Genomic DNA, 121896 nt, shown 5'->3' with positions numbered 1-121896 from the left:
AATTAGAGGGAAGCCCATAGAATTACTTTGGGACACAGGAGGGTCCCGCACTACCATTAATTCCTCCACTACAGCACAGGCAGACACGTGGCCCACCACATCCACAATTACACTCAGCGGATTTACAGGTCACTCACAGCAGGGACACATTACAGCCCCTGTATCAATCCAACTAGGGAACATCTCCACCAGACACCCCGTTGTGTTAGTTAATCTGCCCCGCACAGCAGAACACATACTGGGTATTGACTTTATGAATGCCCACATGAATGCCTGTCGTTCGATCCAGTCAATCAGTGTGTCTGGAGAATGGCAAAATCGGACAGAGCACCCGCAACTCTCTCAGTAGGAGAGTATGCGAACAGGATTAGCGTAGTAGGCGACTATTGTTTTGACCCGACCACGCTTAGCACGGACAAACAGGTTAGGGCAGTTTTGAACACACAGGACAGCATTTGCCATTCACCGGCACGACTGCGGCAGAATGACTGGACAAGTTCAAGTTACTGGACCTGACCCGAGACCACAGAGACAGTACCGATTTCCCCTAGAAGCAGAGGGAGAAATTGGAAAAGTTATAGAGAGCTTATTAGAGCAGGGTGTACTTAGGACAGTAGCCTCAACTAATAATGCACCTATTTGGCCAGTGAGGAAGCCCGACGGATCATGGCGTCTGACCATTGATTATCGGGAACTCAACAAAGTAACCCCAGCAGTAGCCCCCACGGTAGCAACAAGTCCGGAGACCATGCTCAAGCAGGGACTCCACTCCAAATATTTCACGGTATTGGACATTAGCAACAGCTTCTGGTCAATCCCATTGGCAAAAGCGTGCCAGTACAAATTTGCCTTCACATCTAAAGGACAGCAGTATACGTGGACATGCCTCCCACAAGGATCCCACAATTCACCCTCCATTTTCCACCGACAGCTGGCAAATGGATTAGCAACGTTTTCCCGACCCGAATGTCTGGTCCAGTATGTGGATGACCTATTACTGCAGACAGACACCAAGGCAGAGCACATCACGCTTCTGTCCGAACTCCTAGAAATTTTACAAGAGATTGGATATAAAGTTAACCCCAGAAAGGCCCAAATATTGAAGAATCAAGTGATGTATTTGGGTACAGTCATCACGCACGGCAAACGTGAGATCGAGTTCAAAAGAATTGACTCGACCGTCAAATTACCCCAGAATGTTTCAGCCCACCGGTCGTTTTTAGGACTGGTTGGGTACTGTCGGAACCATATCGATGGTTTTGCGACAAAGGCAGCCCCACTTTCAGACCTCCTTAAGAAAGGAGCCCCTTGGGAATGGCTTCCACAGCATACAGAGGCTGTGGAAGAGTTAAAGAAAGCCCTCAGCGCAGCACCCGCGCTACAAATTCCAGACCAGCTCTCCCCCTACGCAATAGAGGTAGCTAGCACCGATCTGACCCTCTCGGCCGTGCTCCTTCAGGAACGGCACGAGCAGCTACGACCAGTGGCTTACGCCTCACGACTTTTAGACCCCGTAGAACAAGGATTTTCAGCCTGCGAGAGGCACCTACTAGCAGTATTTTGGGCAGTTCAGTACTTCTCGTACATTACCGGACTCAATCCCATCACCATTTTGACCGAACACACCCCCACGCAGTTACTTTTAGACGGTCGACTGAAGAACGGTTCAGTGAGCCAGATAACAGCAGCAAGATGGACACTACTGTTACAAGGACGGGACATAACAGTTAAACGGACCAAAACACACACATTTTTAGCGGACAACCTCCAATATCCAGGACAACCCCATGATTGTGAAATAGTAGCACCTCTACACAACACAGGACCATTCATTGCTATGACGCCCCCCCCAGGAAGATAGGGAATCAAGCCAGAGCCCCCAGCACACAGACACGTGTGCCCCACTGAAGATATATGTGGACGGTTCATCCACAGTTTTAGATGGCGAACGCATCACTGGATGCGGAATTTATGTTGAAGATGCGCAGGGTCGCGCACTAGAAGAGATTGCGTTAAAGTTACCAGGTCACTTAGGCGCGCAGGCAGCAGAGCTCGCGGCCATTGCGTATATAGTGGACCACCCAGATTTGTTCCCCAGCCCAGCAGATATATACTCGGACAGTTTATATGTATATAACAGCCTAACAGATTTTCTACCCCTGTGGAGGACACAAGGTTTTGTCTCCGCAGACGGGAAGCCCCTTCCATCAGCCCCATTACTCCGCCATATCCTAGAGAAGGCAAAGGATAGGATGTATGGCATTATCAAAGTTAGAAGTCACCATAGGTCATCCCCCTCTGGAAATGTAAAAGCCGACGCACTGGCAAAAGCAGGTTCCAGGCGAGGTCACTTTTGGACACCCCCAGCTAGCACACCAGCTAGCGCCCCTGTGAGTGCAGTTCAGGTCTCACAGACAGAGATAGAAGATTGCAGGAATGGCTATAAATATGTTCTGGTGGTCATAGATACCTTTACCAAATGGGTAGAGGCATTCCCTTCACGCACCAACACAGCAAAGACAGCTGCAAAGATCCCGACCCACCACATCTTTACGAGATGGGGACTCCCCAGAAGTATAGAAACAGATCAGGGATTTCATTTTACAGGACGGGTCATGTAGAACGTCCTGACCATATTCGGAATCAAACAAAACTTTCACATTGCGTATCACCCCCAGTCAAGCGGGATAGTGGAACGCATGAATCAGACTCTAAAATCAACCCGTAGGAAAATGGTACAGGAGAACAATTCGACTTGGGATTCAGTGCTCCCATTCGCACTAATGTTCATAAGAAATACAGTTTCATCATCTACAGATCCATACAAGGGTATGAGATCCGGGAGAAGAGGAGGACTTAATGTCTGACTCCCGACACGGCAACCCCTTTGCGACCCTGTTCGCAGAGAATGAAAAGAAGTGAGGTGTCCAGATGATGTAAAAAGAGGAACCGCTTGAGAGAAGCGCTGTCCTTTCTGATGGAACCTGCACGTATGTTTGTTTGTATGTTAACTGTTTGATTTGGAGATTGGCCACTTACTTTTCAGCTGAAAAGCTTGTGACCACCTCACATGCACGTTAGTTTGTCCGCCGATATTTCTGAGAACTTCATTCAGTTGAAATGTCCTCTGCTGAACCGATAGCCAGAATGGCAATTGCCAGCGCAAACAGGAGCGGGGATAGCGGGCACTCGGCATTGTTCCCGTGGCAGCTGAATGTTTTTGGAGCTGGTGGCATTCAGCCACATGCTCGCTGTATGAGCGCTGTACAGTAGCTTCACCCATGTAGTGAAACCTGCTCTGAACCCAAACCATTCTAGCACCTTCATGAGGTACCTCTATTCTACTCGATCAAAGGCTTTCTCAGCTTCCACGGAGAAGATCATATAGAGATATATATTCATCAAGGCGACTGGGGAAGATCTATAAGTATATATATTCAACAATTCTACAGGGGCTCCTTCCAGGGTCCTGCTTACCATCATGTACCCCGCCCCCGTCCCCCGGTTCCATCACCCTGCTCGTCGCCGTGAATGATACAGTCCTGTTGATTAGTATGGCCACTCCCTTTGTCCTGGTGTCAAAACAAGAATGAAACTTTTGTCCCACCCAGCCCTTCCTTAGCCTCAGTCAGTCCCTCTCTCTTAGGTGTGTCTCCTGTTGGAAAGCTACATCCACCCTCAGATTCTTGAGATGAGAGAGGACTCTGAATCATATCACCGGCCCCAAGAGATCTCACGTTCCATTTTACTAACCCCCACCCTTCCTCTGGGGTTAACCACATCACCTGTGGTCCTGGCGCTGGTTCTTCGGGGCCTGTACTTGCTCACGGACTATTCAAGATGGGCGCCGACTACTTCCTCTTTTTCACCATCTCCATGCTTTGTCTGCTGCAACCAGCGCTCTACCCCTCCCCCCTGCTGTTTCTCCCCGTAACCCCTGTCCTTGTGCGCCCCTCTCCTAGTCCGCCCTCCCCCCTTGGCTTTAACCCCTTCTCTGCCACCCGATCCCCCCTCTTATTGTCCTTTGTTTCTCCTGAATTTGTTTTTCCCCTCCCTTCTGCCATGCGCTCTCTCCATCCGGGAGGCACGCCGCAGCCTGGTCCAGTGCTGTACACCCGCCTACTCGCTAGTTCCCCTATTTAACCCTCGTCTACTTCTCTCCCTCCCGCCCCCGCTTTCACCACATCTTTGCCTGTGTTCGCCCTGCCACTCTCGTCTTTTTGCCCGCTTTCTGGCCATTGCCCTCGACCATTGTTTGCCCAGTCCATTTTTCCGGACAATCTTGTTGGCTTCTTCCGGGACGTCAAAGTAATGTTCCTTACCCTGGTATGTAAATCATAGCTTAGCATGCGAAACCTCACCCCACTTTTGTACAGGGTGGATTTGGCTCTGTTGAATTCAGCTGACGTCTTGGTGCAAGTGGATGGAATGTCCTTTCCATCAGCACCTTCTTGCGTTCTTCACCCACCTCAAGATCTGCTCTTTATCCCGGTACCTGCGGAGCCTTGCGATTATCTCCCGTAGTGATTCCCTCGTTCTAGGCCGCTGCCGAATAGACCTATGGGTGCGGTCTACTTCTGGGGTCTTGGCGAAGCCCTCCTTGCTGATCAGCTTCCTGAGCCTCACTGGTAAGTACTTGGTGGGGTTCCTCCGCTCCGTTCCTTCCAGCAGCCCAACAATTCTTCCTTCATTTAAGTTCCCTTCTTAAAACCTACCTCTCTAATATCGCCTTTGTGGCCTAGTTTCAAGCATTGTTTTGATTCCTTAATAGCACATGGGCGTTGCCAGATAGGTCAGCAATTATTGCCCATTCCTAATTACTCTTGAGAAGATGGTGGGGAGCTGTCACCAAGGCCCATGTGCTGCAGGAACACGCAAAGTTTTGTAAGGAAGGGAGAGCATAGAATCATAGAATACCTACAGTGCAGAGGCCATTCTTATTATTATTATTTGGCCCATCAAGTTTGCACTAGCCCTCCAACATCCGTGGACAATAAGGGGCAATTTATCATGGCCAATCCACCTACCTGTTATACATCTTTGGACTGTGGGAGGAAACCAGATCACCGGGAGGAAACCCACACAGACACAGGTAGAAAATGCAAATTGCACACAAGCAGTCGCCGGAATTGAACACAGATATCTGGTGCTGTGAGGCAGCAGTGCTAACCCCTGCGCCCCCCAAATTCTGGATTCTGGCTCCTGCAAGGTGTTGAATTAAAGGGGCTACATGAATATACGTAGTTGTTGTGCAGATCATTTTTCTCAGCCCCTTTTCTTTCAGCCCCACTGCCTCGTTCGGGGCAGCCCCCAGAGTTGCAGCAGCTCCCATAGGCTGCAGCATGTCCCAGGGAAGCGTCTCGCGGGCAGGACGCCCTGAGTGACGTCGGCAGAGGGCCGGCGCCGCGCAGGCGCGGCGCTTGGAAGCTTCCAGCAGCCGGGCGTCGAGCGGGCCGCTGGCGTTTCTATGGCCAGTTACATCCACGTCCCCTTTGCGGTGCCTGCCGTCCCCAGCCTGCACATCACCGTCGATCAGCAGGACGTGGAAGCCGGCTCCAGGCGCCTCATGAAAGAAATGAGGCCGCACTGGGATCCGGCTCAAGTTAAACTGAAGGTAAATTATTGGTATGGGCTGGGGGCGTGTCTGCGCCGGCGGTCTCTCCAATATGTAGAATGTATTATAATGGAGCAGGGGTGGACCTGGATGATGGTGACCTGAGGCTTCATCTCTTCCCCCCCCCCCCCCCCCTCTAAAATTCAGTATCTAACTGCGTCATCGACATCCTGTGGCTGCCAGGCTGTGGTTGTTGGGGAGGGGAACTCGAGTCGAGTGTGGGGTCTGGGGGTGGAGGTCGGGGTTGGGACATTGGGGGAGGGGGATTCGCACACCCAGGTTTGAATCTCAGGATCTGGCAACTGAAATATAAACAATGGTGATGGAAGGTCATCGACCTAAAAAGTGTTAACCCTTTTACTTCCCCCACAGCTGCTGCCTAACCCATTGGAGTATTTCCAGTTCTTCCCCCCCCCCCCCCCCCCTTTTATTTTCAGATTTCCCGCAGTATTTTGCTTTGTAATCAGGTGTCCTATCTTGCCAGAGCATTGAATAACCCGAACGAGGGCTAATGTCCTTACAAGTGTCTGATTAGGGCTCTTCTGATTAAGGAGCTATGCTCTGTAAGCTAGTGATTCCAAATAAACCTGTTGGACTTGCCCACCCCAGTCCAACGCCGGCATCTCCACATCATCAGCCCTAATGAAAGCACAGATGGCATCCTTTAAGATTTGTAACATTGCTGCATTTTTCTCCTTGTCCTCCCTGCAGCTATTTTTCATCAATCGTAACATTTCATAGTCGGAGAGTTGCACAGTGCAGAAAAGGCCCATCAAGTCTGTACTGACAATAACTAACCCTAATCTCTTGCTGATCTCCAGTTACCAGCATTTGCCCCATATCCTATGGGTGACATGGTAGCACAGTGGTTTGCACTGTTGCTTCACAGCTCCAGGGTCCCAGGTTCGATTCCCACTTGAGTCACTGTCTGTGCGCAGTCTGCAGCTTCTCCCTGTGTCTACGCGGATTTCCTCTGGGTGCTCTGGTTTCCTACCACAAGACCCGAAAAACGACGGACATGCTTGTTAGGTGAATTGGAATTCTGAATTCTCCTTCTGTACCAAAACAGGTGCCAGACCGTGGCGACTAGGGGATTTTCACAGTAACTTCATTGCAGCATTAATGTAAACTGACTTGTGACAATAATAATAAAGAAGACTATGATCTTTCAAGTGCTTATCTAAGTTTTTTTAAAGGTTGTGTGGTTTCCAGCCTCTACTATCTTCCCAGGCAGCGCATTCCAGATTCTCACCACCATCTGAGTGAAAATCTTTTTCTTAAATCCCCACAGAATCTCCTGATCCTCACCCTAAAACTATGACCCCTTGTGATTGACCCCTCAATCAAGGGGAACTGCTGCTTCCTGTTTGGCCTGCCCAAACCTCTCATAATCTTATACACCTCAATTATGTCCTCACTCAGCCTGCTCTAAATCTCTGATCTCCAGGTAACCGTTGTCCAAGGTGGCCTTCAGGACAACACAAAATCACCGAGCAGAAACCTATAGCCAAGCTCCGCACCCATGAGTGCGGCCTCAACCGGGACTTTGGATTCATGTTGCATTACATTCATCCCCACCATCTGGCCTGGGTTTGCGGAATCCTAAAAACTGTCCTGTCTCGAGACAATTTACACCTCTTTAACCTGGGGTTACCCCTCTCTCTGGAACTGTAAAGACTTAATTACCTGCAAATGTTTGCATTCAAAGCATTGTCTTGCATCATTGACTTTGTCTATATATATATATATATATATGTCTCTGGAACATACCTCTTCATTCACCTGAGGAAGGAGCAGTGCTCCGAAAGCTAGTGATTTGAAACAAACCTGGTGGACTTTAACCTGGTATTGTCAGACTTCTTACTGTGCTCACCCCAGTCCAATGCTGGCATCTCCACATTGTGAAAAAAACAATCCAAGCCTATCTAGTCTCTCCAGCTCAGATGCTCCATCCCAGGCAACACACTGGTGAATCTCCCCTGTGCCCCCCCCCCCCCCCCCTCGCGTGCCTTCAGTGAGGTGACCAACATTGCACACGGTACTCCAGCTACGGCCTAGCCACCGTTCTGTGCAGCCCCATCATAACCTTGTTGCTCTTATATTCTATGCCACGACTGATGAAGGCAAGTGTCCCATGGTTTAGCTCACTGGGCTAAATCACTGGCTTTTAAAGCAGACCAACCAGGCCAGCAGCACGGTTCGATTCCCGTACCAACCTCCCCAGACAGGCGCCCGAATGTGGCGACTAGGGGCTTTTCACAGTAACTTCATTGAAGCCTACTCGTGACAATAAGCGATTTTCATTTCATTTTTCATATGCTTTCTTAACTACCCTTTTCATGTTCTCCCCGTGTGCTCTGGTTTCCTCCCACAGTCCACGGATGTGCAGGTTCGGTGGATTGGCCATGCTAAATTGCCCTTTGTGTTCAAAAAGGATAGGTGGGGTTACTGAGTTATGGGATAGGGTGGACAAATGGGCTTAGTGCTCTTTCCAAGGGCTAATGCAGGTTAGATGGGCAGAATGGTCTCCTGCACTGTAAATTCTATGGTCCCCTCCCCCTGCCAAACTAGGTTAAACTCCTCCCCAAAGCACTAACGCACCTTCCTACCTGCCTGCAATAATGTTTGTCCCAGTGTGCTTCAGGTGTGAACCATCCTTCTTGTACTTGTCCTATCTTTCCCAGAAATGGTCCCAGGGACCCCAGAATCTAAAACCTTCCCTCCTGCACCAACTTTGGAGCCACACGTTCATCTGCCCTATTTTTATACTCACTGGCTCGTGGTTTCGGGAGTAATGCAGAAGTCCTGCTTTTTAATCTACCACCTAACTCCCTGAATTCTTGATGCAAGACCTCATCCTGCATTCTGCCTATATCTTTGGTTACCAACATGAATCATGGCATCTGACTTTTCACCCTCTCCCTTTAGGAGCCCTGTAGCCGTTCAGTGACATCCCTGTCCCTGGTACCAGTGAGGCAGAACACCATGCTGAATTCACATCTTTGGCCGCAGAAACCCCTGACTAATGAATTCCCTATGATTGTTGCCCTTTCTTTCTTCCTCCTCCTCCTCCTTGCACTAGAACATAGAACATAGAACAGTACAGCACAGAACAGGCCCTTCAGCCCTCGATGTTGTGCCGAGCAATGATCACCCTGCTTAAACCCACATACCCGTAACCCAACAATCCCCCCAATTAACCTTACACTACGGGCAATTTAGCATGGCCAATCCACCTAACCCGCACATCTTTGGACTGTGGGAGGAAACCGGAGCACCCGGAGGAAACCCACGCACACACGGGGAGGACGTGCAGACTCCACACAGACAGTGACCCAGCCGGGAATCGAACCTGGGACCCTGGAGCTGTGAAGCATTGATGCTAACCACCATGCTACCGTGACTCTTCTCTCTCCGTCTCTCTTGTCCGAACCCCCTCCCCCTTCCTCCCTCCCTCCCTGTACAGTCAAGCTGCTTGTGGTACCAGAAGCTTGACTCTGACTGCACTCCTCTGAGGTACCTGTGCCCTCAACAGCTTCTAAAATGAAATACCGATTTGCAGGGGACTCCTGCATGACCCACCTATTTTTCCTGGACTGTCTGGTGGTCACCCATTTCCTTTTTTCCTCTTGTCACTTGAGCTAAGGCGTGACCACCTCTCTAAACATACGATCCATGTAACACTCAGCTGCGTGGATGCACCACAGTGTCTCCAGCCGCTGCTCAAGCCATGAAACCCGGAGCTGCAGCTTCTGCAGCTGGGAGCACCTCCCACACATGTCATCTGGGACACTGATAGGGTCCAAGATTCCCCACATGTGACAAACCACATATTTCACTTGGTTATCCTCACTTCACATGTCTTTAAAAAATTTACGCCTTAGACTAGAACACATCGAGAAGTAATACTTTTCCCATCAAATAATACATTTTTTTAGCTTCAGCTATTTAGACACACATTCTGATGAGTTATTCACCAACCAATCAGCTTCTAGTGAGTGAGGGCCCTTTCCTCCATTCCCAGTAGGGTCCCTCACTGGTCAAGTGCTGTCCGCTACTTAAAGGTGAGTGAGGGCTCCAAGCCTCACGCTCCCTTTATCCTCTGCCTCCAGTAGACTGTCCCTCGTTGGTCCGGTGTTCTCAGTTGCCCAAAGATGAGTGTTGTCTGTTGTTGCCTTCCGCGGTGCTGTAGTCTGTGTCCTGCTTGGTTTACCACTGATTTTACTATCATTCCTATCTACCCTATTGTTGCTGTGGAATTAGAAGCACAACTTCCTGTCTCTGAACTATTACTGCTGGATCCCCCAACAGTCGAGGCTTGGCATCTTTTTGTGCTGACGTTTGGAAATGTCATCTGCAGGCATGGTCATAAGCTTCCCATTCACTGTGACAAAATCCAGCTCCATCTTTCCACCACCTTTTATTTTTTCACTGCCTGTGTATCAGCCTGTCAAACAGGCAGCAATTTTCTTCAATTAATTTTATGTACAGTTGACATTGATTTGCATCCTTGCATCCTCCTGTGGCTTGCTGTCCAGTTTTTTAAATATGTCTAGGTGGAATGACTTGGGAGCATTGTGATGTTAAAGACAGTACCGAAATACAGTTTATATACGGTGAATATTAACTGGAGCTTTGATGCACTCTGAGGCTGAACTGTGCCATATCCTGTCCTGGCTGACCAAGGGGGTTTCTTGGTGATTCTGATAACGGTTTCCCTGTGAACTGAAAATGGACTAATTTATAATCATTATTGCATTCCATTGAAACAAGCCAGAGAATCATCTGCAAATCCTCGCTGGTCAGACTGCTTGTCCGACTTGCAATACCAGATGTGCAGAAATTTCCTCCAACTAAATATTGGGAAGACTGAAGCAACTGCCTTGGACCACACCACAAACTCTGTTCCCTCGCTGTTGGTGTCTTTCCATGGCAAGTCTTTGAGGCTGAATCATACTGTTTTCAGCCATAAACCTTTCCGACCACACAACTACACCATCATCAATGCTATTTCCAGTTCTTTGATATTACCCACCGTTGCTCATAGAATTTACAGTGCAGAAGGAGGTCATTTGGCCCATCGAGTCTACACTGGCTCTTGGAAAGAGTGCCCTACCTCCACCCTATCCCCATAACCCAGTAACCCCACCGAACACTCAGGACAATTTGGACACTAAGGGCAATTTAGCATGGCCAATCCACCTAAACTGCACATCTTTGGACTGTGGGAGGAAACCGGAGCAACCAGAGGAAACCCACGCACACACAAGGAGAACATGCAGAGTCCGCACAGACAGTGACCCAAGCCAGGAATCGAACCTGGGACCCTGGAGCAGTGAAGCAATTGTGCTAACCACTATGCGACTGTGCTGCTCATTTAACTCTTAGCCATCGCTTTGTTGTCTCCATACTTGCATATTTCATTACACACCTGACCAGTCTTGCGAAATGTTATCACCCAGATTCTGTTGTTCCTGTTTTTTTTTCATGGGCTGTGGGCATTGCTGAAAATGCCGCTATTTGTTCCCCAGCCCTAATTGCCCATGAACTGTGGATTGCCACACCATTTCAGGGGGCAGTTAAGAGTCAACCACATTGCATCAAGTCTTGGTCACACAACAGCTCTCCTCACTGACCTGCATTGGCTCTCGGTTAAGGAACATTTCAATTTTAAAAATTTCATTTTTATTTTATAATACCTCTGTGGCCTTGCCCCTCCTTCCCTCTAATCTTCTCGACCCTTACAAGCCTCCTGGTTAACTGTACTCCTCTAGTTCTAGCCTCGAGCATCCTGATCCCCCTCCTACCCCCTTTGCTCCTTTTAAGATGCTCCTTAAAACCTAACTTTTTGGTCAAGCTTCTTTCATTTGATATATCTGTGGCCCTATATAATCAAATTCTTTTTGACCCTTTGTAAAGTGACTTAGAATTATTATTTTTTTTAAAATAATTTTTATTCAAATGTTTCAACAACACATTTTCTCCCAACAATAAAATAAACAAGGCATCGAAGAAACAGAAAGAAAAGCCCCTCCCCCAATACAAAGCAATAAATTAATAACAAAAAAAGAAAGTAACAAGCATATAGTTGCAAAAACAAACAAACCCTTTAACAGACCCATAACCCCCCCCCCCCCCCCCCCCCCATTGCTGCTGCGATTGACTGCTCCCTAACACTCCGCCAGGAAATCAAGAAAAGTCTGCCACTGCCGAAAGAACCCTTGCGCCGACCCCCTCAGGGAAAACTTGACCCTCTCCAATTTGATGAACCCGGCCATGTCGTTAATCCAGGATTCCGGGCTCGGGGGCTTTACGTCCCTCCACTGTAAAAGAATCCTGCGCCGGGCTGCTAGAGACGCAAAGGCCAGAACACCGGCCTCTCTCGCCTCCTGCACTCCCGGCTCCGATGCTACCCCAAAGATAGCGAGCCCCCAGCCCGGGGGTTCCACCCTGGAACCGACCACCTTGGACAAGGTCCTCGGCACCCCCTTCCAGAACCCCACCAACACCGGACACGCCCAGAACATGTGGGTGTGATTCGCCAGGCCTCCCGAACACCTCTCACACCTCACTCCCAAAGAACCGGATCAGCCAGGCCCCAGTCATATGCGCCCTATGCAGCACCTTCAGCTGAATTCAGCTGAGCCGTGCACAAGAAGAGGACGAATTCACCCTTCCCAGGTCGTCCGCCCAAGTCGCCTCGTCGATCTCCTCCTCTAGCTCCTCCTCCCACTTCGCTTTCAGCTCCTCCACCGAGACCTCCTCCCCCAACTGCATCACCTGATAAATTGCCAAGATCCTACCCTCACCGACCCACGTCCCCGAGAGCACCCTATCCTGCACCCCCTTTGGTGGCAACAGCGGAAACTCTGCCACCTGCCGCTTAACAAACGCCCTAATCTGCATATACCTGAAAGTATTCCCGGGGGGGAGACCCCACTTCCCCTCCAACTCCTCTAAAGTCGCAAACTTCCCGTCGAGGAAAAGGTCCCCCATCTGTCTGATGCTTGCCCTATGCCAACTCAAAAACCCACCATCTATTCTCCCTGGTGCAAAGCGGTGGTTGCCCCATATCGGGGTCCAAACTGAGGCCTTCACTTCCCCCCATGCCGCCTCCACTGCCCCCAAATTTTGAGGGAAGCCACCACTACTGGACTCGTAGAATACCTTGCCGGGGGGAGTGGGAGCAGGGCCGTCACCAGTGCCTCCAGACTCGTGCCCACACAGGATGCCACCTCCAACCTCTTCCATGCGGCACCCTCCCCCTCCATCACCCACCTACGAATCATTGCCACATTCGCAGGCCAGTAGTACCCGCACAGACTGGGCAACGCCAGTCCACCTACCTCCCTGCCTTGCTCCAGGAATACCCTCCTCACTCTCGGGGTCTTGCGCGCCCACACGAACCCTAGAATACTCTTATTAACAATCCTAAAGAAAGCCTTCGGAATCAAGATGGGAAGACACTGGAAGAGAAACAAAAACCTCGGGAGCACCGTCATCTTAACCGACTGGACCCTGCCCGCCAAGGAGCGTGGCAGCGCATCCCACCTCCTAAACTCCTCCTCCATCTGTTCCACCAGCCTCGAAAAGTTTAGCCTATGTAGGGCCCCCCAGCTCCTAGTTATCTGGACGCCAAGATATCTAAAGCTCCTCTCCGCCCTCTTCAACGGGAGCTCCCCATCTCCCTCTCCTGGTCCCTCCTGATCCATAAACCCCCTCAGCACTGTGGCTGCCGCTGGCCTTTTGCCCATCTTAGACCTCGAAAGATCCAGAGCTGGGTCCAACACAGTATTAAAATCCCCTCCCAAGATCAAGCCCCCCGTCTCCAGGTCCGGAATCCGGCTCAGCATTCGCCGCATGAAACCTGCATCGTCCCAGTTGGGGGCGTACACATTAACCAGAACCACCCTCTCCCCTTGAAGCCTACCAGTCAGCATTACGTACCTGCCACCACACTCGACGCCACAAACGACAAGCTCTTACCAACTAAAATCGCCACCCCTCGATTCTTCGCATCTAGCCCCGAGTGAAACACCTGTCCAACCCAGCCTCTTCTCAGCCTCACCTGATCCACCACCTTAAGGTGCATCTCCTGGAGCATAGCCATGTCCGCTCCCAGCCCCTTCAAATGCGCCAAGACCCGGGACCGCTTCACCGGTCCATTCAGCTCCCTCGGCTCACCACGTGCCCGCAGAACCCCCCAGGCCCGTTCCCCACGGTGGCAGACCTCCCCTTCGGCCCCTCCAGCAGCAACCCGGTACCCCCCCGTCTCTCTTCTCCTCTCGAAGTAAAGCTGGCGATCTTTATAAGTGACCCAGAAGCGAGCCGGCTGTAACAGGCCAAACTTCACCCCCTTCTTGTGAAGCACTACCTTCGTCCGATTAAAACCAGCCCTTCTCTTCGCCAGCTCCGCGCTCCAATCCTGATAAATCCGGATCTCTGCATTCACCCACCTGCTGCTCCTCTCCTTCTTCGCCCATTTCAGCACACACTCACGGTCAACGAAGCGGTGAAAACGGACCAGCTCCGCCCCAGGCGGCTCGTTCAGCTTGGGCTTCCTCAACAGCACTCGATGGGCACCCTCCAGCTCCACGGGCCCCTGGAACGACCCCGCACCCATTAACGAGTTCAACATCACGGCCACATAGGCCCCCAAATCCGAACCTTCCAGCCCCTCCGTGAGCCCCAGGATCCGCAAGTCCGACGGGAGCGGTTCTCCATCTCCTCCATCCTCGCTAGCCATTTCTTGTGGAGTGCCTCGTGCGACTCCACCTTCACTGCCAGGCCTAGGATTTTGTCCTCGCTCTCCGAGGCCTTTTGCCGTAGCTCTCGGATCTCTGCACCCTGAGTCGCCATAAGCTTGTCCAGTGAGGCCTTAAACGGTTCCAAAAGCTCAGCCTTCAGCTCTCTGAAGCTGCTCCTGCGCCCACTGCTGCCACGCTGCCGGTTCCCCGCCCGCCGCCATCTTGTTTCTCCTGCCTCGCAACTTTCTCTGCTCCAAAGCCGATTTTTTTAACCGCTCTGCTCCTGGTCCAGTCCATCCACTGGCAGGTAAGCGCAGTGGATGTGTTCCCACATGGGGAAAAGTCCAACCAGCACCACTACGTGCCCTTAAAAGAGCCCAAAAGACCGAGAATAGCGGGAGCTACTGAACGTGCGGCTTAGTTCCGCATCACCGTAACCGGAAGTCACTTAGAATTATTTTTACCATCTGAAAGGTACTATGTACAAGTTGTTATAGCTGAGTGTCGAGGAACTAACAGGACTAAGAAGAATCATTGTCTAGTATCTCGGTTGAAGAATTGTTGGTTGTGCTCTGTCCTACTCCAGCAGAGGATATCCACCATGGATCTTTAACAAAACAGAGAATGCTGTAAAAACTCAGCAGGTCTGGCAGTATCTGTAGGGAAAGAAAATAGAGGTAATGTTTCAAGTCTGTTTGACTCTTTAGATCTTTAACATCTGGACAGACTTTTTAAACAAGCGGATCTTGGTTGACAAATTCACCTGATATGGTCTAACTGAGTTCTGACGCCCTGTTAGGAACCTGTTGGGATGGGTTTGTTCAGGCAAACCATGTAAGAACAGAATGTTTAAGCCATTGTTTTATTACATTTGGATTTTCACTACAAACTATCCAGTAATTTGTATTCTTGGGAGTGGATTGCAGTTGCTAAAAGTCAGCTGCTGCAGGAGTACCACTTTTGTTTCCTTAATATCCATTCCCATGCCACTTTTTAAAATTACTGATTGTAATCAGTTATCAATCAAGAGCAATTTAAATATATATATATATATATATATATATAAATATATATATATTTTTATAGAATATTTAGAAAATATCAATCAAATAAATCACCCCACCCCCAATCCCACCCCCCTAGCTTTTGATGGTGACCAGTTCCTTGAAATATATGACATATGGCTGCCATCCTGTATAAAACCTCCCAATCAAACCTCTCGACGTGTATTCAATTTTCTCAAAGTACAAAAATGCCATGAGATTCCCCCAGTCCCTGCCGAAGCACTGGGTGGAGAAGATGACCTCTACTCCAACAGAGGGCACCTGCGAGCAATCAACGATATCTGTCCCCGCTCCAGCAGGTCTGACACCCTGAAAATTGCCTTTAGGGGACCAGGCTCCAATTTCCTTTGTAAGATCGGCAACATGGTGCTGAAGAAGGAACCCCAAAAGTTTGCTCGCTTAGGACATGCCAAGAATATATGTACATGATTTGCTAAGCCCCTCCCACACTACTCACGCCTGTCATTTTTTAAAAATTTAAATTTAGAGTAACCAATAATTTTTTTTCGAAATTAAGAGGCAATTTAGCACGGCCAATCCACCTAACCACATCTTTGGGTTGTGGGGTGAAACGCACGCAGATACGGGGAAAATGTGCAAACTCCAGACGGACAGTGACCCAGGGCCAGGATTCGAACCCGGGTCCTCAGTGTCGTAGTCCCAGTGCTAACCACTACGCCACGTGCTGCCCTTCACACCTATCTTCTACCCCCTCAATCCTCAATTTATCCTAACCGATGCACCACATTCCGTTGTAAGAGCCCGAGCCTTGCACACAACAAGGTGGCATTCACCCTCAGCCGGGCTTCAAACCACACTTCCTCCTCCTCCTACTTGTCCTTAATCCCCTCTGACGCCGCTGTGTCCACTGCTAGAACCCTCCCATAAACTCCGGTAGTACCCTCCTCTTCTGCCCCTGCCAACGATCGCACCCTCTTCACCAAAGATGGTGGCGACAACACCTGGAAGGCCGGAAAAATCTTCCTAGCAAAATTCTGAACCTGCAAGTGTCCGGCAGCATGGTAGCACAGCGGTCAGTACAATTGCTTCACAGCTCCAGGGTCCCAGATTCAATTCCTAGCATGGGCCACTGTCTGTGCAGAGTCTACACGTTCTCCCCGTGTCTGTGGGTTTCCTCCGGGTACTCCGGTTTCCTCCCACAGTCCAAAGATGTGCAGGTTAGGTGGATTGGCCCTGCTAAATTGCCCTGAGTGTCCAAAAAGTTTAGGTGGGGTTACTGGGTTACGGTGGGAGTATGGACTTAAGTGAGGTACTCTTTCCAACGGCCAGTGCAGACTCGATGGGCCGAACGGCCTCCTTCTGCCCTGTAAATTCTATGAACCACCCTGACCACACTAACCCCTACTCCTCTAACTATCCCAGACCTGCAAACCGCCCCTCCAGGCATAAATCCTCTATTACTGTCTCCCCCTTCTCCTTCCAACCTCTAATGCTGGCATCCAATCTAGCTGGTTCAAACATATGATTGTCCCTAATTGCAGTAACGAGTGTCCCTCCCCCCACCTTAAAATGCTGCTGTAATTGCCTCATATTTTTAATGTGGCCACCACCACCGGATTCCCTGAAATTCATCTGGGAGCAAACGGCAGCGGAGTTGTCAGTAACGCCCGCAACCATGTCCCCTTACACGACCTAGCCTCCATCTTCACCCATACTGCTTCCTGATCCCCACACCAACCCAGCACAACCTCCCTGTTTGTCGCCCAGTAATAGTACATCTGGTTCGGCAGCACCAAACCCCAGACTGCCAGTCGCTCTGTCGGATCCTTTGGTAGAAACACTGGCAGGCATTGGAATAAAAAGATAAACCATGGCGAAGTATTCATCTTCACTGATTGCACTCGCCCAGCAAGAGACAGAGGGAGATTGTTCCACATCTGCAAATCCACCTTAACCTTACTTGCTAAACTCGTAAAATTTAACTTCCGTAGCACCCCACCCCCCAATCCCGAGGCACCTGAACCCTAATTATCTAAAATGAGAGCTTGTCAAACAAAACGGCAGTACCCCCAAGTTCCTCCGTGGAGTAACCGGAAAACATTTCTTTTTCAAATTCAATTTGTGCCCAGAGAAAGCTCCAAACGTCCTTAACAACCCCATTATGTCCCCCATTGTGGGAACTCCTCCCCCCCCCCCCCACATTATCCTCCTCCACTTATCTGAATTTCTCAATCTGATGGCCAATGGCTCAATCGCCAATACGAATAGGAGGGGTTTTGGGGGTGGAAACAAACCGCACCCATGCCTCATTCCTCTTTACAACCGAAAATAACCTGAGATAACATTATTCGTCTGAACACAGGCCCTTGGTTCTTTATACAACGGTTTGACCCATGACACATACTTGCACCCTATCCTGAACCACACCAGCATGGCAACAAGTACCCTCACTCTACCCTATTAAAAGCCTTCCTGCATCCAGCGCCGTTATCACTTCTTGTGTCCCCCCCCCACTTCTGCCTGAAGAGAATCACATTCGGTAGGTGGCACACGTTGGAAGATAATCGCCTACCATTCACAAAACCCGTTTTGTCCTCTATAACCACCTGCGGGAGACACCCCTGCAACCTGAATACCAGCACCTTTGCCAGAATCTTTACATCTATATTTAACAATACAATTGGCCGGTATGACTCTTGTCCTTTTTCAACAAAAGTGAAATGGATGTCTGGTTCATTGTCTCTGAGAGTGAGCCCCCTCCCGCCCAATAAAATCTCCCCCCCCCAATAAAATCTACCGGAAACCCATCTGGCCCTGGGACCTTCCCTGACTGCATACTCAGTAATGCCGTCCTAACATCCTCCATCAAATGGCTCTTCCAACTCTTAACGATCTTCCTCCTCCATCCTGGAAGACTCTAACCCTCCAAAAACTCCCACCATGTCCGAATCATCTTCCCAACAGCTCTGAACTGGACAAGCTCTTAAAACACTTCAAGCACTCTGTTCACCTGCACTGGCACCAGCCTCCGCCTCCCTCCCGCCCCCTTGAACCTGGATAATTACCCAGGAAGCAGCCTGCTTCCACTACTGGCTCCCCGCAGACAGCTTCTCTTCTCCCCTTTGCCCGTCTCAACTGCTGCACTGCTTCATTCGTGGACACCAGATCAAATTGCGTCTGCAACAGCTTCCTACTAGCCAAAAGGATTAGGATCTTCCAAATACTTCCCCACCATCTCCAATATCTCATTCTACAACTGCTCACGTTCCTCTCTTTTCCTATCCACTCGCACCTGACATGCAATTGCTTTGGCTCTCACCATCGCCTTTAGAGCCTGTCATACTACCGAGCGCGAAACATCCCCATTCTCCCTACATCTGCTCCTCCGTAAAATGCAATTTATGTTTTTTGATTTCTGGGCTGCATGGTGGCAAAGTGGTTTGCACTGCTGCCTGTGGTGCTGAGGACCCGCGTTCGATCCCCGCTCTGGGTCACAGTCTGTGTGGAGTTTGCACATTCTCCCTGTGTCTGCGTGGGCTTCATCCCCACAACTAAGATGTGCAGGTTAGGTGGATTATTGACGCTAAATTGCCCATTAATTGGAAAACAAAAATTGGGTAATGTAAATTTATTTAAAAATTTTTTTTTCTGATTTCTTGATTTGGATAAATGCCTGGTTTGTTTCCAAGGATTTCAGATTTAAAATTGAAAAATCCATATTGTGTGCTCAGAGGTTGGGAATAGACTGAAGTTTTTAGCATTTGTCAACCGTTCAATATGAACAACAATAATTACTGGGGAAATTTCAAGATCTGGTAGCTCCGCAGAATGGTGCATGCTTGATTGTATTCGTTGTCACTTTTAATGGGTAATACTAGAATATGATCAGAATGGAGAATATTAGCAGAAGAGTACCTCATGTTTTGCGATGAGTTATTTACCCAGTGGAAAATATTTTTTTCTTGTCTTAAATCTTTATTTTGATTCAACAGGTATTCACAGAGGGTATTACAAACAAACTTGTTGCATGTTCTGTTGATGATTCACTCGATGATGTTGTTTTGGTGAGGGTATATGGTAACAAGACAGAGTTATTTGTCGACCGTGAAAATGAGCTCAAGAGTTTTCATGTCCTGCATGCTCATGGCTGTGCACCGCGACTGTATTGCACCTTTCAGAATGGGTTCTGCTATAAATTTATAGAAGGCAGTGCATTGGATCCAGAACACGTTAGGAACCCATCCATTTTCAGGTATGCATATTTCTTAATTTTTATAAATACCTGAAAAAATAAAGAAAATAAATATGATCAATTTTGCTATTTCACTGTGTTTATGATGTAATTTGAAGAGGCAGTTGGGACACTAACTTGAAACATTTCAGAGTTCAATTTTAGAGCAGATTATTTATTGGTTGAAGCTAGATTGGCACAGTGGTTAGCACTGCTGCTCCACAGTGCCAGGTACCCAGTTTTGATTCCGGTCTTGGATGACAGTCTGTGTGAAGTTCGCACATTCTCCCCTTGTCTGCCTGGTTTTCCTCCAGATGCTCCGGTTTCCTCCCACAGTCCAAAGATATGCAGGTTAGGAGGTTTAGCCATGGTCAACGTGTGGGTTTACTGGGATAGGATGGGGGAGTGGGCCCAGGTACAACACTCTTCGGAGGGTCGGTGCAGGCTCAATGTGCCGTGTGGCCTCCTTGTGCACTATAGGGATAATAAAGTAGGTAAAATGCTCTTCTAGGGGCAGCACGGTGGTGCAGTGGTTAGCACTGCTGCCTCATGACGCAAGGTCCCAGGTTCGATCCTGTCTCTGGGTCACTGTCTGTGGAGTTTGCACATTCTCCCCGTGTTTGCATGGGTTTCGCCTCCACAACCCAAAGATGTGCAGGGTAGGTGGATTGACCACGCTAAATTTCCCCTTAATTGGAAAAAATGAATTGGGTTCTCTAAATTTATAAAGAAAGAAAAAAAAATTGCTCTTTGAGGATATTGTACTCTTTTCTTGTAAGATGCTTGACTTCCTAAGATTCCAATGTACTTTGTTGTACATTTGAAGAGCTGAACACAAGTTATGTCTTGGTCTGGAAGTGAGTAATTATTTAAATGGTGCAAATTAAATCAAATATGTTCCCATTTGCACTTGACAGACTGTATCAATTATTTAGATAGATGCAACTGTTTCCTTAAATGGCAAGGAAAGTCCAGGGGAGTATTTTTTTTCATTCATGCCCCCTTTTTTTAAACTGAAGAAAATAATGATCTTAATGGGTATTTTTCTTTTTTTTTAAAAAAAGTCCCAGGCCTAGGCTTGGAGATTTATTCAGTCATACAATCGGGGGGGAAAAAATAAATAATATATGCCGAGAGCGTGCTTTAAGGTTTTAGCTGTGAAGCGCGATTACTGAGTGGAAGGGAATATATACCCGAAGAATGTTTATGCTTATGCTGGTGCTCACTTAAGTGTAAAAACTGAGTTTTTAAACTCTCTATTAAATATGAATGGGTACCTTGTTTTAAATCATTAAAATGTTTCTGTGAACAATTTAGAAATGACAATCTGGGGCAGCGTGGGGCTCAGTGGTTAGCATTGCTGCTCCACAGCGCCAAGGACCCGGGTTCAATCCTGGCCCCAGGTCACTGTGGAGTTTGCACATTCTCCCCGTCTCTGTGTGGGCTCACCACCACAACCCAAAAAGATGTGCAGGGTAGGTGAATTGGCCATACTAAATTGCCCCTTCATTGGGGGAAGAAAGAATTGGGTACTCTAAATTATTTTTTGTTTTAAAAATAAAATAATGACAATCTACTGATTAAATATTCTGCAATTTTATTTCGGATTTGATGTTGATTTAAAACTTCTTGTGAAAGTCTCCTAGTGACATGATTACAGAAGTTAAAGTTTAACAACAAGATGTATATCCAATTCAAAGATGACTAGATACATTGCAGTATTCTGATTCTTTATTGATGTGAAAATTTAGCTTTTTAAATGGTAACAGTTCATTCTGGTCTACGAAGTTCCTTTCTCTGTCTTCGTCAAATTAAACGGGAAGAGACTGAAGGGTTTTTTATATTTTGAAAATAGCACTGACTTAGAAGTGATTTCTAAAGAATGTTCACGGTAGTAAGTGAATGCATTTTTAGGTTGCAAAATAGTGCAGTTTTTGGTTTAATTTGGCTCCATTTAAAATGTCATTCTTTACTGTGTCTCAGGCTTATAAGCAGACAGCTCGCAAAGATTCATTCAATTCATGCTCATAATGGTTGGATTCCCAAGCCAAATCTATGGTTGAAGCTCGAAAAATATTTCACTCTTCTTCCCAAAGAATTTGAAGATGAATGCTTGCATGCAAGGTACAATTTATTCAATAAACTCAAATTCTGTTTTGTAATCTGTATTACAGTAACATCAATTTTGCAATTTGCTTCCATGGATGTCTATGAGCAAAATGTAACTGAGGCAAGTGAGATGGTGTTCATCAGTGCTATGTCTGATTTTTGCAAACAGCTCTGATGGCTATGATTCTCCAATTCTAGTGCCTTGTGTATCCCTGATTTCCATCACGTTATCTTGCAGCTATCCAGGTCCCAAGCTCTGGAATTCCCTCAGTAAACCTCAGTATTTCTCCTCCTCAAAAGCTTTTCTAAACTCTTTTAAGTGCCTTATATGTCATATTTTGGCTGATGATGGTCCTGTGAAGTGCTTTGGAGCATTTTACTATGTTAAAGGTGCTATATAAAGACAAGTTGTTGCATACTGGGTCTACAATACGTGAAAATCACCAAACCAGCAAATCATATTTACAGGCTGAAACTATAATTCTAATTTTCGAACAGATAAAGTACAAAATTACAAAGTTACAAAAAATATAAAATCCGAGTTCTTATACTTCACTGCTGTACAAAAACATTTGGAATACTGAGTCCTTTCTTAAACTTTTTATTGTAAGTATACACCTGTGATCAGATTACATCTGTTTACTAGGTCAAATGAGTTAATCTGCATTCTTGCGGACAGGAATTCACTATTCTCGTGAAGAAATATTGTTTCCATTTGATGTGCTTTCGTCTTTGATGGGACATAGGTGTCTGGCCAACATTTGTTGCCCACCCCAAATTGCCCTGAACCGAGTGGCTTGCTAGGACTTTTTGAGGGCAGTTAAGAGTCAACCACATTGCTGCTCTGAAGAAGACTCATGCGGACTTGAGACATTAACTGTGTTTCTCTCTCTGCAGATGCTGCCAGACCTGAGCTTTTCCAGCATTTTCTGTTTTTATTTCACATTATAGTGGATCTGGATTCACATGTAGGTCAGACCAGGTAATGACAGCAGATTTCATTCACTAAAGGACATTAGTGAACCAGATGTTTTTTATGACAATTCTTGATGGTTTCATGGTCTCATTACTGAGACAAGCTTTTTAATTCAAGATTGTATTTATGGAACTTAAATCCCACCAGTTGCTGTGGTGAGATTTGAATTGATGTCCCCAGTCTATTAGCTTGGGCCTCTGAATTACTGGCTCGGTGACATTACAGCTATGCCATCATCTCCCCTAGTTAACCCAAATTAGTTCATACTTATTCACATTTCCTAGCAAAATTGTGTTGAGGATGAAACTACAATCTTTAATGCATCATAGAAAATTGTGTAGCAATTGCAGTTTGTGGTGTTGAAAGTGTTTGTGATATAGTAACTGCTTTGACTATTAAAATTCTACATAACTACAGATATCTGTTCTGATTGAATGTAGAAGCCTTGTGAGGGAATGATACAAAAGCAAAATAGTGCAGATGCTGGAAATCTGAAATATAAAAAGAAAATATTGGATAAACTCTGGTCTGGACGTGCAAGCGAATATTGCTTTACTTGAAATTAGTATTTGGGCCCTTGAACAGTGAGGAAGGAGGAGGTGAAGGGACAGGTATTGCACCGTCTGTAATTACGCGGTGGCACAGTGGTTGGCACTGCTGCCTCATAATGCCAGGGATCTGGGTTCGTTTCTGGCCTCAGGTGACTATCTGTGTGGAGTTTTCACTTTCTCCTCGTGTCTGCATGGGTTTCCTCCCACAGTCCAAAAATGTGTAGGTTAGGCGGATTGGTCATTCTAAATATCCACTTAGTGTCCAAAACGCTGGATTGGTTTACGAGGTAACGGGATAGGGTGTGAGCCTCTGTAATGTGCTCTTTTCAGAGCGTTGGTTCAGACTCGATGGATTGAATGACCTTCTGCACTGTAGGGATTCTATAATTCTATGACAAAACGGAAGGTGCCGTGGGAAGGGGATGTGTAGTTGGGGGCGATGGAAGTGTAGATTAAGGTGTAAAGGAGGGAGTGGTCCCTACGGAATGCTGACGCTGGTGCGATTGGGGGGGGTGGGAAGCAATGTGTTTTGTGGTCGCATCATGCTTGAGTTGGCGAAAATGGTAGAGGACGATCCTTTGAATACAGAGGCTGGTGGGTGGCAAGTAAGGACAAGGGCATGGTTCTGGTAGGTATGGGAAGGGGTGAGCGCAGAGTTGTGGGAAATGGGTCGAACATGGTTGAGTGCCCTGTCAACTACAGCTAAGGTGGGAGCCAGAAGTGTCATTTTGGAAGGTGGCATCATCAATGTAGATGAGATGGAGGCGGGGAAACTGGGATGGAGCCCTTATTAGGAAGCAGGCTGTGCAGTGCTGTAGTCAAGGTAGCTGGGGTAGTTGGTGGGCTTGTAATGAATATTGATGGTCAGTCTATTACCGGAAATGGAAACCAAGATCAAGGAAGGGAAGAGAGATTTTTTTAAAAAATTCCAAACATTTTATGTTCCAGTACAAAATGCCCCTCCCCCACCGGGCTATTTGTTACTTGTTCTTGAATTTTGCTTTCTCTGAGCATTGACCTTCATTCTCCCTTTAACACATTCTGCTATCATGTCTTTGTGCCATTATCAGCACTGTTAGCTCTTCATGCTGCTATTAACGTTTCCTCTGTCTCATGCTAAACACATCTTTGCAATCACTCCTCATTCCCACTTTATCACTCACCTTCTGCTCTGCTCCACCTCTTCGACAGCATATAATCCATTGCATTTCTCCCCCTCTTTACCGCTGAAGAGTCATTTGGACTTGAAAGTGAACTGTTTCTCTTCACAAATGCTGCCAGACCATTTAAGTTATACTTAGCATATGATGCGGTTACACAAAGAAGACTATTTAAACTCAAAGCTATGGGGATTCAGGATAACCATGGGAATGGATAAGAAATGGAATCGAGGATAGAAAGCAAAACATGCTTGTTTGTGGAATTACCTCAAGGTGGTGGATGGTGCTGAGTTATGCTTTATAGCACGATCTTGACCCATTGCAATTTTTGCAAATTTACATTGGTTAACATTGCATTCAAAATCTCCTTGCAAAATAGTCAACTTTGCATCTGCTAAGGACAGTGGAATTGGCAAAAATTCAAATTATGAAATAGGAAGAAGGGCAGCTGAAATTCCATGCAGCCAAAGGCAAAGTATTGCACACACAAAACAAAAATAGACAACTTGGGCAGAGTTTCTGTTAGTTTGTGCTAATTTAATTGGCACAGTTAAGGTGAAATCAGATGGTTGAATCAGTGTAAATGATCAAGAATTTTAAAGATAAGTTACCAAGCATGAGTTCAGTTTCTGCAAAATTTATCACTGGTTTAAACATCCTTTCACTTGAAGTCAAAGATGGCTCTATCCCAAATTGAACTAATGAGGATTGGTGAGTTTTCACTATTTTCAGTTATTCAAGGAAGCTCTTTGCATTGAGCTCACTTGTTTTTTTTTAAATTTAGAGTACCCAATTGTTTTCATCCAATTAAGGGGCAATGTAGCGTGGTCAATCCACCTAACCTGCACATCTTTGGGTTGTGGGGGTGAAATCCACGTAAACATGGAGAATGTGCAAACTCCACATGGACAGTGACCAGGGCCAGGATTTGAACCCGGGTCCTCAGCGCCATAGGCAGCACTGTGCCATGTGCCGCTCCTGGAGCTCACCTCTTAATGTGCAGGTTGTTTTGAAAAAGCATTTGCATCTTAAAATGTTTATTTAACTGAGTATAACAATGAAACCAGCAAATAGTTCAAAAATAACAGTTTTGAGGTAAGGGTAATTTTCAGTGTCTTAAAATCAGGTTACTCTTAGGTGGAGGAGAAGACACAGATATTTTGTTGTTAAACCCATTTTCAGTGGTTTTTACAATTCAGTAACAAGTGACCACTCTAGGTAAGTAAATATTTTTAATTCAATCAAGGTGAACATTTTTAATGCAAGGAATAAAAGCAAAACTATAACTTTTGATTGCTGTGGTTCATGGAAGATTCTGGGTTAAATTCTGGGTAAATGGCTGCGAGATAGCCCACAATCTCAATCTTCTACCAATGTTGGTAGAGGAACAGTTACCCGCCCACAAGCAGCAGATAGTCAATTGATCCCCTTAATTGGCGCTGAGGTACCATGCAGGCGCTGACTGGAATTTTCCATTTGGGCGGGCTCCCCAATGAGATCGAATCCCAGTTGACGAATGAAAGCAGCCTCCCGGCAGTAGACTGAACATAATTGATGACCGGCAGTGGAACAACGGAGGGAAGAAGCTGGAAAAAACCCACGAGTCTTAGACTTCAGCAACAACTTGCAGATATATAGTACTTTTAATCCAATAAAACATCCTAAGGCACTTAAAAGGATTATAACACAAAATATGATTGCATGTGACTAATGGAATTTTGTGCAAGGAGGGCAAGGGCACCAGAGTTTTCAATGACCTCCAAAGTTATGGCGGGGAAATGTGGGAGGCCGACCTGAGGTACATTAAATTAATCAAGTCAACAGGTGACAAAGGCATGATTGAAGGTTTCAATGGCAGAATAGGTAATGTGGGGCAGAATCTGTAGGCAGCCTTCTGCCAGTGCACATTTGTTGTTGAAAGCTCGTCTCGAGGTCAAATACAACACCAAGTTGCAAAACAGTTTGATTCCGCCTCAGAGAGAGGGATAAAGTTAGTGGTAACGGAATAGTGGGGAATTGTGGTGGGCCCAAAGGTGCTGGCTTCAGTCTTTCCATTTTCAATTGAAGGACATTTTTGCTCTTCCAGTATAAGATGACAGATGAGCAGTCTGACAATTTAGAGGTGGTAGTTGAGTGTTATCAGCATATGTGGAAACTGACATCTTGATGTTACTGAGGGCTGACATGCAGATGCGAAATAGGAGGAGTCAAGGAAAGCACCATGGGTAGCTGTGGAAATGGAAAGAAGAGCCATTGGTAATTGTTTTGCTGCCATTAGATAAGAATGGAACACGGTAAGTTCAATACCGCGTAGCTGGACAACAACAGATAACCTTAGAGGGGTGATGGTCAACTGAGTCAAAAGGCTTGGCGCAATGGTTAGCACTGCTGCCTCATGGCATCGAGTCCCAGGTTCAATCCCAGCCCTGGGTCACTGTCCATGTGGAGTTTGCACATTCTCCCTGTGTTTGCGTGGGTTTCGCCCCCACAACCCAAAGATGTGCAGGGTAGGTGGATTGGCCACACTAAATTGCCCCTTAATTGGAAAAAATGAATTGGGTAATCTAAATGATTTTTAAAAACTGAGTCAAAGGCTGCAGATTGGTTGAGATGGACAAAGGGATAGTTTGTCTTTGTTACAGCCAATAGGATGTCATTTGTGACCATGATGACTGTTTTGATACTGGAGCGGAAACCTGATACGATGATTGAAAGATGGATGTGAATTTAGGAGGAACTTCGATTAAAGATGCCCAATGCAGAACAGCAACAGAATGAAGTACAAAGCCCAAACGGAATTTGAGTTAGGAAGTTACAATCAAACTATATGTTGTTCTGGTTAGACTACCTTGAATGATCCATGTCTGATGATCAAGACACAGGGAGACTTGAGTGCCCTAAAGACAACATAAACAAGACATAACAAAACTTGGGATTTTCAGTTTGAAAAGGAAGAAGTTATCTGCTAAAGCTGTATAAGATAAGTTCTTTTTTTAAGTATGTGTATTGACGTTTTACATAAAATATCAACCAACAAAAGCGCAACAGTACAAATCAAAAAATTACAAGCAAATGTAAGACAAAAACACATAATTAAACTTAAAGTAAAGTCACCATAGTCCCAGATGACCATTGGCAGCTTTCCCCTTTTGAGGGGGAGAACTGACTGGTGGTGATTTAACCTGAGGATCACCAAACATCAGGTGAGGGGCAAGGTTGAGAAGGCGGGCCTTCATGAATAACGTCAGCCGGTGTTGGAATTGAACCTGCATTGTTGCATTGCTCTGCATGACAAACCAGCTGTCCAGTCAACTAAGGTAAACCAACCCCCATTAAATTTAAACACTAACTAGATCCTTAAAAAAGGAAATAAATGGTTGCCATCCCAGGTATACTTCACCACTGACTCCCTGATGGTTTATTTAATTTTCTCTAAGTGTAGGAAATCATTAAATCGCCCAACCAGGCAGAAGCACTGGGTGAATTGGGAGATCTCCAACCAAGCTATATTCGCCTCCAGGTTATCGGTGATGCAAAGGCGACAATGTCTGTCCCTCACCCAGAGTGAAATGCTGGTGAACCTGAAACCCCAAATATGGCTAACAAAGGACATGGATTTAAATCCACCTGGAGTATCTCCAATGTAGTGCTAAAAAGGAGGCCCAGAAGCTGGCAAGTTTGGGAGCAGGACCAAAACATATGCATATGGTTACTGGAGCAAGCGAACAGCAATCATCTCTGTCCTCCGCATTTGGAAAAAACCCACTCCTCCTTGCCTTGGTCAGGTGCGTTCTGTGTAACCTTGAACGGAATTAGCTCAACCAGGCACATGAGGACGTGGAGTTGACCCTGTAAAGCGCCTCCCTCCAAGCCTCACTAGTAAGTATAGACCCAGCTCACTGTCCCATCTTGCCCTCGCCCTGTTTTTTTTTTTGCGGGGGGGTTTGCGACCAGAGAATATAGCCGTAAAGGTCCGAAATAGACTCCTTCCTTGCTGAGCCAAGGATAAAATCCTCTTCAGCAAGAAGGAAGGTGGAGCCAAAGGAAAGGAAGGAGGAAGGGAAAACCTTACAAGAAAAATCACAAACCTAAAATACGAAAGAGGCTCGAGTTGGATGGTGGAAATTTGTTCGCTAACTTCTCCTCTACAAATAGCTACCTAAATGCTCAAGTCTCTTTGCTTTCCAAAATTTAAATGATGGGTCCAAACCAGAAGGTAAGAGAAGGTGATTGTTATAAATAGGAACCAATGAAGAAAGGAGATTAAAATGCTGTTGAAACTGTTTCCAAATCCTAAGAGAGGAGACTCTTTCCAGGGGCCGGTGCGGACTCGGTGGGCCGGGTGGCCTCCTTCTGCACTGTAAATTCTATGATAATCTATGATTAATCTAGGACAAAGGTTCGGCACAGCATCGTGGGCCGAAGGGCCTGTTCTGTGCTGTATTTTTCTATGTTCTATGTTCTACCACCGGGTTTGAGGTAAATCTAGTGGCAGAAAAGGGCAACGGACAGTAATATTGGCATGGAGATTAGAAATAGTACACTTGCGTGCTTCCATTTGTCCCCAAATAGAATCAGGGTCACTAATCCACAACAAAATATTTTGCACGTTAGCAGCCCCTGAACTATATAACAAGCGGATCCAAGGAGCAAATCTATGGCCACGTCCAAATCTCCCGATAATCTCAAATAAACATTCACATTCCACCCTATCATATGCTTTTGTCCGCCTGTCCCTTTGGAGTAGAACGCTGCAGATTCTGGGTTTGTTACTCACCCAAATAAAAGCAGAAATCAATTTCTTAACCGTAATAAAGAATTTGGGCAGAAAAATGGGGAGACATTAGAAGTCAAATAGAAACCTAGGAAGTACATTAATTTTAATTGTTTGGATCCTACCCGCCAGAGATAGCACGTTGTTCCACCTCTAGATGCGCTCTAACATTACAGGCTTGAGAATTTAACTTATGAAGTGAGGCCCAATTATGGGCCACCCGTACCCCACAAATAGCGGGAATTTGCATCAGAAAGGCAGAAAGATAACATACCCAATTGGGCTTCCCTACAGATGGCAGGGGGGTTCACCGGAAGACATTCACTCTTGCCTAGATTCAATTTATAGCCAGAGAAGGAGCCAAAGGTATGAAGTACCTTCATTATGCCATCTATGGAGGGAGTTGGGTCTGTAATATACAGAAGTATGCCATCTGCATAAAGCAATACCAATGCTCAACCCCGTCATGACAAATAACTCTCCACTGATTAGAGTCCCTCAACGCTATAGAGAGTGGTTCTATTGTCAAGGCAAACTAAAATGGGGAAAGAGGGCAACCCTGTCTAGTGCCCCTATTTAAGAGGAAGTAGTCAGTGTGTTCATGTGAACGCTGTCCGTGGGGGGCATTATATAACAAGCGGATCCAAGGGGCAAATTTATGGCCGCATTCAAATCTCTGGAGAATCTCAAATAAACATTCACAATGCGTTTTCAACATCAAGAGAAACTGTCACCTCATGTTCAGGGGAGGGGGAAACAATAACATTTAAAAGGTGACATATATTGGCCGATAGTTGTTGACCTTTCGCAAAGTCTGTTTGATCCTCCAAACTACACTTTGGAGATAAGGCTCCGACCAGAGTGCCAGAGCCTTAGCAAACAACTTAACATGCGCATTTAAAACCGAGATGGATGGTTATGAATTGCACTTGGTCGGATCCTTGTCCCTCTTAAGGAGCAAGGAAGTGAGGGTTGGAGGCACTGAGCTCCACGACGGGGAGTCATTAAACATACCCAGGAACAAGAGTACGAGCTGCTCCGAGAACTTGTAAAAGCCAACTGGGCCCAGAGCCTTGCCGGACTGCTTCAGCCCAATACATTTTAATATCTGGTCAGGGCATAACGGGGAGTCCAACTTGTAGTTCTTGCTCATCTCAACAGTTAGGATGGGCAGACCACCCAGAAAGTCGGACACGATTTTTATCTGCAGAGGGCTCTGATTTATACAGGGAGCAATAATAGAATTTAAAAGCCACATTGACCTGGAATGGGGCGGAAACAAACTTGCCGCCTGAATTGGGTATCCAAGGGATCTCACTGGAGGTCGCTTGTCTCTTGAGTTGGTGAGCCACAAGAGACTGGCCTTCTCCCCATATTCATAAAATGTACCCCTGGACAGGGCAGCACGGTGGCCTAGTGGTTAGCACAACCGCCTCACGGCGCTGAGGTCCCAGGTTCGATCCCGGCTCTGGGTCACTGTCCGTGTGGAGTTTGCACATTCTCCCCGTGTCTGCGTGGGTTTCGCCCCCACAACCCAAAAATGTGCAGAGTAGGTGGATTGGCCACGCTATATTGCCCCTTAATTGGAAAAAATAATTGGATAATCTAAATTTATAAAAAAAAAAATGTACCCCTGGACAGCTGTAACTGACATGTTCAGCCTTGTTAGTGGACTGAATCTGTAATTTTTTTCCTGCTTGCCAGTAGCTCCGGAGTAGGGTCGAGTGAGCATTGGTGATCCACCAGTCTCTGCTGCTCCAACTTCACCGTCTTCAGCATGAACATTTCTGTTAGAAATGGTCTCCCCCACTAAGGACGGCCTTTTTCAAAAAAAAAAAAAAATTTTATTGAAATTTTTACGAAATATAAACAATATTAACAAAACAACCGCGGTAAAAACCCAAGAACAACACCCACCCAACTTCAAAAGCAACTACAAACAAAAGAAAAAACAAAAGAACACCCAAACAACAAAAGGGAAAGAGGTAACACCCGCCACATCCCACAAACCCATGTACACAGTTCTCCCTCCCACCGAATCAACCCGCCCCCGGTTGCTACCGTTCTGCCAGGAAGTCCAGGAAAGGCTGCCACCGCCTAAAGAACTCTTGTACTGATCCCCTCAGGGCAAATTTCACCTTCTCCAATTTAATGAACCCCGCCATATCATTGATCCAGGCCTCCACGCTTGGGGGCCTCACATCCTTCCATTGGAGCAAGATCCTCCGCCGGGCTACTAGGGACGCAAAGGCCAGAACACCGGCCTCTTTCGCCTCATAGAACATTACAGCGCAGTACAGGCCCTTCGGCCCACGATGTTGCGCCGTCCTGTGAAACCCCTCTAAAGTCCCTCTACACTATTCCCTTATCGTTCTTATGCCTATCCAATGAACATTTGAATGCGTTTAGTGTTGGCGAGTCCACTACTGTTGCAGGCAGGGCATTCCACGCCCTTACTACTCTCTGAGTAAAGAACCTACCTCTGACATCTGTCCTATATCTATCTCCCCTCAATTTAAAGCTATGTCCCCTCGTGCTGGACATCACCATCCGAGGAAAAAGGCTCTCACTGTCCACCCTATCTAATCCTCTGATCATCTTGTATGCCTCAATTAAGTCACCTCTTAACCTTCTTCTCTCTAACGAAAACAGCCTCAAGTCCTTCAGACTTTCCTCATATGATCTTCCCTCCATACCAGGCAACATTCTTGTAAATCTCCTCTGTACCCTTTCCAATGCTTCCACATCCTTCCTATAATGTGGCGACCAGAACTGCACACAATACTCCAAATGCGGCCGCACCAGAGTTTTGTACAACTGCAATATGACCTCATGGCTCCGAAACTCAATTCCTCTACCAAAAAAAGCTAACACACCGTACGCCGCCTTAACAACCCTCTCAACCTGGGTGGCAACTTTCAGGGATCTATGGACATGGACACCGAGATCTCTCTGCTCGTCCACACTACCAAGAATCTTACCATTAGCCCAGTACTCTGCCTTTCTGTTATTCCTTCCAAAATGAATCACCTCACACTTTTCTGCATTAAACTCCATTTGCCACCTGTCAGCCCAGCTCTGCAGCTTATCTATGTCCCTCTGTAACTTGTAACATCCTTCTGCACTGTCCACAACTCCACCGACTTTAGTGTCATCTGCAAATTTCCTCACCCATCCTTCTACGAGCTCCTCCAGGACATTTATAAAAATGACAAACAGCAACGGCCCCAAAACAGATCCTTGTGGCACACCACTCGTAACTGGACACCAGTCAGAGCATTTCCCATCAACCACCACTCTTTGTCTTCTATCAGCTAGCCAATTTCTGATCCAAACTGCTAAATCACCCTGAATCCCATGACTCTGTATTTTCTGCAATAGCCTACCGTGGGGAACCTTATCAAACGCTTTACTGAAATCCATATACACCACATCAACTGCTTTACCCTCATCCTCCTGTTTGGTCACCTTCTCAAAAAACTCAATAAGGTTTGTGAGGCACGACCTACCCTTCACAAAACCATGTTGACTATCTCTAATCAATTATTCCTTTCCAGATGATTATACATCCTATCTCTTATAAACCTTTCCAAGACTTTTCCCACAACAGAAGTAAGGCTCACTGGCCTATAGTTACCGGGGTTATCTCTACTCCCCTTCTTGTACAAGGGGACAACATTTGCTATCCTCCAGTCCTCTGGCACTATTCCTGTAGACAAAGATGACTTAAAGATCAAAGCCAAAGGCTCAGCAATCTCCTCCCTAGCTTCCCAGAGAATCCTAGGATAAATCCCATCTGGCCCAGGGGACTTATCTATTTTCACACTTTCCAGAATCGCTAACACCTCCTCCTTATGAACCTCAAGCCCTTCTAGTCTAGTAGCCTGTATCTCAGTATTCTCCTCGACAACTTTGTCTTTTTCCTGTGTGAATACTGATGAAAAATACTCATTTAGCACCTCTCCTATCTCCTCGGACTCTACGCACAACTTCCCACTACTGTCCTTGACTGGCCCTACTCTTACCTTAGTCATTCTTTTATTCCTGACATACCTATAGAAAGCTTTAGGGTTATCCTTGATCCTACCTGCCAAAGACTTCTCATGTCCTCGCTTGGCTCTTCTTAGCTCTCTCTTTAGAGCCTAGCTAACTTGTAACTCTCAAGCGACCCAACTGAACCATCACGTCTCATCTTCACGTAAGCCTCCTTCTTCCTCTTGACAAGTGATTCAACTGCTTTAGTAACCCATGGTTCCCTCTCTCGACCACTTCCTCCCTGCCTAACAGGTACATACTTATCAAGGACACGCAGTAGCTGTTCCTTGAACATGCTCCACATTTCCATTGTGTTCATCCCCTGCAGTTTTCCTCTCCAGGCGATGTATCCTAAGTCTTGCCTCATCGCATCATAAGTGCCTTTCCCCCAGCAATAACTCTTGCCCTGCGGTTTATACCTATCCCTTTCCATCGCTAAAGTAAACGTAATCGAATTGTGGTCACTATCACCAAAATGCTCACCTACCTCCAAATCTAACACCTGTCCTGGTTCATTACCCAGTACCAAATCCAATATGGCCTCGCCTCTTGTTGGCTTATCTACATACTGCATCAGGAAACCCTCCTGCACACATTGGACAAAAACATTGGATCCATCTAAAGTACTCGAACTATAGTGTTTCCAGTCAATATTTGGAAAGTTAAAGTCCCCCATAACAACTACCCTGTTATTTTCGCTCCTAACCAGAATCATCTTTGCAATCCTTTCCTCTACATCTCTGGAACTTTTCGGAGGCCTATAGAAAAGCCCTAACAGGGTGACCTCTCCTTTCCTGTTTCTTAACTCAGCCCATACTACCTCAGTATTCGAGTCCTCATCAAATGTCCTCTCAGCCACCGTAATACTGTCCTTGACTAACAATGCCACCCCTCCCCCTCTCTTACTACCTTCCCTGAACTTACTGAAATATCTAAACCCCGGCACCTGCAACAACCATTCCTCGCCCTGCTCTATCCATGTCTCCGAAATGGCCACAACATCGAAGTCCCAGGTACTAACCCATGCCGCAAGCTCACCCACCTTATTCCGGATGCTCCTGGCATTGAAGTAGACGCGCTTTAGACCACCTTCCTTCCTGCCGGTACACTCCTGCAACTTTGAAACCTTACTCATGACCTCACTACTCTCAGGTTCTTGTGTACTGGAGCTGCAATTCAGGTTCCCAATCCCCTGCTGAACTAGTTTAAACCCTCCCGAAGAGCATTAGCAAACCTCCCCCCGAGGATATTAGTACCCCTCTGGTCCAGGTGTAGACCATCCCGTTTGTAGAGGTCCCACCTACCCCAGAATGAGCCCCAATTGTCCAGGAATCTGAAACCCTCCCTCCTGCACCATCCCTGCAGCCACGTGTTCAACTGCTCTCTCTCTCTATTTCTCGACTCGCTAGCACGTGGCATGGGTAACAACCCAGAGATAATAACTCTGTTTGTTCTAGCTCTAAGTTTCCACTCTAGCTCCCTGAATTCCTGCCTAACATCCCTATCCCTTTTCCTACCTATGTCATTGGTACCTATGTGGACCACGACTTGGGGCTGCTCCCCCTCCCCCTTAAGGATCCCGAAAACACGATCTGAGACATCGCGGACCCTGGCACCTGGGAGGCAACACACCAACTGCGAGTCTCTCTCGTTCCCACAGAATCTCCTATCCCCCTAACTATGGAGTCTCCAATGACTAATGTTCTACTCCTTTCCCCCCTTCCCTTCTGAGCAACAGGGACAGACTCTGTGCCAGAGACCTGTACCCCATGGCTGACCCCTGGTAAGTTCTCCCCCCCCCCCCCAACAGTATCCAAAGCGGTATACCTGTTACTAAGGGGAACGACCACAGGGGATCCCTGTACTGACTCCTTACCCCCAGCCCCTCTCACCGTCACCCATCTATCTTTATTCTTTGGCGTAACTACCTCCCTGAAGCTTCTATCTATGACCCCCTCTGCCTCCCGAATGATCCGAAGTTCATCCAGCTCCAGTTCCTTAACACGGTTTTTGAGGAGCTGGAGTTGGGTGCACTTCCCACAGATGAAATCAGCAAGGGCACTGACGGCGTCCCTCACCTCAAACATTCTGCCTCCTGCACTCGCGGCTCCACTGGAACCCCAAAAATTGCGAGTACCCAGCCTGGCTTGACCGTGGATCCCACCACCCTCAACACCGTCCTTGCTACCCCCCCTTCCAAAACTCCCCCAGCGCTGGGCATGCCCAGAACATATGGGCGTGGTTCGCTGGGCTCCCCGAGCACCTAGCACACCTGTCTTCGCCCCCGAAAAACCTACTCATCCTCGTCCCAGTCATGTGGGCCCTATGCAGCACCTTGAACTGTATGAGGCTAAGCCTCGCACAGGAAGAGGAGGAATTCACTCTCTCCAGGACATCCACCCACGTCCCCTCCTCAATCTCCTCACCCAGCTCCTCTTCCCATTTACCCTTCAGTTCCTCCACCGAGGCCTCGTCTACCTCCTGCATCACCCGGTATATGTCCGAAATCCTCCCTCCACCAACCCACATCCCCGAGAGCACCCTGTCCCGCACCCCACGTGGGGGCAGCAAGGGGAACCCCTCCACCTGCCGCCTGGTAAAAGCCTTCACCTGCATGTACCTAAACATGTTCCCCGGGGGGAGCCCAAACCTCCCTCTAACTCCCCCAAGCTCGCGAACCTCCCCTCCACAAACAGGTCCCTCAACCTCCTAACCCCTATCCTGTGCCAGCCCAGAAATCTGCCATCAATGCTCCCTGGGACAAACCGATGGTTCCCCCGTATCGGGGCCTCCATCGCGCTCCCCACTTCTCCCCTATGCTGTCTCCATTGCCCCCAGATTTTGAGGGTAGCCGCCACCACCGGACTCGTGGTATACCTCGTTGGAGGGAGCGGCAACGGCGCCGTTACCAGCGTCTCCAGCCTCGTGTCCACACATGACGCCACCTCCATCCTCTTCCATGCTGCCCCTTCCTCGTCCATTACCCACTTACACACCATCGCTGCGTTGGCAGCCCAATAGTACCCACAGACGTTGGGCAACGCCAGCCCCCCATCCCTGCCCCGTTCCAGGAACACTCTTCTCACCCTCGGAGTCCCATGCGCCCACACAAATCCCGTAATACCCCTGTTGACCCTCCTAAAAAAGGCCTTCGGGATAAGGATGGGGAGGCACTGGAACAGGAACAAAAACCTCGGGGGCACCGCCATCTTAACGGACTGCACCCTCCCCACCAGTGACAGCGGTAACATATCCCACCTCTTGAACTCCCCCTCCATCTGCTCCACCAACCTTGTGAGGTTGAGCTTGTGCAGGGCCCCCCAACTCCCAGCCACCTGGACACCTAGGTACCTGAAGCTCTTCCCTGCCTGCTTCAGTGGGAGCCTACCAATCCCCTCCTCCTGATCCCCCGGATGCACCACGAACAACTCGCTTTTGCCCAGGTTCAACTTATATCCAGAGAAACCCCCGAATTAACTAAGAATCCTCATCACCTCCGGCATCCCCCCCACCAGGTCCGCCACATACAGCAACAGGTCATCCACATAAAGCGACACTCGATGCTCCTCCCCACCCCGCACCAGGCCCCTCCAGTTCCCTGACTCCCTCAACACCATGGCCAGGGTCTCAATCGCCAACACGAAGAGCAAGGGGGACGGGGCACCCCTGTCTCGTCCCCCGGTACAGCCGAAAATACTCCGGCCTCCTATTTGTGGCTACACTCGCCATCGGGGCCTCGTAGAGCAGCCTCACCCAACGGATAAACCCCTCCCCAAACCTCTCCAACACCTCCCACAGATACTCCCACTCAACCCTATCAAAGGCCTTCTCCGCATCTAATGCCACCACTATCTCTGCCTCCCCTTCCACAGCCGGCATCATAATAACGTTGAGGAGCCTTCGTACGTTCATATTCAACTGCCTTCACAAACCCCGTCTGGTCCTCATGAATAACCCCCGGCACGCAATCCTCTATTCTTGTGGCTAGGATCTTTGCCAGCAGCTTGGCATCGACATTTAGCAGCGAAATCGGCCTATATGACCCGCACTGCAGAGGGTCCTTGTCCAGCTTAAGGATCAAGGAAATCAGCGCCTGTGACATAGTCGGGGGCAACGCCCCCCCCCCCCCCCCCCCCCCCCCCCCCCTCCCCTCCCTTGCCTCGTTAAAGGTCCGGACCAACAGGGGGCCCAACAGGTCCACATACCTTTTATAAAATTCCACCGGAAACCCATCCGGCCCCGGTGCCATCCCCGACTGCATGCTCCCTATCCCTTTAACCACCTCCTCCAGCTCGATCGGCGCCCCCAATCTTTCCACCTGCTCCTCCTCCACCCTCGGAAATTGCAGCTTGTCCAAGAAGCGCCCCATTCCACCCCCCTCCACCGGGGGTTCCGACCGGTACAGTTCCCCATAGAAATCCCTGAAGACCCCATTAACGTCACTCCCCCAATCTCCCTGGCCGCTTCCCGCTTTCGGAGCTGGTGTGCCAGCATCCTGCTCGCCTTCTCCCCATACTCGTACACCGCCCCCTGTGCTTTCCCCCACTGAGCTTCCGCCTTTCTGGTAGTCAATAGGTCGAACCTGGCCTGAAGGCTACGCCTCTCCCCCAGCAATCCCTCCTCCGGAGCCTCCGCATATCTCCTATCCACCCTCACCATCTCCCCTATCAGTCACTCCCTCTGCTCCCCCCTCTCCCTATGGGTTCGGATGGAAATCAATTCCCCTCTAGTCACCGCCTTCAATGCCTCCCAGACCGTCCCCACTCGGACCTCCCCGTTGTTCTTGGCCTCAAGGTACCTCTCGATACACCCCCGAACCCTCTCGGCCACCTCCTCGTCTGCCAGCAGCCCCACCTCCAAGCGCCAGAGCGGACGTTGGTCCCTCTCTTCCCCTAGCCCGAGGTCCACTCAGTGCGGGGCATGATCTGAAATGGCAATGGCGGAGTATTCCACATCCTCCACCCTCTAAACCAGCCCCCTGCTCAGGACAAAAAAAAATCAATCCTCGAATAGGCCTTATGCACGTGGGAGAAAAACGAGTACTCCCTGGCCCTTGGCCTCGCAAGCCTCCAGGGATCCACCCCCCCCCAATCTGGTCCATAAATCCCCTCAGCACTTTAGCCGCCGCCGGCCTCCTACTCGTCAGGGACTTGGATCGATCCAATGGGGGATTCAGTACCGTGTTGAAGTGTGTCGTCGTCGTCGTCTTCCCCCCCCCATGATCAGGCCCCCCACCTCCAGGTCCGGAATGCGGCCCAACATACGCTGCATAAACCCCGCATTGTCCCAATTTGGAGCGTAAACATTCACCAACACCACCCGCTCCCCCTGCAGCTTACCACTCACCATCAGATACCTCCCGCCACTGTCAGCCACCACATTTAACGCCTCAAACGTCACCTTCTTCCTCACCAGGATCGCCACCCCCCGACTCTTCTCATCCAGCCCTGAGTGAAGTACTTGGCCCACCCATCCCTTCCTCAGCTGAACCTGGTCCGCCACTTTCAGGTGTGTCTCTTGGAGCACGGCCACATCCGCCTTCAGGTGCGCAAACACCCGGGCCCGTTTGACTGGCCCATTCAGCCCCCTCACATTCCAGGTTATCAGCCGGATCAGAGGGCTCCCTGCCGATTAGCCATAACCCATCCCTTGCCCACCACCGGCCAGCGTCCCCCGCTCTGCCAGTTCCCCACGGCGGCAACCCCCCCCCCCCCCCCCCCCCCGCATCCTCCAGCTCCTTCCTGACTGTTTCAGCAGCAACCCGGTGCCCCCCCCCCCCCCCCCCCCCCCCCAAGGCTAGGACCCCTCCTAGCCGCGCCCCTCCCTCATTGCACTCCCGTGAGCCAGATAACTTCTGCTGACCCTGGCGACTCCCGCCCCACGTCCGACTCCTCCTCACGTGGGACTACCCCCTCCTCCATCGTGCCCATCAGCGGGACCTCCTCCTCCCTCCCCCCCCCCCCCCCAACCCCCCCCACCCACCCTGCTCTTACGTGGGAAAAGAAAACAGCCAGCAATGGCCCGCGCTTCTCAGCCCCGACTCCACCCCCACCACCTCCCAGCGCAGGAAACCCGAGAAAAGCCCACGCTTTCGCCCTGCCCAGCCCCGCCTCCTCTAGGGCAACTCCCATTGTCAGTCCCCCCCACCAGCTCCCCGAACTCCCCGTTTACCCCCCCTGCCCGAACCCGTCCACCAGACCCATACAGAAAAACCCATACAAAAACGACATAACGACATCACCCCACCCACCCTAAGGCCAACCCACATCTTACATTAAACCGAGCAAATACAAGTACAGTATTATACAACATCCCCCATCTTAGACCCTCAGTTTGAGTCCAGTTTCTCGGCCTGCACAAAGGCCCACGCCTCCTCCGGGGACTCAAAATAATGGTGCCGATCCTTATAGGTGACCCACAGACGCGCCGCTGCAACATGCCAAACTTCACGCTCCGTCTGTGGAGCACCGCCTTCGTCCGGTTAAACCCCAGCCCTCCGCTTCGCCACCTCCGCACTCCAGTCCTGGGAGATCCGCACCTCCGTGTTCTCCCACTTGCTGCTCCGCTTCTTCTTGGCCCACCGGAGGACACACTCACGATCCACGAACCGATGAAACCGCACCAGCACCGCCTGTGGCGGCTCGTTCGGCTTGGGCCTCCTAGCCAGAATTCTGTGGGCCCCCTCTAACTCCAGGGGCCCCTGGAAGGACCCAGCCCCCATCAGCGAGTTCAACATAACAACCACATAGGCCGCCAGGTCCGACCCCTCCAGCCCCTCCGAGAGGCCCAGGATCCGCAAATTCCTCTGCCTCGGCCGGTTGTCCAGCTCCTCGAACCGCTCCTGCCACCTTTTATGGAGCGCCTCGTGCATCTCCACCTTCCCCGCGACGGCCACGGCCTCATCCTCCCATTCGGAGGCCTGCTTCTGCAGCTCCCGGATCGCGGCCCCCTGGACTGTCTGAGCCTCCATCTGCTCTCTGGTGGTAACCTTCAATGACTCCAGCAGCTCCACCTTCAGCTCCTGGAAGCAGCGCAGCAGAATCGCCTGCTGCTCCTGCGCCCACTGCCTCCACTCCTCCGGGCCTCCGCCGGCCGCCATTTTGTTTTTCTTCCCCCGCTTTTCCAGGGGTGCTTCCACCGTTTTTCTTCTTACCCCACTCCTGGTCTGGACCGTTGGGGTCGACTCCTATCCTCTTCCCACGTCGGGATTTGCCGACAAAGTTCCGTTGGGGGCCCTGAAAAGAGCCCCAAAGTCCGTTTTCAGCGGGAGCTGCCGAACGTGCGGCTTAGCTTCGCATTGCCGCCACCGGAAGTCACTAAGGACGGCCTTAAGAGTCTCCCATTGTGTGGAGGGCGATATTGAATCAGACTTGTTTAATTCAGGCGTCTAGACAAACCCTCGCAAAGTTTTATTTTTATCTGCCGGCAGAGTAGCATCTAATCTCCAGGGTGGGTGTTGGGCGGGGCAGGACTTCAGCAATATATGTGGTCATAAGTAACAATTGCCGCTGCTGCTGAAGGGAAGAGAGCCCTATTCAAAATGTTAAAAACTCAGTGCGGGAGTGCGCATGATGGACATGTGAAAAAAAGGAAAAGTCCCTCTTGTTTGGGTTCAAAAAGTGCCAGGGATCTACCCCCCACACCTGTGCCATTAAATAAGACAAAGCCCTGGCCATCCCAGATGGGACAAGAGGTTTAGGTTTGGTACGCTCCAATTTAAGGTCAAAGCACAGTTCAGGTTGCCTCCTAAAATAAGCTGGTGCAAGTTTAGGTTGGGAAGAGAAGAAGTATCCCCATCCTCAATGGTGGAGGAATCCGGGCAGCACGGTAGCGCAGTGGGTTAGCCCTGTTGCCTCACGGCGCTGAGGTTCCAGGTTCGATCACGGCTCTGGGTCACTGTCCATGTGGAGTTTGCACATTCTCCCCGTGTTTGCGTGGGTTTCGCCCCCACAACCCAAAAGATGTGCAGAGTAGGTGAATTGGCCATGCTAAATTGCCCTTAATTGGAAAAAATGAATTGGGTACGCTTAATTAAAAAAAATATATAATTGTTTTTTTTAAATGATGGAGGAATCCAGCACCTCTGTGCAAAAGGCGAGGCCGAAGCATTCGCAACAATCTTCAATCGGAAGCGCGAAGTGGATGATCCATTTCAGTGTCCTCTGGAGGTCCCCAGCATCACAGATGTCATTCTTCAGACAATATGATTCACTCCACGTCATATCAAGAAACGGCTGAAAGCACTGGATACTGCAAAGGCTATGGATCCTGACAGTATTCTGGTAATAGTATTGAAGACTTGTGCTCCAGAACTTGCTGCACCCCTAGCCAAGCTGTTACGGTACAGCTACAACACTGGCTAACAATGTGGAAAATTGCCCAGGTATGTCCTGTACACAAGAAATAGGACAAGTCCGACCAGACAATTGCCGTCCCATCAGTCTACTCTCCAGCAAATTGATGGAAGGAATCATCAACAGCGCTATCATAGAACATACTGTGCAGAAGGAGGCCATTCGGCCCATAGGGTCTGCACCGACCCACTTAAGCCCTCACTTCTCCCCGTAACCCAATAACCCCTCCTAACTTTTTGGTCACTAAGGGCAATTTATCATGGCCAATCCACCTAACCTGCACATCTTTGGACTGTGGGAGGAAACCAGAGCACCCGGAGGAAACCCACGCAGACACGGGGAGAACGTGCAGACTCCGCACAGACAGTGACCCAGCGGGGAATTGAACCTGGGACCCTGGCGCTGTGAAGCCACTTGTGCTACCATGCTGCCCTATCAAGCAGCATTTACTCAGCAATAACCTGCTCACAGACGCTCAGTTTGGGCTCCGCCAGGGTCACTCAGCTCCTTATTCATTACTGCCTTGGTTCAAACATAGACAAAGGAGCTGAACGCCACAGGTGTGATGAGGTGAGAGTGACTGCCCTTGACATTAAGGCATCATTTGACTGAGTATTGCATCGAGGAGCTCGAGCAAAACTGGAGAAAAGCTCTGCTAGTTGGAGTCACACCTGACACAAAGGAAGATGGTTGTTGCTGTTGGAGGCCAATCATCTCTGCTCCAGGACATCACTGCAGGCGTTCCTCAGGCCCAGCCATCTTTTGCTGTTTCATCAGTGACCTCACTTTCATCATCAGGTCAGAAGAGGAGATGTTCGCAGATGACTACAATGTTTAGTACCATTCGCGACTCCTCAGATAATGAAGCAGTCCATGTCCAAATGCAGCATGAACTGGACAATATCCAGGCTTGGGCTGACAAGTGGCAAGTTACATTTGTGCCGCACAAGTGCCAGGCAATGACCATCTACAAGAGAGGATCTAACCATCACCCCATAGCATTCAAATCTGTTCGAGTTCTTTGAGGAGGTAACGAGGAAGTTAGACAAAGGAGGACCAGTGGACGTGATTTATTTAGATTTCCAGAAGGCCTTTGACAAGGTGCCGCATAGGAGACTGTTAAGTAAGTTAAAAGCCCATAGTGTTATGGATAAGATTCTGGCATGGATAGAGGATTGGCTGACTGGCAGAAGTCAGAGTGGGGATAAAGGGGTCGTTTTCAGGATGGCAGCTGGTGATAGTGGTGTGCCTCAGGGGTCTGTGCTGGGACCACAACTTTTCACAATATACATTAATGATCTGGAAGAAGGAACTGAAGGCACTTGCTAAGTTTTCGGATGATACAAAGATCAATAGAGGGTCAAGTAGTTGAGGGTTGAGGAAGCAGGGGGGCTGCAGAAGGACTTGGACAGGCTAGGAGAGTGGGCAAAGAAATGGCAGATGGAATACAATGTGGAAAAGTATGAGGTTATGCCCTTTGGAAGGCAAATGGAGGCGTAGTCTATTTTCTAAATGTGGAAATGCTTAGGAAATCAGAAGCACAAAGGGACTTGGGAGTCCTTGTTCACGATTCTCTTAAGGTTAATGTGCAGTTTCAGTCGGCAGTTAGGAAGGCAAATGCGATGTTAGCATTCATGTCGTGAGGGCTAGAATACAAGAGAAGTGAGGCTATTTAAGGCCCTAGTCAGACCCCATTTGGAGTATTGTGAGCAATTTTGGGCCCCGTATCTAAGGAAGGAAGTGCTGCCCTTGGAAAGGGTCCAGAGAAGGTTCACAAGAATGATCCTTGAAATGAAGAGCTTGTTGTACGAGTAACGGTTGAGGACTTGGGTCTGTACTTATTGGGAGTTTAGAAGGATGAGGGTGGACCTTATTGAAGCTTACAGGATACTGCGAGGCCTGGATAGAGTGGACGTGGACAGGATGTTTCCACTTGTAGGAAAAACTAGAATCAGAGGACACAATCTCAGACTAAAGGGATGATCTTTGAGATGAGGAGGAATTTCTTCAGCCAGAGGGTGGTGAATCTGTGGAGCTCTTTGCCGCTGAAGGCTGTGGAGGCCAAATCACTGAGTGTCTTTAAGACAGAGGTAGATAGGTTTTTGATCAATAAGGGGATCAGTAGTTATGAGGAGAAGGCAGGAAAATTGGGATGAGAAAAATATCAGCCATGATTGAATGGCGGAGCATGGCGTGAGTGGCTAATTCTGCTCCTATGTCTTATGGTCTTATTCCCTTCACTGAACCTCCCACAATCAACATGGTGGGGGGGTTACCGTTGATCAGAAACTGAACTGGAATAACAATATTAATACTGTGGCTACCAGAGCAGGTTGAAGGCAACTCGCCTCCTGAACCCCCAAAGCATGTCCACCATCTATAAATCAGGAATACTCTCCACTTGCCTGGATGAGTGCAGCTTCAACAACACACAAGCTCAACACCATCCAGGATTAAGCAGCTACCTGTTTGCTACCCCTTCCTTCCACAAACATTCAGTCCCTCCACCACCAACTATCAGTGGTAGTCATATGTAGCATGTACAAGATGCACTGTAGTAACTCGCCAAGGTTCCTTAGGCAGCACCTTCCAAACCCACAGCCACTACCATCTAGAAGGACAAGAGCAGCAGATACTTGGGAACCCACCATCTGCCAGTTCCCTTCCCAGTCTCACCACCCAGACTTGGAAGTATACTCAGTTCCTTCACTGTCGCTAAGTCAAAATCCTGGCATTCCCTTCCCCACAGCGCCGCGGGTGTACCTACATCTCGGGGACTGCAAAGGTTCAAGAAGGCAACTCATCTCACCTTCTAAAGAGCAACGAGGGATGGACAATAAATGTTGGCCTTGCTAGCGACGCCTACATCCCGTAAGCAAAGAGCAAGTTGATAAAATTCATATCATCCCAGTTAGGGCCATAAACGTTGACCATGACTATGAGAGTGTTCAACAGGGAGCCACAAACCATGTATTGACCATCTGGGTCAGCGATAATCTCAGAGGAGGAGAACTGGACTCTCAATTAAAATTCCTGTACAAACTGGAGTGAAAACCTGCCTAACCCAATCCTTGCAAGTGGATTTCCTGCAAGAAAACAAGAATTTAGGCTCTTAAGATGGGTGAATGCCCTGGACCGTTTTACTGGTCCACTCAAACCCCTCACATTCCAGGTAACCAACTGGATTGGAGGTCTCCCACCACCCCTTCATCTGGAGTCAGCCATTCCCAAAGAGAGAGAGGGATATTGAAAAGATAATTAAAATGATGGCCACCGAACCAAGTCAGATGACTCGATAATGGAAAGCCAACAAGTTAACACCAGCATAACGCTGAAAGTCCTCACCCTCCTCCACCCTAAATATGCCATATTGAAGCAGTGACAAACGAGATTATTCTAAAGCTAAACAAATGGGGGCCAAGACCTCTTCAATTGATCTTTTGAGATCCACTGACAAGCTTTGTTGGTGTTTATCTTGCTCACTCGCCAAAATGCAGCTGAGCGCCTCGACCTGTAGTGGAGTGGTCGGAGAGGAAGAATTAACCCCTGCCACATTATCCTCAGATGAATCCTGAGAGGCTTCAGAGTCAACTGACGGATTGTGGTTTGAATTTTTCTTTGCTTTGCATCCCTTGAGCATCTCGGAGAAGGGAAGGCTTTATTCCGCTAAATTTAAAGAGTTCCTGAGAAGTACAAGGTCTGTGGCGCCATAATAAAGGGCAAAATGATCAGCTTTCCAGGGGGAGCCACCTCGTGCGCATCCTCCCCTTGCATAGTGCCACCGGAAAACTAAAATATAGTTAAGGAAATGGAAAACGTAGATGACCGAAAGTGATGAAAATAGGTTAAGGGTACATGGTCCTCAATTTACCTTTCATTAATTTCAATGAATGCTTGGAATTGTGAATGTTTAACAGGTGGACAAGGGTTGTGAAATGGTGGCTGATTTGAGGTCTATTATAGTCCCTGGCTGATTTTCCGAACCATTAATTTTAATGTGTGTTTATCACAGGTGGCCGATCCACAACCACTTGCTTTATGCTCCTTCTGAAGTTTTATGTTCCATCCAGGAATGGAATTCCAAATAGTGGTGGAGGTAAAAACCCTGCAGATATTTAAGTAGAAATGTTGAGACTGCAGGATCTATCTGACTGGCTATCTTGCACAAGCTTGAATGGATTTCAGGACCACATGATTTATTGAATTATTGAACCCCTACAGTGCAGAAGGAGGCCAATCGGCCCATCAAGAATGCACCGCCTTTGGAAAGAGCATCCTACCTAGGCCTAACCTCCACCCTACCCTCATAACCCAGACACCCCACCTAACCTTTTGGACACTAAGGGGCATTTTAGCATGGCCAATCCACCTATCCTGCGCATCTTTGGGCTGTGGGAGGAAGTCTGGCCTGGACTCATCTGGGCCCCTGTCATGTGGGCCCGGTGCACGACCTTAAACTGGATCAGACTGAGCCTGGCGTATGTTGCGGTCGTGTTTACTCTGCCCAGAGCTTCTGCCCAAATACCGTCCTCCATCTCCACCCCAAGCTCCTCTTCCCACTTAAGCTTCAGGTCCTCAGTATGTGTATCCTCTGCTCCCATTAGTTCTTTGTAAATATCTGAGACTCTGCCCTCACCTACCACTCCCCTAGAAACTACCCTGTCCTGCCTCCCCTTTGGCGGGAGGCGTGGGAAAGACGGCACCAATCTGCGCACAAAATCCTGCACCTGTAAGTATCTAAAGTCATTCCCTCCCGCCAGCTCAAACTTCTCCAACGTCATGCTCAGAAAGCTCCCTTCCAGGAAAGATCACCCACCCTTGCAATCCCCGCCCTCTGCCACAGTCGATACCCACCGACCATGTTTCCCGGGGCAAATCCGTGATTGCCGCAGATTGGGGTCCACGCCGATGTTCTCACTTCTCCTATATGCCTCCTCCACTGGCCCCAGATCCGCAGAACCGCCACCACTATGGGGCTGGTGGAGTACTGTGCCAGTGGGAGCGGCAGAGGCGCCATAACCAGGGCTGCCAAACTGGTGCCCCTGCACGAAGCAGCCTCCATCCGCTCCCAAACCAACCCCGTACCCACCATCCATTTCCTTATCATCGCTATGTTGGCCGCATAGTAGTAGTTGCTGAAGTTTGGCAACGCCAGCCCCCTTCCGCTCTGTTCCTTTCGAGCATCACCTTCCTTACCCGCCGGGGACTTCCCCGCCCAGACAAATCCCAGGATAATTTTATTCAGCCTCTTAAGGAAGGACCTGGGGATGAAAATGGGGAGACACTGAAATGTGAACAAGAATCTTGGGAGAATCGTCATCTTGACAGTCTGCACCCTCCTCGCTAGTGACAGCGGGAGCGCATCTCAACTCCGAACCTCCTCCCTCACTCGTTCCACCAGTCGGGACAGGTTGAGCTTATGCAACTTGCCCCAGTCCCGTGCCACCTGTATCCCCAAGTATCTAAAGCTTTCTCCTACCAGCCTGAACGGCAACCCCTTCAGCCTACTCTCCTGTCCCCTCACCTGAATTACGAACAACTAGCTCTTAGCCATATTCAATTTATATCCTGAAAACCGGCCAAATTCTCTCAGGATTTCCATGATACCGTCCATCCCCGCCATTGGGTCCAATACGTTATAACAGCAGGTCATCCGCATATAACGAGACTTTATGTTCCACTCCCCTCCAGACCAGCCCTTTCCAGTCCCTTGAAGCTCTTGGAGCAATTGCCAACGGCTCAATGGCCAGCGCAAACAGCAGTGGGGAGAGAGGACAACCCTGTCTTGTCCCGCGGTGCAGTCTAAAGTAATCTGATATTGTCCTGTTCGTCGTTACACTAGCCTCTGGGGCCTGATATAACAGCCTAACCCAGGGCAGCACGGTGGCACAGTGGTTAGCATTGCTGCCTACGGCGCTGAGAACCCGGGTTCGAATCCCGACCCTGGATCACTGTCCGTGTGGAGTTTGCACATTCTCCCCGTGTTTGTGTGGGTTTCACCCCCACAACCCAAAAGATGTGCAGGGTAGGTGGATTGACCATACTAAATTGCCCCTTAATTGGAAAAAATTATTGGGTACTCTAAATTTAAAAAAAAGAAAAAAATAACAGCCTAACCCAGTCAATGAACCCCTCCCCAAACCGTCCCAGCACCTCCCACAGATAGTCCCACTCGACCCGATCAAAAGCCTTTTCCGCATCCATAGCTACCACTATCTCTGGCTCCCTGTTCTCTGGGGGCATCATAATCACATTAAGCCTGCTTAGATTGGCCGCCAGTTGCCTACCGTTTACGAACCCGGTTTGGTCCTCCGCAATTACATCCGGTACACAGTTCTCAAATCTAGTCGCTAAGATCTTGGCCAGTAACTTAGCGTCTGCGTTGATCAAAGAGTTCGGCCTGTAAGACCCACAAGCCTCCGGGTCTTTATTCCGTTTCAGAATAAGTGAAATAGTGGCCTGCGACATCGTCGGGAGTAGAACCCCTCTGTCTCTTGCCTCGCTAAAGACCCTGATCAGCACTGGCCCCACTATCTCGGCAAACCTTTTGTAAAACTCGCCGGATAACCATCCGGCCCCGGGGCTTTATCCGACTGCATGACCTTCAGGCCCCCCAATACCTCTTCAATCCCAACCAGGGTCCCCAGTGCGTCTACCAATCCCCTTCCCACTCTTGGGAAGGTCAGTCCGTCCAGGAATCGCCTCATCCCCTCCGGTCCCCTGGGGGGTCCCGAAGTGTACAGCTTACTATAAAAGTCCCTAAACACCTTGTTCAGCCCTGCCGGGTCCCCCACCAGATTACCCTCCCCGCCTCGTCCGCTAGCAATCCAACTCCCAGCCTCCATTGTGGGCGCTGAAAGCTATCCTTGCAAATCTGTAGATCTACCCAGTGTGGAGCATGATCCAATATGGTAATTGCCGAATATTCTGCCCCCACCATCCCGGCCAGAAAGTCCCTACTCATGGCAAAGAAATCAATTCATTTTTTTTTTTGAAATAATTTTTATTGAAAAATTTTGAATTTATACAATAATAATGCACCATAGTAAAATACCAAAAATAACAATAATATTAGCAATCATAAACATTCGCCCCACCTCCATGAACAACACAGCATTTTAACAACACAAATTAACACAATATAAAGTTACAGAATAGAAACTACAATAAGGAACCCCCCCCGGTTTGCTGCTGCTATTGACCAAGTTACCTATCTTTGAGCCAGGAAGTCCAGAAAAGGCTGCCATCGTTTATAGAACCCTTGTATTGATCCTCTCAGGGCAAATTTGACCCTTTCCAATTTTATAAATCCTACCATGTCACTGATCCAGGTCTCCACAATTGGGGGCCTCGCATCCCTCCACTGTAGCAGGATCCTTCGTCGGGCTACTAGGGACGCAAAGGCCAGGATACCGGCTTCTTTCGCCTCCTGCACTCCCGGCTCTACCGCAACTCCAAAAACGCGAGTCCCCACCCTGGTTTGACCCTGGATCCAACCACCCTCGACACCGTCCTCGCCACCCCCTTCCAGAATTCTTCCAGTGCTGGGCATGCCCAGAACATATGGGCGTGGTTCGCTGGACTCCCCGAACATCTGGTGCACCTGTCCTCACCCCCAAAGAACCTACTCATCGTAGTCCCGGACATGTGGACCACCGGTGCAGCACCTTAAATTGGATGAGACTAAGCCTCGCACATGAGGAGGAAGAGTTGACTCCCTCCAAGGCATCCGCCCAAGTCCCGTCCTCTATCTGCTCCCCGAGTTCCTCCTCCCATTTAGCCTTCAGCTCCTCCACTGACGACTCCTCCACCTGCTGCATTACCTTATAGATGTCAGACACCTTCCCCTCTCCGACCCACACCCCCGAAAGCACTCTGTCCATCGTCCCCCGTGAGGGCAGCAGAGGGAATCCCTCTACCTGTCGTCTAGCAAACGCCTTTACCTGCAAGTATCTGAACATGTTCCCTCGGGGAAGCCCAAATTTATCTTCCAGTTCCCCCAGGCCAGCAAACCTCCCGCCAATAAACAAGTCCCTCAATTTACTAATGCCCGCCCTTTGCCACCCCCTAAATCCCCCATCTTTGTTCCCCGGGATGAACTGATGATTGCCACCCAGTGGAGCCTCCATCGAGGCCCCTGTTTCCCCCCGACGCCGTCTCCACTGTCCCCAGATTCTTAGGATCGCCGCCACCACCGGGCTCGTGGCAAACCTCTTAGGGGAGAGCGGCAACGGCGCCGTTACCATGGCACCCAGGCTCGTACCTCTACCTGACGCCATCTCCATTCTTTTCCACGCCGCCCCTCCCCCCTCCGTCACCCATTTGCGCACCATTGACACATTGGCCGCCTAGTAGTACCCCAGAAGGTTGGGCAGCACCAGCCCGCCTCTATCACTCCCTCGCTCCAGGAACACCCTCTTCACTCTCGGAGTCCCATGTGCCCACACAAAGCTCAAAATACTGCTAGTCACTCTCCTAAAGAAGGCCCTGGGGATAAAGGTGGGCAGGCACTGAAAGAGGAACAAGAACCTCGGAAGCACCGTCATTTTGACGGACTGTACCCTCCCCGTCAACGACAATGGCAGCATGTCCCACCTCTTGAACTCCTCCTCCACCTGATCTACAAGTCTGGTGAAATTATGTTTGTGAAGAGTCCCCCAGTCCCTGGCCACCTGTACCCCCCGGTACCTAAAGCTCTCCCCTGCCCGCCTAAGCGGGAGCCTACCAATTCCTTCCTCCTGGTCTCCAGGTGCAGCACAAACACCTCACTCTTGCCTAAATTTAATTTATAACCTGAAAAGGTCCCAAACTCAGCTAGCAGTTCCATCATCCCCGGCATCCCTCCCACCGGGTCCGCCACATACAGTAACAGGTCATCGGCATACAACGACACCCTATGTTCCTCCCCACCTCGCACCAAGCCTCTCCACCTCTCTGAATCCCTCAACGCCTTCGCCAGAGGCTCGATTGCCAGTGCAAACAACAAGGGGGGACAAGGGGCAACCCTGCCTGATCCCTCGGTAAAGCCGGAAGTACTCCGACCTCCTCCCATTCATGGCCATGCACGCCATCGAGGCCTTGTATAGCAGCCTTACCCATCTAATGAAGCCTTTACCAAATCCAAACCTCCCCATCACCTCCCATAGGTACCCCCACTCCACTCTATCGAAGGCCTTCTCCGCATCCAGCGCCACCACTATCTCTGCCTCCCCCTCAATCGCCGGCATCATGATGACATTCAACAATCTCCACACATTCGTGTTTAGCTGCCTTCCCTTCACAAAACCTGTCTGGTCCTCGTGCACAACCCCTGGCACACAGTCCTCTATCCTGATGGCCAGGATGTTTGCCAGCACCTTAGCATCCACGTTGAGGAGAGATATGGGCCTGTATGAACCACACTGCTGGGGGTCCTTGTCCCTCTTTAAAATTAACGAGATCAGCGCCCGCGACATCGTCGGGGGCAAAGTCCCCCCTTCCCACGCTTCATTGAGTGTCCGCACCAGCAAGGGGCCCACTAGGTCCACAAACGTTTATAAAATTCCACCGGGAACCCATCCGGCCCCGGTGCCTTCCCTGACTGCATCTGCCCGATCCCCTTAACTAGCTCCTCCAGCTCAATCGGCGCACCCAACCCCTCCACCTTCTCCTCCTGCACCTTCAGGAAAGGAAGCCCGTCGAGGAACCTCTCCATTTCCCTCCTCTCCCCCGTTGGCTCCGACCGGTACAGTTCCCCGTAAAAGTCCTTGATGACCTCATTCACCTCTACCCCCTTCCGCACCACATTCCCACTCTTATCTCTCACTCCAGCAATTTCCTTAGCCGCATCCCGTTTGCGGAGCTGATGAGCCAGCATCCTACTCTCCTTTTCACCATGTTTGTACACTGCCCCTTGTGCCTTCCTCCACTGTGCCTCCGCCTTTCTAGTGGTCAGCAAATCAAATTTAGCCTGCAGGCTGCGCCTCTCCCCCAACAGTCCCTCCTCTGGTGCCTCTGCATTCCTCCTGTCTACCTCCAGCATCTTTCCCACCAGTCTATCCCTCTCACTCCTCTCGCACCTCTCCCTGTGTGCCCGGATGTATTTCAGCTCCCCACGAATCACTGCCTTCAGGGCTTCTCAGACCATCCCCACCTGAACCTCCCCCGTATCATTCACCTTGAGGTACCCCTCAATACTTGCCCGGACCCTCCTACACACCTCCTCCTCCGCCAGCAACCCCACATCCAACCGCCACAACGGGGCGCTGGTCCCGCACCTCCCCCATCTCCAACTCTATCCAATGCGGAGCATGGTCGGAGATTGCAATGGCCGAATACTCGGCTTCCTCCACTCTCGGAATCAGTCCCCTACTCACCACGAAGAAGTCTATCCGAGAGTAGACCCTATGTATGTGGGAGAAGAAAGAGTACTCGCGTGCCCTCGGCCTCACAAACCTCCATGGATCCACCCCACCCATCTGGTCCATAAACCCTCTCAGTACCTTGGCCGCCGCCGGCCTCCTACCCGTCCTAGAGCTGGACCGATCCAGTGAGGGATCCAACACCGTATTGAAGCCCCCCCCCCCCCAATGATCCGACCTCCCGCCTCCAGATCCGGGACCCGTCCCAACATACACCTCATAAAGCCCGCATCGTCCCAATTTGGGGCATACACACTAGCAAGTACCACCTTCTCTCCTTGTAGCCTGCCCCTACCCATAACATACCTACCCCCCTTATCCGCCACCACCTCCGATGCCTCAAACAACACATTTTTCCCCACCAGAATCGCCACTCCCCGGTTCTTCACATCCAACCCAGAGTGGAAAACCTGCCCCACCCATCCCTTCCTCAGGCGGACCTGGTCCGCCACCTTCAGGTGGGTCTCCTGAAGCATTGCCACATCTGCCTTTAGCCCCTTCAGATGAGCAAGTACCCTTGACTGCTTCACCGGCCCATTCAATCCTCTCGCATTCCAGGTGACCAACCGGATCAGAGGGCGTCCCGCCCCCCCCTCCCCCGTCGACTAGCCATAGCCCGTCGACTACCCGTCCCAGGCCAGCACCCCCTGCCCGACCAAGTCCCCACAGCGACAACACCTCACCTCTGTCCCCCCAGCCCCCACCAGCTCCTTCCTGACCCTACCAGCAGCAACCGGTATTCCCCTTTCCCCCCCTCCTTCCCCCCCAGGCTAGGAACCCTCCCAGCCGCGAACCGTCCTCCATTGTACTTCCGTGGGTCAGCTAACTTCTGCTGACCCCGGAAACTCCCGCCAATAACCCGACCCCTTTCGAAGTGGGATCATCCCCCAATCTATCCCTCCTCCAGGCACCGCTCCAGCGCGGGGAAGAGCCAGTTAAGGCCCCGCCTCCCCCCGTCATCGACTCCGCCCCGCAGCGCGGGAAACCAGAGGAAAGCAAGCGCTTTCGCACTGCCCCACCACACCCTTCTGACGCAGCTCCCAAATACCAGCCCCACTCCATACCCCCAACCCGACATAGAATACAACAAACCCCCCCAACCTTCCCCGCAAGAAGAACACCCCCATAAATAACCATATCAAAATTACAAAAGTACAAAAAAACAAAACAAAAAGGGAAGGACACAGCAACAGCAGAAACCAGCAATAAAGCATTACAACCGACTCCCCAGCCCCTAGTTCAAGTCCGGTTTCTCCGTCCGCATGAAGGCCCACGCCTCCTCCGGGGAATCAAAATAATAATGCCGGACCGAATAAGTTACCCACAGGCGCGCAGGCTGCAACATTCTGAACTTTATCTTTTTCCTGTAAAGCATCTCTTTCGTCAGATTAAATCCAGACCGCCGCTTAGCCACCTCCGCACTCCAATCCTGGTAGATCCGTACTACCCCATTCTCCCAATTGCTGCTCTTCACCTTCTTGGCCCAGCGCAGCACACACTCCCGATCACTGAACCGGTGGAACCTCACCAGCACCGCACGCGGGGGTTCATTCTCCTTCGGCCTCCTGGCCAGTACTCTTTGTGCTCCCTCCAGCTCCAAGAGCAGATGGAAAGACCCGGCCCCCACTAGCGAGTTCAGCATTGTATCCACGTAGGTTGTCAAGTCCGACCCCTCCAGCCCCTCCGTAAGGCCCAAGATCCGCAGGTTTTTCCGCCTCGTGCGGTGATCAAGCTCATCGAAGCGTTCCTGCCACTTCTTGTGGAGTGCCTCGTGCCCCTCCACCTTACTCACGAGGACCACGGCCTCCTCTCGTTCAGTGGCCTGCGTCTGCAACTCCTTGATGGCAGCACCCTGGGTCGTCTGAATCTCCAACAGCCTTCTGTTCATTTCCTGCAGAGAGCTCAGTACCTCAGCCTTGAAGTCTGTAAAGCAGCGCAGGAGAGCAGCTTGTTGCTCCTGGGCCCACTGCTTCCACTCCTCTGGAGCTCCGCCGGCCGCCATCTTGGATTCCTTCCCCCGTTTTTTCTGGGGAGCTGCTGCCGTTTTTTCCCCCTTTCCACTCTGAGTTCGAGTCATGGACTGTGGGGAAAGTCGATCAGCACACCTTCTCCAACCGGGAGACGTCGAAAAATTTCCATTTTGGGCTCTAAAAAGAGCCGAAAAGTCCGTTTAAAACGGGGGCTCCCAAATGTGTGGCTTCCTACGTCATCACCGCCACCGGAAGTCCAAAGAAATCAATTCGTGACGTAGGAGTAGTACGAAAACTCCCTTGCCGACGGCCGGCTAAATCTCCACGGATCAGCTCCCCCCATTTGCTCCATGAACCCTCTCTTCTTTTGCCATCGCTGGCAACCTGCCCGTTTTTGAACACGACCGATCCAGGCTCTGGTCCAGGACTGTGTTAAAGTCCCCACCCATGATCAGTTTGCGCGAGTCCAAGTCGGGGATCTTCCCTAGCAACCTCCTGATAAAATCCACATCCAATTAGGGGCATATACACTATCCAAGACTTCTGTCACCTCTTCGAGCTTACCCCTAACCATAACAAATCTGCTGCCTCCACCCGCAACTGTACCCTCCGCCTCAAATTGAACCCTTTTATTAATCAGGATGTCGGGAGCTGAGTTCGCCATCACAGGTTTCCTAGCTTCTGACTGACTCTTTAACTGCAATCTTCACATAGCTGGTCCAGTTGAGTTTATGGTCAGTGGCAACCCCCAGTGATAGTGGGGGATTCAATGGTGGTAATACAATGGGGTAATTATTAGATTCTCTCTTGTTGGTGATGGTCATTGCCTAGCGCTTGTGCAGCACGAATGTTACTTGCCACTTCTCAACTCAAGCTTGTATATTGTCCAGGTCTCGCTGAACATGGACTGCTTTTGTATTTGCGGAGTCGCAAATGGTGCTGAACATTGTGTAATCATCTTTGAGCATTCCCACACCTGATGCTGTGTTGGAAGGAAGGTGGTAGGTCTTGGGGCACTACCTGAGGAACCCCTACAACCACAACCATCTTCATTTGTGCTAGATACGACTCCAGCAGTGGAGTCCCTATTTCTGTTGACTTCAGTTCTTGCCTTGATTCCACATTTAAATGCAGCCTCGATCTCTTGCCTTTGGAACTCGCCTTTTTTCCATGCTTTTAACCAAGGTAATAAGGTTAGGAGTTGTGACCCCAGTGGAATGTAAACTGCGTGAGTGAACAGGTGATTGCTGAATGAATGCTGTTTGAAAGCACTGTTGATGACCCCATCCACCATTTTACTGATGATGGAGAGTCAGCTGATGGGCGGTAATTGGTTTTAGGTTGAATTTGTCCTGCTTTTTGTGTGCAGGACATCCCTGGATAGATGTCAGTGTTTTAGCTGTACAGCTTGGCTAATGTCACGGCAAGTTCTGAATGTCATGTGCAGCAAATCTAATTGGCTGAAGACTAGCATCTGTGTTGCTTGGGATCTCTGGAAGAGGCTGAGATGGATCATCCACTTGACACATGTGGCTGATGATTGTAGCAAATGTTTTATTTTTTACACTGATGTGGTAATCATTGGCAATGGGGATATTCAGTGCTTTAGATTCTCTGCAATTACTTTGGACCGATATGAGAAGAAAAGACTATTGTTCCCCTGGTCTATATTTCTATCCCAGGTGTGAATGAAATGTATTGCAAGAACAGCATAATCTGGAACCTAGTTGGTTGGTCCAGCTACATTGTAAATTACAACATTTCTAAATTTGTAAATACTGCTAACTGATTGTCTTCTAATTTGATGTCAATTCTTGCAGATTCTTAACGGAGGTCCCTGCTCATCAGGAGCTTGAAGAAGAATTGGCCTGGATGAAGAAACACCTTTCTAGTCTTGGCTCCCCAATAGTGCTCTGCCACAATGATTTGTTGTGTAAAAATATTATCTACAATGAAAAAGAAGGTAAAGTTCCAAAAATAAAATGTGGTTTAAATTTGCCTATGAATTAATCACTGCGTTTAAGGAATGAGTATAGTTGAAGTTTGTTAATTTGGATGGCCCAATAGCAAATACGTTGCCTGATTTTGATCTGGATTTTGCAATTGTTTTTGTTCAAATTTCCAAAAACAGAAAAACAGGTTTTATTAAAGTTGAGTGATAATTATCCTACCAGTGTGATATTAATGCTATTTGTAATTGCCAATGGGTTCCAATATTAACAGGTCATTATTAGATGGTCCAGGAAAAATATGTAAATATTTAAAGTAATTATGTAAAGGATATTTTGCATTTTGAAATAAATGGGGAAGAAATGAATAGGGACAGTATTCTTTGTTCAAAGTATCTTTTCCTCTCCAATTGTCAGGAAAAGCAGGGAGGCGATTAGATTATGCGGTACCTGATTTAAAAAAAATTATTTACTGCATTTAACAGAGACGCACTATTTTGACTCTACTGTCCTCTTTAATCACTTTGGCGACACAAGGATACTTCCTTGAATAGTGCCCCACACATTTGAGTGAAGACTGGTCTGGAGCTGTAGAAATGATTTTTACCAGCTGAGTATGTCCCAGTTGCCAAGTTCGTTTTCCTGGATTTGACAGTTTCATATCGGCTACAACGTACCAGAACATGAACTTGCCCAGGGAAACAAATAGAGCCTCAAGAGTGACAACATGCTTCTTTCAAGCAGCACACTGCGAAATTTCAGACAATGCTTTGCAGTTAAGTTGCCATCAACTGATGCCTTCTCCATGGCAATATTCCTGCTCGTCAGAGTCTACTTGCCAACCAGCACACTCTTCTTGTACAGTATAATTTATTGATTGCCTTTGTAGTATATTCTTCCAATATATCCTGATGCATGCAAGATGGAATCTTTCATGAAAAATTTATTTTATTTCAGTAATTCAAAAGTTATAGTGTGAAAGAAGGGGCATAAGATATTGTAACATTGTCCTCCACTAGTTATAGAAGTGGTTCTTTTTTTTTTTGAAAAACAGAAGGAATTGTTCGACTTAATAACAACGGATGTAAAAGAGATTAACTGTTACATTAGTAAACCACTGGACTCACTACTGCCGACTTGGGTTTATCATCCTAATGTGTGCAAATATTCAAACTTCATCGACAGTCTTGAGTAAGGACACATGCTTTTCACTCTGTGTTCCAACTGTTCTCTGCTAGGCTCCTGGGAGAAATGTTTTGCAGGATTGTTGCTGGGACGCATTGCTGGAAGTGTATGCCACCTATTGGCCAGTATGGTGCATATTTGAAAGTGTGTCTTTAAATTGGATTGGATTTGTTTATTGTCACGTGTACCGAGGTACAGTGAAAAGTATTTTTCTGAGAGCAGCTCAAACTGATCATTAAGTACATGAAAATAAAATAAAAAGAAAATACATAATAGGGCAACATAAGGTACACAATGCAAATACACAGACACCGGCATCAGGTGAAGCATACAGGGGTGTAGTATTAATCAGGTCAGTCCATAAGCGGGTCGTTTAGGAGTCTGGTAACAGCGGGGAAGAAGCTGTTCTTGAATCGGTTTGTGCGTGTTCTCATACTTTTGTATCTCCTGCCCGATGGAAGAAGTTGGAAGAGTGAGTAAGCCGGGTGGGAGGGGTCTTCGATTATGCTACCTGCTTTCCCCAGACAGCGGGAGGTATAGATGGAGTCAATGGATGGGAGGCAGGTTTGTGTGATGGACTGGGCGGTGTTCATGACTCTGACATTTCTCGCAGTCTTGGGCTGAGCAGTTGCCATACCAGGCTGTGATGCAGCCAGATAGGATGCTTTCTATGGTGCATCTGTAAAATTCAGTATGAGTTAATGTGGACATGCCAAATTTCCTTAGTTTCCTGAGGAAATATAGGCGCTGTTGTGCTTTGTTGGTGGTAGCATTGACCTGGGTGGACAAGAAAGATTTTTGGTGATGGGCATCCCTAGGAATTTGATGCTGTTAACCACCTCCACCTCGGCCCCGTTGATGCTGACAGGGGTGTGGACGGTACTTTATTTCCTGAAGTCAATGACCAGCTCTTCAGTTTTGCTGGCATTGAGGGATAGATTATTGTCGTTGCACCACTCCACTAGGTTCTCTATCTCCCTCCTGTATTCTGACTCGTCATTATTTGAGATCCGGCCCACTATGGTCGTGTCATCAGCAAACTTGTAGATGGAGTTGGAACCAAATTTTGCCACGCAAGTTGTGTGTGTACAGGGAGTATATCAGAGGGGTAATACGCAGCCTTGTGGGGCCCCGGGATTGAGGACTATTGTCGAGGAGGTATTTATTCTTACTGATTGTGGTCTGTGGGTCAGAAACAGAGTGGAGTTAAAATAAGTAATCACTCAGTGAAATCCTTTTTTTAATATGTTTTCTTGAGATGTGTGTCTCACTGGCTAGTCCAGCATTTATTGCCTTTGAGAAGGTGGTAGTGAGCTGCTACCATGAACCACTGCATTTCTTGAGGTGTGGTGTAGGTACACCCACAGTGCTGTTAGCGAGTTTCAGGATTTTGACCCAGCAACAGTGACGAAATGGCTATAGTTCTAAGTCAGGATGGTGAGTGGCTTGGAGGACAAGTTCCAGGTGGTGGTGTTCCCATTTATCTGCTACCCTTGTCCTTGGTTAACAGTTGTGGGTTTGGAAGGTGCAGATGACGGAGCCTTGGTGAGTTCCTGGGATGCATCCTGTAAATAATGCACATTGCTGCTACTGTGCCTGAGGTGGAGGGAGTGAATGTTTGTGGATATGGTGCCTGTCAAGTGAGCTGCTTTGTCCTGGATAATGTCAAGCTTCTTGTGTGTTGTTGGACCTACATTCATCCTGGCAAATAGAAAGTATTCCATCACACTCCTGACTTGTGCCTTGTTGATGGCGGATAGGCTTTGTGGAGTCGGGAGGTAAGTTACACTGCAGAATTTCCAGCCTCTGACCTACTCTTGTAGCCACAGTATTTCTATGGCTAATACAGTTCCGTTTTCGGTCAGTGGTTACCTCGGGTTGTTGGGGATTCAGTCATAATCTTTATTGTCACAAGTAGGCTTATATTAACATTGCAATGAAGTTACTATGAAAAGACGCTAGTGCCACATTCTGGCGCCTAGGGGCTACACTGAGGGAGAATTCAGAATGTCCAATTCACTTAACAAACATGTCTTTCGGGACTTGTGGGAGAAAACTGGAGCACCCGAGGAAACCCACGCAGACACGGAGAGAATGTGCAGACTCCGCACAGACAGTGACCCAAGCCGGGAATCGAACCCGGGTCCTCAGCGCTGTGAGGCAGCAGTGCTAGCCACTGTGCTGCCCAACCTTGTCACGATATGTGGCATTGCGTAGCTCATGTTGAAGCTTAGTGGAGGGGAATTGAATTTGTTTTTAGTAAAGCATATTTTAGCCTACACATTGATTCAATTATTTTGTTTTCTGAATAGGTCGCGTGAGATTTATTGATTATGAATATGCAGGCTACAACTACCAGGCGTTTGACATTGGGAACCATTTCAATGAATTTGCGGGTAAGATACACAAGGTAATTCAGAGGTTCACAAACTGGGATCCATACAAGACCGTACCTATGGGGGGGGGGGGGGGTTATAGAGGTGTGGAGTGCACCCCAGTCCTTGGGATTGGGTGGGTGGAGCGGAGCTTGCCTCCTGCCCTTGGGATTAGGGGAAATGGGGGGGTGATGGGGTGGAGCGGAGTGTGCCTGTGGAGGTGGATGGGGAGGTGTGGAGCAGCGCGTGCATGTGCTCCATGGTTGGGGGTGGTGAGGTGCAGGGGGAGTGTGGAGCAGAGCGTGTCCCCTGATGGGGGAGAGGAGCGCAGCACGCCTCCCGCCTTTTCGGGGTTGGGTGGGGGCTGGCCGGGGGGGTGAGCCGAGCAGGATGGATGGATGGTGTTAGAGCGGAGCGCCTGCACACGTGTGTGTGTGTGTGTGCGCGTGCACGCACACACACACACACACACACACACACACACACACACACACCCTCAATAAGACTTTGTTTACTGTCACAATAGCTCTCCTGGCTGCATTTTAAGAATTTGTCTACATATCTGCCTTTCTATCTCTCCCTGACTGTTTTTGGAGGCCTATCGTACTCTCCCAGCTACACCCCCCCCGCCCTCACTTCCATCTCAAGTGAACATTCTATACTCGGGAATATGGAGCTGCCAATCCTTCCCCTCCCTCAATTATACCTCTCTGATTTCATTGATATATTACTCCCACGAGTAAAGTCACCCTCCACTCATCTGCCTTACTTGCAATGTGAACCATAACCTCTGTCTGTTCGGTCTCCCCCTTCTGACTGCACTATAGCCGTTCAGTGACTTCCCTGGCACCAGTGCAGCAGCACACCAACTCGACTCGTTTCTGGAACTGTAGAAACGCCTGTCTGCACACCTCACTGGGTTGCTGTTGCTATTGACCAAGATACCTATCTTTGAGCCAGGAAGTCCAGAAAACGCTGCCATCGTTTATAGAACCCTTGTATTGATCCTCTCAGGGCAAATTTGACCCCTTCCAGTTTTATAAATCCCGCCATGTCACTGATCCAGGTCTCCACACTTGGGGGCCTTGCATCCTTCCACTGTAGCAGAATCCTTCGTTGGGCTACTAGGGACGCAAAGGCCAGGACATTGGCCTCTTTCGCCTCCACTCCTGGCTCTACCGCAACTCCAAAAATCGTGAGTCCCCACCCTGGTTTGACCCTGGATCCAACCACCCTCGACACCGTCCCCGTCACGCCCTTCCAGAATTCTTCCAGTGCTGGGCATGCCCAGAACATATGGGCGTGGTTCGCTGGACTCCCCGAACATCTGGTGCACCTGTCCTCACCCCCAAAGAACCTACTCATCCTAGTCCCGGACATGTGGGCCCGGTGCAGCACCTTAAATTGGATGAGACTAAGCCTCGCACATGAGGAGGAAGAGTTGACTCCCTCCAAGGCATCCGCCCAAGTCCCGTCCTCTATCTGCTCCCCGAGTTCCTCCTCCCATTTAGCCTTCAGCTCCTCCACTGACGACTCCTCCACCTGCTGCATTACCTTATAGATGTCAGACACCTTCCCCTCTCCGACCCACACCCCCGAAAGCACTCTGTCCATCGTCCCCCGTGAGGGCAGCAGAGGGAATCCCTCTACCTGTCGCCTAGCAAACGCCTTGACCTGTAAGTATCTGAACATGTTCCCTTGGGGAAGGCCAAATTTATCTTCCAGTTCCCCCAGGCCCGCAAACCTCCCGCCAATAAACAGGTCCCTCAATTTGCTGATGCCCGCCCTTTGCCACCCCCTAAATCCCCCATGCCTGTTCCCCGGGATGAACCGATGGTTGCCACCCAGTGGAGCCTCCATCGAGCCCCCAATTTCCCCCCGACGCCGCCTCCACTGTCCCCAGATTCTTAGGGTCGCCACCACCACCGGGCTCGTGGTAAACCTCTTAGGGGAGAGCGGCAACGGCGCCATTACCATGGCACCCAGGCTCGTACCTCTACATGACGCCATCTCCATTCTTTTCCACGCCGCCCCTCCCCCCTCCATCACCCGTTTACGCGCCATTGACACATTGGCCGCCCAATAGTACCCCAGAAGGTTGGGCAGCGCCAGCCCGCCCCTATCCCTCCCTCGCTCCAGGAACACCCTCTTCACTCTCGGAGTCCCATGCGCCCACACAAAGCTCAAAATACTGCTAGTCACTCTCCTAAAGAAGGCCCTGGGGATGAAGATGGGCAGGCCCTGAAAGAGGAACAAGAACCTCGGAAGCACCGTCATTTTGACGGATTGGACCCTCCCCGTCAACGATAATGGCAGCATGTCCCACCTCTTGAACTCCTCCTCCATCTGATCTACGAGTCTGGTGAAATTATGCTTGTGAAGAGTCCCCCAGTCCCTGGCCATCTGCACCCCCAGGTACCTAAAGCTCTCCCCTGCCCGCCTAAGCGGGAGTCTACCAATTCCTTCCTCCTGGTCTCCAGGGTGCACCACAAACACCTCACTCTTGCCTAAATTTAATTTATAACCTGAAAAGGTCCCAAACTCAGCTCGCAACTCCATCACCCCCGGCATCCCTCCCACCGGGTCCGCCACATACAGTAACAGGTCATCGGCATACAAAGACACCCTATGTTCCTCTCCACCTCGCACCAAGCCTCTCCACCTCTCTGAATCCCTCAACGCAATCGCCAGCGGCTCGATTGCCAGCTGCCTTCCCTTCACAAAACCTGTCTGGTCCTCGTGCAGAACGCCTGGCACACAGTCCTCTATCCTGGTGGCCAGGATTTTTGCCAGCACCTTAGCATCCACGTTGAGGAGAGATATGGGGCTGTATGAACCACACTGCTGGGGGTCCTTGTCCCTCTTTAAAATTAACGAAATCAGCGCCCGCGACATCGTCGGTGGCAAAGTCCCCCCTTCCCACGCTTTGTTGTGTGTCCGCACCAGCAAGGGGCCCACTAGGTCCACAAACTTTTTATAAAATTCCACCGGGAACCCATCCGGCCCCGGTGCCTTCCCTTACTGCATCTGCCCGATCCCCTTAACTAGCTCCTCCAGCTCAATCGACGCACCCAACCCCTCCACCTTCTCCTCCTGCACCTTCGGGAAAGAAAGCCCGTCAAGGAACCTCTCCATTCCCCTCCTCTCCCCCGTTGGCTCCGACCAGTAGAGTTCCGCGTAAAAGTCCTTGAAGACCTCATTCACCTCTACCCCCTTCCGCACCACATTCCCACTCTTATCTCTCACTCCAGCAATTTCCTTAGCCGCATCCCGCTTGCGGAGCTGATGAGCCAGCATCCTACTTGCCTTTTCACCATGTTCGTACACTGCCCCTTGTGCCTTCCTCCACTGTGCCTCCGCCTTTCTAGTGGTCAGCAAATCAAATTTAGCCTGCAGGCTGCGCCTCTCCCCCAACAGTCCCTCCTCTGGTGCCTCTGCATACCTCCTGTCCACCTCCAGCATCTTTCCCACCAGTCTATCCCTCTCGCTCCTTTCTCTGTGTGCCCGGATGTATATCAGCTCCCCGCGAATCACTGCCTTCAGGGCTTCCCAGACCATCCCCACCTGAACCTCCCCCGTATCATTCACCTCGAGGTACCCCTCAATACTTGCCCGGACCCTCCTTCACACCTCCTCCTCCGCCAACAACCCCACATCCAACCACCACAACGGGCGCTGGTCCCACACCTCCCCCATCTCCAACTCTATCCAATGCGGAGCGTGGTCGGAGATTGCAATGGCCGAATACTCGGCCTCCTCCACTCTCGGAATCAGTCCCCTAACCACCACGAAGAAATCTATCCGAGAGTAGACCCTATGTACGTGGGAGAAGAAAGAGTACTTGCGTGCCCTCGGCCTCACAAACCTCCATGGATCCACTCCACCCATCTGGTCCATAAACCCTCTCAGTACCTTGGCCGCCGCCGGCCTCCTACCCGTCCTAGAGCTGGACCGATCCAGTGAAGGATCCAACACCGTATTAAAGTCCCCCCCCATGATCAGACCTCCCGCCTGCAGATCCGGGACCCGTCCCAACATACAGCCTCATAAAGCCCGCATCATCCCAATTTGGGGCATACACATTAGCCAGTATCACCTTCTCTCCTTGTAGCCTGCCCCTAACCAGAACATACCTAGCCCCCTTATCCGCCACCACCTCCGATGCCTCAAGCAACACATTTTTCCCCACCAGAATCGCCACTCCCCGGTTCTTCACATCCAACCCAGAGTGGAAAGGCTGCCCCACCCATCCCTTCCTCAGGCGGACCTGGTCCGCCACCTTCAGGTGGGTCTCCTGAAGCATTGCCACATCTGCCTTTAGCCCCTTCAGATGAGCAAGTACCCTTGACCGCTTCACCGGCCCATTCAACCCTCTCGCATTCCAGGTGACCAACAGGATCAGAGGGCGTCCCGCCCCCCTCCTCCGTCGACTAGCCATAGCCCGTCGACTGCCCGCCCCAGGCCAGCACCCCCTGCCCGACCCAGTCCCCACAGCGACAACACCTCACCTCTGTCCCCCCAGCCCCCACAAGCTCCTTCTTGACCCTACCAGCAGCAACCCGGTATTCCCCTTTCCCCCCCTCCTTCCCCCCCCCCAGGCTAGGAACCCTCCCAGCCGCGAACCGTCCTCCATTGTACTTCCGTGGGTCAGCTAACTTCTGCTGACCCCGGAAACTCCCGCCAATAACCCGACCCATCCCAAAGTGGGATCATCCCCCAATCTATCCCTCCTCCAGGTACCGCTCCAGCGCGGGAAAGAACCAGTTAAGGCCCCGCCTCCGACCCGCAGCCACACCCTTCTGACGCGCTCCCAAATACCAGCCCCACTCCATACTGGGGGTTGGGGACCCGACATAGAATACAACAAACCCCCCCCCCCCCCCCCCCCCCGACCCTCCCCGCATGATACACAACTCAAACAATGCCCCACAGCAAAAAAAACATAGCAGAACAACACCCCCGTAAATAACCATATCAAAATTGCCAAAGTACAAAAAAAAAAGAACACAGCAACAGCAGAATCCAGCACTAAAATATTACAACCGACCCCGCAACCCCCAACCCCTAGTTCAAGTCCAGTTTCTCCGTCCGCACAAAGGCCCACGCCTCCTCCGGGGAATAGAAATAATAATGCCGGTCCGAATAAGTTACCCACAGGCGCGCGGGCTGTAACATTCCGAACTTTATCTTTTGCCTGTAAAGCACCTCTTTCGTCCGATTAAATCCGGACTGTCGCTTAGCCACCTCCGCACTCCAATCCTGGTAGATCCGTACTACCCCATTCTCCCACTTGCTGCTCTTCACCTTCTTGGCCCAGCGCAGCACACACTCCTGATCACTGAACCAGTGGAACCTCACCAGCACCACACGCGGGGGTTCATTTTCCTTAGGCCTCCTGGCCAGCACCCTGTGCGCTCTCTCCAGCTCCAAGGGCAGATGGAAAGACCCGGCCCCCACTAGCGAGTTCAGCATTATAGCCACGTAGGTTGTCAGGTCCGACCCCTCCAGCCCCTCCGCAAGGCCCAAGATCCGCAGGTTTTTCCGCCTCATGCGGTGATCAAGCTCCTCGAAGCGTTCCTGCCACTTCTTGTGGAGTGCCTCGTGCCCCTCCACCTTACTCACGAGGACCACGGCCTCCTCCTCTCGTTCAGTGGCCTGCGTCTGCAACTCCTTGATGGCAGCACCCTGGGTGGTCTGAATCTCCGACAGCCTTCTGTTTGTTTCCTGCAGAGAGCTCAGTACCTCAGCCTTGAAGTCTGTGAAGCAGCGCAGGAGAGCAGCTTGTTGCTCCTGGACCCACATCCTCCACTCCTCTGGAGCTCCTCCGGTTGCCATCTTGGATTCTTTCCCCCGTTTTTTCTGGGGAGCTGCTGCCGTTTTTCCCCCTTTCCACTCCGAGTTCGAGTCATGGACTGCGGGAAAGTCATTCAGCACACCTTCCCCCACCGGGAGACGTCGAAAAATTTACGTTTTGGGCTCTAAAAAGAGCCGAAAAGTCCTTTTAAAACGGGAGCTCCCAAATGTGTGGCTTCCTACGTCATCGCAGCCACCGGAAGTCGCACACCTCACTCTTGAGTCTCCTACCACTAATGCTCTTGCACCTTCCACCTTGTGCAGCCGTGTCACCCACAGTGCCGTGAACATGGCTCTCACTGTGCTCTCCAGAGGAACTGTTGTTCTCTCAGTTTTCCAACATAGAAAAACGATTCTTTTTTTTTGGTAAGTTTAGAGTACCCAGTTATTTTTTCCAATTAGGGGGCAATTTAGCATGGACAATCCACCTACCCTGCACATCTTTGGGTTGTGGGGGTGAGACCCACGCAGACAAGGGGAGAATGTGCAAATCCCACACAGACAGTGACCTGGGTCCGGGATCCAATCTGGGCCCTCAGCGCCATGAGGCAGCAGTGCTAACCACTGTGCTACCGTGCTGCCCCCATAAAAATGTTTCTTGACTGAGATACATTCTGGGCCTTTTCATAGAATCCGTACAGTGCAAAGTGAGGCCATTTGGCCCATCAAGTCTTCACCAACCCTCTGAAAGAGCATCCTAACCTGGTGAAGCTGCTAAACTTGGCTTCTAAATTAAGCCACACTGTTCAGTTGCCACTCCATTTCGGAACCGCTCTGTGTGCGAACATGTGAATGAGTGTGTGTCGAGGTGTGTGTGTGGCACGAGCCTGTGCGTGAGTGGCTCACGCGAATGTGTGACGCGCGCGATGCCGTGTGTGTGTTGCACTTGCGACATCCGCTTTTGACGTGCATCTGTGCACGTGTTTTTGTGTCCGTGTGTGTGATGTGTGCGCGCGTGAGGACAAGACATGTGGGGGCTGTGTATTTGTGACTGTGTGCCTAATAAGAAGGGCGTCAACATTATGGGAGTGTTTGCTATTCCCTGATGCACTTGGTCACTGGGTTCCGTAGCTCAAGATTTGGGGAACCCTGATGTAATCCATGGGTCAGTTGTTGCATAACATATATATTATCTCATTTCCTTTTCTACTTTAGGTGTAACTGAAGTTGATTACAATTTGTATCCAAATAAAAATGTCCAATTGCAGTGGTTGAAATCCTATCTTGAAGCTTTAAATAAATATAAAGGACTTGGCACAGAAGTAACTAATGAGGAAGTGGAAGTACTTTATTTTCAAGTTAATCTGTTTGCACTGGTAAGTTTATTGCTCTGCTAAGTAAGTGTATGTGGGTTTGAGTAGGGTGATCATTGCTCGGCACAACATCGAGGGCCGAAGGGCCTGTTCTGTGCTGTACTGTTCTATGTTCTATGTATTGCTCAAGTATGGCAAGTAATATCCTCGATTGAGAGGAAGGAGGTTGAGGGGCAGCCAGGGAATGGGGGTGGTCGGTGGGGGACCACGCCATCAGGAGGGAGGAGTCAAAGTGGGGTGGTAGATGCTGGGGAAAGGGCCACACTGTCGAGGAGAAGGCCTGGCTGGGTGGGACCCTATGGGGATAGAAGTGAGGCACAAGGTGCTTTACCTTACCTTGCACTCCTGCAGGCTCCAGCTAGGTCCAATGTGAAGAAGATTCCAATAGAGCAGACACACAACAATCCTTGCATGAGGTGAGTATAATAGGTTTGGCTGAGAAATCTAGACAACCCTACTCGGCCAATGAATGCTGTTGTTCTGCATATCAGCAATCATTGGCAGAGTAGCCAGTCAATCAGTATGCTCCAGATTGGTCATTGTGCAAAGCAGCCATCCAGATTGACAGCATGCGTGGCCGTTGAGCTCAGGTTCCCCCCAATGGGCCTCCTCCGGGCATGGACTCTGGTGATTAATACAGTGTGTACCCCCCTCACCCAGGCTCTGGGTAGAGGCAACTGACAGTAATGTGTAACAGTTTTCTTGCATCTTTTAAGAATTGATATTTTCATGTAGCGCTACTCTGCATTTGATTAATGTAAAGCGAATAGATAAAAAGCAGGAATGTTCATTTAAATTTAATGGAATTTCTGATGACCTAGTTACTTCAGTGGTGTATAAACTAATTAAATTGTCTTAAATCCACTGTTAAACATCAGTCCGATATTTACTTGTGCAAAATAAACTGATTTTTAGTTCTAATATTTAGTACCTTTTCCTTGATTAAGGGCTAATCTTTAAATTGGTAATTTGTTAAAAATAGTATGCAAATATAAAATAATGAATCATAGAATTTACAATGTAGAAGGAGGCCATACGGCTCATCGAGTCTGCACCGGCTCTTGGAAAGAGCACCCTACCTAAGCCCACACCTCCACCCTATCCCCGTAACCCAGTAATCCCACCCAACCGTTTTGGATACTTAAGGACAATTTATCATGGCCATCCACCAAACCTGCACATCATTGGACTGTGGGAGGAAACTGGAGCACCCGGAGGAAACCCACGCAGACACGGGGAGAAAGTGCAAACTCCACACAGACACGAACCTGGCACCCTGGAGTTGTGAAGCAACTGTGCTAACCACTGTGCTGCCATGGCCCCTAAATGGAATAATATGATTAAAATTGCATGGCAAGCCAATGGAGAGGTATTGTCTAAGGGATGTATCATAAAGAGAATTTTAAAGGAGGAGAGGAGTTGGAGAAATGGAGTACTTTGCAAAACACTCGAGTGTGGAGCCTCAGTAACTGAAAGCACATCTACCAAGGAATATTGTGAACAGTTTTGATCTCCTTATCTAAGGAAAGATATACTGGCATTGGAGGCAGTCCAGATAAGATTCACTAGGTTGACCCTAGTACGGAGAGATTTTCCTATGAGGGGGGTTTGAGTAGATTGGGCCCATACTCATTGGAGTTTAGAAGAATGAGAGGTGATCTTTTTGAGGTATAGAGGATTCTCAAAAAGGATTGATAGGATAGATGCTAAAAGGTTGTTTCCCCTATGGAGAGTCGAAGACCAGAGGGCATAATCTCAGAATAAGGGCTCGCCCATTTAAGACAGATGAGGAGGAATTTCTTCGTGCAAGAAGGCAGTGAATCTGTTGAATTTTTTACCGCAGAGAGCTGTAGAGGCTGAGATAGTCATATATTTAATCAGTAAGGGAATTGACAGTTATGGGGATAAGATGGGAAAGTGGAGTTGAGGATTGTCACATCAGATCAGTTTTGGTTTCATTGAATGGTGAAGCAGACTTGATGGGCCGAATGGCCTACTTCTGCTCCTACCTATGGCCGCAGGTAAGGAAGTACATGGAAGACCAACGTCAGTAGAACAGACAGTTGAGAGGCTTGTTGTAAGACAGATAGGATACAAAGATGGGAAGGGATGAAAGATTTGAAACACGAGGATGAGAATCTAAATTGAGATGTTGCAGACTGAGAGCCATGAGAAGTCAGAAGGATAGCTGGCAGAGTTTTGTGTCATCAGTTTAAAGCAGATCCTGAGCCTAGGAATGATGTGGCCAAGGAGATTCCAATAGATGTAGAACTATGCATAGATTCTTGGAGAGCCTCAGAAGTAACGGGAATGGGAGGAAAACCCAGCGACGACGATGCATTCATTATACAATGGCCAAAGATTTGATAGCTTTAATCTGAATGTACCAATGTTATTTGTACTAGGAGCACCTCAACAAGAATATGCATTTATGTAGCGCCTTGAGGCGAACGCAGTCTGAGAATGCAATGCAGTTGGAGAGAGAGCGGCCCAAGCATTTAATGCAGCTGGACAGGTTGTGTGGTGCCCTGAGAGCCAGAGCAAACTCAAAGTAATGTCATGCACAAGGGAGAGCTGGCAGGGTAAATTACAGGTAAATATTTTTAATTTACCTGTAATTTAAATTTGATTTATAAAAAAAAATCTGAGTTGATTTAATTGATAAAGTTCAAGTAATTGGATACTATTCTTTACAACCACAATCAGAAGTTCTGGTGTCAAGGTTAAGAATGACATCTCATAGTTGGAGAAGACTTCGTAGAATCATAGAAAAGGTACAGCACAGAAGGAGGCCATTCAACGCATCTTGTCCATGCCAGTCCATGGACACCCAGGTGCCCTTTCTAATCTTCCTGCACCCAGTCCATAGCCGTGTAGCTTACGGCACTTAAGGTGTAGATCCAGAGTCTCTGCCTCCGCCATCAACTCGGGCAGCGGATTCCAGACTCCCACTGCCCTCTGCGTAAAAAAATGTAATTCTTCATGTACCCTTTACACCCTCTGCCATTTATCTTAAATCCGTGTCCTCTGGTTCTAAAATACTCCACCAAGGGAAACAATTTTACCATGTTCACTCTTATCTCTTCCCCTCATAATTTTGTACACCATAATTAAGTCACCCCTCAGCCTTCTTTGTTCTGTGGAAAATAACCCCAACCTATCTAATCTCTCCTCGTAGCTACACTTTTCTAGCCCTGGTGTCATGGGAGTGTCTCTTTAAGAAAGGTTTTTGTCTTATCACGTGGCTTCAGCGATGTCATTGTGTGGGTGGCGCTGGGCTGTGGCTCTGTGAGCTGTTTTTGCTTTCGCTTTCAGTTTTGACTGCTGTGGACTCGGACACAAAAAAGAAGTGTTTTGGCCTGTCTCGCTTTTCATTTTAAATATCTGTTCCAGTAAAAATCACCTTGGTGGTGGCTTTTGATATAATTTGCTTTCCGGAAGGGTTTAAACCTGCTGGTGAGACAGGGTCAGAATCTCAGGAAAAGCAAGTCTTATTCAAGTGAGAATGCAGAGTGCTGGGCCAATCCCTTGAAAAGTGATTTTTGGTTTATGGGATTTTGAATTGGAACAGGTAAGGGGAATTCATCAAGCGTTATACATAGATTACTGTAACCGTGGGGTGTCTTTATGTTTGTAATTGATGCAAATTCTTGCTGTGTGTTTATATAAATGTTAACTAAGTTCTTAGAATAAAGCTTAATTTGATTAAAGTGTCTAGGAAGGGGCAGCACGGTGGCGCAGTGGGTTAGCCCTGTTGCCTCATGGCGCTGAGGTCCCAGGTCCGATCCCGGCTCTGGGTCACTGTCCGTGTGGAGTTTGCGCATTCACCCCGTGTTTGCGTGGGTTTCACCCCCACAACCCAAAGATGTGTTGGTTAGGTGAATGGACCATGCTAAATTGCCCCTTAATTGGAAGAAATGAAATGGGTACTCTAAATTTATTTTTTTAAGTATCTGGGGAGACTTGAATCACACCTCAAGTGAAGGCTCTTGTGCTCATCCTAGCCAAATTCAACAAAAAAGCTATAGGTCAGGTGAACTCCATAAAACACTTTTGGAGTTTCTAAACCCTGGTCCAGAACACTGGCAACATTCTTGTAAACCTCTGCACTCTTTACAGATCAGTTACGCCCTTCCTGTAATGTGGTGACCAAAGCTGCAAACAATACTCCAGATGTGGCTTCATCACTGTTTTATACAATTCCCACGTTATATCCGTACTTTTATATTCTATACCTCTGCCAGCGAAGGAGAGCATACCATATGCTTTCTTTACCACCGTGTTGACTTGAACTGCTGCCTATAGGGACCTGTGTACTTGTCCGCCAAGATCTCTCACTTCATCTAGTCTTAGTGTATTCCCATTTATTGTGTACTCCCTGTAACTATCTGACCTCCCTAAATGCACGACCTCACACTTCTATGTTAAATTCCATCTGCTACTTTATCGCCTCCTCCACCAACCCATCTATACCATTTTGGAGATTATAGCTATCCTCTGCGCAGTCCACCACTCGGCCAATCTTTGTGTCGTCTGCAAATTTCCCAATTGTGCTCCCCACGTTTACATCCAAATAGTGAATATTTAACACAAACAGTAAGTATCCCAACACCGAGCCCTGTGGAACACAACTTGAAACAACTTCCCAATTGCGAGAGCAGCCTCCGACCATTCCCCTTTATTTCCTGTTACTGAGCTACTTTTTATCCAGTTTGCTACATTGCCTGTATCCCATGGGCTTTCACTTTCTTGACCAATCTGCCATGTGGGACCTTTTCAAAAACCTTGCTAAAATCCATGTATACAACATCCACTGCACTACCTTCATCACTCTTCTTGTTACTTCCTCAAAGAATTCATTCAAAATTTGTGAGGCAAGACCTTCCTTTAACAAATCCATGATGACTATCCCTGACTAGTCTATGTCTTTATGCGACAGTTAAGCCTATCTCTCAGGATTGATTCTACTAATTTTCCCAACACCTGACTAAAGACTAACTGGCATATAATTGGTGGCATTTCCAATGATCCCTTTTTACACAATGGAACCTTGTTTTTATTTCTCCATTCCACCCGTACCTCCCCTGTATCTAGTGAGGATTGGAAAATCATCCTCCGAGCATCTGCTATTTCCTCCCTGACCTCCTTCAGTTGCCTTGGAAACAATCCCTCTGGCCCTGGCGACTGATCAACTGTCAAGGATTTCAACCCTTCGAGTAATTCCTCTCTCTTTACGATTATCCCATCCAATATCTCAGTGTTCCTCCTGGACTACTATGTCTGCATTATCCGTTTCCTTTGTAAATACAGAGACAAAATATTCATTTAAAACTCTTCCCACAACCTGTGCATCTACACACAAGTTCCCTTCATCTCAGATAGGTCCCACCTTTTCCTTAACTAACCGTTTATCATTAATATAATGGTAAAACATCTTTGTTTTTTTAAAACTTTACTTGCTAATTTTGTTCATGCCCTTTTATTTCCTTTTTTACTTTGTCCCTGCACTTCTTATACTCATGTAGGCTATCTGAATCTAATAGAATTGTTAGCATGGGAGGGAGTTGGCATGGTCTACATATAAACTGACAGGTAGACTAGAGCTATAGAGTTGAAATTTAAATGCAAAGTCTCACATTTGAATTGTTATCTCAGCACATGAAAAAGGGCAGAGGGAAGATTAGGGATATGATTCAGCGGATTTGAGTTAAAGTCTCACGGGAGTGTTTCTTGGTGCCTGCAGTGCTGAGAAAGAATCCGCTATTCCACGGCACTTTGCCAGTTTTATTGGCCTCGGCAAGGAACTCCCCCTCGAGGCCACTCTGAGTCGTTGTTCGCCAGTGCAGGAAGACTACTCGCGGATCTGGACGCCACTTTTATAAAAAAAAATTTAAAACATTTCTATTCTCCTTTTTCACCTTTTCTCCCAAATTTACAGCCAACAATAAGCAATAATCAGTATGAATATAATGTCAATCCCCATATCAATAACAACGATCCCATCCTCCCACCAAACCCCAGACATTGGCTCGCATGTTAATATAAACAAAAAGGAATCAGGAATCACCCATAGTTACCATTAACACATAGTCTCCCTCCCCTCAACCCTCCCAGCCCCCAACTCCCATAATGTTCAATGTGATCCAATTCTCAAAAGTCCACAATGAAAAACTCCCATGAATTGTAGAACCCTCCATCCTTCCCGTCAGTTCAAATTTGACCTTTTCAAGCGTTAGGAATTCCAGAAAGTCAACCCGCCACGCCAGGGCACAGGGTGAAGAGGTTGATCGCCACCCTAACAGGATTTTCCTTTGGGCGATCAACGAGGTGAAGGCTACAACATCTGCCTCCGCGCCCCGTTTCCGACCCCAGCTGGTCCGACACCCCGAGTATGGCCTCCCGAGGGCCTGGGTCCAATTTCACGTGCACCACTCTAGAGATTACCTTAAACACCTTCTTCCAGTAATCCTCCAGCTTTGGAGAGGACCAAAACATGAATGTGGTTTGCGTGGCCTCCCCCGCAACGTTCACACACATCTTCTACTCCTTCAAAGAGCTGGCTCATCCTCGCCCTTGTGAGGTGCGCTCTATACACTGCCTTCAGCTGTATCCGCCCCAACCTCGCATACGAAGTGGAAACGTTCACCTTCCGGGGCACCTCACACAAGAATCCCTCCTCCATACCCTCTCCCACTTTGCCTTGATCCCTTCTTGCGGTGCCTTCTCCTCCTCCAAAATAGCCCCGTAAACTGCTGATACTACCCCCTTCTCCCGTCCCCCTGTCGTCAGCACCTCCTCCAGCAATGTGGAAGCCGTCTCTACTGGGAAGCTCTGTATCTCCTTTTTGGCAAAGTCTCGAACCTGCATGTATCTAAATATTTCCCCGTTCTCCAGCCCATACTTCGCTCCCACAAAACGACCCCCAAGAAATAAATCTTTTAGTGTCCTAATTCTTTTCTCCGCCCATATCCGAAAATTTCTATCCCACTTCCCTGGCTCAAATCTATGGTTCCCCCGAACCGGCATTTCCCTTGACCCTGCCCCCAAACCGAAGTGCTGTCGAAACTGCCTCCAAATTCTCAACGAAGCTATTACTACCGGACTCCCTGAGAATCTCCCTGGGGCCGTCGGGAGCGGCGCTGTCGCTTGCGCCTTCAATCCCAACCCCCTACCCAAACTGTCCTCCATTCTGGCCCATTGGGAGTTAACCCCTCTGACCCAGCTCCCTACCTCCTCCCCATTCGCCTCCCAGTAATAATACATCAGGTTCGGAAGACCCAAACCCCCTGCCTGCCTTCCTCTCTGTAGTAGCACCTTTTTAATTCTGGCCACCTTCCCTCACCATATGAACGAGGTAGTCATCCCTTCAATCTCTCTAATAAATGTCTATGGGAGGAAAATCGGCAGGCATTGAACAATAAACAGGAATCGCGGCAGTACATTCATCTTAACCGCCTGTACCCGACTCGCCAGTGACAGAGGGAGACCATCCCACCTTGCCAGATCAGCTTTCATCCTCCCCACCAAACTATAAATGAAGTACCTACAGAGCCCCCCCCCCCCCCCCCCCCCCCCCCCCCCCCCCCCCCAATCTCGGGCAACCCCCAGGTATCTTAAAGTGAGTCCCTGCCTTACGGAATGGCAGCCCCACCCCTGGCCGAGACACCACAAAATATTCACTCTTGTCCAGATTTAATTTGTACCCTTAGAAAGACCCAAACACCCGAAGCAGCTCCAGTATTCCCCCTATTGACATACTTGGTTCGGACACATATAATAACAAGTCATTGGCATATAAGGACACCCTATGCCAGGGGTGGGCAAACTACGGCCCGCCAAAGGTCTTTATGCGGCCCACCAAGTCATTTAAAAAAAAAAAATTTTTTTTAGAAATTTTTTTTTTTATTTAAAATTTTTTTTAAAGGTTAATGGTGGGGGGGGGGGGCTGTTGGGTTACTTACTGGTATAGGGTAGATACGTTGACTTGAGTAGGGTGATTATTGCTTGGCACAACGTCGAGGGCCGAAGGGCCTGTTCTGTGCTGTACTGTTCTATGTTCTATATGAGGCGCCCAGAATCATAACCGGGTGAAGTAATTATTTTACTTAATATACTATGCGGCCCTTTAAAATTGTGAATTTCTGAATGTGGCCCTTGCACGGAAAAGTTTGCCCACCCCTGCCCTATGCTCTATCCCCCCACCCGCCTGCACTATCCCTTTCCATCCCCCCGATCTTCTTAATGCGATGGCCAATGGCTCAATCGTGAGTGCAAACAGCAGGGGGGAAAATAGGACATCCCTGCCTAGTCCCACGGTGGAGAGGTACGTATTCTGAGCTGATGATATTTGTGCGGACGCTGGCCCTCAGCTCCTTATATAATAGCTTTACCCAGTCCACATACCTGGGCCCAATTCCAAACCGCTCTGGAACTGCCATCAAGAGTACCCCCATTCTACCCGGTCAAACGCTTTCTTGGCGTCCAATGCCTCAACTACTTCTGTTTCCTTCCCCTCCACTGGTACCATAACCACGTTCAATACCCTCCTAATGTTCGAAAAGAGCTGCCTCCCTCTCACAAACCCCGTCTGATCTTCACCTATCACCTTCGGGAAGCACTCTAGCCTACCTGCCAATATCTTCGCCAATATCTTTGCGTCCACGTTTAAAAGTAATATGGGCCTATACGACCCACACTCAATCGGATCCTTATCTTTGTTAAGTAAAGGGAAATCGATGCTTGCCCCAAAGTTTGTGGTAACAGCCCCTTCCCTATCGCCTCCACAAAAATCCCCACCATCAGCGGTACCAGCTTATTTTTGAATTTTTTATGAAATGAAATTAAAATGAAAATTGCTTATTGTCACGAGTAGGCTTCAATGAAGTTACTGTGAAAAGCCCCTAGTCGCCACATTCCGGCGCCTGTCCGGGGAGGCTGGTATGGGAATATTCCACCAGAAACCCATCCGGCCCTGCCACCTTCCCCGACTGCATCCTCACAATCGCATCTTTTATCTCCTGCTCCATTATCACCCCCTCTAATGTAGCCCTGTCTCCCTCCCCTAACCTTGGGTACTCCAGCCCATCTAGAAATTCCTGCATCTTCCGGCCTCCCAGGTGGCTTTGACCTGTGCAGCCCCGCATAGAATTTCTTAAAGACCTTGTTAATCTGATCTGGAGCTACCACCAACTTATCTGGATGCCACTTTTAAGGGCATTCTCCCCTCAGCGTTCCCAACTCAGGCTTCAGGACTCCTCCCTCCCCCCGCTTCACCCTACTTCTTCTGGGGCCCTTGACCCTCCCCCCTCACCCCACCTCCCCTGGGCCTGACCGCTGGTATCTGACCTCTGCACCTGACAGTGCCAGACTGGCAGTGTCGGGGCAGCATGGCAGTGTTGGGGCAGCAAGCTGGCGGTGCCAGGCAGACAGTGCCCAGATGCTGAAGTGTGTTAGGGTGCCAACCTGCCCAGTCGTCAACCAGCTGGGGGCCTCAACTCCCCAGCGGGACCCCCGAAGTTCCAGCATGACTGGTTCATGACTTTGTGCACAAGTACCAATTGGCACCCGGTTGAGGCCTCGCTGGCGAATCGGGAAAGCGCATATTTAAATGAGTCTTACGGATCATTTAAATGTGTGTACCTGGATCTCGCTCAGTGAGAGTGAGATGGAGATCACGACACCTCATGAGATTCCGTTGAATTTTGCGAGATGCTAATATTCTCCAACTCATGATGGGATTGTTGCTGGGATTCATTTAGACAAACTTTTAAATCAGGCTACATGGCTACAGTGATCATGACAGTCAAGGGAATCTAACCAACTCCCCTGCATATTCAGTGGCATTACCATTGCTTAATCCAACCATTAACATCCTGGGGGCGACCATGAATCAACCATGTAAAAACTGTGGCTACAAGAGCACTCACGCATTCAGAACTGAGTAGCTCGTTTCATGACTCCTTAAAGCATGTCCACCATCAACAAGAGTGTGATGGAATACTCTCAACTTGCCTGGATGAATGTGGCTCCAACAATACTCAAGCTTGTTGCTCAATGCTATCCTGGACAAAGCTAATTTGATTGACACCCCCTTCGATTATCTTAAATATTAATTTCCCTCCCCTGCTGGTGCACAGTAGCAGCAGTGTGTATCAATGACGAGGTGCATGGTAGCAACTCGCCAACACTCCTTTGACAGCACTTTCCAAATCCAGAACCTCTACCACTTACAATAGAAGGAAAAGGGCAGCAGGTTGAAATACCACCACCTGCAAGCGCCCCTCTAAGCTATACACAATGCTGACTTGGGAACTATATCACCATTCCTTCATTATTTGGAGTCGTATCTGAAACCTCTAACCGCACTTGTGTACCTATGCCAGGTGGGCTGCGGCAATTCATGAAGGCAGCTCACCATTACCTCTTCAAGGGCATTGAGATGCGCAATAAATGCTGTTCTCCCCAGAGATTCTCACATCCCAATATATTTTTTAAAAATCCCAATGCTTTGACTTGACTAGAGTGCCAGTTTTTAACTAGTTTAAAATATAGTCTAGGCACAGCACTGTATTTAACTTTTGTTCCTTCTTTAACTTGAACTAATTGTAGAAGCTTAATTACAGACCGCTATGAACACCTGACTCTCCACAAACTAGGAATTGAACCCAATACCGTGTGTTTTATCTGGCTTGGGAAACCATTTTGTCATCCCTGATATTTGTGGTGAACATATGGATTAGAAGTAGGATATTCGGCCTAATGAGCCTTCTCTGCCATTCAGTAGGATCCTGGCTGACCCAATTGTGGTTTCAGTGCCACTTTGTCCATCAACGCTCCATCCCTTTGACTCCCATGTTAGTTAAGAATCTATCTACTTCTAGCTTAAAAATATTCAAAGACCCTGGGCAGAATTCTCTGTCCCAGAGACTAAGTGTGCTGCGGAAAATCTGTGGCAGTTTAACGACTGGGAAATCGGCACGAAGCCCTCACCGATGCCGATACCAGTGAGGGCTAGCACCGGCACCACATGAAACGCCTGCAGATTGCACGGAAAACGGGCGGAGAATCACCGGTCCCGGTCCGCGCATGCGCAGGGCTGACGGCCTGCGCTGGAAAACATGGCACCGGCCTTGTTGGAACCCTAACCCGTCAACCCCGACCCCACAACCCACCCCCTGTCCACCTGCAGCATTCCCCCCAGCCCTAACAGAAGCCCCCTGACCAGCGGCACGGATCCCGGACGGGTGTGGCGACATCGGATCCTGTCCACAGCTGGTACGCCAGGTTCCTGACCACTGGAACCACACATGGCCCGTGCCATTAGGAATGCGGCCCATCGGGGACATAGCATCGCGGGTGAGCCAGCCAATGACACGCCAATGGTGTTGCAACTCCGTGCAGCCTGCATCCCGATGACGCCGGTTTGGAGGGGGTGAAGCATCACAGACCAGCATCAATCTGGTGCCTGCCCCTATGTCAAAGGCCATTCTCCGCTCTATCTCCAATCCCGATTTCGGCGTCGGGCAACTGAGAATCCAGCCCCCCTGTCTCTACAACTCTGTTGGGAAGACAGTTCCACAAACTCTCAAAGATTTGTCCTCATCTCTGCCTCAAATGAAGACTTCTTATTCTAATTGGAGTCCCCTAGTTCTAGTCTTTCCCACAAGGGAAAACACCCAATCAGTATCCACTCTTGTCAAACCCCCTCCAGTTGTTTCAGTAAGATCAACTCTCAACCTTCTAAGCTCCAATTGATACAGGTCCAACCTGTCTAACCTTTTGTCATAAGATAACCCACTCATTCCAGGAATCATTACGTCCTTTATTAAATAAGGAGACCAAAACTTTTTTTTTGAAAATGTTTTTCTTTTTTTTAAATAAATTTTAAGTACCCAATTATTTTTGCCAATTAAGGGGCAATTTAAGATGGCTAATCCACCTGCCCTACACATCTTTGGGTTGTGGGGATGAAACCCATCCAAGCACTGGGAGAATTTGCAAACTCCACAAGGACAGTGACCCAGGGCTGGGATTCGAACCCGGGTCCTCTGCGCCATAGGCAGCAATGCTAACCACTGTACCACCGTGCTGCCTTTGAATATATTTTTATTAAACTTTTAACATTTTATATCAAAATTTTACAAAACAAAACCAACAAATCAAAAATTTAGAAACAAAAACAGTAACAACTCCAGTAACAGAAATATGTAGCATCCACCCCCGCATCCATCCTCAACTCCGGCTGGTCTGACACCTCAAATATAACTGCTAACGGACAGAGTTCTAAATCAACATTTAGGATTGCTGATATGGTGCTAAAGAAAGACTATCAAAAACCCATTAATTTGTGACAGGACCAGAATATGTGCGTGTAGTTTCCAGGCCCCCTTGAACAACACTCACACCTATCTTCAACCCACGTAAAAAGCCGAATCATTCTGGCCTTGGTGAGGTGCGCCCTAAACACTACCTTAAGCTGGAGCAAGCTGAATTTATTGCAGGATGACGTAGCATTTACCCTGTGGAGGGACTCATTCCACACCACTTTGGGTCCCAGCTTCTCCTCTCACCTGGCCTTCACCTCTTCGACCGAGGCCTGCACTTCCCCCAAGATCCCTCCCTATATCCCAGATGTGCTGCCCTCTTCTGACCCCGCAGGAGAGAATCCTCTACAATAAAGTGAATGGCGGTGCTACCGGGATTGTCGGAAATGTCCACTGAACAAAATCCTTTATCTGTAAGTACCTGAACCTATCCACGCTCCCCAAGACCTGCTTTCTCCTTCAACACCTCCAAGCTGGCACATCGCCCTTCCAAAATCAAATCCCTTGCCCTCTCCACCCCTCCCAGGAAGAACCAAAACTATCAGGACAACCATATTCCTCTGTACTTCACTTTTGTCATGTTTCCATTTAGATAAATGCTGCTTTTCTATTCTTCCTGTAAAAGTGGACAAGTTCACATTTTCCCACATGTTACTCCATCTGCCAAACCTTTGCTCACTCGTTTAACCTATCTATATCACTTTGCAGACTCAATATGCCATCTTCACAACTTACTTTTACTTATCTTTGTGCCATTAACAACTATACATTTAGTTCTTTCATCAAAATCATTGATATAGATTGTAAATAGTTGAGGCCAGCCCTTATTCCTGTGGCACTCCATTCATTATATTGTGCCAACCTGAAAATTCCCATTTATGCCTACTGTTTCCAATTTACTAACTAATCTATCCCTTCTCATCATAGAATCCCGACAGTGCAAAAGGAGGCCATTCGGCCCATCCAGTCTGCACCAACCCTCCAAAAGTGCACCCTACTTATGCCCACTACCCGCAATCCTGCAACTCCATCTAACGTTTGCACTCAAAGGGGCAATGTAGCATGGCCAAACCACCTAACAGCACATCCTTGGACTGTATTTTACTCCTACACCATGAGCTCTTATTTTGTGCAGTAACCTTTGATGTGGCACCTGTCAAATGCCTCTGGAAATCTAAGCGCAGCTAATCCACAGATCCTCCTTTATCTAAATTGGATATTATTTCCTCAAAAGAACTCAATGGTGATTAAATTCATCAAACACCATTTCTCTTTCACAAAACCATGTTGCCTCTTGAATGCATTGAGATTTTCAAAGTCCCCAGTTATAACCTCCTTAAAATAGATTCTAGCATTTTCCTGTGCCTAATGTCAAGCTGGGTTTCCTGCTTTTCTCTTCCACTGGTTTAAGATTACTGAGACTGACACAGCTTAAATCTATAATGTTGATTTTATTTTTATAAATTTAGAGTACCCAATTAATTTTTTCCAATTAAGGGACAATTTAGCGTGGCCAATCCTGAACCCTGCACATTTTAGGGTTGTGGGGGCGAAACCCACGCAAACACAAGGAGAATGTGCAAACTCCACACGGACAGTGACCCAGAGCTGGGATCGAACCTGGGACTTCGGCGCTGAGGCAGCAGGGCTAAATCACTGCACCACCATGCTGAACCCATAATGTTGATTTTTTAAAAAGAATTCCGCTAATTAAACAATTTTTCTATTCTTCTGTTTATTTAGGCTTCCCATTTCTTCTGGGGTCTTTGGGCATTGATTCAGTCAAGATATTCAACGATTGACTTTGATTTTTTGGGGTAAGTTTTAAGAGATTTTAGTTTGCTATAAAATTCAGCACCATTGTCAAATGTGATAAGATGGATTAAAATAACTAATTATTGGGTATATTCTTGTAGAGCACTTAACCTTTTGCTTAAAACTTGTTTTGTGTAGTGTAATGGAAACTCGAATTTATCTTCGCAAGTTAAGTTGGGAAAAATTTGTTTCTTTGTAGTCTGCTGCATTCCTGTGTCCTCAATAAGTTGCTCCATAATAAAATTGTGATTTTAAACTTCATGGGGTGAATTTTCTGATCCCACTTGCCAGTCCCCAGGCCAATGGGAACAGTGGATTCCACCACATAGAATCATAGAATTCCTACAGTGCAGAAGGAGGCCATTTGGGCCATCAAGTCTGCACCAACCCTCCAAAGAGCACTCCACCCAAGCCTGCTCCTCTGCCTTACCCCAATAACCTCTTAACGTACCTACACACCGTTGGATACTAAGGGGCAATTTAGAATGGCCAATCTATCTAACCTGCACATCTTGGGATTGTGGGAGGAAACTGGAGCAACCGGAGGAAATCCCACGATGCCACTGGGAGAATGTGCAAACATCACAGTCACCCAAGACCAGAATCAAACCTGGGTGCCTGGCACTGAGACAGTATGAACCACTGTGCTGTGTTTGAGATTCTTGAAATGGAGTGACTTAGTTTGTGTGCTTTAAAAAATGTCTGAGACATTCTGTGCTTTTTTAATGAGCTTTCAGCTCAAGTCTTGGTGAAAATGAAAAAATGAAAATCACTTATTGTCACGAGTAGGCTTCAATGAAGTTACTGTGAAAAGCCCCTAGTCGCCATATGTAGACTTTGGATCTGTTGATCTGAAGAGGCTTTTTTTGAATTTTGTCCCCTCTGAAATGTGGCACCATTAGGACTCTGTCACATCCCAGTTGCCAGTATTACAGCAGTCTAGCTTTGCTTCGCATTGGAAAGGAGAAATGTCAGTGCACTAGACTCCAATTAATTTTATGTCCCAAGTTACCTTTGATGAATAAAAACACCCACAGAATTGCATTGTTCAGCAGTTAACTGGCTAATAATCATATAGCCCTTTCATGAACTTTCAGTCATGAATGGATTATGGTTTTTCCTCAACAAAAGCGGCCCTTCATTCCAGCACCAACTTGACGAAGGTTCTCCTCGTTTTAATTCCTTAATTTTTTTTTTCTTTCACATGGTGTAGGCGTTATTAGCTAGGCCATCATTTGTTGTCTATCTCTAATTGATCGTGAGACGGTGGTGGTGAGGCACAATTCCCTTTAGCAGTCCCTCACCTGCCATTATATGTATATTTCCTAGTGAACAGAGTGAATTCCCTTCAAATTAAAAATCTAATCTGTCTTTCTGATGATGCTTTGACTGAAATTAATTGAATATGACATATAATATGTTTAATTTGCACCTTTAAATGGCATCTTCCTGATTTCACTAGTACGTTAAATCAGTCTGAAGATGGAGAACAAGAGCATTACCGCAGTCCCTTTTGGAAATATCTTAATGTTTCAAGTAACATGGAAATAGTGTTGCTTTTTAAATTTGTGTTTAAAAAATAAAATATAATGTTAGTTTGTCTAAACGCACTAAGGGGCCTTCCTGTTTATTCCCTTATTTCCCTTTTATTTCACTGTTATTATTTTTGATCTAGGAATGATTACTGGACATGTATCTTTAAGGCAAGCAGCATAATTCAGAAGTTACCACAGTTCCTCCTAGTTTAAACAGGAGGCTTCAGAATTATTGGCACCAAAGAGAGAGATGGGCTAGGACTCGGTTTGATTGATTGGCAGGTGGCCAGTGAATGGGCCCCAAAAGGTCGTACTCTGGTAACAGGTGGTGATTAGATCCTATCCCAGTGGAATTCTTTTCAGAGTCCCAAGGAGTTTCAATTTGAGTCCTGGCAACTTAGAGAGAAGAACCTACTCTTTTTCCTCTGTGTTTTTCTCCAGAAAAGTCTTGAGTGTATTTCTGAACCTACAAGAATACCTGAATTAATCTGTCTACAGAAAAATCAGTACAGGCTACAAACAGAGCAGAACTTCTACTCTCACCGGTAAAGGCTGTGACTGCTGTACTTCCAGAATTGCAGAGAACCTGGATGAATGAATCTACAGAGGGGACTATTACAAGCAGCGGGCAGACTTTAACTTGAACGTTTTCTGTGAAGGAAGGTGTGCTTAAAAACTATCATCTGAAACAAAGAGTCTTTTTCCTTTTATTATTTTACCCCTTTCCACCCTCTGAGTTTGTCTGTTGTGGGGTGAGAGGAATACTGAAAGCAGGGGTGAGGGGAACAGCAGCAGGGACAACAAGAGCTGCGAAACTGCAAGAACTGAGATGAGGAGGAACTACTTCTCACAGAGGATGGTGAATTTGTGGAGCTCGCTGCCCCATAGTGCGGTGGAATCTAAGTCATTAAATCTTTTAAAGAAAGAGATAGACATATTTTTGATGATAAACGGGTTAAAGGGATATGGGGAACATGTTGGGAGGTGGATTTGAGACCAGGAAGAGATCTGCCATGATCTGATTGAATGGCGGAGCAGGCTCAACGTGCTGAATTACCTATTTCTGCTCTTCATTTCGATGTTCCTATGTCACTGACAGGAAGGCAGATGATTGGAGAATGATGAGTGTTTATTAGTCCCCGTCCTACAACAAAGCCTGTTTCATCTCGAATTTCCCTGCGACCTTGCTCCGCTGGGACCATGTGGTGATTGGCATTCAACGACCAGCCCACGCTAAAAGCATCCTTGCACAGGCATCTTTCATTCACCCAAATGAACTTCAGGAACTTATGGACAACACCATAGCAACAGACCTGAACATTGCACCGCCACCATAGCCCGGGAACTCCGGCGATGCAACATTGAAATTGCTGCTCTGAGTGAGGCACAACTGGCAGGAGAAAACCAGCTTAAAGAACAAGGTGGCAGACTGGTTCGACGAGAACAATCAGGAGATCCAGGATCTCGACCGCAAACACCGGGTATTCCTGAACTGGCAGCTCCACCAAATCTTGAGTGACAGGAAATGAGTGTACAGGCAACTGAAGGCTGAGGTGACAAAGAACTCGGGATCTAAAGTACAGATGGTGGGTGAAAAAAACGCAGAAGACTCAGCAATTCACGCTAACCACAATGCATGCGGCTTCAGCGCAATTAAAACAATTGACGGTCCAAGTATCCAGGGACCCTTCCCATTGAGAGCCAAAAACACGCGCTCATCAAAGACAGCAAGGCAGTCATCATCCGCCGGAGAGAGCAGTTAGAGAATCTCCTCGACCAAGACACAGCCTTCGACGCAAGCACCCTCGACACCATCCAGCAACACTCTACCATCCAACCATCTCAGTGTAACCCCAGCTTGCCGTGAAATCGAAAACCCATCTGACAGCTGAAAAACAACAAGGCCTCTGGTGCAGATGGAATCCGTGCGAAAGTATTAAAATGCAGCGGAGATGCACCTTTGACATGGATCCATAGCCTCATCAACCGTTGTCTGGAAGGGAGAGTGTGCCGGGTAATCTCAAATACCTTCATTGTGATCATCTTCAGGAATGGAGGTAGGTCTGACTGTGGAAATTAGAGGTTTTTCCCTACTCCCCAGCACTGGAAAGGTCCTAGTGAGACTCCTCCTTAACTGTCTTCTCCCAGTGGCTAAAGAGTTCTTTCCTGCGTTTCAATGCGGCTTCCGCCTGTCAAGAGGCACAATGGACATGATCTTCAATGCATGACAAATCCAAGAAGAGTGTAGGGAGCAGCTTCAACCTCTTATGTGCCCTCCTTCAATTTTGCAATGGCCTTCGATTCTTGTCAACCTTGAGGGATTGTGGAACATCCTCTTCAAATGCAGCACCATTCTGATCGTTATCCAACAGAACCACCACAGTCCCAAGACATGTACAAACTGGGGTCAAACAGGGCTATCTCATCGCACCAACACTCTTCTCCAGCTCTCTCGCAGCAACACCACCCCATCACCCTGAAACCCCCTGCTGTGGAATGGAGCTAACCTACCGGACAAGCAGGAAACAGTTCAACCTCTGCCTCCAGGCCAGAACCAAGATCAGCTCAAAATCTGTCATCGAGATGCAGTATGCAGATGATGATGTATGCGCATACTCAGTGACTGAGCAACAAACCGTTGTCGATTGATTCACCAAAGTATTTTAGAGAATGGGCCTCAGACTAAACATCCAGAAAACAAAGGTTCATTACCAGCCCGCTCCTGCCACACCCCCGACCATCAGGATTCATGGTGAGCCCCGAGACAATGTGGATCATTTCCCATACCTGGGAGCCTTTGCTCAGCGCGAGCAGACATCGAAGATGCTTAAGTAGGGTGCTCTTTCAAAGGGCCGGTACAGACTCGATGGGCTGAATGGCCTCCTTCTTCACTGTAAATTCTATGATTCTATGAAAACCAGAAGCAATTCCAGTGTGCCAGTGCCAGTAGGGGCTGGTTTAGCTCACTGGGCTAAATCGCTGGCTTTTAAAGCAGACCAAACAGCCAGCAGCACGGTTTGATTCCTGTACCAGCCTCCCTGGACAGGCGCCGGAATGTGGCGACTAGGGGCTTTTCACAGTAACTTCATTGAAGTCTACTGGTGACGAGTGATTTTCATTTCATTTCATTTCTTCGGACACTTGAGAAACAGAGAAGACCAAGGCCTCAAATCCAGCACCAAGCTCATGGTCTGTGCTGTTAGGTAATTTGGACATTCTGAATTCTCCCTCTGTGTGCCCGAACAGGCGCTGAAATGTGGTGACTGGGGGCTTTTCGCAGTAACTTCATTGCAGTGTTATCGTAAGCCTACTTGTGACAATAAAGATTATTGTTATTATTACAGAGCAGCCGTGGTCCACGCTGCATGTATCAGAAATATGGACAATGTGCAACAGACATTTCAAATGCCTGGAGATATATACCAAAGTTGACTCCGCAAAATCCTACAAATCCACTGGCAGGATAGGTGTACCAACATGAGCATCCTCCCCCATGCCAATATCACCAGTAATGAGGCACTGGTCATGCTCAACCAGCCTCGATGGCTGGGCCGCATTGTCTGTATGCCCAAAACGAGACTCCTGAAACAATGGCAATCGATTGCTGGGAGGGCAGAGGAAACTCTGCAAGGTCTCTAAATGCAACATCCCTATTGACGCGTGGGAAACGCTTGCCTTGGAACGTACAAACTGAAGAAGAAGCATTTATTTTTTTTAAATTTAGAGTACCATTCATTTTTTGCAATTAAGGGGCAATTTAGCGTGGTCAATCCATCTACCCTGCACATCTTTGGGCTGTGGGGGCGAAACCCACGCAAACGTGGTGAGAATTTGCAAACTCCACACGGACAGTGACCCAGAGCCGGGATCGAACCTGGGACACCGGCAGCACGGTAGCATTGTGGATAGCACAATCGCTTCACAGCTCCGGGGTTCCAGGTTCGATTCCGGCTTGGGTTACTGTCTGTGCAGAGTCTGCACATACTCCCCATGTGTGCGTGGGTTTCCTCCGGGTGCTCCGGTTTCCTCCCACAGTCCAAAGATGTGCAGGTTAGGTGGATTGGCCATGATAAATTGCCCTTAGTGTTGGGTGGGGATCAAGGATATTTTCTGGTGGGGAAATTGGGCTGGAGATAATTTGGTTGCAGTTTGAGCATGAAAATGAATTATTAAAAAATTGAAAATGAAGCAAAAAGAAATGGAGATGCAGCAAGGAGAAATTGAGCTGATGCAAAGCCGGAAAAAAAATGTAGATGCAACCAAAAGAAATGAAGAGGAAGCATAACAAAAATAAATAAGAAGTTGAGATGGAATTAGAGAGAGACGAAAAAGCAAAAGAGAAAGAGATCCAGATTAGGGTACTAGAAATTAGTGGGAAGCTGCCAGAAATTAGGGGGGAGCATACTCCTAGAACAGAACCCAGTGGTGATATGTTTAAATTGATACCGCCCTCCAAAAATTCGAAGAGAAGGAGACAGAAACTTTTTTTTCGTGCTTTTGAGAAAATAGCAACGCAAATGGGGTGACCAAAAGAAAAGTGGGCATTACTCATGCAGAGTAAATTGACGGGGCGGGCTTTGGACGTTTATGCTTCCCTGTCAGAGTGGGTGTCTAAGAATTATGACCAGGTGAAAATAGCTATTCTGGGTGCATATGAAATGAAAATCGCTTATTGTCACGAGTAGGCTTCAATGAAGTTACTGTGAAAAGCCCCTAGTCGCCACACTGCAGACCCTGTCCGGGGAGGCTGGTACGGGAATCGAACCGTGCTGCTGGCCTGCTTGGTCTGCTTTAAAAGCCAGCGATTTAGCTGAGTGAGCTAAACCAGCCCCTGAATTCCCTACCTTCAATGATAAGAACCCAGGTTGAAGACCAGAGGGTCCAAAAAGGGAACAAAAGTGGAGAAAACTACAGGGGAAAACTACTTACTTTAACTGTGATGTGGAGATGCCGGCGTTGGACTGGGGTGAGCACAGTAAGAAGTCTTACAACACCAGGTTAAAGTCCAACAGGTTTGATTCAAACACGAGCTTTCGGAGCGCAGCTCCTTCCTCAGGTGAAGGAGCTGCGCTCCGAAAGCTCGTGTTTGAATCAAACCTGTTGGGCTTTAACCTGGTGTTGTAAGACTTCTTACTTTAACTGGACTTAGGAGAGCTGAGGTAAATACTGCTGTGGGAGCAGGTGTGAACAATGAGGTGGAGGAGGTATTTGCTGGGTTTTTGTCTAAGGGGACGATCACCCAATTTTTCTCAAGTGAGGTAACCAAATCCATAACTATTTCAAGGGACACAGATGCGATTCAAACTCTTACTGGAGAAGGATTTGGTTTTCACTCCAGAGAACTCAATGAAAGCTACGGTATTGGTGAATGGAATAAGCAGGGATTTTTCCCAGTTCAATTGTATAAAATATTAACCGGAGAGTGATTTTATTGGATTGGATTTGTTTATTGTCACGTGTACCGAGGTACAGTGAAAAGTATTTTTATGCAAGCAGCTCAACAGATCATTCAGTACATGGAAGAAAAGGGAATTAAACAAAATTCAAGAAAATACATGAGAATACATAATAGGGCAACACAAGATATACAATGTAACTACATAAGCATTGGCATTGGTTGAAGCATACAGAATTAGAATTAGAACAGAATTAGAACAGTACAGCACAGAACAGGCCCTTCGGCCCTCAATGTTGTGCCGAGCAATGATCACCCTACTCAAGCCCACGTATCCACCCTATACCAGTAACCCAACAACCCCCATTAACATTATTTTTTAGGACACTAAGGGCAATTTAGCCTGGCCAATCCACCTAACCCGCACATCTTTGGACTGTGGGAGGAAACCGGAGCACCCGGAGGAAACCCACGCACACACGGGGAGGACGTGCAGACTCCGCACAGACAGTGACCCAGCCGGGAATCAAACCTGGGACCCTGGAGCTGTGAAGCATTGATGCTAACCACCATGCTACCGTGGTGCCCAATGCTACCGTGGTGCCCACTACAGGGTGTTGTGTTAATGAGGTCAGTCAATAAGAAGGTCATTTAGGAGTCTGGTGACAGTGGGGAAGAAGCTGTTTTTCAGTCTGTTCGTGCGTGTTCTCAGACTTCTGTATCTCCTGCCCGATGGAAGAAGTTGTAAAAGTGAGTAAGTCGCGTGGGAGGGATCCTTGATTATGCTGCCCGCTTTCCCCCGACAGCGGGAGGTCCATGGAGTCCATGGATGGGAGGCAGGTTTGTGTGATGGACTGGGCGGTATTCACGACTCTCTGACGTTCCTTGCGGCCCTGGGCCGAGCAGTTGCCATACCAGGCTGTGATGCAGCCCGATAGGATGGTTTCTATAGTGCATCTGTAAAAGTTGGTAAGGGTTAATATGGACATGCCGAATTTCCTTAGTTTCCTGAGGAAGTATAGGCACTGTTGTGCTTTCTTGGTGATAGCATCGACGTGAGTGGACCAGGACAGATTTTTGGTGATGTGCACCCCTAGGAATTTGAAACTGCTAACCATCTCCACCTCGGCCCCATTGATGCTGACAGGGGCGTGTACAGTACTTTGCTTCCTGAAGTCGATGACCAGCTCTTTAGTTTTGCTGGCATTGAGGGAGAGATTGTTGTCGTTGCACCACTCCACTAGGTTCTCCATCTCCCTCCTGTATTCGGACTCGTCGTTATTCGAGATCCGGCCCACTATGGTCGTATCATCAGCAAACTTGTAGATGGAATTGGAACCAAGTTTTGCCACGCAGTCGTGTGTGAACAGGGAGTAGAGTAGGGGGCTAAGTACGCAGCCTTGCGGGGCACCAGTATTGAGGACTATTGTGGAGGTGTTGGTGTTCATTCTTACTGATTGTGGTCTGTTGGTCAGAAAGTCAAGGATCCAGTTGCAGAGTGGAGAGCCAAGTCCTAGGTTTTGGAGCTTTGATATGAGCTTGGCTGGGATTATGGTGTTGAAGGCGGAGCTGTAGTCAATAAATAGGAGTCTGATGTAGGAGTCCTTGTTTTCAAGATACTCTCGGGATGAGTGTAGGGTCAGGGAAATGGCGTCTGATGTGGACCGGTTGTGGCTGAATGCGAATTGCAGTGGATCAAGGCGTTCTTAGAGTATGGAGGTGATGCGCTTCATAATCAGCCTCTCGAAGCACTTCATTACAACTGACGTCAGGGCCACCGGGCGGTAGTCATTGAGGCATGTTGCCTCATGATTTTATGTCATGTCTAGTAGTGGCCGGGGTGGTTTCGAAATTCCCAATGAACGGAGTAGACTTACTTTTGAGGAATGATTTGGAGGGAGTGACAGTGGTAGCTTCCCCTATGATTGCAGAGAGTCCGAGGAAGTACTGCAGATAGCACGTGAGATACCAACTGAAGGGGGTGTGAAATCTCATTGGGCATTAAATGGTTCAACGAATGAAATGTGGACATACATTAATCACATATTGAATGATAATGTCAATGAATCAGATTCTACTGATACTGATGAAATTATCTCCACGAGAATCATAAAGATTTGTCGAAGGTAAAAGCTAGTTGAGAACCAGATTCTGAGAATTCTGAAGACCGAAGGTGACCATAAGAAAGAGGAACCTGCAAAATTCAGGAGAATAACAGTGATGGATAGTCAAACGAGAGTTCTGAATCCGATTTTGGTTCTGATTATGAAGTAATAATAAACAGCTACTGAAAATACCTGTCACTGACTGACCTTGAACAAATGACAAGTAACTGTTCCAAAGCTAGGAAGGAAGACAGCAAATCAAAGAACAAAGAAAAGTACAGCACAGGAACTGGCCCTTCAGCCCTCAAAGCATGTGCTGATCATGATGCCTAACTGAAGAAAAAAACTGCTGCCCTTACTCAGTCCGTATTCTTCTATTTCCTCCCTATTCATGTCTGTATTCCTTTATTTCCTCCCTATTCATGTACCCATCCAGGTGCCTCTTAACTGTTGCCAATATGTCTACTTCCACCACATCCTCTGGCAGCCCGTTCCAGGCATCCACCACTTTCTGCATGAAAAACTCTCCCTGCACATCTCGCCTAAACTTTCCTCCTTGCAGGGCAGCACGGTGGCGCAGTGGTAGCACTGCAGTCTCACGGTGCCGAGGTCCCAGGTTCGATCCCGGCTCTGGGTCACTGTCCGTGTGGAGGTTGCACATTCTCCCTGTGTTTGCGTGGGTTTCGCCCCCACAACCCAAAGATGTGCAGGGTCGGTGGATTGGCTACGCTAAGTTGGCCCTTAATTGGAAAAAATTAATTGGTTACTCTAAAATTGTTTTAAAAAAAACTTTTCTCCTTGCACCTTGAAGCTGTGCCCCCTTGTAATTGACCTTCCACCATTGGAAAAAGCCTCTTGGGTCTCCCCATGGCCTCCGTCTTTCCAGTGAAAACAATTCTAGTTTATTCAACCTCTCCTCATAGCCAACACCCTCGAGACCAGGCAACATCCTGGTGAACCTTCTTCGCACTCTCTCCAAAGCTTCTATGCCCTTCTGATAGTGTGACCAGAACTGCACGCAATAATCCAAATGCGGCCTAGCCAAGGTTTTATATTGCTACAACATGATTTCCCAACTCCTGTACTCAATGCCGTGGCTGATGAAGGCAAGCATGCCATATGCCTTCTTCATCACCTTGGCCACCTTTGCCACTTTCAGGGAACTGTGACCTGCACTCCCAGATCCCTCTGTATGTTAATGTTCCTAAGGGTTATGCCATTTGCAGTATAATTCATACCAAGAAGAAGAAATTGACGTCGACTTTCCTGAAAGTTATTTGTTACTGCCTCTTGCAGTAAACCCATTACCATTCGCTTCAGGTGCAAATATTTCCCAGAGCAAGACTGCTTTGAAGGAAAATATACATAACAGACAGCAGGGACTGTGAAGTGACATCAAGCGAACAACTGATTAACCCACAACTGTTTAAAAGTCCACAGTGCCTCTTCAAGGTGAAAGAAGCAAATAGCAAATTATCAGCAGCCAATTCCTTTAAAAAAAATTTAAGAGCAAGGTGGATGGAGAACCATGTAGTGGTTCTGCCACCGCATTTGTTAACATCAACCAGAAAGTTAATGGGGCTAATAATGTGCTCTCTGATTCTGAAAATAAAGAACTGTTGAAATCTGGAAAGCACAAACTGTTTCAGTCCGCATTGCTAAATGGAGATAAGGGCTGTGGTTATGAAGACTCGAATGAAGAAGTAAAAGCTGTAAAACAAAGAATGGTGCATATAAAGCCAACCGACTCTGTAAAGATTGAACCCTCAGCTGTACTAGTCACTGACAGTATCCATGTGAGGGAGAAGAGTGAATGTAAAGCTAGAGGGATTGAGTGTTTGTTGATTTTAAAATAAACCCAATATTTCCCGCAGCATTGTGGGCACTGCTTGTAGTTTGGCTGTGGAAGATCCTTGAAATTTGGATAAAGATACATTGGGCAATCAGAAAAGACTGGCTACATTACATTTGATACTGAAACAGTATAGACGGGGAGTTGTAGGAAACCAGCAGGGGGCTGGTCAACTAGTCATGTTATAGACATAAGAAACTCAGCCAATAAAGCCACATCTGTTTCGACTAAAACCAGAGACTGGCTCAGTTAGAGACTGAAATACAGTGCATGTTGGACATTTTGCAGAAGCAAGTGAAAACGCCGTGGTCCACAGAACACCAATTTGAGAGACTGGCCGCCTCTGACTTTTTCCGGACCATTTAAAATGGCCATAGACGCCAGTGACCTAGGGTTAGGGGCAGTGCTACAACAGGACGACAAGGAATAAAGGAGCCAATGGGTATTTTTATTTAAACGCTAATTCCATCCCAAAGAAAGTATTCCGCCATTGGAAAGGAAGCCTTAGCTTTGCTACTAGCCCTTCACTTTGAAGTATATGTCCGACATGACAATCAACAAAGCTTAGTTTATACAGACCATAATCTGCTTGCGTTTATAGAAAATTTTAAAACCTAGAATGCAACACAAGGTTATTCCGTTGGAGTTTATTACTTCTTAGTTTATTGGAGTTAAATTCTTGATGTCGCGAGGAATTAAGGGCTACGGGGAGAATGCTGGTAGGTGGAGTTGAAATGCCCATCAGCCATGATTGAATGGCGGAGTGGACTCGATGGGCCGAATGGCCTTACTTCCACTCCTATGTCTTATGGTCTTATTACAACAGTTCAATGTTAAAATTGTACACATTCCCGGAAAGGATAATGTAAATGTGAATGCTTTGTCACATGTTGGTGAATTACCGGGAAGGAAACTGACATACTGGGGAATGGACGTTTGTTTGTGATTTTTATGTCTTGCAAACCTCATAATGAAACGTCCGTGTCCTGAAGTTTCATTCTTTTAGGGAGGGAGATATGCAAGGTCCGTCCTGTATATTTCCTTGCTTCCCCTTTAACTTTGCCGTGATTATTTTTGATGCATGGATGATTAGTGATGTCATGTGAGAGTACCTTTAAGAAATAGGTATTATCAGTGATATCAGAGTGTGGGTGGAGTTGGGCTGTCTGTCAGCTTTTTACTTTCGTTTTAGGCTGTTTGCTGCAGAGTGTGTTTTAGTTTTGTTTTCAGTGTTGGAACTGAAGCCAGACCAAGCACGTGTACTGCTGTTTTCTCTGCCATCAAAAGACTATCTCTTGATCATTTGGTGATCAGAATTATGAATATGAAGCACCTAATGTGCTTCTGTTGAAATGTATTTCTTCTGGATGTTGTTTGGAAAGTTATTAAGGATTACTTAGTGTTGTATTATTTGGAGGTTCTATTTGAATTGATGGTTGCTAAGGTTCACTATGTTTCAAAAAGGTTAACTTGAGTTAATAGAATAAACATTGTTTTGCTTTAAAAATTACTTTTCCATTTCCGCTGTACCACACCTGTAGAGTGGGCCGTATGGTCCCCATACCACAATCTATTAAAAGTTGTGGGTCAGGTGAACTCCATGATACATATTGGGATTCTCAAACACTGGCCCATAACAAATTGGGGGCTCGAGGGCGAAAAAAGTCTATCTATTGAATTGGCTTAGTGAACTTAAAGAAAGTGAGGGGTGAGCATATTGTGATTGCTTTTCAGGTGTGGTATTTTAGTTGAAGTAGGCTGTCTGTTGTGGACAATGGCTCTTTCAGAGGCTCTGAAGTTTTTGGGGGTGAAGACAGTAACACGCAGTACCTTACGGACAGAGACTAAAAGCAGACTGTTAGATTTGGCAGAAACATTGAAATTAACATTACCTGACGAAATGCGAAAAGGTGAGATAATTATGGCCGTGGCTAAGCATTTAAAGTTGCCTGAGATACTGTTTGACTCATTGGAAATGGAAAAAATTCAGTTGCAAATTAAACAAATGGAATATGAGAAAGAATTAAAGCAGCTTGAACATGAAAGATGAGAGGACAAAGAAAGAGAAAGGGAGATACAGATCAGGGAAAAAGTATATTTACTGTGTGCATTCATAAAGAATTGTGAAAATGAAACAATTTTGAAGTGGATGGTTTATTTTTTTTTCTTGGGGGAGGTGTCATGTGAGAGTACCTTTAAGAAATTAGTGTCCAAGAAATGTGTGTCCAAGAAATGTACCTTTAAGAAATGGGTATTATCAGTGATGTGTGGGTGGAGCTGGGCTGTCTGTCACCTTTTTACTTTCATTTTAGGCTGTTTGCTGCAGGGTGTGTTCTGGATTTGTTTTCAGTGTTGGAGCTGAAGCCAGACCAAGCAGGTGTACTGCAGTTCTCTCTTCCATCAAAAGACCATCTCTTGATCATTTGGTGAATTCAGAATTATAAATGTTCTCCGTAGTGAATGTAAACCTAATGTGCTTCTGTTGAAAGGTATTTCTCTGTCTTCTGGATGTTGTTTGGGAAGTTATTACGGATTACTTCGTGTATTCTTTGGGGGATGTATTTGAATTGATAGTTGCTGAGATGTTCACTATGTTTCAAAAAGGTTAACTTGAGTTCATAGAGTAAACATTACTTTTCCATTTCTGCTGTACCACACCTGTAGAGTGGCCCTTACCACAATCTATTAAAAGTTGTGGGTCAGGTGCACTCCATGATACACTTTGATATTCCCTACACCCTGGCCCATAACAATGGACATATACCTTTGAGTCAAGCAGGATTGGTGGACATGATCTTCAAGTCAAACAGGATTAATGGACATGTATCTTTAAGGCGAGCAGCAGAATTCAGAAGTTACTCAAATGCCTGCTGGTTGAACAAGAGGCTTCAGACTTGTTGGCACCAAAGAGCGAGAGATGGACTGGGACTCGGTTTGATTGATTGGCTAGTGGCCAATGATTGGGTCAAAAAGATTGGGTCATACTCTGCCTGATAACGGGTGGTGATTGGATCCTGTCCCAGTGGAATGATTTTCAGCGTCCCAAGGAGTTTTAGTTTGACTCCTGGCAGCTTGGACAGAAGATTCTACTCTTTTTCTTTCCTCCGTGTTTCTCTACAGAAAGCCTGTGCATGCTGTATTTCTGAATCTACAGAGTACCTGAGTGAATCTATCTATAGGAGAACCAGTTATGGCTGCAAAGACCAGAACTTGCTACTCTCTCTGGAAAGGCTTTGACTGCTGTACTTCTCTGAAATTACAGATAACCTGAATAAATGAACCTACAGAGAGGACTATTACAGGCTGTTGACAGAGACTTTAACTTGCAAGTTTGCTGTGAAGGAAGGGTGCTAAAAACCATCATCTGAAACAAAGACTCTTTTTTTTCCCCCTTGGCTTATTATTTTGACCCCTTTCCACCCCTCTGTTTGTCTTGTATGTGTGCATAGAGGATTGGGGGCAAGTTAAAGTGGGGAATTAGGAATTAGTTAATAGTTAACCGGTTGTATTTGCTGCATAGTTCATTATAGTAGTTGTTATCAATAAACATTAATTGTATTTGAACTTACAAACCTGGTGACTGTAATTATTGGGCTGCCAGTAAGAATTATTGGTTAATTCACATGTGTTGTGACTCCAGTTCAGGTGGGGCTGGAATTGACTGTGCACTACCACAGGGTGTCGTAACAACAGTGACAGAACTTCTGAACTTGTCTTGCGTGCATTATATTAGTGCTTTATTTTAAAACGTCAGTTATTTATTCAATAACTTAATTTAAAAGTGCCACCTTTATCGAAACTGACCTAATTAAATATCCTAACTGTCTAAATTCCTTTTTATACTTTTTTTTTTGCTCTCTTACATTTAAGTTTCCTGGATGTCACAATTCAGAAGGTGAAATCTGTAGTGGTTCTTTTGTATCTGTAGGACAGCAATACATATTTTTGGATCAAGCATTTATCACAGGGGTGGGCAAACTACGGCCCGCGGGCAAGGTCTTTATGCGGCCCACCAAGATCAAGTCATTAAAAAAAAATATTTAAAATTTTTTTTTATTTTTTTTTAAATTAAGGTTAATGGGGGGGGGGGGCTGTTGGGTTACTGGTATAGGGTGGATACGTTGACTTGAGTAGGGTGATCATTGCTCGGCACAACATGTGTTTCATGTGAAGTTTCTACTTTAAAATATTAATTAATAAAAATTAATTGCTTTTTTTTCTTTAAACTGAGTTACTTTGTTTTTCAAATAAATGTGTTTCATGTAAAGTTTCTACTTTAAAATATTAATTAATAAAAATTAATTGCTTTTTTTTCTTTAAAAACCTTTTATTTTGGCTATTTTAAATATTAATTATTTTACTTAATATACTATGCGGCCCTTTAAAATTGTGAATTTCTGAATGTGGCCCTTGCACAGAAAAGTTTGCCCACCCCTGATTTATCAGTTACACATTTATTGAATATTATGTCAGTGAGATTTGTAAATTTCTTTAACTTGGCTCAGATTGATTTTGTTTAATAATTTGAATGTTTGCTGTATCAGTTAACCACAAGATGGCATTGTAAATTGCATGCAGTCTACTTTTGAGCAAAATATATTTAATGCACATGAAACCTTTTCATCACATTGAAAATTGCACTTTATCAACTGGAATAATCTTTATTGTCTAGCTTATTTACATTGGTAGCTCAAATGTTAGGCTGCTTCCAATGTAAGATGAAAATAGCTTGTGAATAGCAGCATTATGGAAGATTGCTTGCTGTGTTCAGTTCCTCCCAGGCAGGAAGAAGGTAATTCCTGCTGTGCTGAGATCTTCCTAAGATCAGGCACACATCATGTAGAGCTTTGCAAGTGCTTAGCAATGTCAGATGCAGCTGAACGGGTTCTTCCAACCGCTCACCCAATTTTATTTTCCTTGACAAACATTAAAAGCAGCAATATTAGACTTGAGAATATTTTCTGTAAACAGTATGTATAAAAGTCCTAATTTTCCTCTTTGCTCATTTGGCTATAATGTGGTGCAGAATGACACTAACAACTTTTGTTCAATCGCTGCACTGGCTGTGGTGGTTTCTTGCTCTCTCACTAGTGCTCTCTCTCCCTATTCTGCTTTCTCCCTTTGCGCCCCACAATGCCTATTGTTTCTCACAGGTTATTGCTAATACTAATTAACAGAACAAACAATACGTACATGTGTGAAGTCCAAGAAATTAAATCTAGTTGTTGTTTAATCTGGTTGTTAGTATCAGCAACTTGAGATGTACACCAATTAATGGAATATACAGTGCAACATCTCTGCGTGACACTTGAGGCTCTTTTTGAATACTAACTGGACTAACATGAAAACAAAAGGTTCAACTTTTTTTCCCCCTACTCCTCCAACCAAGTTTAGGGATAGGTGAAGTTTTCACTTTCTCCCTCTGTTTGTGTGGTTTTTGCCCCCACAACACAAAGATGTGCAGGACGGGTGGATTGGCCACGCTAAATTGCCCCTTAATTGGAAAAAATGAATTGGTTTTAAAAAAAACATTTAGGGATCAGTGTCACACAGAATTTTCTTTGCTTTGTGACTGACTTTGTCTATGCTTGCTTTATGTAAGATAACATGGAAATAATTAGTATTGCACTTGAAAGCCGGTATTCCAAGTTTATATATCCAGGTATGTAATGAAATCTTTTCAGTGTCTCTAATTAGTTAAATCCTGATGTCTAGGCCAAATATAAGAAATATATTTTACCTGTTTGAAAAATTCACCAACACCCCCATAGAATATAGAAAAATACAGCACAGAACTGTTGGGAGATACATGGTTCCCTCTCCACCATTGTTACATGGTGGAATTTAGAGCAAGAAATATTTGCATCAGTGAGCTGCTCTGTTCACTGGGGTATTTAATTTGCACTAATCTCTTCCTTGGGGTTAGCTGACTTGAGAAGCCCTATGGCTGGCTTGGAGTCATCCCGTGCCCAGAGTTTCTAATAGAACTGTTATAGGACACGTGGCAGTCCCATATTATGTGTCATAAGAAGAGAAAATAAAGGAGGAAAGGAAACCGACTTGGCTGGAAAATTTACATTGGGGGAAAAAAATCACCTTAAGATGTTTTAATTTTCCCCTATTCTTAACCGTAAATCAAAAAAATGTCTTGTATTGCATACTGCAAATTCTATTTAAATATGCAACTTTTGTTTTTTTGAATAATGGATATGACAGAAAAAAAGCAAGGATGAGACTTGGTGTAAATTTTATACAACACACAGGTTTTAATATAGTTGGAAACCAGTGTAGAGGTGTGAACAGTTTTAACTCTGCACTCTCTTAATTACAGAGATGGTTGCAGACAATTCAGTTTAAACTTTCCTTTGGTTTTTCATGTTATAGGAATGAGTTAAGATGTCACTACAAGGAGTGTCAAATTTCCCAGAATTATGCATTGAAAAGTGCAGTTGCAGAAGGCAACCAAGTTAGTCGAGCATATTGACATGTATAGGAAGTGTGTGAAATACAGAGGAATGCTGCAGGGGAGCACTAAATTTATGCATATGCTAATGAGGTGTGACAAGGACAAATTATTTATGTACTTTTTTGAATAATGTCTGTTCTGTTTTGTTCCTATAATAGAAATAGATTTTTAAATTTAAATACTGACAAGGATTTGGATTGATTTTCTGGTCATTTGTTTCATATTTCTTGCTCTTGCTCCTAGTTCACAAATCAAGCAGTAAACTAGACTGACAAACATTAAGTTTCTCACTTCTGATAATGATAGTTAATCCATTCCCAGTTTGCTTTAAAGTCTGCATGTACATATGTGTGGATACATAATTTTTATAAATTTGGGACTTGCCTTATTACCAAAGAGTAATTCAGTTCACAACATGAAATGTATTCAGTTCTTTGGCTGTCTAATAATTAAAGTGCAAGAGTTGATTTAAAAACTAAGGAGGATGGATAAAGATATAGTGTGAGACCCCTTTTCAGTTTGGCACTATGTGACTTTCTGACTTTCCATTTAATGCATTTATATACTTGATTATTATGTTCACTCTATTTGCTTCTGTCTGTATCCATTACATTAACATTGCTCCTACTAGTAAGAAATCTTTCTCTGGGGAAGTATTGCAATGATGTTCAGCTTGCTGCCTTGAATTACTTTATTGAGAGTGTGAATGTCACAGAAAAAATTGGCTGTTCAATCAAAGTAAGTTTGGGTGAAGCTGTTAGCGAATGGAGTTCAGTGAGTTAAAATTGTACTCTAAAGTGCTACTTCTGAAATGTCAGTGGATGACTGGGGCAAAAATAGTTAGTGGTATTTGTCGTCTTCACAATAGTCTCCTCACATTAAATTTAACTATTGGCCGACAGTATCGTAACCCTGCATTTATGCATAAAGCTTTACATTATTCGACCTATGTAGGATTGCGTAAGATAACTGGTACAGAAACAGGCCATTTGGCCCAGCTGGGCCATGCTGGTGTGTATGCTTCACTCGAACTGCCTCACCTTTTTGCATTTAAATCTTATCACCATAACTGCTATTCCCTTCTTCCTCAAATGTTGTTTTGCTTTCCCTTTGTATGTTCGTATGCAATTCTTGAAGTGTGTTCTAACCAAGATTTGATAATGGTTTAGAAAAACTTTCCTACTTCTCAATTTCACCCTAGAGCTTGTTTATTTTTAACAACCTTGCAAATCTGTGATGCAACTTAATGATTGATATATTTGTAACAAAAACAGAAAATACTGAATAGTACTGACCTCAGCATGTCTGGGCGGATCTGTGGAGAGAGAAGGGAACTAACGTTTCGAGTCTGGATGACTCTGTCAAAGCGAAACTCAATTCATCCAGACTGGAAACGTTAGCTCCCTTCTCTCTCCACAGATGCTGTTAGACCTGCTGAGATTGTCCAGTATTTTCTGTTTTGGTTTCAGAATCCAGCATCTGCAGTAATTTGCTTTCGTTTTGTACTGAACCAAGACTTGCACCTCCAAATTAATAAGTGACCTCCCTATTCATACTACCATATTTACGACCTTACATTTATGTGGTGAACTTCATTTGCCAGTTATTTGCCCATTCTGCTAGATTATTAATGCCCTTCGGTAAATTGTTGCAGTCCCCCTCACTCACTCAATATTGACTATCCTCCTACAATTTGGTGCCATAAAAGCACTGTTTAATTTTGTTCATAATGCAGTTCTTTTGAGTCATTTGCTCATTTGCATGAGGACAGGACATGTTTCCCTCTTTCTTGTGTGCCTCCTTTTTTGTTGCAGTACTTGTTATCTGTATTGTGTCACATGTTAGAATTGAGAATTATCTCTCTTGTACAACCTATGAAGTCATGCCTTAATTGGTTTACATTACCATACAGCCCACAAAGTCATGCCTTAATTTGTGTGCATTACCATAATTAGTTTTAAAGTTAAATTTGCAAGGAAATTTAGATGCAATATATTTGGTTTCTTTCTCAGGTCGTATGCTCAGATACCTTTAAACTGGAAATTAGTCCTTTGATATTGGCTAATATAAATAAGAGTGTAATTAAGGTGGTGTTTGTGTTTTCTTGCAATATTCGACCAAATTAGAAAATAAATAAGCCAGCGTAAATGTGCACTATATGGTAGGCTCTACCAGATGAAAGATTGCACAGTACAAGATGAGTGATCTAGATTTGTGTTGAATTGGCAATTTCACTAGATCTCTATATGGTCTCCTATTTCTTAGTGACATCAGACCAAATCAGAGAATTATTATTTTTTCCACTTTCTGGTCAGAAACCTAGATAACAAGAAAGTCACTGATTAGTATTCCAGTATAAACAATTATGTAGCACCAGGCTTTTATGGCCGGGATTCTACGGGTCAGCCCACTCAGAGCAGGATTTACGATCGGCCGCAGAATAGTGATTTGGGCCAAAATTGGGATTTGCTCCGGATGTCAGACCAGTTGCGCATCTCTGGGCCCACCCCACCGGCCATACTGGAATTCCCACTCATATCAGTGAGAACATGTAAAGTACCAAAAAGCATTCATTTGGGGGCAGCACGATGCCACAGTGGTTAGCATTGCTGCCTCACGGCGCCGAGGTCCCAGGTTCGATCCCGGCTCTGGGTCACTGTCCGTGTGGAGTTTGCACGTTCTTCTGTGTTGCATGGGTTTTGCTCCCACAACCCAAATATGTGCAGGGTAGGTGATTGGCCATGCTAAATTGCCCCTTAATTGGAAAAAATGAATTGGATACTCTAAATTTATTTTTTTTTAAACATTGATTTGAATGTGATTAATGCATTGGAAATCTGATTCACCTCCTCCCCGTGATGTTCCCCCCTCCCCCAAGCAGGAAGTCACACAGGCATGATTTGGTGCATGTATTGAGGAACATGGACCTTGCAGCTTTCAGTCTGAGCAGTGGCAAAAGATTAAGTACCGTCTCAACACTTGCCTCCAGAGTGCCGAGGGGAGTCCTTCATGGAAGATGGAGGTCAGGGGGCCTTGTGCTGTGCTGGGCGTCCTCAGGTCGGGGTCCTTCCTGGGATTGTGCTTGTTTGGCTGCAGCCTTTAAATCCTTTAAACAGTCAGTATGTGAAAATTAAAGTTTTCTCATAATAATGCGAAAGTGTTCTCATCTGTGCTTCTAAACCCTTTAAAATGTTTGTCAGTATGCCAAGTGTAACGGTCTGAGATGAAGGTAAAAATAATTCCTTCAAAGTTGTCAAAACCTTTCAAGTGGTTTTCACACATTACATTTCATTGGCCTTTAACATATGCCTAGATAGCATGAAAGCATTGTTCACATTCAATTTCATGACCCATTACCTGCTCGTAGCTTTTTGATTGACAGTTCGAGGCGGTTTCAAAGGAGAGATTCTGATTACTTATTTATATAACTGCTGGGATCTATTAACTCGGTAGCAGGTGTTTTCATAATAGCAGTTTTTTTTAATATGTCTGCCTCTTTGTTCTCATGCTTCCCAGAAGGTGCAGGGACAGCCTCGAAAACTGCACTTTCTAGGAAGGGGGTTACTGAAGGTAATGGGGGGAGGGGAATTTTCAGTGATTTTGGGGGGGGGGGGGGGTGGGGGGGGGGGGCTAGAATCTGCAGCAGCTTTTTGACATAGAAGCGCATTTAAAAAAGGCGGTCCAATCGCTGAAGTGTGGGACCTGTCATTATATTTCATCCTTCCCATCTGCAGCTATGGAGCAGCACGGGAACGCCAGTTCAGCTTAAAAAAATGTTTCCAAGTTCCCATAACATTGCACGTCAGGGTCGCTCCCAGCACCAGCAAGAATCACTCCGTTGGAGGGAGCATTTAACCGCAGTTCTGGACAATCGTGCCCTATATGTTTTGAAAGAACACAACCCCAATATTCAGTTTCAGAAAAAATAAATCCAAACAGTTATTTAGATTCTAGGATGGCAACTCAAATTTTCATTCTTGCTCATTGTAGGATATGCTGTCTTGAAGCGGTGTAAATGTTTAGTCTTCAAGAAAGTTGTATGGTTGTTGAAAGACACACTTGAGAGTGTGCAAGCGTGGTAACACATAAATGAACCTGATTGTGAGGAGAGGAGCGGGTTCTGCAGCGACCCTGCTGATATTTCCTGTCTAGCTGAAGGTAGTCATTTGGGATAATATTGTGATTCTATGTACCACAAAGGAATAAGTATATTTTGAGAGAGGAACAGGGCAGAGATTGGAATAGGAGGGGAGAAACTGGACATTGGCTGGATAATCTCGGAGTTGTCTGGCTGGTTGTGATTCCTTAAAAGATTGCAAGAGATGTGGACATACAAACATTCGATTTGGGAGTAAGCCACAAAACTCTTTGAACCTGTTCCACCATTCAATAAGATTATGGCTTTATCTGATTGTAACCCAATCCCACAGTTCTGCTTCCCCTCAGTAACGTTTCACCCCTTGTTAATCCAAGAATTTATCTGCCTTTAAAATATTCAAAGACTCTGCTTCTACTGCCTTTTGAGTTCCAGAGAATGAGTGACCCCTTATTTTTAAACAGTGACCCCGTCTCTAAATTCTCCTTCTCCGAGACCATCTCGGAGGACAACTCCAAGGATGCCACAGCACAGATACACGCACCTTGGTGGGCAAAATTAGTGGACATGCTTCTGGGGCACACTTTGGTAGCACCACGCAGCCGCTGATGCACATCAGGTGGAGGCAGGAATGCCCATGCGAGACAGCAGTTGGAGGGCTGCTAGAATCCAGAACGCAGATGGGTCCCAGTCAGATGCTGAGCCTCCGGAGCTGCTGGAGATGTTGGGGAGCGGCTGGGACATCCAGAGGGAGATGTAAGTTACACTCCAGGTCCATAGCCAATTGGAGGAGACCCAGAGGCTCCTGGTGCAGGAGATGTTGCTGGCAATGCTTGGCACCAAGGCCAACACTGCTAGGGTGGCAACTGCAGTGGAGTGTCTGGAGCACAACGTCAGCAGCATGAGTGATGGTGTCCAAGGCGTGGCGGAATCAGAGATGGCAATGGTTGAGGGCCTCAGTAGACTGTCAGACTCGGTGGGGCACGTGACCCATTACCAGGCTGACCTTGATGAAGAGCTGCGGGACATGACCATTCCCATCTGAGAGCATGACAGGCTGCAAAGCTTGTCCCAGTCGCAGGTGGGCATTGCCGAGTCACTACAGAGCTTGGTCCATCACTGAGGAACATTGCCGAGGGTGTGATACCATAGTCCGGACACTGGGGTGCTTCAAATGCTGGCATAGCCAGATGGCACAGGGGCAGCCAGGGCTCAATCCAGCTGCTGCTCCTTCCCGGGATGGGGTAAGAGGTAAGGGAAGAGGGTGGGGATAGTGGGGAGGCACCATCGGGAGAGTGGAAAAATGAATTGGGTACTCCGCAGCAGCCCATCCACCAGGTTCACGTTTTTCAAAAGGAGTATTAATCGGCGTCAGCCTGACCACTTACTGGAGAGGCCACTGAATCACAGGAGGCCATTGGATGGGGGGTTGCACTTGTTAATTGTATGGAAATGGGACATTAGTGGTGATAATTAGTTTCTCGTCACCCTAAGGCTGGATCCCGATTTCACCTATGAGAGCGGGCCGATTGCATGCAAATGGTTTGGCACCCAGCACTGTTCTCTTTTTCCGCCTTTCCTGCTATTCACGTTCCAGCGCAACGAGACGGGGAATCGCACCGTTTATGTTTCAGTTAGATCACCTCCCAGTCTTCTGAACTCCAGGGAATATAAGCTTCGTCTATTCAGTCCCTTCATCCCAGGAGCCAGCCTTTGTCCATCGAGGGCAGAGATGTTACTTCTTGAGTCAGGGGTCCAAACCATGTACATTCAATGTGGCCTCATCAGTGCCCTGTGAAGTTGAAGTTTGATTTGTCTACTCTTGTACTGCAATCCATTTGTACCAAACTTAACATATCATTATTTGCTATTGCTTGCATGTTAACATTGTGATTCATGTACAAGCACGCTCGGGTCCCTCTGAATGCAAGCATTTGCTAGTTTCTCACTGTTCAAAAAATATTCAGCTTTTTAGGGGGGGGGTTTCTATCAAAAAGGATAACTTCACCACATTGTATTCTATCTGCTATGTTCCTGTCCATTTACCCAACCTATCTATCCCTCTGCAACCTCTTTCCATCATTTTCACTGCTTGTTTTCCTGCCTAACTTTATCATCAGCATATGTGAATGTATTGCATTCAGTCCCTTCATCCAAGTCCTTAATATAGATTATAAACAGCTGCAGCTCAACACTGATTCTGGCAGTATCCCACTTGTTACAGTATACCAACCCAAAAGAAACCCATTTATTCCTGCGGGGTTTTTGTCCATTAACCAATCCTCAATCGATGCTAATATATTGCCCATAACCCTTGATGTCCTAATTTTGTGCACTAAATGCATGTGTCCTTTTATTGAATGTTTTTGAAAATCCAAATACACTGCAAATCCACTGGTTCTTCCTTATCCATCTTATTAGTTATATCCTCAAAAGACTAACAGATTTGTCAAACGTCATTTGTATTTCATGAATCCAAGTTGATTCTGCTCAATTATTACGATTTTTCAAGTGACCTGTTGACGCATTGCTGCTAAAAGTTTCTAGTATTTTGTCTACTACTGATATTAGGCTAACTGACCTGTAGTTCCCTGTCTTTTTTTCCTATTTGTTCCTTTCTTGATAGTGAGGTCATGATTGCTACTTTAAAAAAAATAAATTTAGTACGCAATTCATTGTTCCAATTAAGGGGCAATTTAGCGTGGACAATCCATCTACCCTGCACACCTTTGGGTTATGGGGGTGAAATCCACGCAAACACGGGGAGAATGTGCAAACTCCACACAGACAGTGACCCAAAGCTGGGATCGAACCTGGGACCTTGGTGCCATGAGGCTGCAGTGCTACCACTGCACCACCGTGCTGCCCAATTTTTAATCCTTGGGATCTGTTCTGGAATCTAAAGAATTCTGGCAGACCAAGTGCATTTGCTATCTGCAGCTATCTCTTTAGAACTCTGGAATGAAAGGCATCAGCTCCAGGGATTGCCACCTGGACCCATTAAATTATCTAATAGTATTTACTTTAAGCTCCTCATTCTCACTAGACCTTTAGTTCCCCTTGGTTTTATCTGCAATGATTTTTGTGTCGTTTGCCATGAAGACCAATTGAAACTATGTGTTTAATGGCTCTACTGTTTCCACGTTTCCTATTATAATTTTACATATCTTTGCCTCGAATGAGATCGTTACTTTTATTAATCTCTTCCAATTTACATGCACATGGAAATGTTTACAACTTGCTTTTATGTCTCTTGTTGGTCTACTTGTGTATTCCTTTCCTTCTTGTCAATTTCTTGGTCATACTATTGAATTCTAAAATCCTCCCAATCGTCAGACTTATTACTCTTTTTGGCAATATTATAAGCTTCTTCCTTTCACCCAATACTACCTTTAATTTCTCTTGTTAGTCTTTTGGATTTCTTTTTCTGTGTGGTTTTGAGCCTTAATACGCAAACATAAATTTTGTTATGTAGTAATTCTTTAAATACTTTTTAAATGCTTATATGGAAGTCCATATTAAACTACAGCTACAAATTTGTTCAGTCACTCTGCTCCCCCCTCATTGACCACTTTAAGTATTGTGGGGTGGTACATGTTATCTGGTCCTGAAAACATATCCGTACTTGCTGTACATTTAAAATGAAGCCTGATGCATCTTATTTTTTTCCAGGTATGCAGTTGTACGATTCCGCCAGTATTTCAAAATGAAGCCTGAAGTCATGAACCTGAAACTCACTGAATGACAGCAGATTATCCATCACTAAAAGAACGTAAAGCGGGCTGAATGAATTGGTTACACTACATAGTACTACTGGAATGAAAGATGTTTAATGATTACTAGAATAACATCTATTAAAAGGAGATAAACACAACCAAAAATGTGGCTTAAGGCACAGTTTCATAATTTGGTTTGAAATATGTCATTTAGTTACCCTAGAAGATAATTTAGGTAATTTTTAATTCCACATTTCTACACTCAACTAAAAATTCTAATGGTTTCTCAGTGAATGTTCTCCATCCACAATACCACTCTAATAATTGTGCTGAGGCAAAATTAGGAAGCAGTGTTTTACTACTCCCAGAGTTGATGTGAAACTTTTCACCAATCTTCTCTTGTATTAAAAACCCTGTTCATATGCTGCCGTAGATTCTTTTCAGCAGTGCCATAAGCAGTAAGATGTAAAGTTATGGGGTGACAGGTGGTAGTGGGGGAGAAATAGTGTTGGAATGTCTATAACAGGAAACGTGATCAAGTCTTGTGAAGAGGTATCTGCTTGCATGGGAACCTGACTTTTGGGGGCTAATGGTCTAATTTGCACTTAGTTTCTTCAGTCATTTGTGCATATCTCTAGTATTCTAGTGGTTGCTGAGGCAATATGCGGATTTTGTGACCCATCAAGGATTGGATGTAGGAGTATATTCATAGAATCCTTACAGTGCCTAAGGAGGCGATTTGGCCATTGACACTGTACCGACCCTCTGAAAGACCACCCTCCCTTGGCCCAATCTCCTGTCCTATTCTTGCAACCTCACCTTAAGGGGCAATTTAGCATGGCCAATCTGCCTAACCTGCACTTCTTTGGATTGTGGGAGGAAACCAGAGCCCCTGGAAGAAACCCATGGGGAGAAAGTGCAAACTCTACACACCCAAGGCCGGATTGAAACCCGGGTCCCTGGTGCTGTGAGGCAGCAGTGCTAACCACTGTGCATTGGTCTCTGGTCCTTGACCCTCAATTTTAAAATTCTTTGAGAACCATTTTACTGAAACTTTGGTCTATTGTGAATTCCCGACTTCTTTCACCCCACCATTGGCGATTGCACACAGGCTGTTATGCATTAATAATAAATTTTAAACACAGTTGCGCATTGTGGAAAAAGAATATTACTTGTTTGAAGAGTTTGACAGGGCATCCAATTCAGTAAGTTGCAAATTTGAGGGGCTTCAACACCCTAAGGGGAAGGGTAAAATTACTGACTGCAGCTTCTGGATATCCACATTTGAGCAAAGCCAGATACCATATTGTAATTTTTTTAACTCTCTGAATCTAATACATGTAGTTAGTTTTCCAAGAACTTTGTTTTTATTGGACTGGATGGGTGCATCTTTACTGTTGTGAACACAAAGAAACCTCAACATTAACAAAAAAGCACTTGTGAAGTAAGCATGGGCTCATAATTTCCCTGCAAAATGTTAAGCTTAAGAGTAGATGTAAAATCTAAATGGCCTGCCCGGGTTGTGAAGGTTTAGTCTTACATTAACACAAAGCAATAGGAATTCTATTTTCCAATTCAATAGACTTGCTTCACAAGTCATGTCATTTTTTCCCCCTGGTTTTGCATACAATCTTAATCTATTTTTTGAAGCTTTTATTTTAAAATGAACAATTGTGGTGTCTGAAATTACACATTTTTATGTAAAGGTATGTATCTCATTGCAGCTTTTACCATGTTTTCCTGAGACTTAAGTAAATATTGCTTAAAACCTGTTACATCTCAAACCTTTTCCAGTTCTGAAAGGTTCCTCCTATTTCCAGCATTTTTTTGTTTTTAGTGTCCATTTTATTTTATAAATGTAGAGTACCCAATTCATTTTTTCCAATTAAGGGGCAATTTAGCGTGATCAATCCACCTAGCTTGCACGTTTTTAGGTTGTGGGGGCGAAACCTACGCAAACACGGTGCAAACTTCAAATGGACAGTGACCCAGAGCAGGGATCGAACCTGCGACATAGAACAGTACAGCACAGAACAGGCCCTTCGGCCCTCAATGTTGTGCCGAGCCATGATCACCCTACTAAAACCCACATATCCACCCTATACCCATAACCCAACAACCCCCCCCCTTAACCTTACTTTTATTAGGACACTACGGGCAATTTAGCATGGCCAATCCACCTAAATCCGACCTTGGCACCGTGAGGCAGCAGGGCTAACCCACAGCCACCGTGCTGCCCTTTTATTGTCCATTTTAACAATTCGGTCTTAAACTGAGCTTAACATTGAATGCAGTAGCCACTTTTTAAAAAATCATTGCATCTAGCCAATATATACATTCAAACTTTGGGGTTTAAGGAATGTATCTATTAAAATCTAGTTTTTGTGTCGATAACGATCTTGTATCAAATTCTGTGCATGTGCAAAATACAGTTGCCATCAGTTTCAGGGGAGTAATGACCATGAATGCCGACAGCTTTCCTGACATTACAACTGCAAAATACAGGCCATTATAAATTTAACATAACTAGAAATGCCAATCTCCTCAATCCATACAGCAGTGGGTAAGAACTACACCTCGGCTCTGATAATGGATCATCAGTTACCTAAACTTCTATTGGTGAATGTTTGGATTGGGTCCTTTGAAGAAAGCATTAAATTAATAAAGTACTTTTGAATAATACTTCACTGATGCTACAGAGATTCAAATCTCATAATTTTATTTAAAGCAAGACTTTGTAAATGGCTGAACTGCAGGGTGCTGAGATTAAATGGCTAATTAAACTTCAATACAGTATATTGAACTTTAATCCAAACAATTTTTTCTATTAAAATAAGGTATATTTCATAAAGTATATTTTCATTGTGTAACAGTGAGTGTGAAATAATGGGAACAGTGTTGATAGCTTTATCAGCCCTGAAAAAGAGACCTTTTTTTGAATGATCAGTTTCTGATTTGATAGGTGCATACTATTTACACAAGTGACAGAAAAAAATTAATTAAGTATTTCGCCTAAATTCGTTGAAGGTTTTTTACATTATTCTTACTGATAAACTGTCATGATCTAAGCTGCAAGATATTGAGACTCGGCCAAACCCACGCTGAGACCTAACTGATGAATGAGAAGGATGTAAAGTTAACTTGGTTTTCCTAAAATTAGGTATTGTTGAAGCAAAACCAAATACCATTTTGTATGCTTGCAAACTAACTGACTCTAATTACTGTAGTTAGTTTTCCACGAACCTGTGTTTTTATTCGTGTGGATAGGTACTTAATTACTGTGTTGATAATTAAGAAATTGCTACAGATAAAGAATAAACAATTGTAAAACATAGGTTCATAATTTCTTCACAAAAAGTGTAGATGTACAATCTAACTGGTCTCTCCTGGTTGACAAGGTTTAGTCTTGCTTTCAAACAAAGCAAAAATAATTTTCCAATTCAGTAGTCTTACTTTATAATCCGTCATTTCTTTTTTACATACAATTTAAATTTATTGCTTGAAGCATGTATATTGAATGAACAATTGTGATGTTTGTGAAATTATACATTTTTGTGCAAAGAGATACTAAACTTCACATAATGTCAGCTTTGACCATGTTTTCCTCAGACTTAAGTATATCTTGCTTAAATCCTGTTATATCTCTTAAACTTTTCCAATCCTGAAAGGTTAACTCTGTTCCTCATATTTCCAATATTTTCTGTTCGTATTACCATTTTTAACAGTTTGGTCTAAATCTAAACTGGCAATTGAATGCAATAGCCTCTTTTAAATTAAAAAAAAAATCAACATTGCACCTAGCCGATATATACATTCTAATATTGGGTAATGTAGTATCTATCAAAGTTTATATTTTTGTGCACAATAATAGAATCATAGAATTCCTACAGTGGAGAAGGAGGCCTATCGAGTCTGCATTGCCCCTCCAAAAGGACACCTTACTTAGGCCTTGTTCTATCCCCATTACTCCAACCACACCTAATCTGCACATCTTGGAACACTAAGGGGCAATTTAACACACCTTTGGACTGTGGGAGAAAACCGGAACACCCAGAGGAAATCCACGCAGACACGGAAAATGTGCAAACTCCACACAGACAGTCATTCAAGGCCAGAATTGAACCCAGCCGCTGTGAGGCAGCAATGTAGCCACTGTGCCACCTGTATAATATCTATCAAATTTAGTAGTCCTCATTTTCTTTTAAATGTGAACTTTTGTTAAATGTTGACTTTTGAAAATGTGTGTCTGCATCTATGACCAATTATTTTATTTAATGAGAATCAATCTGTTGGGAGACTACATAATATATCAGTGAATGTTAACTTGAGTGATGGTGAGAACATGTTCCAGCACGTTAAAGTTGGAGGATTTGGATTTTTGTGGCCTAAAGCGTTGAAATTAATGATCAAAAGTGAAGCTATGTAATGTTTCCGAAGATGGTCTCAAAAGATATTAATACATTTTTGTGAAAGTCATGTAAACATTGCTGCATCGATTTGTCACCCTGCATGATGCTTTGTGCATCAATCTGCTGCAAGTATGAAAAATAGTGTAGTTAGATTATGGCAGAGACAGCTGTCAAAAAGGTGTTTTAAACCAGCATTACTTTTCAAATGTCACATAACCTAATTCAGAATTTAAAAAAAAAAATCCCATAACTGATGCAGCACAATTCAAGTCCATTACTGTAAAGTCATGGAATCATACAGCACAGGTGGGTCTTCAGGTGGTGTCTGTGCCAGCCCTCGAGTTATCAAATCAGTCCTTTTTACCGGCTCTTTCCTCAAATGTTTCTATTTCCAACTTTTTTTTCCAAAGTTACTACACCCACCACCCTGTCAGGCAGTGTATTCTGGGTTGTCATATAATTTGTACATAAAAATAATCCTCAACTAGCCTCTAGAGCTGCCATAACCAAGATTTGCATTAATTGTGTAGTAGGGGAGAGTATCAGGCAGGTGCTTAGCCACCTTTGATTCTGTGGGTGTGTTTTGGCATGAGCTTTTTTTGGCTGAAATTATTTATTTTTGTTTATGCATACCAGAATTTGTTGCTTTTGTAGTAACTTTACAATGTGAGAAATTGATTACTAAAAGTGACTACACTTAATTTATAAAGAAAGTTATGCCTGCATGAAAATAATAAATTAACTTGTAAATAAAATTCTTGTCACCATGTACTTTGCTATCAATGGCCAAATTTGTGTCACTTTTTTTCCTGACATCAGGTATGTTATAGCAGTGGCCATCGTGCTGGACAAGCAATGGAGAGATCCGGAGTTCGGATCCTCGGATCCTATCATGTAAAATCCCATTCAGTGGGCTGGCTGAGGTGGGGAATAATGCCATAAGCGTGCCTGTAAAACCTAACATTCACTTGCATCCTTCAGGGAATTAAACCAGCTTTGCTTATACAAATTATTTTGGAATCGTAGATGTTTACACCATGGTACAAGGCCACTTAACTCATTTTGCCCATGTTGGCTGACAAGATGCCAACCAGCCTAATCCAACTTTCTGGCTGTTGGCCCATAACCATGTAGTTTACAGGTACACACTTATGTACTTTTTAAAGTGTTTCTCCCTCTACCACCCTTTCGGACGGTGGGTTTTTGATCATTGTTGCCCTCTGAGCAAAATAATTGCGCCTCAACCAAGGAGAATAGGACTGTATCTACCCTGACCTCGACACCTTTTTAAATTTAAATTTGATCTCTTCAGCCTCCTTTGTTCCAAAGAAAACAATCCTAGCCTATCAAATCTTTCCTCATATCTAAAACTCTCCAGTCTTCACAACATTTTCATCAATCTCTGTACCCTCCAGTGTAATAATTTTCCTATAATGTAACCAGAACTGCATATAGATTTCTAACCAATGCCATACAGTTCCAGGATAACCGCCCTGGTCTTGTAATCCCCAGTTCACGTAACTATCCCATATGCCTTATTGACTAATTAATCTACCTATCCAGCCACCTTCAGGAGTCTGTGGACATGCACCCAAGATACCCCTGTTCCTCAATTCTTGTCAATATCCTACCAAGTTTTGTGTATTCTTCTGCTTTGTTAGTCTTCCCCAAATGCATTACCTCACATTTAGGGTAGCACAAGTAGCTAGCACTGGCTTCACAGCAGCAGGGTCCCAGGTTCGATTCTCCGGTGGGTCACTGTCTGTGCGGAGTCTGCACGTTCTCCCTGTGTCTGCGTGGGTTTCCTCCCACAATCCAAAGACGTGCAGGTTAGGTGGATTGGCCATGATAAATTGCCCCTAGTGACCAAAAAGATTAGGAGGGGTTATTGGGTTACGGGGATAGGGTGGAAGTGAGGGCTGAAGTGGGTTGGTACAGACTTGATGGGCCAAATGGCCTTCTGCGCTGTGTTCTATTTGCCATTATTAATGCTACTTGGCTAGTCCAATTATATCTTTTACAGTCCACAGCTTTCTTATTTATTCACCACACAGCAATTTTTGTATCATCGGCAAACTTATTAATCATAATCTTACATTAAAGTCCAAAGTAATGAAAAAAACTACAATCATATTAGTCAGGCGCTGCCTCCCATAACAAATCCATGTTGACTTTGATTAATCCATGTCTTAATGGAGATTTATCCACTCCCTCAGAATTATCTCCAATAATTTTCCCACAGTTATTTGGCTGATTGGCCATCCCTCATCTATCCCTTTCTCCCTTTTAAAAAAAATGGTAGCATGCAAGAAGCCCTCCAGTCCTCTACACCACACCTATAACAAGAGAAGATTGGAAAATGATCAGAGCCTCTGCTATTTTCTTGCTTGTTTTAACAGCCTGGGAGATATTCCTGTGAGGCAGCAGTGCTAACCACTGTGCCATTGTGTTTTGCATGCCTCCGTAATTGCAATGTCCGTATCATCCTTTTGTGAAAACTGGTGCAGTTTTATTCCAAAGTATACCTATGTTATACGTAATCCTTTGGTGCCTAATTGGGCCGACTCTAACTTGTCTCGCTCTTTGTGTTTACCTTAAAAGAAAGTTTGGGTTTTGCTTGCCGATATTTTTTGTATGCTCTCTTCGCTTTCTTAATTTACTTTTAACATTTGCCCCTACACTTTTTATACTCTAGGTTTTCTGCCGTATACCCAACCAGTAGTGTGATTGCCTTGTTTTTTGTTCTTCAGTTCAACCCATTTGGTTTAATTTGATGATCCTTCTACCATATCATTCCTTCTCTTCATTATATCAATCCTTTAATCAATGTTGTGATTCCCCCCCTTTTAATCTCTCTTTATCTCATCTGAAACCCTTTTAACCAGGAACATCGAGCTGCTATTTGTGTCCTCCTTTCAGCCATGTCACAGTAATAGCTATAATACTCCCACGTGTCAATCTGTGCTCTCAGCTCATCTGCCTTAGTCATGAGACTTAATGTGTTAAAGTATTTTGCACTGTCAAACTCCTAGGTTGTGTTATTTTCTAGCTTTTTCCCTCTCCCTTCTAAACATGTTTACTAATTTTCTGTCATTTCCAAACTTCTCTCCCTTCTGAATCCACTTTCAGGTTACCATCCCCTGGCTAGTTTAAGCCATCCCTCACAACACAGAAAAACATTCTAGAACATAGAACAGTACAGCACAGAACAGGTCCTTCGACCCTCAATGTTGTGCCGAGCCATGATCACCCTACTCAAATCCACGTATCCACACTATACCCGTAACCCAACAGCTGTGAAGCATTTATGCTAACCACCCTGCTGCCCCTTCTGCGAGGATATTAGTCCTGGCCCTGTTGAGGTGTAACCTATCCAGCTTGTACCCGCTGGGTACCCGCCTCCCCCAAAAGCAGTCCCAATGCCTTGTGAGTCTAAAGCCCTCCCCCTGTGCTATTTCTCCCATCTTCCTATTCTGTACTCACCAGGATATGGCACCAGGATTAATTCTGAGATGACTACCTTTTGGAGTCTATCTTTTCAATCTGGCTCTGTAAACACTTACCTTGAGGATCTCATCCCTCTTTCTGCCTAGTTCATTGGTGTTGATATGGACTGAAACCTTTGTAGTGGAGGGGGAGAGGGGTGAAAATTCAGAATTCCCTGTAGTCGCTCAATCACATCATTGACCCTGGCAGCAATAAGGCAACATACCATCCCAGAGGGACAACTGGCCGCAAGAGTGCCTGCCCATTCCCCTCATTATCAAATCTCTACTGCTATTGCTCCTTCAAATAGTTTGACTTTTTCATGCCCTTTACAGCAGTTGTAGAAGCTTGCTCTTGAATGGGGTACAGTCCATCATCTCAAGGTAGTGATGTGGTAAAGTAGCCCTAATTGCACTGCCCATCCTGAGATATAATTTTTTTTTAAATTTACCTGATGTTAGGAATATCAAAATATGGCTCTTAAGATTTGAAACTTTACTGAAACAGACAGTTGTTGTAGTTTGTACAAACTTCACTACACATTCTGACAAAGTCATGCTCTTCATCATTGCTGTGTGTTTGTGCTGATAATGAATGGTATGATCTTATTGTAAGGAGTTTTGGAGGATCACCGGGGCTAGTTGAAATTTAGCTGATCATTTCCAATAGAAAATAAATAACTATACACCACCTCTTCAATCATCCCAAAACAGTTCTCATTTAGTTGCTGTTGTGGAGTCTTGCTGTTTGCAAATTCCCTGCCGTATTCACTTACACAATGAAATAGCTTTGAACTGGACTTGACCTATGTAGATAAATGTTCAAAGAAATAAACTTGAATTCATGTTGAGACTTTGTCTTCAGGACATCCGAATGTGTTTCACAGCTGATTAAGTATTTCTGTAATGTAGACTAATGCGAATGGGGCAGCCAATTTTCATATAGCAATAAATGTTGATAAAGATTATTGGTTGACAAGGTATTACACAATGCTTCTGGATGTGTTTTAAAAGTCCTCTTCAAACTTGTGGCAGCAAGTGAACAATAAAAGATGGTGTATCTTTTAAGTTGTGTTGGAAATGCTCAATGAGCAAACAAGTAACCACTTGTTTGCTCCCAGTCTGTTGTTGGAAGAGGGCATTAGGTCAAGTGCTATCCACAAAAATGCCATGCAGCCTCATTAATAAGCATTAGCAGACAATTTAAATGGCAACCAACCTTTTAATGATTTTGCTTCCTATTACAAGCTTAAACTCCTTTGCCAAGGTGGTGTCCTGCATTCAACCTGGACTAAACCAGCATTTCAGCCACCTTTGTAGTCAGTTAAGTATCTGGGAAAAGTTGCTGCATAATTACCACTTGGGGTTGCAATCATTAGGTACCAATAATGGTTGGAGCAAGGACTATCTATTTATGTGGACATATAGACTTTTTATGTTATTTTTACAGGATGTGAGTGTTGGCTGGCTGGGCTAGCATTTATTGCCTGTCCCTAACTTCCCTGCATTTCAGAGGGCATTTGAGAGTCAACCACTGCTGTGGATCTGGAGTTATATGTAGGCCAGACCAGCATATTTCCTCCCCTCCAAGGGCATGAGTGAAACGTAAGGGTTTTTGGACAATCGTTTCATGATCATCATTAGACTTTTAATTCCAGATTTTTTTGAATTTCAGTCTCACCATCTGAGTTACTAGGTTAGTGACAATGCCACTGCTGAAGAGATTTTGCATTTTTTAAAAGGATCCAACATTTTAACCAATCATCGGTGGCACAGTGGTTAACATTGCTGTCTCACAGCGTCCGGGACCCAGGTTCAATTCTGGCCTTGGGTGTCTAGAGTTTGCACATTTTCCCTGTGTCTGCGTGGGTTTCCTCTGGGTGCTCCGTTTCCTCCTATAGTCCAAAGATGTGCAGGTTAGGTGGATTGGCCATGATAAATTGCCCCTTAGCATCCAAAACGATAGGTGGGGTTACTGGGTTAAAGGAGAGTTGGGGAGTGGGCCTATTCAGATGGCCGGTGCAGGCCCGATGAGTCGAATGGCCTTCTTCTGCACTGTAGGGATTCATTGATTCTATTCTTTGGAATAGTTGCATCACAAAAAAGCCGTTCAGCCCTTTGTGTTCATGCTGGTTCTCTGCAAGAGCAACCTGGCTATTCTCACTTGTCTGCCTTTTCCGCTATAGCCCTAAAAACCTTTTCAGATGATCATCCAAATCCCTTTTGAAAGCCATGATTGAATCTACCTTTACCTCAGTACATTTCAGATCCTAAACACTTGCTACGTATAAAAAGCTTTTCCTCACGTTGCCTCTGGCTCTTGCAGCAATCACTTAGTCAGTGACCTTTGGCTTTCAAGTTTTCTACGAATGGGAACAGTTTCACCTCATTTAGTCTAGTCAAACCCCTCATGATTTGAGCACCTCCATTAAATCTCTCAACCTGTCCTTTTCCAAAGTTCTCTTCACCAATCTATTCACAGCTAAAGTCTCTCATCCCTGGAAATATTATCCACACCCACTCCCATGTTCGTCACTTGCTTCCTCAAGTGTGGTGCCCAGAATTGGACAAAATGTTCCGTTTGAGGCCAAACCAGTGTTCTATAAAGGTGCGTCATAATTTCCTCACCTTTGTACTCCATGCCGCTTTCTAAAGCCTAGAATTCCATCTGCCCTGTTAACTACTTTCTCAACCTGTCCTGCCATCTTCAATATGTGTATGAATGTATCCACGTTCCTCTGCTCCTGCATCCCCTTAGAATTGTATGTTTTATATTGCCTTTCTTCAGGTTCCTAACAAAGCGTATCACCTCGTGTTTGTCTTCTTGAAATCTATCCCTCTCTCAGTTACAATGCTTCCAGGTTTTGTGTCATGCAAATCTTGAAATTGTGTCCTGCCTGTCCAATCAAGAAAAACAGTTGTCCTAATACTGCCTCATGGGGAACCCCAGTATATGTCTTCCTCCAGTTCAAAAATCAACGATTCACCACTAACCTGGTTCCTGTCACTCAGCCAACTTTACATCTGCAAGGCCGCTGTCCCTTTCATTCCATGGTCTTCAGTTATGCTGACAAGCCTGTTGTGGCACTCTATCAAACATCTTTGGAAGTTATGTACACCACACCAACCACGTTACTGTCATCAATACTTTACCTAATCAAAAGGGCAATCAAATTAGTTAAATATTCTGATCACGTATCAGATCACAGCAGTGGCTAGGATCCTGGACAGGAATCCTAATATTTTATTTAAATTTTGTAAGACTGAGGAAAGAATACCTCGCTCTCGGAATGATTTCATGAAAAATTGGCATATGGTAGATTAAAACAAACTATTACTAACACAGTATTAAAATATCTTTAACATATCCTTGTCTTTGCCTCGCTAATAGCCCAGAGGCGAGTTCTGCTGGGATGGAGATCTTCTCCTCTGCCTAGTGCCTCAGCCTGTTTGGGTGACCTCGGAATTTCTATATTTGGAAAAGTCAAATACACAGTTAGGGGATCAGTCTGAGGTAGTGGCCATTCATCTCATACTTTAAAGAATTAGTCACCATCAGCTGGTAGAAAGGGGAAGGAAGGGCCGGTTGGTGTTATTGTAGGGAGTAGATTATTTTTGTTGGGTTGTAGGGAGTTATAAGGGTGGTTGTGGGTTTCTTTGGATTTTTAAAATATATATTGTCATGATATTGTACTATGTATGAGCCACTATTTGGTCTGTTTGTTAATGTCGTATTTGTTATCAATGAAAATCTTTTACTCAAAATATATTTTGCATCACAAGAACAGTAACGTACAATTACTCCTTCAACAATGCAAATCATTGCAGTGGCATAGTAACCCTTAACTGCTATCTTTATTCAAACTCAACAACAAGAAAAAACGTCAGCGCTCTCAATCCACTTTAAATACCTTGGCCCTCAGGAATACCTGTTTTACAGAGATGTCTAGATACTCTGAGAAATAAATATCTTTTGACACTGCTTTAAAGAAAAGATCTGACTTCTGTCAGAACCATGCAGAAACTCTGGCTATACTTCAGAATCTGCGTCAGCTGGTTTGATCACCTTTCCAGCCACAGTGCTAATCTGTCTAGAGACAGATGTTTTAACTACAGTGCGAGCAAAATCTTGACTTCTGCTCACAGCTTCAAGACTCCACTGACCTTTTCTACAAAAATGCTTGACATTGTAGTTCCATTATCCTACAAAGCTGAATCAAATTAACTCCACAGGGAATCCCCCTTAATCCAAACAAAACAGCGTTAGCCCAAGCTTTTTACGATGCCTTAATTGCACCCGTGGCTCCTCCCAGAGTCTCTTAAACCAAGATTCTTTTAAAAATGCTACTGCGGCAGATGTGCACACACTAATCCAGGCGTTTAACCCTTACTGCATCAAATAACGATAATGCAATCGAGCTGAAATTCCTACATTCATCATATAAACATGATTTGCCTTTGAACAAATCCTTGCTGGCTTTTCTGAATTAATCCACGTTTGTCTAAGAGATTGTTAATTTTGTCCCAGATGATCATTATTAAAAACTTTCCACGAACCAAGGATAAACTGAATCGCTGCTGCGCTTATGCTTGCATGCCTTTATGAACAAAGGTGGAATATTTGCAGTTCTCCAGTATTTTGGAAGCACCCTTGTATCGAAGGAAGATTATGGCAATTGAATCCATGAGTTCCACCCTTACTTCTCTCAGTATCTTAGGATGCATCTGATCTGATCTGGCCTTGGTGAGTTATAAACCTCAGTTTAGCCAGCCTTCCTAATACCTCTTATTTCTTAATCTATAGCCTGTCAATGTCTAATTTACCTCCTCTTTCATTATCTTCACTTTCTTCTTCCTTGTAAAGACAAATGTGAAGTGGTAATTTAAAACCACAGCTTCTGGTTCCATGCATAAGCCCCCTTTTTGGACCTTAATCTGCCTTAATCTTATTACCACCATTTTTTATTTATGAGAAGACTTTTGGATACCCGATTATGTTAGCTCCAAGTCTCTTATACTCTCTTTTTTCAGTTCTTCATTTTTTTCTTCACGTAGATTTTGAGCTTCCTGGTTATCAGTTGTATTATCAACCTAACAACTAGGTGCACCATTTTTCTTGTTTCGCCTTCCTCTCTGTCTTGTTCTCAGCCAGTGAGCTCCTTTGTTTGACCTACTTTTTAACCTTCTGGGAATATATCTTGACTTACTGAACTATCTCCTCTTTTAAGGTATCGATTCCAAAGGTGGAAGATAATTGAACCTTATTGACATTGATACTATGTTTCCTACATTATAATATGATTACACTTCAAAAGCACTTCATTGGCTGTGAAGCACAATGGGACATCCTCAGGTTGGAAAAGGTGCGGTCGAAACTCATCCAGTTCATTAATCTCCTTTAAAGAAGCAAAGCTGTTGCCTTTAACTTATGTGATCTGGTCTGCCTGTGAATCCAAACCTAAAATGTGGCTTGAGACCGTTGCCCTTTGAAATAGTCTTGCAAGTCACTCAATTGTATCAAATCTCCACACAAAAATAAGAATACAACTGCATGGAACTCATGGTATTAACCTAGCCACTGGTCATGAATAAGGCACAGCCTACTCTGTTAATCTGGCAATGTTTTCCTCACTGATAATTGAAAAGCTCTAGAGACGCAATGGGGTGCACCTGTTTGTCTCCTTATTCGTTCATTGGGGTGTCGCTGGCTAGGACAGAATTTTTGGCCCATCCCTAATTGCCCTTGAGGTGGTGAACTGTCTTCTCGAACTGCTGAAGTCCATGTGGTGTAGGTACACCCACAGTGCTGTTTAGGGAGGGAGTTCCAGGATTTTGATTCAGTGGCAATGAAGGAGAGGTGAAATATTTCCAAGTCATGATGGCAAGTGGTTGGAGGGGAATCTGCAGATGATGGTGTTCCCATGCACTTGCTGTCTTTGTCCTTCATAGTGGAATGTTTGGAAGGTGCTGTTGAAGGAGCCTGGGTGAGCTGCTATAGTGCATCTTGTAGGCATTACACACTGTGCATAATTGGCAGATGGAGTGAATTTTAAGGTGGTGGATGGAGTGCCAATCAAACGGGCTGCTTTATACTGGTTGGTGTCAAGTTCTTTGAGTGTTGTTGGAAAGTGGAGAGTGTTCCTTCATACTCCTGACTTGGAGGTGATGGGGGGGGGGGGGGGGGGGGCATTAGGGAGTCAGGAGGTGAATTGCTTGGTGCAGTATTCCTAACCTCTGACCTGCCTTTATAGCCACTGTATTTATATGACTCACCAAGTTCAGTTTCTGGTCAATGTTAACCTCTGGGATGTTGAAAGTGGGGTATTCAGTAATGTTAATGCCATTGAATGTCAAGGGTAGATAGTTAGATGCTTTCTTGTTGGAGATAATCATGGCTTGGCCCTTGTTTGGCACGACTGTTACTTGCCACTTATCAGCCAAGTCTGGATATTGCCCAGGTCTAATTGCATATGATGACAAGCTGCTTCTGTAACAGGAGCTGTGAATGGCGCTGAACATTGTGAAATCATCAGCAAACATCCCCACTTCTAACATTTTGCTGGAGAAATGATTATTGATGAAGCGGCTGAAGAAGCACCTAAAATCCAATAACGTTATCCTGAACACCTGCATAATCTGGGATTGAGAAGACTGACCTCCAACAACTACAACCATATTCCTTTGTGCTGGGTATGACTCCTTGTTTACAATGGTGAATGACACACCCATCAGCACACTGCTCTGTCCTGGATGCTGTTGAGGTTCTTTAGTATTGTTGGAATTGCACTAATCCAGACTTTGAAGAGGAAAAGTTAGTTATCCATTGCAAAATTCACAGCCGTGGCCTGTTCTTGTAGCCACAGTATTTATATGGCTAGTCCAGTTCAGTTCTGGTCAATGGGAACCCCCATAATGTTGATAGTAGGGGATTCAGTGATGTTAATGTCACTGAATTTCAAGGGGAGATGGTTAGATTCTTTTTTGTTGGAGATGATCATTCTTACTTGTAAATATTACTCGTTCCTGATCAGCCCAAGCCTGAATATTGTCCAGGTCTTGCTGCATGCAGGGACAAACGGCTTCCGTATCTGAGTTGTGGGGCGGTACGGTGGCACAGTGCCAGGTACCTGAGTTTGATCCGGCCTTGGGTGACTGTGTGGAGTTTGCACGTTCTTCCCGTGTCTGCGTGAGTTTCCTCCGGGTGCTCTGGTTTCTTCCCACAGTCCAAAGATGTGCAGGTAAGGTGGATTGGCCATGCTAAATTGCCACTTAGTATCCAAAAGGTTAAATGGGGTTACAGGATTTGTGGGAATGGGCCTAAGTAAGGTGCTCTTACAGAGGGTCAGTGCAGACCCGATGGACCAAATGGCCTCCTACTGATATATACACTGACCAGCAATTAGCATCTGCATGGATTGAAAGTCCAACCAGCTCTCTGTGTCATTCAACAACATTACCATTGCCATTTAGCTCAGCCCCAGGACATTACTGCAGGATTTCTTCAGGCCTAGGCCCAACCACCTTTGGCTGTTTAACTAATGACCATCTTTCCATCATAAGATCAGAAATGGGAATATTCACTGATGATTGCACAATGTTTAACACAATTTGCAACTCCTCAGATATTGAAGCAATCCCTGTCCATATGAAGCAAGACCTGGGCAATATCCATGGTCCGAATATTATTTGCCACTTAAGTGCCAGGCAATGACTATCTCCAAGAGAGAGTCTAAACATCTCAGCATGACAGTCAACAGCATTACTGTTGCTGAATCGTCTGACATTAACATCTTGGGGCAGGTGGTGGGCAGCAACCATTGCCTAGAAACCTAACTGGACCAGCTATATAAATATTGTGACTAAACAACTTGGTCAGAGGTTGGTATTTCTGCTGTGAGTAACCATCTCTTGTCTTTCAAAAGCTGTTCCACCATCTTGGGCAGCACGGTAGCATTGTGGATAGCACAATGGCTTCACAGCTCCAGGGTCCCAGGTTCGATTCCGGCTTGGGTCACTGTCTGTGCGGAGTCTGCACATCCTCCCCGTGTGTGCGTGGGTTTCCTCCGGGTGCTCCGGTT

The 121896-nt window shown here is 46.4% G+C and overlaps 1 protein-coding gene across 4 annotated transcripts; it reads left to right on the top strand.

The window, feature by feature from the left end:
- The first annotated feature begins 5394 nt into the window (after positions 1–5394).
- On the top strand, positions 5395–107694 carry etnk1 (ethanolamine kinase 1). 4 transcript variants are annotated; one of them, XM_038811032.1, is made up of 8 exons: positions 5395–5614; positions 19379–19638; positions 21601–21741; positions 55767–55909; positions 59393–59476; positions 66464–66624; positions 80688–80761; positions 105881–107694. In XM_038811032.1, exons 1-8 carry the CDS (start codon positions 5468–5470, stop codon positions 105951–105953), a joined length of 1083 nt encoding a protein of 360 aa, XP_038666960.1. In that variant the 5' UTR covers positions 5395–5467; the 3' UTR covers positions 105954–107694. The 4 variants fall into 4 exon arrangements, with proteins under 4 accessions (XP_038666960.1, XP_038666961.1, XP_038666963.1 ...); XM_038811033.1 differs by lacking the exon at positions 105881–107694 and adding an exon at positions 95517–95589; XM_038811035.1 differs by lacking the exon at positions 105881–107694 and adding an exon at positions 94909–94929.
- Positions 107695–121896: the final 14202 nt, after the last annotated feature.

This window comes from Scyliorhinus canicula, chromosome 11 (assembly GCF_902713615.1).
Source record: "Scyliorhinus canicula chromosome 11, sScyCan1.1, whole genome shotgun sequence".
In the NCBI taxonomy this organism is placed as follows: domain Eukaryota; kingdom Metazoa; phylum Chordata; class Chondrichthyes; order Carcharhiniformes; family Scyliorhinidae; genus Scyliorhinus; species Scyliorhinus canicula.
Note: the sequence above shows the minus strand (reverse complement) of the source record. Positions and strands in the feature narration are given on the sequence as shown.

Excerpts from the sequence above, each read along its gene's own strand:
- etnk1 (XM_038811032.1), top strand. The coding sequence starts at position 5,468 with ATGGCCAGTTACATCCACGTCCCCTTTGCGGTGCCTGCCGTCCCCAGC. Across the intron at positions 19,639-21,600 it reads AGGAACCCATCCATTTTCAG|GCTTATAAGCAGACAGCTCG; the intron begins GTATGCATATTT and ends ACTGTGTCTCAG. Across the intron at positions 59,477-66,463 it reads CCATTTCAATGAATTTGCGG|GTGTAACTGAAGTTGATTAC; the intron begins GTAAGATACACA and ends TTTCTACTTTAG.